Here is a 116,421-nt window from a genome sequence, read left to right as displayed (position 1 = left end):
CAGGAAGAGGGACCCCTTCCAGGGCCCGAAACTGGGCTCTTGTCTAACACTTGGAAATGAATTGTCCGAGGAGACACATGTGCTGACAAAGCAAGAGATTTTATTGGGAAAGGGCAACCAGGTGGAGAGCAGCAGGGTAAGGGAACCCAGGAGAACTGCTCTGTCACATGGCTTGCAGTCTTGGGTTTTATGGTGATGGGATAAGTTTCTGTTTGTCTTTAGCCAATCGTTGTGACTCAGAGTCCTTCCTGGTGGTTCAGGCCTTGTTCAGCCAAGATGGATGCCAGAGAGGAGGATTCTGGGAGGTAGTAGGACATGTGGTGTCTCCTTTTGACCTTTCCCGAACTCTTTCGGTTGGTGGAGGCTTATTAGTTTCCTGTTCCTTACCAGAACCTCTTGTCATAAAACAACTCATGCAAGTGGTTACTACGGTGCCTGGCCAGGGTGGCCGGTTTCAATCAGTGTGCTTCCCCTAACAGTTTCACTAGCTACAAGGAGCAAATTCACCTTATGCAACTCCAGAGGGTTCCTGGTGGTTTTTGACTAGGGGTAATGTCAAGTGATGTGGAGCTTTCCTGAGGGGAAAATGGGAGTTCCTCTGTGAAGGATGATGATGGAATTTGCTTGTTTCTTTCCTTCCAGTATGTGAACTCAGGTGAATTTAATTACAGATTGTTACCTAGTTTTAACCTAGCCAGCCCTCCCCAAATAATCATATGTCTTGCAAAATTAGCTGAGAAAATATTGCAGATCAGTTACAGTTGTAAATATACAAAGGCAAGCACACACTGTTGATTGTTGGACTCATCTTCCTAGCATAAATATCTCCTGAGCAGTTATTTTTATTTATTTATTTGACTGTATTGGGTATTAGTTGCAGCACGTGGGCTCAATAGTTATGGCGCATAGGCCCATATGCCCCTTAGCCTGTGAGAGCTTAGCTCCCTGGCCAGGGATGGAACATGCATCCCCTGCCTTGCAAGGTGGATTCTTAACCACTGGACCACCAGGGAAGTCCTCTCTTTTGCAGTTTTTTAAAATTCACTTTTATTCACTTTTCAGGTTCAATTTTTGTATATTTTAAAACACTGGATTAGATTAAAACATATAATACTGTATTGTAAAAACACATATGATACATATAATTAAATGATATATACATACTTTTAGCTCAAGCTTAGGGGCATCAACTCCTGACTTGTAAGGGAATGTCCTGGGTTTATTGTGTTTTCCTATGTCCTAGGAACCCCCTCAGTCCCAAGGAGAACCAGGAATGTTAGTTACTCTACAATATTTTATTTTAATAATAGGGATGCATAATCAAAAAACTACAGAGACTACTGTTTAAACCATCTTTTCACCATCCTTCAAGGGGTAGGAATGGGATACAATAGGTCCAGTTAAGACTGATGAGTCTGATCACTTTTGGAAACTTCAAACATAGCCTAGTAGGACAAAAGGATCCCCAGAATAATGCACTGTTCAAACCCTGAGTTAACTGCCCTCGGTAATTTGAAAAGGCTGAGCACAGAGCTGTTTGTCTAGTAATTCCAAACTGTGTGAAATTGGAGGGTTACTTACAGTCACTATTAAGAGCAAGATCTGCTCACAGTAAAAGAATTAAAGTGATGCCAGGGTGGGGGGAGCCTGGTGGGCTGCCGTCTATGGGGTCGCACAGAGTTGGACACGACTGAAGAGACTTAGCAGCAGTAGCAGCAGCAGGCATTTTAAGATACCCTGTCAAGAGCCTATGGTTATGATCACAAGGAAAAGATATCTCGTTGGTCCAGAATTTTCCCTTCTTGCTAATGAGGGGAATCCCACTGGTAAGGCAGAGGCACTCCACCTACCCAGCCTTTGCTTACAGCTTCAGCATAGATAGAAAGCTCTGCATGTAGAAATCCCATTATCTGAGAACTGCCATTACTTACAAGCTCCTGTAGCAGTGCTAATGTAATACTCCCTGACAAACATTTCCTTTTTCAAAATCAGAGGGTATAATTCTGTAAAAATTCATTTTTAAGTGTGGCCGGTAGAATTTCAATTCATCTACCTAAGGAAACTTATATGCTCCTGGATGATTAAGGAATCTAAAGAAGTAATAAAATAATTATATTAAAAATCAAAAGATATTTTAATTATTGAAAAATTTAATTAAAAATCCATAAATGATACAACAATAAAACAGAAAAGTATACTATGTACATATGTCAATTTACATTTAGCCTATTTCAAACTGCAAGGGTAATTAATTATGAACTCAAATGTTAACAAAGCAATAGTTAAGCAAATAGTAATAATTTATTTTACTAAAACGATAATGTCTCTATCCATATCATGATGCTGAACAGCAGTGTGACGGTTAATTTTATGTGTCAGTGGCTAGACTATGGTGGTTGGTATTTGGTCAAACGCTAGTCTAGATATTGTTGCAAAGGTATTTTTTAGATGTGATTAACATTTACAGTCAGTTGATTTTAAGTAAAGCAGATTACCCTCCACAATGAGGGTGAGCTATATCCAACCAGTCGAAGGTGGACAGATTTCCCAAAGAAGGAATTCTGCCGTTAGACTGCAATGTAGATAGTCTGCCTGATTTCCCAATGTCAGACTCAAGAAGGCAGCAGCAACTCTTGAACCTCCATCCTGCCAGCAGGCCCTACAGATTTTGGACTTGCTAACCACCAAAATCATGTAAGCCAATTCCTTAAAATTTCTCCACTATCTCTCTTTATCCATGCCCTACTTCCTTACTTGTTGGTTCTGTTTCTCTGGAAAACCTTGAGTGACACAAGCAGATTTGAAATATAAAATCACTTGGCTTCTCTTTTAAGATCACTCCACTATGTGGAAATTCCTAGATATTTGGCATTATATACAGGGTAGCTCTCAATCATGTTGAAAATATATTTAAAATACATTTACATTTTACAATCATGTAAAAATACATTTATAGCATAAAATATTATGATTTTTAATATTTATAGCTGAGGGAAGATGGTGGTTGCTTTAGTTGAGAAGAAAAAGATCTAGATAATTTATTTAATACATAGAAGTCAACAATTCAACATAAGTGATTTAAAAAACTGAATTAATTGAATAATCTCTTTTGTTTCTTTTTTTGTTTTCTGTCTTCAGACAAAAGAAATGCCAGAATGCCAGTTCTTTGGTTTGTAGAGATGTTAATTATCTACAGATAATTTTGCACAGGATTTTAAAAAGTACACCTTCATCCTGTTATGTATACAGGGAACATTTAAAAATAAAATCTCCTAAAAGAGATTAAAATTTCCTAATTCTACCTTTTTGAGTTTAATTGTTCCCATCAATTTCCCCAACTATTGACTATGACCATAATATAATATTACAAGCTATTTGAAACTTTCCTTAATAGCCTTTTGCTTCTGGATAATGTTGAGGGAACTCTTAAAGAGAACTACTGGCATTTAAGGAAAATACCTAATATCTGAAATGTTTAATTCTTTAAGTGTACTCTAACTAAAATGACAATCTAGAATATTAGAGAAGAAGACTCTTGATACATGTAAAATAATTTTTAAATCAGTTAAGTTTTGCATTTTTTTTATTGCTACCCTATATTATACTACATCTTTTGAATTAAAAACACACATTAAATTTAGATAACAGATAAAGAGTTTAGAAGCCTTAGTAATAAACATATAAGAGTTATATTTAACCATAATCTATTTCTTTGTTGTCATGTCGGAGAATTTCTCTTGTACATAAAAGACAATTAAAATATTGTCAGAAGAACAGAAATTAGGTACAATGGATTACATGCTATCAGCTGATGTGTCCCTGATGGTTTCCAGTTTGGATATCCTGTCAATAAAAACAACATTTAAGAGCTCAATTTACTTTCAAGGAGAGGAAGTAATTGAATAAATACTGAAAGAGGTTGATACATACTTTGACGTGTATCACGTTCTTTATTACCTAAAATAGAAAAAAAATTACACGTTAAACTCATTAATTTGCTTTTCTGGCTTTTTGAATAAGATAGTCAACTTAGAAAATTTAACTTGGTTTTTTAATTTAAGAAAACTGAAGCTTCCTCTGCAAATCCATTAGTACTTAAAAATCTGTATGATGCTCCCTGCCAATGATGTCATGTCAACAAATATTTCAAGAACATCTCACATACTGAAGGCAAAAGGCCTGAAATAGACGAAACTATATGGTATTTTTAAATAAAAGTTAAATATAGTTAAATAAAGTTAACTATATTTTTGACAGTGCCATATCCATTTAAAGTCCCTGAAAAATACCATATTTCCTTCATATTGAGGATATGAGTATGAGGATTCTGCAGTTTATTATGAGTTTGTTTATTTCATTTATTTTTATTCATTTATTCATGTTTGTGTGTCTACTATGTATTAAGCATGATTCTAGGCTTTGGGTATAATGGTTATTAGGAAAAAGTAAAGTTCTTTCCCTTATAGAAGCATCAGGGAGATGCTTCTCATCAGATGAGAAAATCTATCATCAACTTTAAAATTGAATAAATGACTATAGGAGATTAAAATATACCATCTGAGAAAGTGATTAGTATGATAAAAAGGATCAAGAGATAGAAAATAATGAGGAACTTAGTTATGGTAATAGCTAAAATTTATTGAGAGCCTACTTTATTTTGAGAAGATCCCCTGGAGGAGGGCATGGCAACCCACTCCAGTGTTCTTGCCTGGAGAATCCCACAGACAGAGCCGCCTGACAGGCCACAGTCCAGAGGGTCACAAAGGGTTGGACACGACTGAAGCAACTTAGCATGCATGCACTTTATTTTGGTCCCAAATCACTCCGTATGGTTTATCATATTTAATCCTCTTAGTCACCTCCTGGGTTAAGCCATCTGATTCCAAGGCCTATACATTTACCCATCATGCTGTATGTCTGCCCCTCAAAAAGGAAGTAAAAAAGATAGAAGTTGACTTTCTATAGAAATTGATCAATAAAAGTCAAAAGTCATAGGACTTAAAAAAGTGGAACACAAGAGATATAGCAGAGTTAAAAATAGAATGTCATTAAAACTTGGACAAAACAAAAATTTGCGAGTCCCCTCAAAACCTGAGTATCATATAACATTTAAAGAAGTTACATTAGTAAACATTTGTAAACACACACACACCACAACAAAATAGTTTTACAGAAAATTTCTCCCAAACATTCAAAACATAAATAATGAGAATTTACACAAACTGTAACCAAAATATTAACAGAAGTATTGTTCCCAACTTTCAACTTCTTTTATGAGGCCACTACAAACTTGAAGTCAAAATCATATGAGGAGATATGGAGATGGGAAATTATAGGCCAGTCATAATTCTGGAATTAAGTCCAAAAACTATAAGTAAAATGTTAACAAGTATTTAGCCTTCTATAAGGGAAACTTGGGAGTTCCCTGATAGCTCAGTTGGTAAAGAATCTGCCTGCAATGCAGGAGACCCCGTTCTATTCCTGGGTTGGGAAGATACTCTGGAAAAGGGATAGGTTACCCACTCCAGTATTCTTGGGCTTCCCTTTTGGCGCAGCTGATGAAGAATCTGCCTGCAATGTGGGAGACCTGGGTTCGATCCCTAGGTTGGGAAGATCCCCTGGAGAAGGGAAAGGCTACCCACTCCAGTATTCTGGCCTGGAGAATTCCATGGACTGTATAGTCCATGGTCACAAAGAGTCAGACACAACTGAGCAACTTTCACTTTCAAGGGAAACTTCATGACTAAGTTGGATTTGTGATGGGAATGAAAGAATAGATTAAAATTGGATTACTGACCTATCACTTAACTCCTGAAATCTCTATGAAAACATAAATCTCACTGGTTAAGTTCTATTTATTAATAGATACACAGCTTTTTGTCTGTCAATCACAGTTCAAAAAAAGGTTTAAAAATAGCCAAAAGAGAATAAACAAAATGGAAACAGGTTACAAAACATGATAAAAGATAGATTATAAAAATTAAAAAAAAAACATATACCTATCTCTTTACAATAACTTGAAAATATTAGTAAAATGGGTCAATTAAAATATTACATTTATCCAAAGAGGAATTTGAAGCACATGTAATTTTTTTTTAAGTTACAAAACATTATGTCCAAAACAGTTTCCAAAAAGAAAAAAATATCATTTGATGTAGTTTACATTAAGATATTAAAGGAAAAACATTTCTGACCGTTTCAAGAGATGCAGAAAAAAAAGTCTGGTAAAATTTAGCATTTATTCAAGATAAATTTCACAGCAAAATGAGAAGGAGAGAAAACTTCTATAATCTGGAAATGAGGACTAATTAAAAACAATCTAGAGTAAATATGCCCCCTGGAGAAGGGAATGGCAACTCACTCCAATATTCCTCCCTGAAGAGTTCCATGGACAGAGGAGCCTTTTGGGCTAAAGTCCATGGAGTCACAAAGAATTGGACAAGACTAAATGACTAACCCTTTCACCTTTTCATCAAAGCAAATATGCATCATTTAAACATTGTCTTTAAAGTGAGGAATAACAGAATGGTTCTACTGTTACAGCTTACGTGTGAAATTGCACTGGAGAAATCACTGTTATCGTTGATACAATATATAACTGATGTAAAGATTATAAGAACAAAGCTTTCATTTCTTACAGATATCATGATTGTCACTGTGGAAAATCCAAGAAAATCAACTTATTTAAAATAATAAGATTGCTATTTCTCACAATTATGTGGGTTGGCAGATTCTGCTAGGCAGTTTCTCTCCTATATTTAGTGTCATCAGGGTTCAAGGATGTGGCTGCATTTAGCTGTTGGTCACATTTGGGGTTTAAACAGAAAGATGCCCTCTCCTCATCTGGGGCCTGACCTCTTCAGTGGAAAAGCATGGATTTTTAGATATGCTGGATAGCTTTCAGAAGAGCAAAAGCCATAGCTGCCAGTTTTCTTAAAGGTGTGGTCCAGAAATGGAACAACATCAAGTCCTTATTCAAGGAGAGGAGAAACAGTCTGGGCTTCTTGATGGGAGGAGTGGTGTGCATGGAGAGGAGTGAGGAATCATTTATGGTCATATTTAAGGACAATTCTGGATAGTACACTAATATTAAAAAATAATTTATATTTCTATGAATCAGCAAAAAATCAATTAGGAAATATATTTAAAAATCAATCATGATAGTGTGATCACTCACCTAGAGCCAGACATCCTAGAATGTGAAGTCAAGTGGGCTTAGGAAGCATCACTACACACAAAGCTATCAGAGGTGATGGAATTCCAGCTGAGCTATTTCAAATCCTAAATGATAATGCTGTGAAAGTGGTGCACTCAATATGCCAGCAAATTTGGAAAACTCAGCAGTGGCCACAGGACTGGAAAAGGTCAGTTTTCATTCCAGTCACTAAGAAAGGCAATGCCAAAGAATGCTCAAACTACCACACAATTGCACTCATCTCACACACTAGTAAAGTAATTCTCAAAATTCTCCAAGCCAGGCTTCACCAGTATGTGAACCATGAATTTCCAGATGTTCAAGCTGGTTTTAGAAAAGGCAGAGGAACCAGAGATCAAATTGCCAACATCCGCTGGATCATTGAAAAAGCAAGAGAGTTCTAGCAAAACCTCTATTTCTGCTTTACTGACTATGCCAAAGCCTTTGACTGTGTGGATCACAATAAACTGTGGAAAATTCTTCAAGAGGTGGGAATACCAGACCACCTAACCTGCCTGTTGAGAAATCTATATGCAGGTCAGGAAACTACAGTTAGAACTGGACATGGAACAACAGACTGGTTCCAAATAGGAAAAAGAGTGCATCAAGGCTGTATATTGTCACCCTGCTTATTTAACTTATATGCAGAGTACATCATGAGAAATGCTGGGCTGGAAGAAGCACAAGGTGGAATCAAGATTGCCAGGAGATATATCAATAACTTCAGATATGCAGGTGACACCACCCTTATGGCAGAAAGTGAAGAAGAACTAAAAAGCCCCTTGATGAAAGTGAGAGAGGAGAGTGAAAAAGTTGACTTAAAGCTCAACATTCAGAAAGCAAAGATCATGCCATCACTTCATGGCAAATAGATGGGGAAACAGTGGAAACAGTGGCAGACTTTATTTTGGGGGCACCAAAATCACTGCATATAGAAAAGACTCTGGTTCTAGGAAAGCAACTATACTCCAGTTTAAAAAGAAAAAAAAGAATAAATTGGAAGCATGGTCTCTCTAAAATGAGATTTCATTCAAAGTGGTTTATATTTGTAAACTACTAAGTCTTCTTGTCTACAAGATACAAAGATAAAGTGACACAGTCTTTTTCTTTTACTTTCCCTCCTTACCAGTATCCAGATCACTGCCATTTCTTGCCTGAACTAGTGCAGCCTCCCCACTTCTCTTCCTACTCTATTCCAAGTTGTTTTACTATCCCCCGCCCCGGGGTGGGGGGCGGGGAGAAACCAGAAAATATCAGATGAAATCACTTTTCTTAAAATTCTTCAATTGCTTCTTTTTGCAACTAAAGGAAAATAGGTTCTATGCATGAGGCCAACAAACCCAAGTGTGACCTGGCTCTTGCCTTTCTCTTCTACAATATCTTTGGTTAGTCCCCTTCTGGCACAGTCAGCTCCATTATTACACACTCAAATTCCCTATTTAGAAACTCCAGCATCCAGATCACCTGTGAGTCTGTTTCTAGTTTCAAGATTGTTTTTTCTCTTCGTTTTGATAATGTGTTCTGTTTCTTGATGGCAGAATTGTCCTTAAATATGACCATAAATGATTCCTCCCTCCTCTCCATGTACACCACTCCTCCCATCAAGAAGCCCAGACTGTTTCTCCTCTCCTTGAATAAGGACTTGATGTTGTTCCATTTCTGGACCACACCTTTAAGAAAACTGGCAGCTATGGCTTTTGCTCTTCTGAAAGCTATCCAGCATATCTAAAAATCCATGCTTTTCCACTGAAGAGGTCAGGCCCCAGATGAGGAGAGGGCATCTTTCTGTTTAAACCCCAAATGTGACCAACAGCTAAATGCAGCCACATCCTTGAACCCTGATGACACTAAATATAGGAGAGAAACTGCCTAGTAGAATCTGGCAACCCACGTAATTGTGAGAAATAGCAATAAGTTGTTAATCATTTTAAGCCATTAAGTTTTGGAAGTTTGTTCCACAGCAGTAGATTGTGGAAACACTTGGTGTGCCTAATAAGTTAAATACCTAATAATATGGTGTGAAACAAAAAATGTGGAGTTCTATCTTTTCCTCTACTGAGCAGTTAGAGTTAGAGTGGTTCATCTTAATCCAAACACCACTTGGCAAAAGCTGGTTTAGAATTTACCTAAGGCGTGGTCTACCTCTGTTTGCTCTGTTCCAAGAACAGACACTGCCAAGGCTTTCCAGTGGGAGACGGGTGTGTTCACTGTTGCCTTTCTCCAGTGGTTTTTAAACTCCAATTCTTACTGCTTCTTTTTTTTTTTTTGCACTGTTTTTCTCATTGCTTTAACACACAGAAATTACTGAAATATCGACTATGATTTCCAAAGGCTTTTAGCCTAGGTTTTTAGCCCCTTACCTCTCATGGTTTCAAAACTACAAAATGGGCATGTCTTGGGCTTATTTCCTCCACCTCTACCTCCCACCTGGATCTTGAACTACTCAATTCTCCAATTTTATCTCTCTAGTTCTTTAAGGCCAATAAAAGCTCTGCTGGTTTCTCTGTTTACCAAGAAGTGACTTCTCCCTGGGCAAAGCCCACTTTTTCAGCCCTAGGCCTGGGCCCAGAATCAACAAATGGCCCCAAGAAAAGAGCATCCTTTGTAACATCAGCCCACCTCTTTATGGATCTTCTGTTCTGAAATATGGACCTTCCAGTCTTTGTTGCTTTTGCAAATGTTTCATACTCTTACACATTTTTTTTTTGTAATAATAATAAAATAAAAATAGTAAAACATTATTTTAGTTGGACTTTATGCTTGATGACAGCTTTTGTCCATCACAAATGATTTCATCCTGGAGATTTAGACAGCTGTATTCTGTGGATCTAAAAGATAACACCTTGAAAGTTACCAAGGCTACAATAAATAAGCTTTAATACTTGGTAGGAGGTATTCTCCCAACTCATTCCATTTCCAAATTGTTCAGAAATCATTTGCCTATTCCTGGCCATTTGCTCTTGGAAATTAATGTTAGGATAAGCTTATCACTTCTACAGAAGACCTTGAAATTCTGATTGGAATTACATTGAATTTATAGATAAATTGAAGAAGAAACAACTTTACATTGTTGACTATTTCAATTAATAAAGATTGTTTATTTGGGTCATTTTATATATCTTTTTTAGACTTCCCTAGTGACTCAGACATAAAAAAATCTGCCTGCAATGCAGGAGACCTGGGTTCAATCCCTGGGTCAGGAAGATGGCCTGAAGAAGAGAATGGCAACCCACTCCAGTATTCTTGCCTGGAGAATTCTATGGACAGAGCAGCCTGATGGTCTAAGTCCACGGGGTCACAAAAAGTCAGACACGACTAAACAAATTTCACTTTCATTTATATATCTTTTCCATTTTGAAACTTTCTCCATAAGGTCTTACATCTCAAATTAGATTGCTTGCTGATCTATGTGTGTTGATAATACAAACGGTATTTTTAAGTTTAGTTCAGTTCAGTCGCTCAGTCATGTTTGACTCTTTTCGACCCCATGGACTGCAGCAAGCCAGGCCTCCCTGTCCATCACCAACTCCCAGAGTTTATTCAAACTCATGTCCATTGAGTCAGTGATGGCATCCAAGCGTCTCATCTCTGCTGTCCCCTTCTCCCCTTGCCTTCCATCTTTCCCAGCATCAGGGTCTTTTCAAATGAGTCAGCTCTTCACAGTAGGTGGCCAAAGTAATGGAATTTCAGCTTCAACATCAGTCCTTCCAATGAATATTCAGGATTGATTTCCTTTCCGATGGACTGGTTTGCTCCTTGCAGTCCAAGGGACTCTCAAGAGTCTTTTCCAACACCATAGTTCAAAAGCATCAACTCTTCAGCGCTCAGCTTTCTTTATAGTCCAACTCTCACATCTGTACATGACTACTGGAAAAGCCATAGTCTTGACTAGACGGACCTTTGTTCACAAAGTGATGTCTCTGTTTTTTAATATGCTGTCTAGGTTGGTCATAACACTCTTTCCAAGGAGCAAGCGTCTTTTAATTTCATGGCTACAGTCACTGTCCATGGTGATTTTGGAGGTAAAGAATCTCCCTGCCAATGCAGGAGAAGGAGGCAGCAGAGGATGATAGTTAGCTAGCAATACCAACTCAGTGGACATGAATCTGAGCAAACTCTGGGAAATAGTGGAGGACAGATGAGCCTGGCTTGCTACAGTCCATGGGTTCACAAGGAGTTGGACACGACTTAGGGACAAACAACAGCATAGCTGCTTTACGATGTTGTTTTAGTTTCTGCTACACAGCAAAGTGAATCGGCTGTATGTTTACATGTATCTTCTTCTTTGTGGATTTCCTTCCCATGCAGGTCACCAAGGAGCACTAAGTAGAGCTCCCCGTGCTCTACAGCAGTTTCACATTAGTCACCTATTTTGCACACGATGTCAATAGACTGTACATGTCAGTCCAATCTCCCAATTCATCCCCTCACTGCCCCTTTCCCCCTTGGTATCCACACACTTGAGCTCTACATCTGTGTCTCTATTTCTGCTTTGCAAATAAGATCATCTCTGCAAATAAAAATAAACAAATGGTACCTAATTAAACCTAAAAGCTTTTGCACAGCAAAAGAAACTATACACAAGATGAGCAGACAACCCTCAGAATGAAAGAAAATATTTGCAAATGAAGCAGCTGATAAGGGATTAATCTCTGAAATATACAAACAGCTCAATATCAAAAACCCCAATGAATTTTTTATTTTTTACTTGAAGTATGACATGAATATGGAATCATACATACTTCATAACTGGAAAGACTGATGAGCTATTACAAAGTGAATACACCTAGATAACCACAGCATAGGTCCAGGAAGTCCCCTGGTATACTTTGCTAATTACTAACTCCTCTTTCCTCTCCAAAGGTAACCACTATCTGGACTCCAAACTGAGATTAGTTTTGTATGGTTTTGAACTTTATATAAATGGAATAATTCAATATACATTTTTGTGTCTGTATCCTTTTGTGGCACCACATCTTTTACAGTTTTTAAATTATCTCTTCTCTTCACCCCCTTCACTCTGTCCTCAAACAAGAATTTATGCTATCCTTAAAAAGTAACTTTGTACTGAGAACTTGTCTGCTCTGAGAATCAAAAATTTATACTTAAAATAAGTCTTTGCCCTGAGAACCAAAAGACTGATGAAGGAAGAAAATCATGTTGATTCTAAACCATAATTAGTTTGGACATTGATTACTTCTGAATGAGTCACTGTTTTAATAATAACTAGTAAAAGGAGATAAAAGGGAAGCAAACACAACTAAGAACAACATGCCAGTCAAAAGCATTTTGGGTGCAGCAGCATACGATATGCTCTACCTTACTCCTTCCAGTCTTTTAGCCTGAGAAAAGATAATCGGTGAGAAAGGGAGGGATCATCTGGATTGAAATATGATCATTTATGACAAAGGCTTTGTATCATCAAATAGCAGCTATCAAATTTTATCTTCTCTCATAACTTTGAGGGTCCAAACTTAAAAATATAATGAATTCCTGGGAACTCTGTTTTCCAAATAAAATGCCCTGATTATTTTTTTTAAGTAGTTTATTTATCTATTTTTTAACTTTACAATATTGTATTTGTTTTGCCATACATTGACATGAATCCACCATGGGTGTACATGTTTTCCCCTTCCAGAACCCCCCTTCCACCTCCCTCCCCATCCCATCCCTCCAGGTCATCCCAGTACACCAGCCCTGAGCACCCTGTATCATGCATTGAACCTGGACTGGCGATTCATTTCACATATGATAATTTACATGCTTCCATGCCATTCTCCCATATCATCCCGCCCTCACCCTGTTTTCTTACGGCAGAGTTTCTTTTCACAAGTATCTCCTTCACACATAGAGCAGGGTGTTCCATTAATGTAAGGGGACACATTTGGATAGTTTCCTCTGTAAAAAAGAGACACAGTGATTAGGTAAGTAATTATTAATGTCTCTAATTTTGTGTATGCATTTATGCAAGTTGTTTTGCTCCCTAACCATGAATGTTGAAAAATAACAACGTAGGTCCCAATTTTGTGCTTTTTTAATTTTTCTTTACAAAAGAAACATTAAACTATTAAAGTAACTATTAAAATTATTCTTTACAGGATGTCCCCAATTCTTGTAGCAGTTATATTCTTGAATATTCTCTAGGACACAAATTAGATGTGAACCCAATATAATTATGTATGTGACAGCCACGAAGCTTTTGCTATAAACACTAATTATCTCTTGATTTTTTAATGGAATAAGGAAATTTGAATCGCTCATGAAAACATATGTTTTATAGTTTAATTGAAAAGCACAGTATCATAGTACTTTGATGATGCACCAGAAAGATTTAGCAGTTATTTTGCCTAATTTTCAGTAATATAAGCTGATACATGCTAACAAGCCTCTCTTTTCTCTTTTCCCATTTCTATGTCTGTGGAAGACTTTAGAAAGTGTTACTTATCTAGAGCACAGAAAGAAAAACATAAGAACATGCATTGCATTCCCATAAAGAATATGCCCCAATTCATTTATTCATTCAACTGTTGATGGATATCGGGTTGTTCCAGTTTTGGGGTATTACTAATAAAGTTACTATGCATATTTTGATCATTCATGTATGTCTTTATATGGACATGCATTTTCTTGGATATATACCTAGCAATGGAATGAATAGATCATATTTAACTTTTAAAGAAACTGTCACAATGTTTTCTTACAAAGCTGCTGTAGCACTTTATATTTCCACCAGCAGTGTGTGAGAATAGCAATTCTTTAGTCATTCTGATTATTGTGTAGTGGTATTCACTGTGGTTTAATTTTGTATTTCCCTAATGATTAATGATTTTTGAGCATTTTTTCATGTGCTTATTTGCCATCTGTGTATCTTATTAATCTTTTGTCCATTTTTCTATTGATCTTTAGGTTTTTCAAGCGATTAAATCTTTTTCTAAAATAAATACTTTATTTATTTTAATTGGAGGCTAATTACTTTACAATATTGTAGTGGTTTTGCCATACATTGACATGAATCAGCCATGGGTGTACATGTGTTCCCCATTCTGAACCCCCCTCCCACCTCCCTTCCCATCCCATCCCTCAGGGTCATCCCAGTGCACCAGCCCTGAGCACCCTGTCTCATGCATTGAACCTGGACAGGTGATCTATTTCACATATGATAATATACATGTTTCAGTGCTATTCTCTCAAATCATCCCACCCTCGCCTTCTCCCACAGAGTCCAAAAGGCTGTTTTATACATCTGTGTCTCTTTTGCTGTCTTGCATATAGGGTCATCATTACCATCTTTCTAAATTTCATATATATGCCTTAGTATACTGTATTGGTGTTTTTATTTCTGGCTTACTTCACTCTGTATAACTGGGTCCAGTTTCAGCCACCTCATTAGAACTGATTCAAATGCATTCTTTTTAATGGCTAAGTAATATTCCATTGTGTATATGTACCACAGCTTTCTTATCCATTCATCTGCCAATGGACATCTATGTAGCTTCCATGTCCAAGCTATTGTAAACAGCGCTGTGATGAACATTGGGGTACACGTGTCTCTTTCAATTCTGGTTTCCTCTGTGTGAATGCCCAGCAGTGGAATTGCTGGGCCGTATGGCAGCTCTATTTATAGTTTTTTAAGGAATTTCCACACTGTTCTCCATAGTGGCTGTACTAGTTTGCATTCCCACCAACAGTGTAAGAGGGTTCCCTTTTCTCTGCACCCTCTCCAGCATTTATTGTTTGTAGACTTTTTGATAGCAGCTGTTCTGACTGGCATGAGATGGTCCTAGGTATCAAATCTTAAGAGTTCTTTCTACATACTCATATAAGGTCTTTGTTTCACAAAGACTTTCTTCCCGTCTGTGGCTTTTCTTTTCATTTTCTTACCAGTATGTCTGAATAGTGGTCATTTTTAATTTTAATGACATTCAACTTACCAACTTATTCTTTTATGGATTGTGCTTTTAATGTGGTAGCTAAAAAAATCTTTGGCTATCTGAAGGTCACAAAGGTTTTATTTATGTTTTCTTCAAAAAGTTTCACAGTTTTTGCCTTATATTTAGTTCTGTGATCCATTTTTAGTTAATTTTTGTAGATGGTATGTTTTGTAAACCATATTTACTTTTGTTTTTTATATGTGAGTGACAGAGCACCAGTTATTGAAAAATCTTTCTTACGTTGCATTGCCTTGTACATTTTCAAAAAGTCAGTTGAACATATGTGGTCAACTATGTATCAGGTTATTTCTGGACTCAATATCCTATTCCACTGATCTATTTGTCTAACTTTACATCAATATAACAATATCATGATTTTATTAATTCATGAAAACAATAGTGTTACCTACTTCAGATTTGTTCTAGTTGTTTTAACTATTCTACGTCCTTTGTATTTCCTCATGAATTTTATGATCTGTTTGTCAGTTTCTACTACAAAAGCCTGTGGGATTTTTATTGGAATTTTATTGGATCCATAGTTCAATTCAGTGAAAAATTACAATACTGAGTCTTTTAACCTATTAATTAGGTATAATGCTCTAATTATTTGTCTTTGTTATTAATAATTTCTCTCATGACTCTTACATAATTTTTAGTATATTAGCTCATGTCTTCAGCTAGATTTATCTCTAAATAATTTATATGTTTTGATGCTCTTATTAATGGTATTGTTATTTTAATTCAATTTATGATTGTTCATTGCCAGTATATGGACATGTAATTGTTTTGCATATTGATTTTGTACCCTGAAAATTTGCTAAACTTACTTATTAGTTGTAGAAGAGTTTTCATAGATTCCACTAAATTTTCTAGATAGACCTAGAGACCAATAAGTCAGTAAAGAATGACCCATAGGTCATATCTGGCTTGTGGTCTGATTTTGTGCAGTCGGTGAACTAAGAATTGTTTTTTTAAAATTATTTTTATTTAAGGGGTTATTTAATTCAAAAAAGAACAAAGATGAATATGTAGCAGAATGTATGTGTCATGCAAAGTCTAATATATTTACTGTCTAGTACTTTACAGAAAGAATTTTTAGTACTGGTATAATGTTACATATAGGCTTTTCATAGATACACTTTATTAGATTTAAGACGTTCCCTTGTATTTTTAATTTTCCGAGAACTTTCATCAAGAATGAATGTTTGACTTTTTCTCAGTCTATTGAGATCATATAATCTTTATTTATAGGTTGATTAATATGGTGAATTACACTGATTGTAGAATATTAAAACAGCCCTAAATTACTGGAACAAACTCCCTTTGGATAAGATGTATGATGCTTTTACTGTATTGAATGCAGCTGCTAAATTTTGTTTAGAATCTTTGTACCTATGTTTATAGAGATATTGAATAAGATTTGAATAGGTATTTCTCCAATGAAGAAATGCAGATGGCCAACAGGAACATGAAAAGATGCTTAACATTGCTAATTATTAGAGAAATGCAAATCAAAACTGCAATGAAGTATCCCTTCACACCAGTCAGAATAGCTATCATCAAAAAGTCTGCAAACAATAGATGCTGGAGAGGGTGTGGAGAAAAGGGAAACTTCCTATACTGTTGGTGGGAGCATAAATTGGTACAACCACTATAGTGAGCAGTACAGAAGTTCCTTAGAAAACTAAAAACAGAGCTATCATATGATCCTACAATCCCACTCCTGGGCATATACCTGAAGAAAACCATAATTCGAAAAGATAAGTGCCCCACAGTGTTTTTTGCAGCACTATTTACAATAGACAAGACATGGAAGCAATGTAAATGTCCATCAACAGATGCATGGATAAAGAAGATATAATGCATATCTATCTCTATCTATTTATGTCTGTCTATCTATATATCTGAATCACTTTGCTGGGCAACTGAAACTAACACAACATTGTAAATCAGCTATACGTCAATACAAAATTAAATTACTTCTGCACAGATTAGAAAAAAAGAGAGATTGCTCTGTAGTTTTCACTTTATTTCTCCTTTGTAATTTGTGTCTCTTGAAGGACTATTGTTTGCTATAAAATCTACAATATCTGAAATTAATATAGATCCTGCTAACTTTCTATGAATGTTAGCATAGTAAAACTTTTCCCATTCTTTTACTTTTAATCTCTTTGGGTCTTTTAATTGAAATATACTTCTTGTAGGCAGCATATAATTGGTTCTTGATTTTTTTATTCCATCATCCAGTCTTTGCCTTTGTTTTGGGTATTTGTATTTACATTTGATGTGATTATTAACATAGATTTAAGGCTCTCAGATCTTATTTATTCTATTTGTCTCATATGTCCTTTGTTCTTTTTTTTTTCTTTTTCTGCTTTCCTTTGGATTAATGGGATTTTTTTTTACATTTAATTTTACCTGCTTTGTTGGCTTATTTGATTTTACTGTTGGTTTGTTATGTTAGTAGCTACTTTAGGGTTTATAGTATGCATATTTTACTTATCACAGTCAAGTTAAATTATTCCTCTTAACACTAAGTAGAAGAACCTTAAGGTAATTCATATCCATTTTCTCCTCTCAGCCTTTATGCCATCATTATCGCAGATTTTAACTTTACCTATGTTATAACCTTCACAATATATTTCAATTATCTTTGATTAAATAATTATCTTTTGAAAGGCAAAAATAAGGAGAAGACATCCTATATATTTACCTATATATTTCCCATTTCCAGTGGTTCAAACATCTTTATTTTACTTTTATTTTTGAAAAGTATTACACAGAATATAGTGTCCTTAGTCACAGGTTTTTTTTTTTTTCTTTCAGTGTTTAAAGATATTTCTGTCTTCTCTCTTGCATTGTTTCCAGTGAGAAATCTGGAAATCCTTATCTTTGCTCATCTGTATGTAACACATCTTTATTTTCTAATTGCTTTTAAGATTGTCTCTTTATTATTGGCTTTGAAATGTTTCATATAAGGCGAATTGGTATAGTTAACTTCACCCTTCTTGTGATTGGGGCTTGTTAGATTTTTTGGTTCTGTGAGTTTGTAATTTTCCTTAAGTATGCAAAGTTTTGGGCCATATTTCTTTAAATATTTTTCTGCCCCTTCCTCATTGAGGAAATCAATTCCCTCTAAAGATATGTCACAGCTAACTGATGCTCTTTTTATCACTTTTTTTTGCTTTTTTGGATTCTTTTTTTCCTCTGTGTATTCTGCCTTGGATGGTAAAAATAAGTGTTCTACAATTTCTCTGGTATTTATAAAAACTGTACTCTACCCCAAACTTTTAGGCCATCTATTTTTCATTCTTGTTTTTACTTGTTACTGAGAGGGAATGGAAAAAAATACAGAAAGAGATATACGCATTTGTACCTCTCCATGGCAACTTTAACAAATATCATGTCCTTTTTGCCAAATCCGTATATTTATTCTTTGCCTATATTTTAATCATTTTTTGCATTTTATTTTTATATTTTTGTTAAAGAGTTGGATTATTAACTGACTTAATCTTATTCCTTGTACAGATATGCTGAATTTGAGGTCCATAATTTCATTTTGGAGACTGCCACTAGGCTTTTGTTATATTTCATTTAGATATGCAATTTCCAGCAAGGCAGACAAAAATTTATAGTACTCTTTTCTTAGAAGAATGTGCCTCTCACTCTCATTCTCAATCATTTACTCATTCAAGTTATATTAGAATTTGCCAACCTATTTTGTGTTCCATTATTTAACTATTACTGCGGCAATGTATTTTATAATATCTATTTTCTTAACAAATGATCTCCATCATTTCCTCTCTCAAGATTAAATCATTCATGATCATCAAAATTTTTCACACATTCTCTTTTATTTTATCTCTTTCTTTTGATTAGCATTATAGAGGGAGACTGTGCTTATCAAAAATATACTTGTCTCTTTAGTATAGCATCATACTTTTGGAAACAATCATTTAACATATATTTCAACTTAAAATATTTTTAATAGCAAAATAACTTACAAAGGTCCATAGTTACATACACATAGTGCAGTGTCAGGGCTCCCAAGATTTGGACAAATTGCAATTGCACAACCAACTTTATATGAATAGGCCCAAACTACCTAAAAAGAAAGGAATTTTAAAATAAAAAAATATGCAAAATGACGCCACACAAACAGTGGATTATGGGAACAGGTATAATCTTCGCCATACTACAAAAAATGAATATACATAAATATTTATTGTCTGTTTTTTCCCTTAATTTCTAATATTCAATTTAATTTTGTTAAAGCTGCATTCATGAGGCTACCTAACTAGGTTTTCCTCACTGATTGTTTTCATAAATCAAAAAGTGTCATGGCTCACTGATCCAGGATCGCCAAAAGCAGATGATCCTCCTTCTTATGCATCGTCAGAAGATCAATGGTAGCCTAGCTACTACATCACAATGCCTACGTTCATTCACTTCACCTCATCACATGATATGCATGTATTTTATCATCTCACATCATCACAAGAGGAAGAAAGATGAGTACAGTATAATAAGATATTTGGAAAGAAAGTGAGGTCACATTCAGGTAACCTTTATTAAAGGATATTGTTATAATTGTTCTAATTTATTAATAGTTATTGTCACTCTCTTACAAGCATGTGGGCTAAGTCACTTCACTAGTGACTCTTTGGACTGCGGCCTGCCATGGGATTTCCCAGGCAAGAATACTAGAGTGGGTTGCCATGCCCTCCTCCAGGGATCTTCCTGACCCAGGGATCGAACCCACGTTTCTTACATCTCCTGCATTGGCAGGTGTGTTCTTTATCACTAGTGCCACCTGAGAAGCCCATTGTTAATCTCTTACTGTGCCTAATTTATACATTAAACTCCACCTTAAGTATATATGTGTAGGAAAAATATAGTAGGGGTTGATACTATCTGAAGTTACAGGCATTTACTATATCCTTTACAGATAACTGGGAGGAACTATTGTATTAAATATCTGCTTGTTAGCAGGATTCCTCACATTTGATTCCATTATCTCAGTTTTCCCATAAGAATCCAAACCACATTCTTTGCAAACAACATCGATCCTGAGAAGAATTTCCACTCTTAAACAGCATTCTGTTATTAGACAAAGAGTGATTAGAAGGGAGGCAGGAAACTGCTAATTTCTTGTTCTGTGTACCTCTGAGAAAAATGACTTGCTTTAAGACACCATATGTTCATTCAACTTGAGACGATGAGTCACCTTGGAGAATAAAGTTAGCTTTTTCTGTTGCCTATAGGGGCCTTTCTAAGAGCTCAGTGCCATGTCTAGGATTAGTTTAGCTAAAAAGTGACTTCCTCTTTTCATCAAAAACTCTCACCCAAAATTACCAAAAGAATTGGAAAATGATAGGAAATAATGTTTTTCAAGATACTGAACATCAGGCAACAATGAATGATGCCCCTGGGAGTTGGAGGGAAAAGACGTCTCAGCTTATTGTACTGAGTGACTTTCCAGGCTGTGGCTGGGGGTTAGGGTGGTGCAGAAGTCAGGAGAAGCTTGATGGAGTCACAGTTTACAGACAGAGCTGAGTGTCTGAGGAGACCAACAAACAGGAGTCCAGGAGGGGTGAAAATCTTCTAGTGACACAACAGTGGAGTCTGTAGGGGCTCCTCACCATCAGTTCATCAGAGCACTAATCAGAGCATGTGTGTGAAGAAACTACCCCTGGCCTGGAGAGGCACTGCCTATAAAAACTAGAGGGATGGATGCAGAAGCTTACACAGGGCCAGAAATAGGAATAGTGGGCCAGTTCCCACTAGTAAGACTGGAAAAGTTCATAATTTCTGGGGCATCCAGTAGAGTGTGCAGAAGAAACTTGCCTCAGTGATGAGAGAGAATTAGCTCAAGACTAAATACTGCTTTAATTTCATCTAACATGTTTCAAAAGCAGAAAGGGACAGACAAATTCCAAATAACTATATCCAAGAAGACAGTTAAGAATACTTCTAGGTATATAAATAAATCCAGCATCCAACATTTACAAACTTGGCAATATTTACAAACTTGGGAATATACCCAGCATGAAAAGAAGCAGGAAAATTTACCCAATAATGAGGAAGGAAAGTCAATCAACTGTGGGAAAACTTCACCTGGCCTTCTACATGGGTAACTGGGCTCTAGGAAGAGAAGAGTGAAAGATCGACAGACATATTTTTTAAGAAATGACTACAGTGGAATATTACTCAGCCATAAAACAGAATGAATTTGAATCAACTGTATATTAGCATGTATATATGTAATCTAGAAAAATGGTGCTGATGAACCTATTTGCAGGGCAGCAATAGAGATGCAGACATACAGGACAGACTTGTGGACACAGCAGGAAAAGGAGAGGGTGGGATGAATTGAGAGAGTAGCATTGAAACGTATGCACTACCATATGTAAAATGGCTCGTGGGAAGTTTCTGCATAACACAGGGACCGCAACCTGATGTCCTGTGACAACACAGAGGAATGGGGTGGGGACTGGGTGAGAGGGAGGATCAAGAGGAAGGAGATATATGCAGACTTATGGCTGATTCATGTTGTACGATGAAACCAACACCACATTGTAAAGCAATTACCCTCCAATTAAAAAATAAATTAAAAAAAGGGCTAACATTATTCCAAATTTAATTTAAACTATAAACCTATAGTTCCAAGAAGCTCAGTAAACTGTAGCAAAAGAGACATGAAGAAAACTGAAAATTTTTAAAATTGCTTGAGACTTGTAATAAAGGAAAAAATTTAAGGCAATCTGAGAAACCAAGACACATTACATACAGAAGAATAAATAAAAGAATTACAGTAGATTTCTTGTTGGAAACAGTGCAAGTGAGATGATAATGGAGTAAGATTATTAAAGAAAAATAACTTATTACATAGAATTCTATTCCTAGTAAAAATATCTTCCAAATGAAGGTATGTTTTCCAGATAGTTAAAAGAAACTCTAAAGAAAAGCTTAAATTTTGTCTTATGATTAAAATATGCATATGTAAGAATTAATAAAATCTGAGATATTTACCTGTGTATAATGGCCACAAATTTTGGAACATGATCGTGTGTTAAAATCATAAAATTGTCTTTCATCATACCACATATCAATAGCAGATTTTGGTGAAAATATGGTTAATGGACCTAACCAGAGATTTTCTCCAACATATTTAAAAGTTGGATGGCATTTATATAATTGTGATGAGCAGGAGTTGTGGTTGAATTTGCACTTGTTTGCCCATGCTTCAGCAGTCTTTGCTAAACCTTCATCCCAACTCTGAAAGACAAAATAATTTACATTAAATTGTGTAGATTTGCCTGGGTTAAAGTTATTCTAATGACTATAATAAATAAATTTTTATGTAATGTTTTTTACTGAAACAGAGTTTATAGTATTTATTGTGTTCACAATTATTTCTATTTGGTTCTGTTTCAGAAGCACTTATTTCGTACCCACTGTATGTCAGTTCATTTTTGTACTTCCACCTAGCAGATGGCCTGGCCCAGTGAGACACTCAACAAACACAACTGAATGTGATTTAAAGAAGTTGGAGTTCACAATCTAGTAATTCAAGAAGGTTACACAGACATATCATAAGTAAACTATGAGAACACATTTATAATTAAAAAGAGAAAAAGTCTCTTAGCACACTAAGAATAGAATTTCCTTAATTTGATCAAGAGTATCTACAAAAGAAAACCAAAATCCTACAATAAGCATTAATATACAGTGGTAAAATATTGAAAGCTTTCCCTTGAGATTGAGGATGAAACACAATGTCTCATTATTTCTGCTTAAAATTGTTCTGGAATTTAGGCAGTATAATAAAAAAGGGGAGAGAGAAATATATTAGACAAGATATAAAGTGTGTAATGATTGGAATATCTCATTCTTTTCAGATGACATGCCTGGGTACATAGAAAATTCAAATGAATGTAGAAACAAACTTATAAGTAGCAAGTAAAATTATCAAAGTTGTCAGATACCAGGAGGAGGAATAGATACAAAATTGTATTTCCATATACACTCCAGAGTCCAATAGCTTCAAAAACATCAAATATATATAATTCAATCTAATAAATAATATAAAGAATTATCTCCAAACTGAAAACTACAAAACATTACTAAGAGAAATTTTAAAAGACAAATAAATGGAGAGATATTAAATGTTCATGGGCTGGAAGATTCCATACATACTGTAAAAAATATTGGTCTTGGACTTGAATATATTTCTAATGAAAATCTAAGTAGGTTTTTGAGGGGGGTGCAAAATGATTATAAATTTTTTATGAAAATTCAAAAAACCAACAATAGTGAAGACAACCTTTAAAAAGTAAAACAAAGCTAGAGGATTTATTCTACAGATATCAAGGCATCATAGAGCTACATTAAGACATTGTAGTATTGGCAGGAGGGTAGACAAATAGCCCAATGGAACAAAACAGTGTCTAGAAATAATTACTGACTAAAGTGGACAAGTCTTATTACTATAGGTATTATGACTAAAAGATGACTTTTACAAATATTTTTATTTTAAACTAATTGTAGTTTCACAAGAGGTTGAAAAATGGTACATAGAGATCCTGTGTAAGTGTCACACTGTTTCCCAGCTGGTGTTTTATGTAGATATAGCACAATGCGAAAATCAAGAAACTGACATTGGTGCAGTCAACAGACCTTAAGATTTCAATAGTTTTACATACATTTATTTGTGTGTGTAATTTCATGCAATTTTATCACATATGTAAACTGAAATGACCGTCTCCACAATCAAGATACATAACTTGTCACAATGACAATCCCGCATGTTAACCCTTTAAAGTCATACTCCCTCACTCGATACCTAATTCCCAGCAATCACTAATATGTTCTCTATTTCTTTAATTTTGGCATTTTAAGAATATTATATGAATAGAATCCAATAGTATGTAACCATTTTGAGGCTTTTTACTTTTCATGTGTCAATTGTTTATTTATTCCTCTTTATGCTGAGTGGTATTCTATGGCATGGAGGAAACACAGTTGATTTAATCCTCACCTATTGATGGAAATTTGGCTGTTTGGGCTATTACAAATAAAGTTGCTGTGAACATATGTGAATAGGTTTTTGAAGAGCAATAAATTTTCTTTTTCACAGAAAAAAGGTAGAGGAAAAAGTACCCAGTAATGGATCATTGAGTCATTTGATAAATTTAAGTTTAATACATTTATTGTTTAAGATCTAAAGTGCCAAAATATTTTTTCAGAGTGGCTGTACCATTTTACACTTCTTCCAGCAAAGTAGGACAGATATAGTTCCTCTATATCAGTAGTCCCCAACCTTTCTTGCACCAGGGACCAGCTTTGTGGAAGACAAGTTTTCCATGGACTAGTGGTGGGAGGGATGGTTTGGGGATGGTTCAAGTGTCTTACAGGGGCTTCCCTGGTGACTCAGATGGTAAATAATCTGCCTGCAATGCAGGAGACCCCGGTTCGATCCCTGGGTCAGGAAGATCCCCTGGAGAAAGGAATGGCACCACACTCTGGTATTCTTGCCTGGAGAATTCCAAGGATAGAGGAGCCTGGAGGGTTACAGTCCATGAATCACAAAGATGGACACAACTGAGTGACTAACACGTTCACTGTCTAAGTGCATTACATTTATTGTGCACTGAATTTCTATTATTATATTGTGGTCTATAAGAATCTAGTATCACCACTGATATGCGAGGAGGTGGAGCTCAGGTGGTAATGCCAGTGAAGGGGAGTGACTGTAAATACAGATGAAGCTTCGATCAATCCCTGCCTGCTGCTCCCCTCCTGCTGTGCGGCCTGGTTCCTAATAGGCCATGGACTGGTACTGGTCCGTGGCTCAGGGACTGGGGACCCCTGCTCTATATCCTCTCCAGTATTTCGTATTGTCACTATTTTTTATTTTTATTTTAGCTCCTCTAATTGATGTGTGGTGATTTCACTTTGTGGTATTAATTTGCACTTCCCTAATGGCTGCTGCTGCTAAGTCGCTTCAGTCATGTCCGACTCTGTGTGACCCCATAGACGGCAGCCCACCAGGCTCTCCCGTCCCTGGGATTCTCTAGGCAAGAACACTGGAGTGGGTTGCCATTTCCTTCTCCAATGCATGAAAGTGGAAAGTGAAAGTGAAGTCGCTCAGTCGTGTCCGACTCGTAGCGACCCCATGGACTGCAGCCTACCAGACTCCTCAGTCCATGGGATTCTCCAGGCAAGAGTACTGGAGTGGGGTGCCATTGCCTTCTCCGTCCATCTGCATATCCTTGAGGTTAAATGTCTGTTCAGTGTTTTGTTCATTTTCTAATTGAATTGTTTGTAATCTGACTGTTGAGTTTTCAAAGTTCTTTATATATTATAGACAGGAGTGATTTCTGAGATATGTCATGTGTATTTATTTTCTGCTAGTTTGTAGCTGCCTTTTCATTTCTTAGTAGGGTATTTTTTTTTTTTTTTTGGTGTAGTCATGGCATGTGGGATCTTAGTTCCCTGACCAGGGGATCAAACCTGCACCCTCTGCATTTGAAGGGCAGAGTCTTAACCACTGGGCTTCCCAGGTGACCCAGTGGTAAAGAATCTACCTGCCAATGCAGGAGACTCAGGAGACTCGGCTTCGATTCTTGGGTTGAGAAGATCCTGGTGTAGGAAATGGCAACTCACTCCAGTATTCTTCCCTGGAAAATTTCATGGACAAGAGGAGCCTGGCAGGCTACAGTCCATGGGGTTGCAAAGAGTCAGACATGGCTAGGCATACATGCACACACAAGTCTTAACAACTAGACTGTCAGCGAAGTCCATAGAGTATTTTAAACAGCCAAAAGATGTTAATTTTATGAGGTTCTTTTATAGCTTGTGATTTTGGTGTCATATGTAATCAAAGTAACCAAACATATTAGGTAGGAGGCCTCCACTAGCTGTAGATTCTGACGATTTTCTCTACTTTTTCTTCTAAACCTCTTACAGTTTTGTTTTGCATTTAATCACGTGTTTCATTTAGTGTTAATTTTTGTATCAGGTGTAAAGTTTAAAGTTCAGCTTTTTAAATTTTGCTTATGGATATCAAACATGTGTAGAGCTTAACTTTTAAATTTATTGAGATTTTTTCTTTGATGATTTTTAAAGTTGAAATATAGTTCATTTAAATGATGTGCTAATTTCTGCTGTTTATTGTGATCCACACAGTCAAAGGCTTTGGCATAGTCAATAAAGCAGAAAGAGATGGGAATACCAGACCATCTGACCTGTATGCAGGTCAGGAAGCAACAGTTAGAACTGGACATGGAACAACAGACTGGTTCCAAATAGGAAAAGGAGTACATCAAGGCTGTATATTGTCACTCTGCTTATTTAACTTCTATGCAGAGTACATCATGAGAAATGCTGGGCTGGAAGAAACACAAGCTGGAATCAAGATTGCCGGGAGAAATATCAATAACCTCAGATATGCGGATGACACCACTCTTATGGCAGAAAGTGAAGAAGAACTAAAGAGCCTCTTGATGAAGGTGAAGGAGGAGAGTGAAAAAGTTGGCTTAAAGCTCAACGTTCAGAAAACTAAGATCATGGCATCTGGTCCCATCACTCCATGGGAAATAGATGGGGAAACAGTGGAAACAGTGTCAGACTTTACTTTTTTGGGCTCCAGAATCACTGCTGATGGTGACTGCAGCCATGAAATTAAAAGACGCTTACTCTTGGAAGGAAGGTTATGGCCAACCTAGATAGCATGTTTAAAAGCAGAGACATTACTTTGCCAACAAAAGTCTGTCTAGTCAAGGCTATGGTTTTTCCAGTGGTCACGTATGGATGTGAGAGTTGGACGGTGAAGAAAGCTGAGCGCCGCAGAATTGATGCTTTTGAACTGTGGTGTTGGAGAAGACTCTTGAGAGTCCCTTGGACTGCAAGGAGATCCAATCAATCCATCCTAAAAGAGATCAATCCTGGGTGTTCATTGGAAGGTTTGATGTTGAAGCTGAAGCTCCAATACTTTGGCCACCTCATGCGAAGGGTTGACTCATTGGAAAAGACCCTAATGCTGGGTAGGATTGGGGGCGGGAGGAGAAGGGGACGACAGAGGATGAGATGGTTGGATGGCATCACCGACTCGATGAACATGTGTTTGGGTGGACTCCGGGAGTTGGTGATGGACAGAGAGGCCTGGCGTGCTGCAATTCATGGGGTCACAGAGAGTCGGACGTGACTGAGCGACTGAACTGAACTGAATTTCTGCTGTATAGCAATTTATGGTTGAGAATATGGTCATCTTGATTAACATTTCATGGTCACTGGATCAGAATGTCTATTTATTCTCTAGTTGCTGAGTGAAATGGTCTATATAAATGTCAATTAGATCCTAGTTGGTTAATGGTATTGTTAAGTTCTTGTATGTCCTTGCTGATTCTGAGTATGATTGTTGAAATGAGAGTGTTGAAATCTCCATGTGTAACTGAGGACTCTTCTATTTCTTTTTTCAGGCATATCAGCTTTCTTTCTTGTATGTTAAAGTTCTATTGTTTGAGAAACACATTTTTTTAATAGCCATGTATTTGTGATGGACTGATCATTTTATCATTCTTTAATGTTTAATCTTATTTTCTGTCTCTGGTAATTTTCCTCTGAAATCCACTTTATTTGATATCAATAAAGCCACTTCTATTTCCCTTAGATTAATGTTTACATGACATGTCTTTCTCTACTCTTTTATTTTCAACATACCTATGTCCTATTTGGGGCTTCCCTTGTGGCTCAGACGGCAAAGGGTCTGCCTACAATGCAGGAGACCCAGGTTCTATCCCTGGGTCGGGAAAATCCTCTGGAGAAGGAAATGGCAACCCACTCCAGTACTCTTGCCTGGAAAATTCCATGGACGGAGGAGCCCGGTAGGCTACAGTCCATGGGTCGCAAAGAGTCAGACACGACTGAGTGACTTACTTCACTTCATTTCATGTCCTATTTGAAATGAATCTTTGGTTATAGCACATTGTTGGCTCATTTTTGTTTGTTTTAATCCATTCAACCAGTCTCTGTTTTTTAATTTATGTCTTTATTTACATTTAATATCCTTGCTGATATAAGTTCAAGCAAAAGTCTATCATTTTATTATTTATTTTTTATTTGAGCGTTCTGTTTTTCATTTCTGTTTTACATTTCCTGACTTCATGTGAATTACTGGACTATGACTTAGAATTCCACTTTGATTTACCTGTAGTGTTTTTCAGTATGTATCTTTATATAGATGCTTTAGTGGTTGCTATAGGTATTACATAATACATGTAACATCACAAACTACTGGTGTCAGCATTTTACCAATTTAAATGAAGTGTAGAAATATTACTTCCATATTATTTTGCCACTCATTGCACCAATAACATAACTATCTTAAATACTTCTTCTATATAAAGAACCATATCAAACGATGTTAATTTTTGCTTTAATTGTCGATCATAATTTAGAAAACATAAGAACAATTTGTTATATTTACTCAAAGTTTTATTCTTTTCTTTGTTTTTTTCTTCATTCCTGATGTTCCAAGACTCCTTGTCTTATCATTGTCTTATTGTCTTAAGACCTTTCTTTAGTTATTCTTTTAGAATAGGCCTGATTATGACAAATCATCTTAATTTTCCTAAATCTGAGAATGTGTTAATTTCTTCATTCCTAAAGTATATTTTCTCTATGCAGTATTCTTAGTTGACTTTTTCTGAGATTGAAATTAAAATTGAAGATGTTGTGCCACTTCCTCTGGCAACCATGGATTTGGATGAGAAAATTTGATGACATTGAAATTGTTATTCTCTTATAGGTAATGTATGTTTCTCTCCAACTACTTTAAAGCTTTTTTTGTTTTAGTCTGTGAAGTTTGATTATGATGCATCTTGGCATGAATCTCTTTGGGCTTATCATATTTAGTCTTTACTCAGAATTATTTTTTATATCTTTATCCAAATTTTGGAAGTTCTCAGCCACTATTAGAATTTTTCCTGCTCCTCCCAAAACTTTCTCCATGCCTTCTGGGACTCCAATGATAGGAATATTAGATATTTTGCAATTATCTCACAGATTCCTGATGAGGAATCTCATAAAAATGATTCATCATTTTTTAGTCTATTTTCTCTCTGTTGTTCAGATTTGGTAATTACTACTTTCTGTTTCAAGTTCACTGATTTTTTTTTTCCTTTGTCAGGTTCATTGCCCATCCAATCAATTTTGTTTTTTCTATTTTTTAGTTCTAAAACTTCCATTCAAATCCATAACTTTCATTTTCTGGCTGAGACTTTGTTTTTTTAAGTTTATTTTCAGCATTTTGTCATCAGTCCTTGAAGCATTTTTATGATGACTACTTTAAAATCCTTGTCAGATAATCCTAACATCTGTGTCATTTGGATGTTGGCATCTGTTGGCTTTTCTTTTTCACATTGATATTTTCCTGGTTCTTGGCATGTGAGTGATTTTTTTTATTGTATCTTTGACATTTTGAGATTTATGAGATTCTAGATCTTAATCAATCTTCCTATTTTTTCAGGTCCTCACTGACACTGCTCAAATGGGGGCAGTCGTCTTTATCACTAGTTGGTGGGTAGAAATCCAGGGTCCCTACATTCTCTTATTAACCCTGCTCTGGGGAGGGTTGTCTTCCCACCACTAGAAGGAAATGGATATTGAGGCTCCCCCTTTGCTTCTGCTGATATTATCCCACTGGGAAGAGAAGGGGATACCTTGCTATTATTAGGTGAGAATGAAAGCCTAAGCTTCCTATTTGACCTCTGTTGACCTCTGGAAAAGAATGGGCATCTGTTGCCTCGGGATGAGGCTGGAGGTCCTGACTCCCCATATGGCCTCCATTGACACTGTTGGGGGGCTGCTGTGAGGGCCACTTCATTACTGCTGGATGGTAGTAGTCTAGGATCCATGCTTGGCTTCTTCTGACGTCACACTAGCTGGGAGAGGGAGGGGCACCTCTTTACTGCCTGGTGGGGGCGGGAAGCCTCCTCTGGCACCTCACTGGAGGAGAGTAGGTGAGGGGTGCCTCATAGAGTGTCAAGAAAGACAGTAGTCTAAGTCCTCCACCTGGCCTTTGTTGAAAAGGATAAGAAGCTTGCTTTCTTTCTTTTTTTTTCCTTCTCCATGTTCTTTGCCCAGAGTAGGATGTTTATTGTGCAAAAACAAAAACATTTCTGCCTTACTGGGCTACCCGTTTCCTTATTCTCCAGCAAGAGAGGGCAGACTTCCTTCAGGCTTTTGTTTTCTTTATCCACTGGCATTTCAGGATTTCAAGCTTCTTTAGTTCCCAGTCCAGGATACGCCAGAGTCAAGGGAATTCAGGGAACTCACCTTGTGTCATTCCTTGAATCTTGGAGTTTCTAGTAGGTCTGTCTGCTTTTCTCCAACTTTAAGTCTTCTGATATTTGCTTTACATAAAATATCCAAGGTTTGTAGCTATACTTAATGGGAAGAACCTGGAGAAGGAAATGGCAACCCACGTCAGTATTCTTGCCTGGGAAATCCCATGGACACAGGAGCTTGGCGGGTGACAGTCCATGGGGTCACAAGAGTTGGGCATGACTGAGCAACTAAACCTAATGGGAAGAAAGGGCAAATGGATCTATTCCATCTTGTTGGGAAGGTAATTTTAAAAGTTTTTGGATCATTGTATTTCTTATCCCTATCTCCACAACTTCAAAAGAAGGCATTGCCAGTAGGTAGACAGATTCCCTCTAATTCCTTGACTCAAGAATTTTGGAATGACAAGACACTTGAGTAGTTAAAACTAAAGGTTGCTACCAGTATCAAAATCATAGCCTTGAGCATAAAAATCTCAGAAGGAATGGTAGGACATTGAACTAGGAAGGAAGGCTATCTAATATGGTTCTCCCAGGCTTCATCAAGATTTCTGTGGCATAGGATCACTATAGAAGCAGTAGCATATCCAAGTCTAGAAGAACAATGTCACTGGCATCCTAGTGATGACTAGTGTGGAAGGATAATAATGATTATTGACTTGATTTCTAAAGATGCTTCCTTTATCTTTTGGAATAAAGGCTCCAGGTTTCTTTTGTGTGTGTAATAATGGTGGGGAAAGAGTCCAAAAATGTTAAAGATCTCATTTTAAACTTCTTTGTCAATGTGATGACTAAAACTTACACTGAAATTGATTTAAAGAAAATAAATAAATGTCGTTATATTTCCACTTTAAGGCTGTAGATTTAAAATCATACTATTAACTTCATTGGTTAACTTTCTATATTCTTTTTTTTGACATTTTAATCACTAATTTACTTCAAATTGCAAAAATTGTTGTATCAAAGATTTTGTTTTCAGTATCCAAGAGAGACTTCAGCAGTTTTCAGAGGATGTTTCATAATTTACGCTTCTGAAAAATGAATAGATGGAGTGATGAATTCTCATATACCACTCCCCACCAAAAATTGTATGAACTTGGAACAGGTAAAATACCACAAAGACACAGCCTCTATTTTTTTCCTCACAGTTACTGTAAGGCAGATACAATTCCAGAACCAAACCAAGAAATCAGCAACAACAAAGAAATATTTCCAAGCCAGTTCTTTTCACTTAATATATTCCTAGCTATAGCTTTTGTATAATTCATCTCTTTCCTCAAATAGTTCAGCATATCTAAAGCCTCTAGAAAACTTTACCTCCCCTTAAGCCTGTGAGAATACTGTTTTTTCCTGGACTGTTGGTTTTCTCTGCATTAAAAAGGAAAAATGATTAGCTTTAATCTGTTAAATACTTTAAAAGAAAAATATTAGTAATGCATAGTTCAAACATGGAATAGCTTGTACCAAGTTATCCCCTATCCAAAGTATGGTACAAGAGAAAATTATTCTGTCATTCTAATTAATACCTAGAATTGCTATTCAAATGTTAAACACTATGGCCTTGAAAGAGTAAGAATTATTATCTGATGGCTAAAGAATTACATTTATGCAAAAGATGTAATTCAAGTTAGTTCAAACATACATAATATGTATAAATTATAATTCCCTGGATGTATGTATAACAAAAACAGATATTTGCATTTTAAAATTCCCAAGGACTCTACAATTATAGCTCATTTGTTTGACTGAACAATATAATTAAAAAATTTTTCTAGAAAAAAATCTAATGACCCCTCAGATCTGGCAGTGCTTTTACCTAACACTTAATTAAATCTCTGGCCCTGAAGGAAAATTTTTATTGAGCAATATTCTGCCTTGAGTTGTCAATGGAAGAATTTGATCTGCCTGTAGACATGAATCTCTTTAAAAAGGCTAATTACCTGTCTTATGCCTAGTAACTAATAATTCAAGGGCATTCTAAAAGTGCTTTTAATCACCAATGCTCATATAATGAATCACATCTATATAACAAGCTTCTCTATGTAAGGAGAAAGAAGAACTACTGCTAAGAAATTCCTCAAAATAGAAACAAAAATATTTATAATAATTTCATCAGATAGAAAGTTTCCACATTGCTTTTTTTAGGATATGCTCAGATAAACACGATGCTTCTCCTTGTGCTGTGGTAAGAAACATTATATTGCACATAGGGTTGAGAGCAAGAGGATGTTGAGAAGTGTCAGTATGCTACTGTTTTTTTAGGCTATGGACAGAGAGGCTAAAAGGAATGTTCAGCAATAAAAATAGTATAGTAGTCATTATCCAAAAATTCCTGAAAGGAATATATGAAATCAGGCAAATGACAAAAACAATATGTTGAAAATAGATTTAGTGAGGTATAGTTGATATAGAAAAAAACTGTACATATTACCTGTGTACAATTTGATGAGTTTGGATATATGCAAACACTCATGATATCATCACCACAATCAAAGTAATGCACATATCAACACCTCCCAGTATTCATTTGATCTCTTTGTGCTTTGTTGATTTTATGGTAAGAAACTCAATAAATGGTTCACGTACTGTTAAAGCCTGGCTTGGAGAATTTTGAGCATTACTTTACTAGCATGTGAGATGAATGCAATTGTGCAGTAGTTGGAGCATCTTTGCTATTGCCTTTCTTAGGGACTGGAATGAAAACTGATCTTTTGAAGATGGTGGAGGAATAGGACAGGGAGACCTCTTTCTCCCCCACAAATTCATCAAAAGATCTTTGGACGCTGAGCAAATTCCACAAAACAACCTCTGAATGCTGGCGGAGGACACTAGGCACCCAGAAAGGCAGCCCATTGTCTTTGTAAGGAGGTAGGACAAAATATAAAAGATAAAAAGAGAGACAAAAGAGTTAAGGGTGGAGACCCATTCCGGCGAGAGAGTGGTGAAGGAGGAGGACTTTCCAAACACCAGGAAACCCTCTCGCTGGCGGGTCTGTGGGGAGTTTTGGAATCTCAGAGGTCAACATAACCAGGAGGAAAAAAAAACCCAAAACCTCACAGATTAGGTGTCTAACCGCAACTTCAGCAGAGAAGTAGCCCAGAGGCTTGCGTCAGCCACCAGCAAGCGGAGGCTGAATAGGGAGGTGTGGGCTGCACTGCTTAGGGTAAGGACTGTGCCTGAATGCCCTGAGGACAGTCTGAGGGAGCTAACATGAGATAGCAACCCAAACTGTGGGATAGACAGAGAGAGAGGGGGAAAAAAAAGAGGTGAAAGAGAGAGAGAACTTTCCCACGTAAAGCTCTAACCTAAGGCACTGCCAGGCCCGCTTATAGAACAAAGGACTGAGCAAATACCAGAGGAGAGCCAGATGGCTGCAGACCAGCCCATCCCCCGCCAGAGGCAGGGAGGCATAGAGGCAGAAGGGCGACAGCCAGAGCCGGAAAGGGGCAATCTCGGCCCCAGAGATGGCATCCTCCACCAAACTGTGAGCAGGCTCCCAGTTGCTAACCAAGTCTTCCTGGGATCCTGGAAGGTTGAAATATGCCAGGAGGGCTGCAGCCAGAGATGAGCTTCCCAGAGGAGATACACGGCACACCTGAGACAGCACTCCCACTGCACACCCAGGAAACCAAGAGGCTAGGATGGGGGAGGTGATAAGACGCATTGTCCACCTGGGGAGAATGTGCTCGCCAAGCACCTGGTCACCTGAGCTGCTCAGACCTGGGAAGGGCACAAAATTCAGGCCCAACCGAGTCTGTGCCTTTGTGGAGTACCCGAGAATCTGAACCTGAGCGGCTTAGACCTGAAAAGTGCATGCAACCCAGGATCCGCTTTAGACAGTTCCACCTGCAGAGCAACCTGGAGGCTGAGCAGTGTAGATCGGTAAAGCACACACAGCGTGAGTGGGGGCAAACCCAGTGTAGCCCAGGCCCAGACACTGCCAGCACTCCCCACACATGCCAGTGATATTTGTTTGCAGTGTTCCTCCCTCCCCACAGCACAACTGAAAAAGTGAGCCTAAATAAGTGACCACCTTCGCCCCCTTGTGTCAAGGCAGAAACTAGACACTGAAGAGACTTGAAAACAGAGGAAGCCAAAATAAACAAAGAAGAGGGAACCACTTTGGAAGTGACAGGTGCAACAGATTAAAACCCTGTAGTTAATACCGACTACATTGGAAGGGGCCTATAGACCTTGGGAAGAAGTATAAGCTGGAGCAAGGATCTATCTGAAACTGAACTGACACCACACTGCCCTCAACAGCTCCAGAGAAATTCCTGGGTATATTTTACTAGAATCATTTTTTTTTTAATTTTTTTAATTTTTGTTTTATTTTTAAGTTCTTTATTACTCTTTTATAACCTACTATTACCTTGTAAAAAAAAGACCCTATTTTTAAAGCAAGTTTATATTATTTTATAATTTTTGTGATTTTTTTTAATATTGTATTTTTGAGAGTCTAACCTCTACTCTAGGTTTTTAATCTTTGCTTTTTGGTATTTGTTATCAATTTTGTACCATTAAGAATCCAATCTTCAGTACCCATTTTTACCTAGGAGTGTGATTACTGGCTTGATTATCCTCTCCCCCTTTTGACTCTCCTTTTTCTCCCCAGGTCACCTCTATCTGCTCCCTACCCCTTCTCTTCTCTACCCAACTCTGTGAATCTCTGGGTATTCTGAGCTGTGGAGAACATTTAGGGAACTGATTACTGGCTAGATCTGTCTCACTCCTTTTGATTCCCCCTCTTCTCCTCCTGGTCACCTCTATCTCCTTCCTCTCTCTTCTTTTCTCTATGTAACTCTGTGAACCTCTCTGGGTGTTCCAGACTGTGGAGAGCACTTAGGGAATTGATTACTGGCTAGACTGCTCTCTCCCTTTTTGATCCCCTCTCTTATCCTCCTGGTCACCTCTATCTCCCTCCTCCCTCTTCTCTTCTCCATGTAACTCTGTGAACCTCTCTGGGTGTCCCTCACTGTGGAGAATCTTTTCTCCATTAACCTAGATGTTTTATCATTGGTGTGGTATGGGTGGAGAAGTCTTGAGGCTAATGTAAGAATAAGAATGAAAAACAGAGGCACGAGGCTATATCAAAACTTGAGAACTCCAGAAAGCTCCTGACTCCAGGGAACATTAATCAACAAGAGCTCATCCAAAAGCCTCCATACGTACACTGAAACCAAGCTCCACCCAAGAGCCAACAAGTTTCAGAGCAAGACATACCAAGTTAATTCTCCAACAATGCAGGAACATAACCCTAAGCATTGAAATACAGGCAGCCAAACGTCACAACAAACCCACAGACACCTTAAAACTGACTACTGGACACTTCACTGCACTCCAGAGAGAAGCAATCCAGCTCCACCCACCAGAACACCGATCCAAGCTTCCCTAACCAGGAAACCTTGACAAACCACTCGTCCAACCCCACTCACAGGGAGGAACCTCCACAATAAAGAGGAACCACAAACTTCCAGCATACTGAAAGGCCACCTCAAACATAGAGATCTAAACAAGATGAAAAGGCAAAGAAATATTCAGTGGGTAAAGGAACATGATAAATGCCCAACAAACCAAACAGAACAGGAGGAGATAGGGAGTCTACCTGAAAAAGAATTCAGAATAATGATAGTAAAAATGATTAAAAATCTTGAAAACAAAATGGAGTTACAGATAAATAGTCTGGAGACAAGGATTGAGAAGATGCAAGAAATGTTTAACAAGGACCCAGAAGAAATAAAAAAAGAGTCAATCAATAATGAATAATGCAATAACTGAGATCAAAAACACTCTGGAGGGAACCAACAGTAGAATAATGGAGGCAGAAGATAGGATAATTGAGGTGGAAGATAGAATGGTGGGAATAAATGAAGCAGAGAGGAAAAAAGAAAAAAGAATGAAAAGAAATGAGGACAACCTCAGAGACTTCTGGGACAATGTCAAATGCCCCAACATTCGAATCATAGGAGTCCCAGAAGAAGAAGACAAAAAGAAAGACCATGAGAAAATACTTGAAGAGATAATAGTTGAAAACTTCCCTAAAATGGGGAAGGCAATAGCCACCCAAGTTGAAGAAACCCAGAGAGTCCCAAACAGGATAAACCCAAGGCAAAACACCCCAAGACACATATTAATCAAATTAACGACAATCAAACACAAAGAACAAATATTAAAAGCTGCAAGGGAAAAACAACAAATAACACACAAGGGGAATTCCCATTAGGATAACAGCTGATCTTTCAGTAGAAACTCTTCAGGCAAGAAGGGAATGGCAGGACATACTTAAAGTGATGAAAGAGAAAAGCCTACAACCTAGATTACTGTACCCAGCAAGGATCTCATTCAAATATGAAGGAGAAATCAAAAGCTTTACAGACAAACAAAAGCTGAGAGAATTCAGCACCACAAAACCAGCTCTTCAACAAATGCTAAAGGATCTTCTCTAAACAGGAAACACAGAAAAGGTGTATAAACTCGAACCCAAAACAACAAAGTAGATGGCAATGGCATCATACTTATCAATAATTACCTTAAATGTAAATGGGTTGAATGCCCCAACCAAAAGACAAAGACTGGCTGAATGGATACAAAAACAAGACCTCTATATATCCTGTCTACAAGAGATCCACCTCAAAACAAGGGACATATACAGACTGAAAGTGAAGGGCTGGAAAAAGATATTTCAGGCAAATGGAGACCAAAAGAAAACAGGAGTCGCAATACTCATATCAGATAAAACAGACTTTGAAATAAAGGCTATGAAAAGAGACAAAGAAGGACACTACATAATGATCAAAGGATTAATCCAAGAAGAAGATATAACAGTTATAAATATATATGCACCCAACATAGGAGCACTGCAATATGTAAGGCAAATGCTAACAAGTATGAAAGAGGAAATTAACAGTAACACAATAATAGTGGAGACTTTAATACCCCACACACCTATGGATAGATCAACTAAACAGAAAATTAGCAAGGAAACACAAATTTTAATGATAATGACCTAATTGATATCTATAGGACATTTCACCCCAAAACAATGAATTTCACCTTTTTCTCAAGTGCACATGAAAACTTCTCCAGGATACATCATATCCTGGGCCATAAATGTATCCTAGATAAATTAAAAAAATATTGAAATCATTCCAAGCATCTTTTCTGATCACAATGCGGTAAGTTCAGATGTCAACTACAGGAGAAAAACTATTAAAAATACAAACATATAGAGGCTAAGCCACACGCTTCTGAATAACCAACAAATCACAGAAGAAATCAAAAAAGAAATCAAAATATGCATAGAAATGAATGAAAACACAACAATCCCAAATCTATGGGACTCAGTAAAGCAGTGCTAAGGGGAAGGTTCATAGCAATATAAGCTTACCTCAAGAAACAAGAGAAAAGTCAAATAAATAACTTAACTCTACACCTAAAGCAACTAGAAAAAGAAGAAATGAAGACCCCCAGGGTTAGTAGAAGGAAAGAAATCATAACAATTAGGGCTGAGATAAATGAAAAAGAAACAAAGGAGACCATAGCAAAAATCAACAAAGCTAAAAGCTGGTTCTTTGAGAAGATAAATAAAATAGACAAACCATTAACCAGATTCATCAAGAAAAAAAGGGAGAAGAATCAAATCAACAAAATTAGAAATGAAAATGGAGAGATCACAACAGACAACACAGTAATACAAAGGATCATAAGAGACTACTATCAGCAACTATATGCCAATAAAATGGAAAACTTGGAAGAGATGGAAAATTTCTTAGAAAAGAATAACTTTCCACAACTGAACCAGAAAGAAATAGAAAATCTTAACAGACCCATCACAAGCACGGAAATCAAAACTGTCATCAAAAATCTTCCAGCAAAAAAAAGCCCAGGACCAGAGGGCTTCACAGCGGAATTCTACCAAAAATTTAGAGAAGAGCTAACACCTATCCTATTCAAACTCTTCCAGAAAATTGCAGACGAAGGTAAACTACCAAACTCATTCTATGAAGCCACCATCACCCTAATACCAAAACCAGACAAAGATGACACACAAAAAGAAAACTATAGGCCAATATCACTGATGAACATAGATGCAAAAGTCCTTAACAAAATTCTAGCAAACAGAATCCAACAACATATTAAAAAGATCATACATCATGACCAACTGAGCTTTATCCCAGAGATGCAAGGATTCTTCAATATTCGCAAATCAATTAATGTGATATACCACATCAACAAATTGAAAGATAAAAACCATATGAGTATCTCAATAGATGCAGAGAAAGCCTTTGACAAAATTCAACATCCATTTATGATAAAAACCCTCCAGAAAGCAGGAATAGAAGGAACATACCTCAACATAATAAAAGCCATATATGATAATCCCACAGCAAACATTATCCTCAACGGTGAAAAATTGAAAGCATTTCCCCTTAAATCAGGAACAAGACAAGGGTGCCCACTCTCACCACTACTATTCAACATAGTTTTGGAAGTTGTAGCCACAGCAATCAGAGCAGAAAAAGAAATAAAAGGAATCCAGATTGGAAAAGAAGAAGTAAAACTCTCACTGTTTGAAGATGACATGATCCTCTACATAGAAAACCCTAAAGACTCCACCAGAAAATTACTAGAGCTAATCCATGAATATAGCAAAGTTGCAGGATATAAAATTAACACACAGAAATCCCTTGCATTCCTATACTCCAATAATGAGAAAACAGAAAGAGAATTAAGGAAACAATTCCATTCACCATTGCAACGAAAAGAATAAAATATTTAGGAATAAATCTACCTAAAGAAACAGAAGACATATATATAGAAAACTATAAAACACTCATGAAAGAAATAAAAAATGACACAAATAGATGGAGAAATATACCATGTTCATGGATTGGAAGAATCAATGTGGTGAAAATTAGTATACTACCCAAAGCAATCTATAGATTCAATGAAGCTACCAATGGTATTTTTCACAGAACTAAAACAAATAATTTCACAATTTGTATGGAAATACAAGAAACCTCGAATATCCAAAGCAATCTTGAGAAAGAAGAATGGAACTGGAGGAATCAATCTGCCTGACTTCAGACTATACTACAAATCTACACTCATCAAGACAGTATGGTACTGGCACAAAGATAGAAATATGGATCAATGCAACAAAACAGAAATGCCAGAGACAAATCCACACACCTATCGACACCTTATCTTTGACAAAGGAGGCAAGAATATACAATGGAGAAAAGACAATCTCTTTAACAGGTGGTGTTGGAAAAACTGATCAACCACTTGTAAAAGAATGAAACTAGAACACTTTCTAACAACATACACAAAAATAAATTCAAAATGGATTAAAGATCTAAACATAAGAACAGAAACTATAAGACTAGAGGAAAGCATAGGCAAAACACTCTCTGACATAAATCACAGCAGGATCCTCTACAACCCACCTCCTGGAGTAATGGAAATAAAAGCAAAAATAAACAAATAGGACCTAATTAAACTTAAAAGCTTTTGCACAATGAAGGAAACTATAAGCAAGGTGAAAAGACAGCCTTCAGAAAGGGAGAAAATAATAGCAAATGAAGCAACTGACAAAGAGTTAATCTCAAAAATATACAAGCAGCTCATGCATCTCAATTCCAGAAAAACAAACGACCCAATCAAAAAGTGGGCCAAAGAACTAAACAGACATTTCTCCAAAGAAGACACACAGATGGCTAACAAACACATGAAAAGACGCTCAACATCACTCATTATTAGAGAATTGCAAATCAAAACTACAATGAGGTACCATCTCATGCCAGTCCGAGTGGCTGCTATCCAAAAGTCTACAAACAATAAATGCTGGAGAGGGTGTGGGGAAAAGGGAACCCTCTTACACTGTTGGTGGGAATGCAAACTAGTACAGCCACTATGGAGAACAGTGTGGAGATTCCTTAAAGAACTGGAAATAGAACTGCCATACGACCCAGCAATCCCACTGCTGGGCATGCACACTGAGGAAACCAGAACTGAAAGAGACACGTGTAACCCAGTGTTCATCGCAGCACTGTTTACTATAGCCAGGACATGGAAGCAACCTAGATGTCCATCGGCAGACAAATGGATAAGAAAGCTGTGGTACATACACACAATGGAATAGTACTCAGCCATTAAAAAGAATGTATTTGAATCAGTTCTAATGAGGTGGCTGAAACTGGAGCCTATTATACAGAGTGAAGTAAGCCAGAAAGAAAAACACCAATAGGGTATACTAACGCATATACGTGGAATTTAGAAAGATGGTAACAATGACCCTATATGTAAGGCATCAAAAGAGACACAGATGTAAAGAACAGTCTTTTGGACTCTGTGGGAGAAGGTGTGGTTTGGATGATTTGAGAGAATAGCATTGAAACGTGTATATTATCTTATGTGAAACAGATCACCAGCCCAGGTTCGATGCACAAGACAGGGTGCTCAGGGCTGGTGCACTGGGATAACCCTGAGGGATGGGATGGGGAGGGAGGTGAGAGCAGGGTTCAGGATTCAGGATGGGGAACACATGTACACCCATGGCTGATTCATGTCAATGGATGGCAAAAACCACTACAATATTGTAAAGTAATTAGCCTCCAATTAAAATAAATAATTAAAAAAAAAAGAAAACTGCATTTTTCCAGTCCTGTGGCCACTGCTGAGTTTCTCAAATTTGCTGGCATATTGAGTGCAGCACTTTCACAGCATCATCGTTTAGGATTTGAAATAGCTCAACTGGAATTCCATCACCTCCACTAGCTTTGTTTGAACTGATGCTTCCCAAGACCCACTTGACTTCATATTCCAGGATGTGTGGCTCTAGGTGAGTGATCACACCATCGTGATTATCTGGGTCATGAAAATCTTTTTTGTATAGTTCTTCTGTGTATTCTTGCCATCTCTTCTTAATATCTTAATATCACCTAGAATAAGGTCCTGCAGATTCTTCCATGCTGTCACAATTGGCATGATTTTCTTCTTCTTCTTTTTTTAAGGCTGAATAACATTCCATTTTATGTATATACAGGCTTCCCTGATAGCTCAGTTGGTAAAGAACCTGCCTGCAATGCAGGAGACCCCGGTTTGATTCCTGGGTTGGGAAGATTTGCTGGAGAAGGGATAGGGTACCCACTCTGGCATTCTTGGGCTTCCTGGCAGCTCAGCTGGTAAAGAAACCACTTGCAATGTGGAGTTTTCTTTATCCAGTCATCTGTTGATGGACTCTTCGTTGTGTCCATCTCTTTGTGACCCCATGGACTGCAGCATGCCAGGCTTCTCTGTCCTTCACCATCTCCCAGAGCTTGCTCAACTCATGTCCATTGAGTCAGTGATGCCATCCAATCATCTTGCATCAGGTGGCCAAAGTATTGGAGCTTCAGCTTTAGCATCAGCTCTTCCAATAAATATTCAGGATTGATTTCCTTTAGAATTGACTGGCTTAATCTCCTTCCTCTCAAAGGGACTCTCAAGAGTCTTCTCCAGAATCACAGTTCAAAAGCATCAATTCTTTGGCTCTAAAGAATTATGGTCCAGCTCACATCCACACATGACTACTGGAAAAACCATAGCTTTGAATAGACTGCCCTTTGTCAGCAAAGTAATGTTTCTGCTTTTTAATATGCTGTCTAGGTTTGTCATAGCTTTTTTTCCAAGCAGCAAGTGTCTTTAAATTCCATGGCTGCAGTCACCATCTGCAGTGATTTTGGAGCCCAAGAAAATAGTCTGTCACTGTTTCCATTGTTTCCCCATCTATTTGCCATGAAGTGATGGGACCGGATGCCATGATCTTAGTTTTCTGAATGTTGAGCTTTAAGCCAAATTTGTCACTTTCATCTTTCACCTTCATCCAGAGTCTCTTGTGTTGTTTCTATATCTTGGTTATTTTGAATGAATGAATATGGACGTGAAGCTCTTTTCAAGATCCTAACTTTTTTTTTTCAATTTTTTGTGGTAGATACCCAGAAGTGGGATTTTTGGAACATATGGTAGTTCTATTTTTAATTTCTTGAGGAACCTCCATACTTTTCTCCATAGCTGCAGCAAAATTTTAAATTCCCACTAACAGCGTACTGTGATTCAAATTGTTTTACATTACCCTAAAATTTATTTGTGTTATTATTAGTTATTGTCAGCATATCAAATGTTTGTAGGTAAGAATAAAAACAATTTGAATATAAAAGCCATTAATTCAACAAAAAAATGGGGGATGAAAAGATAGCAAAAGGAAGCTAAATCTATTTTAGTATAGCAAGAGGATCAGTAGATATCCTCTTATTCTTCACACTAGTAAAGCAATTATCAGATGAATGACTTTGGGAGCTCTTGTTCTACTGCCTGTCAGTGAGCTAGCTGAGTGTGGGCCCCCCTGTGCCCCAGACAGACAGGCTGAATCCTAGTTCATTTTCTCTATAACCTGTGTAAGTATGAAGTTAAACTTTTTGTTTCACTAAGCCACTGAGAGTTCAGGGTTTATTGCGTACCAAAGCCCAGTGTAGCCTCTTATAAAACTTACTGTGGAAGTGAGGTGAAGCCATTATAAAAATCCAAATTCATACCAGCTGAGACCTAGATAGGAGGGATCCCTGTCTTGGTCCAGACTTTATAGGACATCGCATGTTATACACACACACACACACACACACACTTTTCCTCGTTTTAACCTTAGCACAGGTTTAATGTGACTCACAACACAATGTCTGCATCTTTTGCCACATGTTTTTAAAGCAAAAGGCTTCTGTATCTGAATGGTAAAAGGCTTGTGAATATTGTTGCTGATGACACTAGAGACATACACCACTTCAGACTCCAAGAAAGAGTGGAACCATGGAAGCGCTTAGGTTGAAAGATCAACTTGTCAAATCTTTCATTTCAGCACGAAAGCAGTAGATCCATGAATAATATAATATTGCTTGGAAGTACTACTGAAGATCTGTTTCATCACTTCTCCATATTCCCTGATTTCAGGGATAAAGGAGACATTTCGCAATGGTAACAAATTTCTATTACTGTTGAGTAGGGATGCGTGTAGTTCTTTATGTCACCTAAGTGAAGAATGACATCAGTTCTTCACATTGGCCACTAGACGGGCATAAGCACCAGAATGGTAAATAATCTTGTATTTATAAAAATATTTAAGAAGACAATTAAATTTCCCAAAACATTAAAAAATATTTAAGATACTTAAAATTGAAGACTATTCATTACAACTTTAACCCAAACCCTATATAGTTATAGCTATAAAATTATAACTATAATTTTAATAGAAAGTTTTGATGATTTTAGAAGAAATGAAAATTTACTTAATAACATCAATGAAAATGAGCAAGATTATTCTGAACAGATCCAAATCTGAGCAGATTAGATGAAATCTCTGAAACCACATATTCTTTACTAAATGAAAATTTAACTACTGAGCCACCCATGACATGTGGGCTTCCATTTTTATACTTCTTCTAGGTCACAAATGTGAGTGGCAAGTTTGCCTAAACTATGTTGGCAACTACAGTTAGTTGTCAAGCAGTGAGGATATTAATGTCAGGGGAATGATGGCAATCCATGTGATTCAGAACCAAAATATCTGAAAAACGTGATCTGTTATTCAGGAGGCAGATCATAAGTTGAAGCTGAAGCTGAGGTCAGTAAACTGAACATTGATAGTATTTGGTGGTTGTTGTGTGGGTTCAACAAGTTATCATAAAAGTAAAACACTGGCAAGTTTGGCAGAAGAAAGAGAGCATCAGGAAATGTGGGGCTTTTGAGGAATGGAAAGGAAACTGCTTCTATATAGCATATTATAATAAGATTCTAAAAAGGCTTTGAGAGACCCGTGCTGTAAAACTTTCATATGCTTAAAAAGCCTCAGGGCAAAGAGAAGACTGTGACTCCCAGGAAATCCCTGTAAGTTTTTAGAAATTGCCTTAGCAAATGGAACAGGTTCAGACTGTACCAATTTCCCCAAAATTCATGTTTCAAGGATACTGCCATTAAGATGAAAAATAAAAGCACCAGGGTGAGGAATCAAAGATTCAAAAACTTCTCCAAGCTGTACTTTAAGCATGAGTATTGGTACTTGAAATTGACTGGAGGCATAAGGCCAAAAGACCTTCCGAGTTCTGGAGACAGATGTATTCCCAAAGATACTGTAAATCTGTTATGAAAAAGCAAATGAATGCAAGATATCTTAAATGACACTTAGACCTTACTGTGGGCAGAAAGCAGTCTGAGAAGGCCATATAGCCCTCAAGATAGCATAACTCCCAAAGTCCACTTCAGATTGGTCCAAGGAGAATGATGGATAAGGAAGAATATTTTTAAAGAAGATAGAGACCGCAGAAAACAATGGAGAAGGGAACAGCTATCACCTCGAATCAAATAAATTTTTGACCTCCAGTATAGCAGATCTTCTAATACCTACCGTAAAGTTTTCAGAATTGCTCTGAACCAATGTTTGCTGTGTGGTTCCCACTTGTTCGTTTTCTGAATGGATAAATGTTTGCTATAGTCTTGTCTATGTGTTATCATTGCATACTGTTTATGTGCGGGACAGACCGTCACTAGGCCAAGAGTATCCACAAGGATCCACCACACCCCTTGGCCCTAGCATAAAAGGGATACGCATAAAAGGGATACGCATAAAAGGGAGCTATGTCTAGGCAAGCAACAGCTTCAAGTTTCCTTTTTCATACACTCTTGTCACTACCTTGGAAAAGACAGCTCGGTCAAGGCGTAATTTTTAGATGCATGCTGAAAGCTCCAGACTGAAATCATACAAATGACTCCATGAAAGTTATTGCCCAGATACCTCAGGATGAACCGGAGAAGTAAGATCCTAGCCTAGGTTCTTCCTCACCATGTATTTCATGTTGGCTGCGGTGGGCGAGACGTTGGTCCGCGCTTCATTGTGTAATCTGAGGCACTCCTCTATAAACGTCTCATTCGTGATGGAGGGAACATTGGGAGGCGGTTTACTGGCTACCAGACAGAGACCTAAGGTCCACAAATAGCTCAGTTTCTTCCTGAGAATCATGGTGGGACGCAGAGAACGCTCTGCCTCACAGACCCGTAACGGCTCAGTGGGTCTGGCTTTCTGGGCTCCGGGCGTCCTTGCTCTTCCGCCGGCTCTGACTTCTTGCGAGGGCTTGAGGCAGGTGTGAGCATGCGCGGAGAGGAGCTCCGAGCGCAGGGGCGCGAAAGACCGCCCGCTAGCCTGTACAGAAAGTCCTAGGCTGCAGGATAAAGCCTTGAGTCGCTTTGTGGTGCAGTTTCACCCATTCAAGCACCCGTTCAAGGTGCTTTCTGTGGATCCAATCCGGAATCACTGCAGAGGGGGCCTGGATTCTAAACCAGATTGCAACATGCAGGCAACACGTCTATGTAAAAGGTCAACGTGTATAGTATGCTGACAGTGGACCGGGCCTGTGCAAGCAAAGCCCTGTAGAGTGGACGATTTGTAGATTCAGCTTCGGGTATGACTTTAAAAAAGTTTATTGTTTGGAATAAACTTCAGCATCATACTGTGCGTTTCCTCAGAGACTGGCAACAAAACTCGAATAGGCATTTTAAATACTTGATGACATACAGATCCTTATTACCGTGTCAAACATTTAATTATTCAATAATTTGCTTTTGTTTTCTCAGCTGAAGAGACTGACTGCCTCAGACGATGAACATAGACATGTGGAAAAGTGGACAAAATCTTTCCTTCTTTATACTTAAATGTGGAACAGAGCTACCGTTCGAGACTAGTAAACTTCAGTTAAAGGACTGCTTTGGTTGGGATGCTGAAGACTAGGACAGAGTACAACTGATTGCTTATTTTACCTACCTTGCAATACAGATCAACTTCATTTGGCATAATGTTTTAAATCCACTATGTGTCATACTATTATTCAATAAGAAAGCAGCATTTTACACCGTGACCTTAGATGATATTTTCCAGTATTTCTGTGTTTCAAACAAATGTCTTTATTTGATTATTTGAGGTTGTTTATAATGCCATTTAATTCAAGTGAACACATATATTTACATTTCCTGATATTCTAGTCAATTAACTTTGCCACTGAAAGAAAAAGATTGATACAATTAGTTATTTGTAAAAATAGAAAGCAGGAAATTAAATTATAAAATAGGGAGAAAGAATTTTAATGGAAATTCTACAGAGCAATAGATGGGTTTTTAAGCTTTTTGGGTTTTTTTTTGGTTATTGATTACGTTACATTTGTGGTCGGGGAATATGAACTATGTGATATAAAGCCTTTGCTGTTGGAACACAGATGAAAAAATAGATAAAGAGAATAAAGAGTCAAGAAGTATCCACATATACATCCCAGAACTTGCATATAACAGAGGTGGCATTTCTGATGAGTTTGGTGATAAGGACTTAAAAAAAATTCTCATATAATTACTTATCCCAGGTGGTACCAGTGGTACAGAAACTGCCTGCCAATGCAGGAGACATAAGAGACACAGGTTCAATCCCTGGGTCAGGAAGATCCCCTGGAGGAGGAAATGGTAACCTACTCCAGTGTTCTTGCCTGGAGAATTCCATGGACAGAGGAGCCTGGTAGGCTATGGTCTATAGGATCCATAGGGTCGCAAAGAGTTTGACATGACTGAAGTGACTTGTTATGCAGTGTGTGTATATCAAAAAATATAAGATTTAATCTCTTCTTTACACAAAAATAAATTCCATATTAAGACTTAAATGTGAGAAAAACCTCTACAGGAAAATAAGAGAGGATTTCTGAATATTACTAGAATCTTATATCATTGCCTCTGTGTATATTTATCCTCTTATTCAAACATTTAAATAATATTCTTAACACAGCATCCAGAGTGATTCTGTTAACTGTAAATCAGATTATGTCACCCCACTGCTCAAAACCTTCCAACTTATGGTTCCCATGGCACTCAAAGCAAAATCCCAAGTCCTTACATTAACCATCAAGATCCTGAACAATGCACCCCAACTCTGATCTCATCTCCTACTTCTCTCCCTTTCGCTGTCTCTATTTCACAAAGTTTGGCTCCTTGTTGTTCCCGGAAAAAGCTAAGATGCTCCTGTACCGGGGCATTTGCTCTTGTTTCTTTTGCCTAAATTCTTTCCCCAGAAAGTTACATGACTTGTTTATAACCTCTACTAAATATTTGCTCAAAGCAAGTGAAAGTGAAGTCGATCAGTCATGTCAGACTCTTTGTGACCCCTTGGACTGTAGCCTACCAGGCTCCTCAGTCCATGGAATTTTCCAGGCAAGAATATTGGAGTGGGTTGCGTTTTCTTCTCCAGGGGATCTTCCCAACCCAGAGATTGAACCCAGATCTCCCGCATTGCGGACAGACGCTTTACCGCCTGAGCCACCAGGGAAACCCCAAATTATATCTTACCAAAATATACTTGAGAGGGTAGTTTTGCATTACCCATTCTATACCTATCACTTCTTATTGGTCTTTTTTCTGGTTTATATTTCTCCATAATCCATATCCTCACATTTTATGATGTAATTTATTTATCAATATATTATTATCATCAGTTCAGTTCAGTTACTCAGTCATGTCCGACTCTTTGCGACCCCATGGACTGCAGCATGCCGGGCTTCCCTGTCTATCACCAACTCCCAGATGATGCCATCCAACCATCCCATCCTTTGTAATCCCCTTCTCTGCCTGGCTTCAATCTTTCCCAGCATCAGGGTATTTTCCAGAGTCAGTTTTTCACATCAGGTAGCCAATGTATTATTATCATGTTCCCCCTCAATTGAATGGGTAGGGGTTGCTTGTTATTATTATTTTGTAACTACTATATGCCCAGCATTTCAACAGAGGAGTTCAATATTTGATGAGAAATATTTGTAAGACTCAAATTAGATGTTAGTTACTTTTATGAAGTCCTCTAGTTAGAAGGAATCTCTTGTCATTAAAACAGGTAAGCTTCCTATATCTTATTACTTTATTTCTCTTTTCCCCTCTCCATTAGTCAGAGTTGTCCAGAAAACAACAGAACCAATAGGACATATTTCCCCAATCTCTTATACACACAGAGATTTTAAAGAACTGGCTTACACAATTATTAGGGCTGGCAAGAGCCAGATCTGTAGGGCAAGCTGACAGGCTTAAGATTCAGTAAGAGTTGATGTTGCAGTCTTCTGTCTGCTAGAAACTCAGGCTGAATTTTCACATTGAACTCTGGAGGCAAAATCCAATCGTCTTTGGGAAACTTGATGTTTGCTTTTAAGGCCTTCAACAGGTTGGATGAGGCCCATCCATATCATGAAGAGTAATCTACTGTACTCAAAGTCTATTAAATGCTAATCACATCTAAAAACTATCCTCATGAAACATCTATATTCATGTTTGACCAAACAACTGGTCACCAGGCTGTCTAGCCAGGCTGACACATAAAATTAACCATCATACTTTCTGATTCTTCTAAACACTTCATGTGCCTATCTTATTACTTTATTCTTCTTTCTTTCTCACATACTGATTTCAATCAACTTACAAACCTGATGGCTCTACTTTTAAAATAATCCAAACACTTCTTCCCATGCTATGGATACACCCAATACCTTGGTTAGAACTACAATCATCTCTTACTGAAACAAAGGCAGTAGAATCCTTTTTCTTGGCTTCTCTGTATTCATTCTTGCTTCATTAAAATTTATTTTCCATAGAAAAGCCAGTTTACTCCTTTTAAAACCTAAGTAACTAAGTAAGTAAGTGTTAGTCGCTCAGTCGTGTCCAACTCTGTGACCCCATGGATTGTAAAGGCTTCTCTGTCCATGAGATTCTCTAGGCAAGAATACGGGAGTGGGTTGCCATTCCCTTCTTCAGGGTATCTCCCCGACCCAGGGATTGAACCTTGTTCTCCTGAATTGCAGGCAGATTCTTTACTGTCTGAGCCACCAGGGAAGCCCAAACATAAGCACCCCCTTTTCAAAACCCTCTAATGATTTCCTGTCACACAAATCAAATTCAAACTCCAGATGTGACTCACAAGGCTATGCTGAATCTACCCATGGCTATTCTCTGGCCCCATTCTCCATTCTCCCCTGGCTCACTCTGCTTTAGCTCCATCCATCAGCTTGAAAGGATGCCCTCTCCTCATGCGTTTTGCACTGACTGTTCCCTTTGCCCGTGAATTCCCCTCAGTGAAACCATACCTGATCATACAGCATCTCCTACTGTTAATGTCTATCCCATTGACCTCTTATATTTTTCTTCATTGTATTAATTGCTATCTGACATTATTTATTTAATTTTGTTGCCTCTATTAGATTGTAACCTTCACTAGAAGAGTGGCTTTTTTGCTTCACTAGAATAGGTACTGAGCCCTTATGCCCTCAGTAAATATTACTTAATGGATTAATGAAGCAATGATCACTCTTTAGCTTACTAAAAATGTATATAATTGTAAGCTTCTTTGAAACCATATCTTATTTGTCAAACACATATTATGGGCTCACTAAATACTTTAGACTCAATAAATAATTTAAAAGGCAATACTGGATAGGCATATATACAGTACTTTTTCTACCATTAGGTATATTTGCAGATTGTAGTTCAATGGATGCTTTCTGAGTTTCAAACACAATCTACTTTGAATCTGCAAACTGTTGAGGTTAACATGTGACTCATTTTATTTTGTGTAAAGAGAAATTAATTGGCAGTAATAACAAAAGAGCTTTTGTAATGAATTGTTTTGAAAACTGGCCCCAAAGTACAATATATATGATCAACCCATCGTCCAAAGTTCTTGCTTCTATACTAGATGTCTTCTGTATCAGAAATACTGAAGCAGTTTAGGTGTACTAAACCTAAGTGCTCGGAGCTGGGAAAGAGACATCTTAATGTTAGTTTGCTGATTATCTATTTGTGGAACAGGCATTTAAGCACCAGAAGTTTTGGTCTTTGATAAGTTTTTGAAAGTTTTCTTTTTTTCCAGTTTATTTTTGCTTTTCTTTATCTATGGGAGTAATAGGTGGATGAATTTTTATAGATAGGGAAGAAATAGGAGTGATTACCCTATACCTATAGACTTCACTCATTTTATCCTTTAAAAATGCATTTGGATTTTCACTTACAAAATGATTCTAACTTGCAAAGTTAGACACATACACTTGGAGGGGAGCTAATTTTGAAAAGATAGCAGATTAGAAAAACAACTCAATTTTGTGGGAAGAGAACTGGATTAGATTTTAAAAGATTTGAGTTCTGATTTGGGTATCTGACATTTGGAAGTGTAACTCAGGAGAGTTACAACACGTTAGAGTAGAATGAAACCTTAGAAATATCTCAAACCAGACCTTTCGTTTTACTGATGAGGAGCTGATGCCTAAAGACATTGTGTGCAAAGAATAAAAAGAAACTTTCTGATTCCTAGCCTTTTCATCAGTATTTTAATTTGTAATTATATATATATAATTATATAGTGATCATATATGTATATGTGTAAATTTCCACATATTGAAAGTAATATCTTTGTCTCTCTAATACTATACTGCAGTCTTGCCTTTTTAAATAATTGCAAGCTCCTGGAAAGCAGACATTCCAGAATACGCTTAATTTCTTTCCTTCTCAAAACATCAACCGGGGAGCTGATCTGTGAACCAGTCTGTGCCCTATAAAGTATGTTAAATAGAATTCACTTTAATGAAGAATTGCGCAACCGCCACGGGGCAGACTTTCGCCCTCTTCCGGCGCAGTGCAAGCGCAGAGAAGTGCTTCCGCCCCAGCTCTCTGCCAAGGCTAGAAACGCGCTGGAACTGGTCTCCTAGGATGCCGGGACGCAGAACAGAGCTGCGGCTTTTCAGCGAGGACCACTAGGGGTCCGGAGCTCCTGTGACGCTTCCCTGGCAGAGGAAGCAATGGCAGAAACAGCTGGGGGCCGGGAGGCGGGGCCAAAGATCTGTCTCCTTTCCCCCTGAAGTGAGAGAGGCCCCGGCCCGGCGCGGAGAGGCCTGTTGTCAAGGCAACCTACAGACGCGGGTCTGAGTTGGCCAGAGCCTTCGCTGAGAGCAGTCTCTTTTATGGTTCCTCCACTCTGAAAAACGGCCTCAAGGGAGTTCTCTCGGTGAAACTGCTTCAGTTTATACCTTTTCCAGCTCTCCCATCTTGGACTTAATCTTTCCCTGGATTGGTTGGGCCAGTTCAGGTTGGTTGCCGCTGTGTCCTCTCCTAGTCCGTGAATCTCAGGTAGGAAGAGGGTGCTAGTACATTGCAGATGCTCTTAAGTATAATCTCAGTTTTGGGGGGAGTGATGTGAGGGCAGTTACTCTGCTGTGTTTGAAATTAGGAATGATCCTAGGTTCCATCAGACACCTGGATCTTTACCCTGGGCTCCAAGGTAGACTTGATCCTCACCTGCGTGGAGTTTAAATATGAAATTGTATTTACACATCTCTTTTCCTCTCTCCTTTCTTATGGACTGAATTTGATCAATTTATCCTTCGCTTTTCACTATGTTCTGATTTGGTATAAGCAGCATTGTAGCGCCTAATACCAAAAGAGAAGTGATGATAATTGGAGCTGGACAAAATCATCTTTAAAAATGAGGGAAGTGGGAGGTGAGTTCAGTTCGTTTTGGAGCACAATAGCTAACATGGGAAGACGTAGTTCTGTTAGTTAACAATACAGCATTCATTACATGCTAGAAATAACATCTCATGACTTGGCAGCTGTTTGGATGGAGACAGAAGCCATCGGACCTTGCTCTTCTCTCCTCTTGCTACCCTATCTACATACCCCAACTACATATTCAGTGCTTTAGGTAAAGACAGCCCTTCGTATGCAATCCAAGATTAGCTCCAAGCCATTTGTTTGAAATGCTGATCCTTTTTACCACCAAGTTTAGGTTTCTGGGCCTCCCTGGTGGCTCAGACAGTAAAGTGGCTGCCTGCAATGCGGGAGACCTGGGTTCGATCCCTGGGTCGGGATGATCCCCTGTAGAAGAAAATGGCAACCCACTCCAATCCTCTTGCCTGAAAAATTCCACGGACTGAGGAGCCTGGTAGGCTCCTCATGGGGTCGGAAAGAGTTGGACACGACTGAGCCACTTCACTTCACTTAGGTTTCTGGTGTTCCTTAGACTCTGCAGCTAATTCCCCTCCCCTTCCCTATTGCTTGTACCAGAAATGGTGTAGCACCAAAAAGAGGTCTGAAACCTGTATGACTTCAAATGCTGCAATAACTAGCAAATAATTTGGCAAAGTAAAATTCACTGTTGTGGGTATGAAAGTCAGAAGGTTGAGCTGTTTTATCAGTGCTAGTAATTGTTATTCTGAAATAACACATATCTGAGTTGACTGAATTCACTTTAACAAATATTCAAGCTCCTACTATTTTCCTGTTAAGTGCTGAGCTATAGGGTGAGGAAAACCAGTAGTAATCTTTGCCTTTTTGAGGATTATAGTTAGAGTGGTGAAGAATAATAGCTACTATTCTTTATGCTTAATATGCTTTAATCACCTTATCTAATTTTTTGAAGAAATTATAGAGGGGCATTGTGATCATGTCATAATTAAGTGGAGAGGTGTGAAACTAAGGATATGTTTCAAATGTATTCAGGTATTTGATTATGCACTAGTTTACTTATTGACTTTATTAAGCATCTGCTATATTAAAGGCATGAGATACTAACCTTCGTGGTCTTGATAGTTTATTAGAGAGATAAAAAGAGCTAATTACAGTGAAGAATGAAGACTGTCATGCCTGGGGAAAGGAACGAGGAGACCATGGACATTTAAGGGTAGAAATTTTGTTCTTTTTATTATTTTCACGTAAATTACGGTGACTTAAAGTGTCCTCTAGTGATTTGAAATGGCTATAATGTTGTGCTGTGCTTCAGTCGTGTCCAACTCTTGGCAACCCTATGGACTGTAGCCTGCCAGGCTCCTCTGTCCATGAGTTTCTCCGGACAAGGATACTGGAATGGGTTGCCAGGGGATCTTCCCCATCTAGGAATAGAACCTGTGTCTCTTGCGTCTCCTTCATTGGCAGGGGTGTTTTTTACCACTCATGCCACATGAGAAGCCGGACGATAATGTTACTAAGGCATAGATAATGTGAGGCTGATGTATGGAGTCAGTCAGGTAGCTGATTGTTTAGCACCTCTGTTTCAGCTCGGGTTTGTTGGCCACTAATCATCCTGGCAAATACAATAGCTCTTGTGAAGTGACTGAAAGCGCTGGGTCTTCTTTGCTGCTCAAGCTTTTCTCTGGTTCGGTGAGTGGGGGTGCTATCTGGTTGAGGTGCACGGGCTTCTCACTGTGGAGGCTTCTCCTTTGCCAACCACGGGCTCGAGGGCGCTTTGGCTTCAACAGTTGTGGCACGTGGGTCAGTAGTTGTGGCTCCTGTGCCCTCGAGCACAGGCTCAATGTTTGTGGCGCATGGGCTTCAATGCTCCATGGCATTCGGGATCTTCCTGAGTCAGGAATCGAACCTGAGTCTCCTGCGTTGGCAGGCTGACCCTTGACCACAGAGTCACCAGAGGAGCCACCGAGTTTCTTCCTTCTGAAAGCTATCTCTGAAAAGAAAGCCATTTGCTAGTGCTGTCAGGGTGTTTTCAAATCGAACGATCTGGGATGCTTTCGGAATAAGTCTGCTGTTGATTGGTAAATCTTCCTGACTACTCATGCAGTAGAATCCCAGGCTTAGGGCAAGGGATTTTTTTGGAGAGAGGGCTATGGAAATAGGTGTCAATGGGGAAGATCAACAGCCAAGAGCCGGACATGACTTAGCAACTAAACAACAACAATAGCAATATGAATAGAAGAGAGTTCTATCTGAGTCAAAACTGAGGACTCTAGTGGGCAGGGCTTCCCGGGTGGCGCTAGCAGTAAAGAAGCTACGTGCCAATGCAGGAGACCTACGAGGCACGGGTTCAATCCCTGGGCCAGGAAGATTCCCTGGAGGGGAGCATGGAACCCACTCCAATTTCATACCTGGAGAATCCCATGGACAGAGCAGCCTGGCGGACTCCGGTCCTTAGGGTCACACACAGTCAAACACTACTGAAGTGACTAGCGTGCACGCAGGAGAACTAGAGCCTGGAAAACGTCCTCTCAGATAGCTCTGAGGAAATGCTCTGGAGCAGACTGGTTTTCCACACAGTTTTATGTCTTGTCAGAACAAAGAACATCGTAACAGGAGTACACTCGTTCACGATTTCAAAAAGATATCTACACAGTCAGTCAGTATCACCTGGAAAGGGAGCTTAATCGTTGAAGGTACGAGTCAATGCTGCTTAAAATCTTAGCGCCTGTGTGACCTGTGCTTCCATCTTCAGATCTTTCTCACTCTGATCATCCTGCCTTCCTTTCATAAGGTGATTAATTCGGTCTCCCGGATAATTCAGGATAATCTCCATATTTTGAAATCCTAACTTAATCATATCTGGGAAGTTTTTTGCCATTTAAGGTAACATTCACAGAGTCTGATGATTAGGATGTGAACATCTTCAGGGAGGCCATTGCTCAGACTAATATTTACCCCATAAATGTTGCCCCACAGAGTGTAGTTGCCTCACAGAAAGTTGATTTTTCTGAAAGAAACTACCTGACTTCTTTCCATGTAATATTATTATGTCATTTGTATGACTTATTTAAAATTAGAATAATTATCATTTTATATCGTTTTACCTTTTTCAAAGTATACTGCTTGGTAAATACATGAACTTGAATGGATTTGGAGGTTAAGGGAGTTGCTGCTTCTCCTACAACTCAAACTCAGCCATTCGCTGGAAGAAAGAAGCCACTACAAGTATGTACGCTATATAATTTTCTTCTTGTAGGATGATTCATTAAGTAATTTTCTGACTCCTTTCTTCGTGTTTTTATGACAGTTCATATTCCCAAATATTTAGAATTAATACTTAGTTTTGAATAACTGAAAAAAATTGAAGATAATCATTACTTGAAAATTGATCATTACTTGAATGTTTTATTTTTAATTAAGCTTATTATCATTGTTTTCTTCTTATTATTTAAAATTGTCTATGTATGTCTGCATACATATAAAATATAAAAAATAAAAAAGTAGAACGAAGAAGAAAATAATCAATAAATATTTTGTGTTAGCTAGGTAGGAAAAGAATCTGGGCTTCTACTGTTAGGACTTTCATTCTTTTCAACCTTCATAATATCACTACTGTATATGATTGAATAAGTGTAAGTTTAAAGTTACTTTGTCCCTGTAATCACCACAGAATTGAGCAAACATAAAATTTAGTTTAGAAATACATAAAATTGATATGTATTTCCTTGCTGTTCTTACTGTTTCAAATATTGAATGCCTACTGTTTATCAGCAAACACAATAAATGTTTCAGTAATTTATATTACTTTATTCTTACAACAAACCTCTGAGGTGGGTATTATTATGAACCTCCCTTATTTATTTTTATCTATGTATTTACTTGGGAGACGGGAGGGTTTATTACTTGCAGCAAGTAAGGAGAACACCTGGGACCTTTGCCCAAAGCAAAATCTCCCTGAACTGCAAAATGGGGAAGTTTTAAGCTAAGGGCCCATGCATGTTCATGATGGGGCTTGAGCAGAGGAGAATTGAGCATAGAATTGGGTCAAAGGTTGACAGAGTCCAGGCATTACTTGACTGAAGTCAGAAGGGTCAACAGCATCATTCCATCCTCCACCTAGGTGGGGGCCTTAGTTCCAAATAAACCTAGTTAGTTTAACATTCCTCTCTGAGATGTTTCAGGGTTCCTTCCAAGCATCCAGAGTTAATTGGAGGCTGGTGTCAGGACTTACTAAAGCTCAGGTTCTTTATTTCTGGTTGCAGAAAGAATTTAGGGAGAGACAGAGTGATAGGTAAGAAGTGGATTTATTTAGAGGTACAGAATGTGGCCATTCCCAAAGGTAAGAGTGGCCCTGGGAGAAGCACATTCCACAGAGTGTGGACCATCTCCAAAGGGGACAGGCCTCACCTGCTTTTAGATATGCAAGAACTGAGGCTCCTAGAGATTAAGTGACCCATCAGGATTTTGAACTTCAGTTCTGACTTCAATATCTGTGCTCTTTGCTCTGTGTTCAGCCATCTCCCTTATATACATGAGTGACAGCTTTGGGATTTTTATGGTTCACAATATTATGGGTTAAATCTGAACTACTTGATAGTTTTAATCAAAGCAGCCCTTCTTGGGAGAGGCTATACAGGTGTAAGTTCAGAGAATATATGGCAAATCTCTGTACATTTTATACAGCTTTGCTGTGAACATAAAACTCTTCTAAAAAATAAAATCCATTAAAAAATGAGTTGGATAAAAAAATGTTGGATACAAAAATATCCAACTTTTAAAATAAAGGGCCAGGCAATAAATACTTTTGGCTTTATGGGCCATACAGTCTCTCAACTTTGCAGCTTTTTTGAGAACACATAGGCAGTTTGTAAATAAATGAACATGGCTGTGTGCCAATGAAACCTTTATTATAAAAACAAAGCTGAGTCTAGATTGCTGATCTCTGGCCCAGGGATTTGTAAAGTATAATTTATCTTTATTCTGGATTGGATAGCACAATTTTATTGTAACTAGACAGGAAAGATAACTGCAATTCTGAAATATTTATCCCTATGGACTCATTATTAGATAGACCTATTTAACAGATTCTAATAAGTCTGTTAAAACATTTTCTGGGGAATAATAATGATCATGACGACGATGAAACTACAGCTGTATTCTATTTAGATCCTCTGTCCACAGAGAACCCCATGGACAGGGGAGTCGGGCAGGCTACAGTCCATGGAGTCGCAAAGAGGCAGAGACACCTGAACAGCTAACACTCCCTTTTCACTCTTTCATATAGGTGAAATTATATTTAAATTTATTATTAATTAAATAGAATCAATATATTACATACATTTGTTTTTATTTTATTATTATATATTAAATATATATACATCCATTTAGATGATCATCTTGTGACTTTACATTTCTGCATTTTATCTTTTTATTGGGACAGTACTTAAAACAATGCCATATTAAGGTTGATACTGAGCTGAATTTTTCTCTGAATTTTTCTCATAGTCCGAGTGAGGAAGCCCAGTCTTGAATATAATTTCTGTACTTGCTATCAATATAAAAATGACCCATTAGATAATATTTCACAAGAAAGCTGAAAGTGCTTATAAAGAAATTATTTCCTGCTTTTATTAACTTTAGCTTTCCCTAAGATTCCTGCATAGTTCTTATTCCATGGTGGCTAAGCTCACTGTAATTTTCAGGTCTTTGCCCATTCCCCAACCCCCCCACAGGTACATAAAGATGACATTCTATTGTCAATGTACTGAGACATTTTAGGTTTTTTTTTTTAATTTATTTATTTTTAATTGAAGGATAATTACTTTACAGAATTTTGTTGTTTTCTGTCAAACCTCAACATGAATCAGCCATAGGTATACATATATCCCCTCCCTTTGAACCCATTTTTTATTAGCAATAAAATCAAATATTTGCAAATATATACCTTTATATATTTGTCCTTTTTTGCTTAAGTCCTATACTGTCTTCCCATTTCCTTTGGGATAAAGTCCAGGTTCCTTAATTTGCATTATAATTTAACAGCTCTGTCCACTACCTCCTCACACTCTGGATTTCAGTCTTTTCTGTCAGCTCTTATCTGTGGGCCTGTGCAGTACAAGTTGTTCCTCCTGGCTGGAGCAGTTTTCTCCCTTCTTGCTTCGTCTGGCTAACTAACTCCTATCTATCCTTCAGAGCTCCATTTAAAGTTTCCTTTTCTATTTTCCGAAAAAGCTACCTCATTTCCCTAGACTGGGTCGGGTACACATGCTATGTGCAGCTGCTCTGTCTCAGCATGTATTTTCCACAGTGTCTGAGTGAATGTCTTCCCAAGCAGAGTCCTCTTCAGGTTATTATCCTATCTCTGCATATCAAGCACAGTAGGGATGGGGCTTCCTGAATATTTCTTAGGTAAGCTTACTGAGAAAAATTATAATTAGTCTTGTTGCATTGGCACATTGGTTATCTTTTAAAGTATAAATAAATGACACATGCATACTGATTCTAATTTTTTTAATTAAAGCAAAGATGGACCTCCAAATCATGTGCTATAGAGGATCATTACCTACCTGTGTAAGTTACATTTCTTCACATTTGAGCTGTTAATGGGTAAATATATAAATATGTAAATATACATTGACAAGCAAAAAAAGAAAGAAAAATTATATATGTAGCTATGATTATGAACTACAGAAAAGTTTATATACACGTTGATGCCCTGACAATTATTCTGTCAAAACTAAAGTATTTCTTGTGATAGGATGGTAGGACTAAGGCTAATACTTCTCTTGTTTTTTAATTTTCTTTAGTGTTATTTTTGTATTTTCCTGAAAAAGTTAAAATATTGTTTTATTTAGAAAATTCAGCTAAGAGCATTTGTTAAAAAATTTATATAAAATCTTGCACTTTTATTGGGATAGTCAAAATGGATTTAATGGGAGGTATATCTGTGCTTTAATCTTATCTTGAGGAATATGACAATTTTATCAGTCTTATTAAAGTGATTTAATTTTGGACTGGAATACATGAATTATTATATATTTAAAATTTTTGCTTTTTAAAATTCGGAGGGATATGAGTTTTATATTCTTCCAAATATTGGGTTGGCCAAAATGTTCATCTGGGTTTTTCTGTAATGTCTTATGGAAAAATCCAAATGAACATTTTGGGCAACCCAATTTATTAGACTACAGGGCTTCTTGGAAAATAGAAATTAAAAAGTAATGTATTAACCTGAACTATATAAAAATGACATTTATAGATTAAGAGTGGGAAAATATCAGCAATTTCATGTGTTCCACAAAATAGATACCTGTTTGCTCATCCAGACAAAGAACAGAGCTGGGTGCACGTGCTATAGATACAATACTGAGTATGGGATACCAGTCAGTTGTTTGCTGGAAAATGTCTAGCAACTGGTTTTCTAGACATGTGCTATAAGTTTATCTTATATTTTACTTGCTAATTATAAATAAAATTAAGTATATTTTCAGTCGATTATACATTTTATGTGAAAGTATCGATCAGCGTGAATATTGGTTGATATTTTCATTTATTGTAGAGTGACATGAGCAATTTCTTTGCTGAATCAAGTAATAGTTTTGAATACTAGAATCATACTTCGTCAGTTTTTTGTTATTCAGCATGTGACAGTTACAGGTAATGCTTTAAGTTTAATATGCACTACTAACATTTTCTCCACCACGTTTATCACCTTGGAAATCAACAAAATAATATATCAAGGCCTGATTCATAACATCTGCCAATTTCTGTGTAAATAATCCCACTGTGGCTGATTTCAGTCCATCACTGAACACAGAGTTGGAAAGAGATGCCAGCCATGTATTGCCATTCAGATATGATAGCTATAAACAACCTCTATAAAGCAAGTAATAGTGAAGTATAGTAAAGCTATTAAGAAGTGATGGGTTTTGAATATTTATTATGTTTGTTTTTAATATAATTTATGTACTTATAAATTTACATAATTTTATTCTTAATAATTCTGTATTAACAATCTGTGCAAAATATTACTGAACATTTAACAAAAGCCTCTCACAGCTGGTAAGAGCCAGCACACCATTGGCTTCAGTTTACCTGTTTATATAGTAAGATATAGCCTATATGACTTGCAACTATTAAACACTCGTTTTAAAAAAGTTATAGGATACATAACTATTTCTTTCAGGGTCCCACAACTTGATCTGGGAAGCCTTGTTGACTCTGATGATGAGGTAATTTTTACTTGGTATTTCATATTATAAACATTTGAACACAGTGTTACAGGTAGCATATAACTTCAGTTCAGTTCAGTTCAGTCGCTCAGTCCTGTCCGACTCTTTGCGACACCATGAACCACAGCACTCCAGGCCTCCCTATCCATCACCAACTCCCGGAGTCTGCCCAAACCCATGTCCATCGAGTTGGTGATGCCATCCAACCATCTCATCCTCTGTCGTCCCCTTCTCCTCCTGCCCTCAATCTTTCCCAGCATCAGGGTTTTTCAAATGAATCAGCTCTTCACATCAGGAAGCCAAAATATTGGCTTCAACATCAGTCCTTCCAGTGAACACCCAGGACTGATCTCTTTTAGGATGGACTGATTGGATCTCCTTTCAGTCCAAGGGACTCTCAAGAGTCTTCTCCAACACTACAGTTCAAAAGCATCAATTCTTTTGCGCTCAGCTTTTTTCACCATCCAACTCTCCTATCCATACATGACCACTGGAAAAACCATAGCCTTGAGTAGATGGACCTTTGTTGACAAAGTAATGTTGCTGCTTTTTAATATGCTGTCTAGGTTGGTCATAACTTTCCTTCCAAGGAGTAAGCGTCTTTTAATTTCATGGCTGCAATCACCATCTGCAGTGATTTTGGAGCCCAGAAAAATAAAGTCAGCCACTGTTTCCACTGTTTCCCCATCTATCTGCCATGAAGTGTTGGAACTGGATTCCATGATCTTAGTTTTCTGAATGTTGAGCTTTAAGCCAACTTTTTCACTCTCCTCTTTCACTTTTATCAAGAGGATCTTTAGTTCTTCTTCACTTTCTGCCATAAGAGTGGTGTCTTCTGTGTATCTGAGGTTATTGATGTTTCTCTCGGCAATCTTGATTCCAGCTTGTGCTTCTTCCAGCCCAGCGTTTCTCATGATGTACTCTGCATATAAGTTAAATAAGAAGGGTGACAATATACAGCCTCGATGTACTCCTTTTCCTATTTGGAACCAGTCTGTTGTTCCATGTCCAGTTCTAACTGTTGCTTCCTGACCTCATACAGGTTTCTCAAGAGGCAGGTCAGGTGGCCTGGTATTCCCATCTCATTCAGAATTTTCCACAGTTTATTGTGATCCACACAGTCAAAGGCTTTGGCATAGTTAATAAAGCAGAAATAGATGTTTTTCTGGAGCTCTCTTGCTTTTTTGATGATCCAGTGGATGTTGGCAATTTTATCTCTGGTTCTTCTGCCTTTTCTAAAACCAGCTTGAACATCTGGAAGTTCATAGTTCATGTATTGCTGAAGCCTGGCTTGGAGAATTTTGAGCATTACTTTACTAGCGTGTGAGATGAGTGCAATTGTGTGGTAGTTTGAGCATTCTTTGGCATTGCCTTTCTTTGGGATTGGAATGAAAACTGATCTTTTCCAGTCCTCTGGCCACTGCTGAGTTTTCCAGATTAGCTGGCATATTGAGTGCAGCACTGTCACCGCATCATCTTTCAGGATTTGAAATAACTTCACTGGAATTCCTTCACTTCCACTAGCTTTGTTCATAGTAATGCTTCGTAAGTCCCACTTGACTTCACATTCCAGGATGTCTGGCTCTAGGTGAGTGATCACACCATTGTGATTATCTGATTCATGAAGATCTTTTTTGTACAGTTCTTCTGTGTATTCTTGCCACCTCTTCTTAATATCTTCTGTGTCTGTTAGGTATATACCATTTCTGAGTGACTAACATACACACATAGGGTATATTAGTATCTCAAACAATACTGTTGATGAATTTTACTTTGTTTTACATTTTTGCCTCACACAAGAATGGCATTTTTAAAATGTCTTAGAAAATTGGTAAACTACAGGTTTATGCTAATGGCAGAAAATTAGATCAGATGTTGCTAGTTTAACAATATAAAACTGGTCTCTTGAAACTTGAATGTCTCTTGACACTTGTATGTCTCTTGACATACTTTAGGCTATGAGAATACAATGAAGTAAGTAAGTAACTACTTACTCCAAGTTGTCTCCTTGGGACATATTTATACTTCAAACAATATTAAGTGTTTCATTTCATGTCATGAGCACAAGTTCTGACTAGTAGTCTATGACCAGTTGGGCTTACTTTTATGTCTTTGTTAACCTTTTTCCATTCATGATCTCCTCCATCTTGTTTTGGTTAAATTACATGAATAGTACCTTAATCAATATCATATTACAGTTTCCACCCAAAGCCTTGTCTCATTCTTCTCCTGTGGGTATAGACTTGGATACAAAAATTTTCAAATGTTGTACTGGCTTTATCCTCCTTTTGGAGTTACTGTCCCTCTCTGGGACAGTATAGAGTTTCTTATTATTCTTTGTAGGTTTCTCTTATCTCCTGGCTGTGTTACCTTTCATTCCATGGACATGTGGAAGGGAGCCAGATAACACCATGAGATAGAATATTTCAATATTCTAGAAATGGCAACTGGAGCTTCTCAGTATTAGTGACCTCCAATTCCAATGACTATTCTGGAAGAAAAGTTTGGCAACGGAGGTTTTCTGAGGCAGGAGTAGAATAATCTATGTAAAACTCCTAAAAAGAAAGAAAAGTCATTCTTTCTTCTCTTTTAGAACCAGGACTGATCTTCAGCTGTGAAACGAGATACAGGCTTAACGGTATTTGAGGCCAGTGCCCACTCAGGCATGCTGCACCAGCTAAATGTTTTAAATATTACCTCTCTTTAGAAAATAGATCATAGTGATCTGTTTCTTAAGCATAAATGCTAAGGTAAATGGTAAACTTGTTAATGTTAATAAGGAAAATTAATAGTAATTTTGAATTTTTTATGATGGATAGCATACTTTTTCTTTTTACTTCTTGGAGCAGGACATAATACCGGAAAACTTGACAGCACCAACAGGCAAATATAAACTAAAACATCAGCAATACAAAACTGAAATGAAAGGGGGATATAAACAATACAGTCAGAGAAATGCAGAAAAAGCAAAGTCAAGTATCACACATCAACAGACTCCAAGAAACAAGACAGATGACAAGGTAATGTACGAGCCTTTACAAAATTGTAGTGGAATTTAAAGAAACAGTATATGTATTATAGAAACATCTTTTTGCCTGATATATCTTGCTGTTAGTCGTAATAAAGTATAATAGCTAACACTTATTTCTGTGTACCAGGGACTCTTTTTAAGTATTTTACTTACATTAACTAGTTTATGCTTCACAACAACTTCAGTGGGTTATCATCACCATTGTCAAATGTGAAAAATTTAGTCATATGACCTAATCGTCTTTTCTCTGCTTCTAGTTTTTCACTTGCCTTGGGTTGGAAATAAGGCAGTATTATGTATCTGTTTCTGATGTAGCTGTCTTGAACTCTATTGGTCTTACTTTAAAGACTAAACTTTAAAGTTGAAAACTGGTTTCAGACTTCAAAGTGACCCTGTTTTATTTAAAACTGTCATCACTCCATGATTGTTTTCTAGCTCAGTTTGGGAGATATTTTTAATATCATGAATTGCTGAAACTGTTATATTTTAATCTTAATTAGATATAAACTCATGATTCATGAATGTAAGAGCAAAGTAAACATAATAAATTTAATGGTGTTTCACAAGCATATCCAAAAGGTGAATCTTGAATTTTAGAAAGGTTTGAAAACATAGTTTATGATACTATTGATCATAAAGAAAGAGCAGTTAGATACAATTCTTCATTCAGTTAACTTTTAATAAGAATAATGTATTTTCAGGGAAGTTTGATAGTTGTATTTACTTAGCATTTACTGTTGAGTAAAAAGAGTAAGTTGTAAAACCTTTCTAAAATTCAAGTTTGACCTTTCTGGTATGCTTGTGAAAAGCCATTAAATTTATTGTGTTTACTTTGCTCTTATATTCATGAATGGTGAGTTTATACCTAAATAAGTTGTAAGTAGATGTGGCATATCAGCTTTTTTTTTTCTAATCCATGTAGGGACTATCTGTAACTCACTAAAACCAATGGTATTTAGCTAAAAGAGTAACAAAAGTTATGGGATTATTTGGTCTTTTTTATTTTAAAACTATTTTTCCAGATTCAAACAGATGTACATAAATATAATATTCTAGTGTCTGTAAGGAGAAGGTAATGGCAACCCACTCCAGTACTCTTGCCTGGAGAATCCCAGGGATGGCGGAGCTTGGTGGGCTGCTGTCTATGGGGTTGCACAGAGTCGAACACGACTGAAGCGACTTAGCAGTAGCAGCAGTGTCTGTAATAACAGATAGGATAATTTCATAACTGTTTAGCATCTGGGTGTGTGTTATTTGTAAGATCTACCATGTGATATCTAGATCATTGTTAATAATGTTAGGAAAACAGAATGAAAGTCTCTATAAATGCATGCTTTACTTTTCATGGCAAAACAATTCAAATAGTTTTAAAGTAAAACCTTGATACCCATGAACACAAAGTTCAAATGAGGATGCTTGTTTACTTTTGGTTTAAGAGAAGATAAATATTGTTTGCAAATCTTCCCATATGAATGAATAAGGGTTTTATAAATAAAAGCCAGTATTTGCATATTTTCTTTTGGAGAAGATCTTGTTTTACTTTTTTGATTTTTTAACCTACATATTAGAAATTTAATATGTTTTTGGTAGTCTTACAAAAAAATCCCTGGTTTCTATATATTCTGTATATAATAATCTTGTACTTATGGAGTATGAGCAACTTATCTGATGTCCTTTTAAAAGTATACTCTTATTAGAACCAAAACTGCTGTATAAATTTGCTGTTAGTAAATCCTATTATAATTACATGAGTTACCACTGGGATAGTAATCTCTAGAAATAAAAGAGGTCCCTCATATCTGAAACATAGCCCTTTTTTAAAGCAGGGAGTCACATGCAAATTGATTCTCTTTGCTGATAAAGAAAAGCTAAAGTTAGAGGTATTTAAAATCCAAGAAAATAACTAAAGGCTATAGCTACTAACTAAAGAGGCTGATATATCAATCAACTGATAGTATCAAACAGTAAAATAGTTCTACTGTGCTTGATTCTAAAGGCAAACTTCCTGTGTTGAGTTTTCCTCCATTTTGTAGAAAAAGGTGAGGAATCTCATTGTCAAATTGTTTTACCACCTAAAATGTAAATTTATATTTATTTATGTGTGTGGGAATAAAAGTAATGAAATACCTTTAAATAAAACACTGAAAATCAAACTTAAATTTTACAGGAAATAATATTAATTCTGAAATTAATATTAATTAATTGTACTTATGTTCAGTTCAGTCACTCAGTCATGTTCAACTCTTTGTGACCCCATGAACCACAGCATGCCAGGCCTCCCTGTCCATCACCAACTCCCAGAGTCCACCCAAACTCATGTCCATTGAGTCGGTGATGCCATCCAACCATCTCATCCTCTGTCATCCCCTTCTCCTTCTGCCCTCAATCTTTTCCAGCATCAGGGTCTTTTTAAATGAGTTAGCTCTTCGCATCAGGTGGCCAAAGTATTGGAGTTTCAGCTTCAACATCAGTCCTTCCAATGAACAACCAGGACTGATCTCCTTTAGGATGGACTAGTTGGATCTCCTTGCAGTTCAAGGGACTCTCAAGAATTTTGTCCAACACCACAGTTCAAAAGCATCAATTCTTCGGTGCTTAGCTTTCTTTACATTCCAACTCTCACAGCCACATGACTACTGGAAAAACCATAGCCTTGAGTAGACGGACCTTTGTTGACAAAGTAATGTTGCTACTTTTTAATATGCTGTCTAGGTTGGTCATAACTTGCCTTCCAAGAAGTAAGCATCTTTTAATTTCATGGCTGCAATCACCATCTGCAGTGATATTGAGACCCCCAAAATAAAGTCAGACACTGTTTCCACTGTTTCCCCATCTATTTGCCATGAAGTGATGGGACCAGATGACATGATCTTAGTTTTCTGAATGTTGAGCTTTAAGCCAACTTTTTCAGTCTCCTCTTTCACTTTCATCAAGAGGATCTTTAGTTCTTCTTCACTTTCTGCCATAAGGGTGGTGTCAGCTGCGTATCTGAGGTTATTGATATTTCTCCCGGCAATCTTGATTCCAGCTTGTGCTTCTTCCAGCCCAGCATTTCTCATGATATACTCTGCATATAAGTTAAATAAGCAGGGTGACAATATACAGCCTTGACGGACTCCTTTTCTTATTTGGAATCAGTCTGTTGTTTCATGTCTAGTTCTAACTGTTGCTTCCTGACCTGCATACAGGTTTCTCAAGACACAGATCAGGTGGTCTGGTATTCCCATCTCCTTCAGAATTTTCCACAGTTTATTGTGATCCACACAGTCAAAGGCTTTGGCATAGTCAATAAAGCAGAAATATATGTTTTTCTGGAACTCTCTTGCTTTTTGATGATCCAGTGGATGTTGGCAATTTGATCTCTGGTTCCTCTGCCTTTTCTTAAACCAGCTTGAACATCTGGAAGTTCACAGTTCACGTCTTGCTGAAGCCTGGCTTGGAGGATTTTGAGCATTCCTTTACTAGTGTGTGATCGTTCCAAATATACCTTTTTTCACCAACTCTATAAAAAGACAAAACACCTACTAATTCATTCATTGTTTATTCTTTCAGTAATAGTTATCTAATGTTTCATGATATGCAATGTACCTTTCCAGGCACTGGTTATAAGTCAGTGACTAAAACAGACAAATATTCCTGCTCTTGCAGGGCATATAACATAATTAAGGAGTAAAGGAAAAAAAAAGAAAAAAATAAGAATAGATGAATGAATCAACCAGTTGGGTAGCCATTCCATTCTAAAGAGGATCTTCCTGATCCAGAGATGGCACCCGGATCTCCTGCATTGCAGGCAGACTCTTTATCATCTGAGCCACCAGGAAGTCCTCTAATATGACAGATGATGATAAATGCTATGAGTAGAAGGAAACTTGGAATGCCAAGGTTGGGGTTGTAGTTTGTACAGGATCATCAGAGAAGATCTTTTACATAAGGTAGCATTTAGGGCACATTTGAAATGGCTAAGAGGAGCCAGTGAGAAGAAACTCTCAGTGTCATGAAGTAGGAGTGGGCATGGAATATTTAAGAAATAGTAAGAGCAGTGTGATGAGGGAGATGAGCAAGGGAGAGGTGGGAGGAGACTTTTTCAGTGAGTTAAAGGGAAGCAGAGGCTGGGAGGCAGATCAGAGAGGCTTGTAGACCACTGAAGGACTTTGCCTTCTATTCCGTTTTGTTGAGAATGGGTTTTACTCAGGAGGCTATCCCAGTAATCCAGGCAAGAGATAAGGATGCCTGCTTGGACCCAGGTCGTTGCTGCAGATTTGGATAAGAAGTGGTCTCAATGAGAAGTTCGATTCTAGACAGTTTCTGAAGGTAAGGCTCAGAATATTTGGTGATGGATTGGTTTTAGGCTTGAGAGAAAGGAAAAATGACTCTAAGGCTTTTTGAGCTGAGCAGTTCAAAGGGTGTATTTTTCATTACCTGGAGAGGGGGATATCACTTGAAGTCTGATTTGGGGAGGTAAAATCTGAGAGGCCAAGTGGAAATGCCACTGTTTCCCTTGGGTAAAAGACTGAAAACAAGTTGAAACAAAATAAGATGCCTTTGAAAGTTTCCTCTAACCTGTATGTAAAGCAGACCCTGGCTTATACTGAAATATGTCTGTTAATTTAATCTTTCTTAAATTTACCTTATATAATGTTAAACATCTTTTTGGTGACTGTCAAATCACTCTTTAGGAAAAACAGATATTAGTGGGTAAATAAATAAAATCATAAAGTATCCTCATAAATTTATTTCCCAATAGTACATACTTAAGATTTATTATTCATTCATTGGATACATATACAATGCTCATTACATGTGGTCCTCCTCTGGCACTAGGGATCCTGCAATGAAAAAGACAGACAAGGTTCCTGCCCTCATGGAACTTACAACAGGAGAGGCAGGCAACAAATCATAAGCAAATGTATAATAAAGTTTCATGTAGCAATCAAAGGTCATGGAGACAGCAAAGATTATGAAGATGAAATATGACCTTTCAAGGAAGATCTAAAGTAAGAACAAGCCCTGGGGAGATACACTTGTCATCTACTACGTTTTTGATAAGTTGCCATCCTATTGGAGCATTATTTTTTGTTAAGCTCATATAAACACATCTAATATTCAGATAAAAATTTAGCATTTATCTCTTTAGGATCCTTGTTAAAAGTTCAGAAATAGCAGATATAAAACCAATGAATCACCAGAGCAGTAATCAGTAAGAGTTTTGTGTACACACCAGAAGGTCAGTTCCTGAACTGAAGTACTCAAATTAAACATGGAAAGAGACCCAGGAAGCTATTGTTATAAAGCAGTTTACATAGTGAGGAGGCAGTGGCTGGGTATGCTCTACAGTGATTGGTTATAATACAAGAATTTTCTTAAATGATAGGGGATTGGTTAGTGGTTACTTCATATCAGTTTGGGGGAACAGTTTAAGTTTCTCTTATGATTTCTAGAGACATAAGCAGGAAGTAACCCTGGTCAAGTTAGTCTCACTTGCCTTGTAAAATAAGCTAAATTAAGCTTTGCTTGTATGACTAAACTGGTATTGTCTGCTCAGGGAATTTTTAAGGCTGGTTTCTGTTTGTGTTTGATTTTAACAGTCACAAAGGATACACCCATATATTAGTGTCACTTTACTTGCCAACTTAGCTTTATAAAGGAATGACATGCCCTTATTTATTAACTTTACAAAGACTCAAATGGACAACTATAGTTATAATAGTTGCTATTTTTTATGTAATGCTTACTATATGTTAGGTACTTTTGCAGGTGTAAGCCATGTATCACCTCATTTAATCATTTTTTTGGAGTACAAAACAGTTACTAATATTAATTGCCATTTTTTTTATGAGTAAACCGAGGCACAGAGATGTGGTCTAGCTAGAAAGTGGGAGAGCTGGATTCAATGGGCGGTCTGATTATCAGAGCCTATACTCTTAATCCGGAGAAGGCAATGGCACCCCACTCCAGTACTCTTGCCTGGAAAACCCCATGGACAGAGGAGCCTAGTAGGCTGCAGTTCATGGGGTCACGAAGAGTCGGATATGACTGAGCGACTTCACTTTCACTTTTCACTTTCATGCATTGGAGAAGGAAATGGCAACCCACTCCAGTGTTCTCTCCTGGAGAATCCCAGGGATGGGGGAGCCTGCTGGGCTGCCGTCTGTGGGGTCATGCAGAGTCGGACACGACTGATGTGACTTAGCAGCAGCAGCATACTCTTAATCTGATGTATCCAGTCATTATTTTATTCTTTATATTGTTAAAAACAAATATTCTAAGCATGCATATGAGGGTTCACTTATTGCTTCACATCTAGTGTGTACAAGGTGCAGAAGCCATCACAGATGACCTGACAACTCTGGACAGGAAAGCCCTCCTACAGCAGGGTTATGCAGACAACCCTCACATCCTACAACGGAGTACGGGAAAATCTGATGCTGTGAGTTATTGGTACTTTTACTGATTTGATAAACTGTTAAGATAATTTGCCCTCCAAAATTTGACAGCCTTAAATTTGAATAAATAATTCCAACAGTTGAAGTTGGACTGAGGTGAATAGTCATTAATATGCCAGGTTCGGTCCTCACTCTTACCATAGATTGATGTTTGGTGTGTTTACTGTGGAGAAGTCATCTTGCATGTTTGGACGTTTGTAAAAATTTAGTTTATACTGTTCAGAATGTTAACTGACCACTGTGACAATGGGCTAATCTGGCATCACCCCTTTCCCCACAAAGAAGCAGCTGTATAATCTTTTTGTTTTGAAAATCATAAGCTAATAAAACTGAAGGTCGGGGATAAAGTAATTTTTCTTAGGAAAAGGGAAACAAAGCTCTAGTCTCAATATTAACTTTAAATTATATCTTTTACAAAATCAATGAGATTTCTTAATGAGTATTACTTAGACTAGTTATTGTACAAATAGATAATTATAGCATTTCTATAGTGTCCTGGGGTATGCAGACCAAGCTGCTTGGAGTTGGAGGCCACTGGCTCCCTAGACACCCCCAGGTGATTAATACCTTAGGTACACCTGTAATTGATTGATGGGCTATCAGTGCGTGTTGGCTCAAAATTGAGAAAATTCTGCTCTAGATGGCCTAAATAACAATAAAGCAACATGGATTTGGCTAGATACATTATCATTGAGTGGATATTCAAAATAGATTTTATTTGGATAACAATCATCCTGAATCAATACATTCTGAACTGACAGCAAGATGTAATCAATCTCTGGGCCAGGTGGACTGATTTTCTGCAGATGTTCCAAGTTGGTAATTTGTTTGCTTATTAAAAATCACATGTACATTATTTTATATGCCTGTTATTATATAGATGTTTATACTTAATAGAAAGAGAAATATTACCAGGGTTATAAAAACATTAAAAAATGTTCCTTGTGGGGCAAAGTTGTGTCCCAGATAAGGCTTATTTTGGTATATTTCTAAAGTATACTCTTTTGGGGCTTCCCAGGTGGCTCAGACAGTACAGAATCTGCCTGCAATGCAGGAGTCCCTGGTTTGATCCCTGGGTTGGGAAGATCCCCTAAACAGGTAATGGCAACCCACTCCAGTATTCTTGCCTGGAGAATTGCATGGATGGAGGAGACTGATAGTCTACAGTTCATGGGGGTGCAAAGAGTCAGACATGATAAGCAACTTTCATTTTTCACTAAAGTTATACTTGAATGGATGTTACTAAATACCTAAGGCCTTTTGGCTACTGTTCTTAGTATAATCCAGAGCCATCTAGGTGTTTGTGGATTTCTTTTCCCATACAATTACTTTCTTAGTGGCATCATATTTAATTCACCATCGAGCACATTTTACTCTTTTTTGATAGCACCCCTTTATCAATATTTTAAAGGAGATGTTTTACATGAGTAAATTTTGAATGCATCTGAAATTAGTACCAATTTACTTTTTAAATGTAGGTGGAAACTTTTCAACTTAGTTTTTATCTAAATGAACAACAGAAGCAGTGAACCTATGATTTTTATGTCCATCTCTTCCACTTTGTCATTTTTCAGTTGCATTTGTGTGATTTCTGCTTCTTCTGTTTATACAGCTCTCTAAATCAACATGCCTGAGGGTGGTTCTAACCTTTCCTCCAAAGTGTAAGCCACCATAAATGTCAACAACACCCAAGGTGCATGCTCTCCATGGACTCTATACTCATCAGTGTCACCTCTCTCTCTTGCTTCTGGGTTTTACATCCATTGTCTGACAGATACGGAAATTCCTGATGATTTCTACCAAAATTTAACTGTATTACATTTTAGCAAATACATGTATTTTTAGATTAAATAATTGGAATTTAAATTTATTAATGATGATAGGAATGTGCTTAGTCTCTCAGTCATGTCCAACTCTTTGCAACCCTATAGACTGTAGCCTGCCAGGTGCCTCTGTCATGGGAGTTTTCAGGCAAGAATACTGGAGCAGGTTGCCATTTCCTTCTCCAGGGGATCTTCCTGACCCAGGGAACAAACTCGAATCTCCTGTGTCTCCTGTGTTGTAGGCAGATTCTTTCCCTGCTGAGCCACTGGGGAAGCCATTGGAGAATGATGATGTGGTAATCTCTATTTAAGAAAGAAATTGGAAATGTTTATGTTTTAGGACTCTTGTGTTAACTACAGTATTGTTCTGCTTTATGGACAATGGGGTTTTCTTTATTTTCTCTTCTCAGGACATTGTGGCTGCTGAGAAGAAGAAACAGATTGTTGCAGAGCGAGTGATGATAGACCACTTATCCAGGTAAGCGTTAATAGAGATCCATTCAGAAAGCATTCATTACATTTCCTTTTTATACATGACATCTGTATTTGAATGGTCAACTCAGAGGTTTCCACATTTTCTCTGTTTACTACACTTGTGGTGTTTCAGTGATTTTTTTTCCCACCAGACTCCTTGCCCAACAGAAATACTTAACAGTTCTATCTACTAAGTATTTTTTGTCTAAATAACTTAGTAAATATTTTCTTCCCAGTAACTTAATGATCATCTGAAAAAATAATACAAATTGAAAAAAATGTTTTTATTTCCTTCGTAAATATGCAATTACTCACTAATGGGACATATGCACTCTTGGATGACAAATAATCACTCAAATCTTAGAATTGTATAGAATGCTGCCACTCTCAAGTTCTAGTCCACATGGCACCTGCTTTTTATCACAGCAACTGTAGAAAAGCCAGCTTTGCAAAGATGTGATATCATTCATTGATGGAGTGTAATGTGGTATTTTGCTGAAGCTGTGAATAACTTGGAGCTAGCAGTTTGTGTGGTATGCCACAATTAAATATCACTATTTCCCTCAAAAACTAAAAATATCCAGCGGTGTTCTTTTGACTTCCCTGTGACACCCAAGTGTGACTCACTGCACAGTTTGGGAACTGTGGGATTGTCATGAATTTTAAAGCCTAATGTAAAGTTTCACAACCCTTAGGAAACTATATAGGACTTCCCTGGGGGCTCAGAGGTTAAAGCGTCTGCCTCCAATGCAGGAGACCTGGGTTCGATCCCTGGGTCAGGAAGATCCTCTGGAGAAGGAAATGGCAAACCACTCCAGTACTCTTGCCTGGAGAATCCCATGGACGGAGGAGCCTGGTAGGCTACGGTCCACAGGGTCGCAAAGAGTCGGACACGACTGAGCGACTTCCCTTCCCTAGAAAACTATATAAAGTTTCAATACCTGCTGTGCTAAATTGCATGAATATGTAAGTAATGCAAGATTTCAGCAGAGTCTGGAATAGTCTTGGAAGTCGTCACAGCAGAAGACTCAAGTTTAGCTTTGAAAAAGATAACTACTTAGTTGGGTGGCAGAGAGAAAGAGTGATAGTCTATATGCATGTTTCTTAGTTAATTTTTTGACTTAAAAAAATTACAATCTTACTTACAATCTTCAGTATTTCTCCTTTTATTACCTGAACTGACTTTACACTTTTACTCCCCAAATGCCACCACAATGTCTCTTCATAAGATAGCTAGTGACATCCGTATTGCTGGATTAATGGCAATTTCCTAATTCTCAGTTACTCGACCCATCAGTGCCATCTACTGGGTTGAAAACTTCCTTCTCTTTGAAACACTTTTCTTATCCTCCCTTGGCTTCTGGCATACCACACATGGCTGGTTTATCTTCCTCCCTTCCAATTCTCAGCCTCCTTTCCTGGTTCCTCTTCATCTCTCCTATCTTTATACACAGGAATACACAAGGACTACTACTTCTTGGACTTCTACTTTTACTTTCTAGGTGATTTCATCCAGTATCGGGTCTTCAGTAACCATCTATATGCTGATACTGCCCTAATCCAAATCCCAAAGTAACGTTGGAAAATGTTACTCTGGTTTCTGAAAGTCGTTCTCTTTCCTTCCCTCATTATGAAATCCTCTTTAGTTTTCTTCCATGGCAACAAGATTCTTCAAGTTCAGTCCATCAGTTCAGTCGTTCAGTCATGTCCGACTCTTTGTGACCCTATGGACTGCAGCATGCCAGGCTTCCCTGTCCATCACCAACCCCCAGAGCTTACTCAAAACTCATGTCCATTGAGTCAGTGATGCCATCCAACATTCTCATTCTCTGTCATCCCCTTCTCCTCCTGCCTTCGATCTTTTCCAGCATCAGGGTCTTTTCTAAGCAGTCAGTTCTTCACACCAGGGGGCCAAAGTATTGGAGTTTCAGCTTCAGCATCAGTCCTTCCAATGAATATTCAGGACTGATTTCCTTTAGGATTGACTGTTTTGATCCTCTTGCAGTCCGAGGGACTCTTAAGAGTCTTCTCCAACACCATAGTTCAAAAGCATCAATTCTTCAGTGTTCAGCTTTCTTTATAGTCCAAATCTCACATCCATACGTGACTACTGGAAAAACCATAGCTTTGACTAGACAGACGTTTGTTGGCAAAGTAATGTCTCTGCTTTTTAATATGCTGTCTAGGTTGGTCATAGCTTTTCTTCCACAAGCAAGCGTCTTAATTTCATGGCTGCAGTCACCGTTTGCAGTGATTTTGAAGCCCCCCAAAATAAAGTCTTTCACTAGTTCCATTATTTCCCCATTTATTTGCCATGAAGTGATGGGACAAGTTGCCATGATCTTAGTTTTCTGAATGTTGAGCTTTAAGCCAACTTTTTCACTCTCCTCTTTCACTTTCATCAAGAGGCTCTTCAGTTCTTCTTCGCTGTCTGCCATAAGGATGGTGTCATCTGCATATCTGAAGTTATTGATATTTCTTCCGGCAATTTTGATTCTATCTTGTGCTTCATCCAGCCCGGCATTTCTCATGATATACTCTGCAAATAAGTTAAACAAGCAGGGTGACAATATACAGCCTTGACTAATCCTTTCCTAGTTTGGAACCAGTCTGTTGTTCCATGTCCAGTTCTAACTGTTGCTTCTTGACCTGCATAAAGGTTTCTCAAGAGGCAGGTCAGGTGTTCTGGTATTCCCATCTCTTTCAGAATTTTCCACAGTTCATTGTGATCCACACAGTCAAAGGCTTTAGTGCAGTCAATAAAGCAGAAGTAGATGTTTTTCTGGAATCCCTTTTTCGATGATCTATTGAATGTTGGCAATTTGATCTCTGGTTCCTCTACCTTTTCTAAATCCAGCTTCAACATCTGGTAGTTCACGGTTCACGTATTATTGAAGCCTGGCTTGGAGAATTTTGAGCATTACTTTATTAGCGTGTGAGATGTGTGCAATTGTGCGGTAGTTTGAGCATTCTTTGGCATTGCCTTTCTTAGTGACTGGAATGAAAACTGACCTTTTCCAGTCCTGTGGCCACTGCTGAATTTACAAATTTGCTTGCATATAGAGTACAGCACTTTCACAGCATCACCTTTTAGGATTTGAAATAGCTCAGCTGGAATTCCATCACCTCCACTAGCTTTGTTCATAGTGATGCTTCTTAAGTTCCACTTGACTTTACATTCCAGGATATCTGGCTCTAGGTGAGCGTGAGTGATCATACCATCTTGATTATCTGGGTCATGAAGATCTTTTTTGTACAGTTCTTCTGTGTATTCTCGCCACCTCTTAATATCTTCGGCTTCTGTTAGGTCCATATACATTTCTGTCCTTTATTGTGCCCATCTTTTCATGAGAAGTTCCCTTGGTATCTCTAATTTTCTTGAAGAGATTTCTAGTCTTTCCTATTCTATTGTTTTCCTCTATTTCTTTGCACTGATCACTGAGGAAGGCTTTCTTATCTCTCCTTGCTATTCTTTGGAACTCTGCATTCAAATGGGTATATCTTTCCTGTTCTCCTTTGCCTTTTGCATCTTTTCTTTTCTCAGCTATTTGTAATAATTCTTCAAATTTTTTAGGCCTAAAATCTTGTTAATGCCTTTAATCCTTCTCTTTCACTCAAATCCTATATGCAGTTCATTGGCAAACTCAGGTCTACCATCAAAATAAATTTATCCCTCTCTGCTGCCACCCTCCCTGTTCACCTTCTCATCTCCTGTCTCCTGGATTATTTCAGACACTTTCTAATAGGAGTCATTGTATCTGCGTTTGCCCCTAATTGGACTGTTCTCAACTTAGCAGCCAGAGTGAGTCCATTAAAAACATAAACCACATCAAACCTTCCAGTAACTTCCCATCTCAATCAGAATAAAATCTGTAAGGCGTATGTATTGGTTGCTTCCCAGGTAGCTCAGGGGGTAAAGAATCTGCTGCAATGCAGGAGACGGAGGACACAAGGGTTCAGTCCCTGGGTCAGGAAGATCCTCTGGAAGAGGAAATGGCAACCCAGGCCAGTATTCTTGCCAGGAGACTCCTATGCACAGAGGAGCCTTGTGGGCTACAGTCCATGGGGTTGCAAAGAGTCAGACACAACTGAAGTGACTGAGCATGCATATGTATTGGTTTCATATCACTATAAACCAAGTAGCTTAAAACAGTAGTCATGAATTATAGCTCGTGTGTCTTCAGGTCAGCTGTCCAGGCTAGACTTGGCTGAGTAGCTATTACTTTTCACTTACTTTGGCCTATTATGTATGACCAAAAGCAGCGGGCTTAATTCTGAGTTTAAGCCTTAAAAATCCTCATGTTTCCATTTGCTTTTTTGTGCTTCTGCCATCTTTGTTAGCTTGGTTAACCCACTTGTTCTCAAAAAGAAAATCCTTCTCTAAATGCAGCTGGACCACTTAGCCAAGATGATCCTAGGTGAACATATTCCCAAACAACCCACACTTACACGAATTAGTTCAGTTCAGATCAGCAGAGCCATCCGGCTGCCAAAGCATTTCCAATGGCAAAACTTAAAGTCAAAGAAAGTACGCTATCTTTATAATGAGAGCATGCCAAGGGTGTGAATAAGGCGTGCCGAAAAAATGGGATCAGTAACACATTCTCCCCAGTCCCTGCATGTTTTGCCCACCATTAGACCCTAGACCCCTTTTCCTACTTCTCTCTTGTTTACTCTGCTTTGCCGTCTGGCTTCCTCCATTCTGAAACATACCAGATTCACTGATATCTCAGGTACTTTGCATTTATTTTCCCCTCTGCTTGGAATGCTTCCTCCCCACCCCAGAAATCCATATGGTTGCTTACATATTTTGCTTCCTGTCTTCCGAAGTCATCAGCACAAAGTCTTTTTGTTTAAAGAATAGTAAGAGGAAGACATGAAGCTCCAAATCCTCTCAGAAATCTCAATTTATTTTTAGATAATACTTATGGGAAAAGAGATAGCTGGGAATATTCACTTCTATGATGTTTTTAATTATTAAATTTATTCATTTAATATCTGATAGATCATTCATTCTGCAAGTAGTATAAATTGGCATTTGCATATGGGTTTTTCCAACTGCTTATAAATATGTGAATACTAGAGCATTTCATTATAATATTGAATTGTCAGACTGTGTATTTTCCTGTATAGGGCTGTAATCAGTGATCCAGAACAAAATTTAACCTCTGAGAAGCAAGAAATTGCTCATATCCTTCCAGATTCAAAGCTGGCACCTATTCGATTTAGGAAAAGAACACTACATGAAACGAAGTAAGAAGGTTTTTATATAAAATAAGGATGTAATATGTGATCAATATATTTTTCAAATGTACTTTTGTATCTAATGGAAATTTTTCCCTCTGTGTTTTTATTTTTCTGTATAAAGGAAAGTGGAATTTTTAGGGTTCAGATCCCAGTTCTGTCACTTTAAGATATTTGGGTAAACTTTGCTCTCCAGATCTTCTATTTATAATTTAGGAATGACAGCCAGAAACTTAGGCAATAATACATGTGAAAAGACATAATGTAGTAACTGAGACATTTGTATGTGCACAATGTATATTGGCTGAATTTAGATGACATCATATATTCAAAATTAATATTTTTTAAAAAATATTACTTTTTACCAAGTACTTGATTTGGGATGGACTTTTGTAGTTCGCTGGGGCAGTCCACAGAAAGTTCTCACCAACTTCACTGATAATTGAGATTTAGCCTCAGATTTACTAGAATAGAAAACCCACCAGTTCTTAGAGCAGCTTTTTAATATTTTCAGACTGTTATAATTGTCAGTACTCTTTTTATTACTTTGATTGCTTTGTCTCATTCTTATTTTTTAGAAGCCTTATTTTCTAGAATTTTCCATACATTTAAATATTCGAAGGTATCACCTACTAATTTCCTATTGTTACTGTAACAGATTACCATGCACAGTATTTTTAAAACGACACAAATTTATTCTCTTCCACTTCTGGAGTTCAGAAATCTAGAATCAAGGAGCTGACAGGACTGCATTCCTTCTGGAGGCTTCCAGGAAGAATCGTTTCTTTGCCTAATTTATTCTCTTCCATTTCTGGAGTTAAGACATCTAGAATCAAGGTGCTGACAGGACTGCATCCTTCCAGAGGCTTCTGGGAAGAATAGTTTCTGTGCCTTTTTAAGTTTCTAGGGGCTGCCCTTATCCCTTGGCTTGTGGTCCCTTCTTCCACCTTCAAAGCAGAGGAGTGTTATTACTCTGCTGTTCCTCTTCTGTAGGTGTCACGTACTCTTCTGCTTTCCTGTTATAAAACACTTGTGATTGCACTGAACCTACCTGTATAATCCTGGTTAATCTTCTCATCTCCAGATCTTTAACTTAATCACATTTGCAAAGTCCCTGTTATCATGTGTAAATTAATTATGTGTCCTGAAGATTAGGATGTGAGTATCTTTCCGAGGCCATCACTCAGCTACCATATGTCTAAACTTCTGTTTCTTAAAGTAAACTTGTATAGAAATAAAACATTCATTCACAAAGTGTACACATGTTAAATGTACAGCATAGGAATTTTCACAAATGGAACAAAACTTGTGCATTATTCCTGGACCAAGAAATAGATCACACCCCAGAAACCGTCCATGTGCTTGCTGCCCCTCAGTTACTTCACACTTCCTCTGCGACACCAGGTTAACCTCTCTGTCCTAATATTGTAGATTGTTACTGTCTGGTTATAAGTTTACATGAAATCACAAAACTTGGACTCTGAGTCTGAATTCTTTTGCTTAATGTTACATTTGTGAGTTTAATCTGTGTTATTTGTAGTTGTCCTTTAGCCTCATTACTGTACAGTATTTTATTGTATAAATATACCACAGTTTGTTTATTCACAGCTGTTGGTGGACATTTGGCAGTTTATGAATAGTGCTGCCATGAACTTTAGTGCATGCCATTTGGTGAACATATGTACTCATTTCTGCTCAGTACTCACTTAGAAGTGGAATTGCTGGCCCATTTACTATGCATATGTTCAGCTTTAAAGAATACTGCCAAATAGTCTTCCAAAGTGGTTGCTGCAATTAAAAACTCCTACCAGTAGCAGTAAGAAGGAGATTTTGGAGCCCCCCAAAATAAAGTCTGTCACTGTTTCCATTGTTTCCCCATCTATTTGCCATGAAGTGATGGCACCAGATGCCATGATCTTGGTTTTCTGAATGTGAGTTTTAAGCCAGTTTTTTCACTCTGCTCTTTCACTTTCATCAAGAGAATATAGTTCTTCACTTTCTGCCATAAGGGTGGTGTCATCTGTGTATCTGAAGTTATTGATATTTCTCCCAGCAATTTTGATTCCTGCTTGTGCTTCATCCAGCCCAGCATTTCTCAGGATGTACTCTGCATATAAGTTAAATAAGCAGGGTGACAATATGCAGCCTTGACGTACTCCTTTCCCGATTTGGAACCAATCTGTTGTTCCATGTCTGGTTCTAACTGCTTCTTGGCCTGCATACAGATTTCTCAGGAGGCAGGTCAGGTGGTCTGGTATTCCCACCTCTTTAAGAATTTTCCACAGTTTGTTGTGATCTACACAGTCAAAGGCTTTGGCATAATCAATAAAGCAGAAGTAGATGTTTTTCTAGTATTCTCTTGCTTTTTTGATGATCCAACGGATGTTGGCGATTTGATCTCTGGTTCCTCTGCCTTTTCTAAATCCAGCTTGAACATCTGGAATTTCATGGTTCATGTACCATTGAAGCCTGCCTTGGAGAATTTTGAGCATTACTTTGCTAGCTTGTGAGATGAGTGCGATTGTGCGGTAGTTTGAACATAAGCATATATTGGTGATATTATGGGTATATATTGGTGATTTTCACTTACATTTCACTAAAGACTAATGATGTTGAGCACTTTTGCATATGTATGTTTGTCATCTGGATATCCTCTTATAGGATATCCTATATAGTCCCTTCAAGTCTATTGGGTTATCTTTTCCATATTGATTTGTGGAACTTACTTATATGGTCTAGTTATAAGTCCTTTTTCAGCTATATTTGTTGGAAGTGTCTTTTCCTATCCTCTGGTCACCTTTTCATTCTCTTGATCATGTCTTTTGATGAACAAGAGTTGCTAAATTTATTGTAGACCAGTTTACCAGTCTCTCACCAACTCATTATGTCTCTGACTTTTAATGCCACTTATGTCATATATGAAGTTGTTACAAATGTATGGTTTGTTTCTAGGTTTTTTTTTGTTTTTCAATCTCATCTACATGTTATGCATCCCTGCAGCAGAATTATCCTGTCTTAATTATATATTGTTTAATATATATACTGTTATATATTAAATACTTGAAGCTTGTTTAGCTTTAGTATTGTCTTGGCACACTTTGGCTCCTTCCTCGTCGATATAAGTTTTAGATTTAGCTAGTCTAGTTCTACAAAAATCCTGTGGGGGTTTGATTAGAGTTATTGAATTGATGGACTTCACTGCCCTTAGTCATTATTCCCAGAGGAAGAGGAGGAGAAAGTTCTTCTCCATAGAGTGGGAAGCAGGCATTGGCATGTGTGGTACGGTACTTCCTCCCCTCTTACTCCTTGGCCCAGCTGTCTGCAGAAGTGTACATTCTGTCCTGAGACTAAGCTTTACAGGGTGCCTCCCCAGTGCGAATGAGCGGGTTAGTCTGTTTAATTCTAGCATTAAGGACTTAGCTTGTTGTTGCTACATTTCTAAACCATGGTTTCCAACTGCTTTACTAATAAGAAAATTTATATGTGAGTCTTCATCTGCCTGATCCTTATTTCTCCATTGGTTGAGGACTTGGAGAAGTATTGGTGCTACGTATTGGATACTGAAAGCCCCAGCATGGAACTTCCCATTTTATAATATAAATGCCTTTTTTTTTTTTTGTCTTTTCAAGAAGACTCTAGAATCCTTGAAGCTGTTATTTCAATCTATTACTGTTAAACTGAGTTCTGTTTACCTTTGAGAAGCAATATAATGTAATGGTTATGAGCAATTTTTTTTTTTTTTTTGGCTATGCCATGTGCTAACTGTTTAACTGTATAAACCTTATTTTTAGAACGGGGATAATAACACTTACTTCATTGAGTTACTGCAAGCATTAAGTGAACCAACACACATTAAAAAGATTTTAACACAGACTAATGTCTTGGAAGTTCTTAATAAATAGTAGCTATTATTATTATTGCTTTTTATTTTCTCAGCATTTACAATTATTTCAGGCACACAGTGGGCATTCAATGAACACATTGTTACTAATGGATTAAATTGAATTGAGATGACCAAACTTTCATGGCTACACTCTGTGTTCAGAACTCTCATTTGATTTACAGGTTCTTATTTGCTTTATGTTGCTTACCTTTCATTGAGATCTAGATTTTTATAGAGGTATAATGTTTCAAGATCTCAGTGAGCTCCACACTTACTTACTGTTTACATTATTGAAATTTCATTATAGCTGCAGTTTTATGGGACTATCATAAAATTACTTAGGAAGGGAAGTAAAGAGACATCACTGAATCTTCAGAGGAGAATATTGGTAGTAGGGTGTCAAAGTGTGTGTCACTGGGTTTTGCTTCATATTATTAAACAGAATTTTAGGACTGGCAGTCTTTGTGAGATCATTCAATGCCATCAAAAAGCCATAAAGATTAAATAACTGATTTGAGGTCTCACAGCTAGAACTATGGCCAAGACTGGAACCTCATCCAGCACTCTTTGTCCCTACTCTATTTTGGCAAAAAATGTTTTTGGCTACCCATAACTGAAAACCTGACTGACAGTGGCTTAAACGAATCAGGATTTATTTTCCTTGTACAACCGGCTGCTTGGAGGTGGCCAGTTATTGGTTTTAGTTCAGTGGCTCAGTAAGGCAGAGCCCTGGGCTGGCTTCCCTGAGACCTTTTTGGTTGCCTGATGGCTACTGTGGCTACTAGCATCATATCCCTGCCATGTTCACAGGCAGGAACTCTTTCCGTGCCATTCTCTTATCAGGACAAAAGAAAGTCTTTCTTGAACACATGTACACCCATGGTGGATTCATGTCAATGTATGGAAAAACCAATACAATATTGTAAAGTAAAAAAATAGATAAATAAATAAATTAAAAAAAAATAGTCTTTCCTGGAAGTTTACTGGAAGAACTGGGTCCCTTAGTCACTTCTAGTTGTGAGAGGCTAAGAAGGCAAATTCTGTGATGGGAGAGAGGCAAAGAAGAGGGTTAGAAATGGCTATCGGTTAGCCTTGCAACACTGCCAGGCACAAACCTGCTGTCTGTGTTTCATACTGACTTTCGTAGCACTTTGATATACTAAGTTCTAGCATAGAAGTTATTCGTGTATTATATACCATTTGTTGTTTTTGTTTAGTTGCTAAGTCATGTCCAATCTTTTGTGACCCCATGGACTGTAGCCCAGCAGGCTCCTCTGTTCATGGAATTTTCCACTGAAGAATACTGGAGTGGGTTGCCATTTGCTGCTCCAAGGTATCTTCCGGAGGAAGAATACCAGGAATCAAACCAGGATCAAACCTATGATCCAGGAATCAAACCTATGTCTCCTGCATTGGCAGGTGGATTCTTTACCACTGAGCCACCAGGGAAGCCCATTATATACCACAGCTCAGGGTTCTTCCATGTCTGCAATAGCAATAGCAGTCAGGAATAAAAAGAGGTTTAAACCTCATCTTTAATCCAGTATGTGCATTAGAAAATATTGACATAACTTTTGGGCACTTTTCTTATCTAATGTAGGTATTTTAAAAATAATTATTAACAATTGTATTTCTTACCAGGATAAGAACCCAGTCTACATTAACTGAAAATATCCTTTCTCATAAAGTACAGTTTGATGGTAGGATCATATCAAGGTAATTGTGACTTTATTAAGTTTTTTAATCCTATGATTATTAAAAGGTATTTTCTTTTCAAATAGAGATAGCAATAATGAAATTAGTTAAATTTGTTACATTTAAGTAAATTCACCACAAACATTTTTAAGTAATATTTATTTAATCCCTTGTAAAAGTTATGGGGAGTATGAGTCTAAAAGAAAAATATTTTAATTAGAAATTATTTAAAATGTGATTTTAAAATGTCTTTCAAAAAGAAATAAAAGTGAATTTTTAAAGATACATGTTACTACTAGAAGATTCTAAACTACTTAAAAATTAACCTTTATGTAATTTATTTAATTTCACTTTAATGGCTTAAAGTGCCAGTAGATGTAGTAAAGTGACAAGGAAGGTGGTTCTTAAATCTGTTATCTAGTCTTACAAACTGCCAGTAACACATAATGCTACTTGATGTTCTTCATGAATATTAAAGGTAAGGTGGCTTTTTAAAAATTAGCATATTTGTTCAGTGATTTTAAAATTTCCATGACAAAAGGTAATAAATGTATATCTATCATGTGGCTTCTTGCAAACTCAACATTTTTTTAAGGTCTTTCATTATCTTAAAAGTCTAAGCCAAATTAGTAATCTACATTGTAATATATCCATATTCATATTAGTATAAGATAAAGCTTTTTTCTCTATCCAAATCAGAATTAAGTTGACACTTTGGCAAGCTCTGTCATTGTTTCCTTGTGGTTTCCCATAACCACATATTTGAGCAAATCCTGGTATCTCTCTTTGACACATAGAATCCATCTATCATTAAATATGAAAAGGATCCTACTTGAAAATCTTTGATACCATTTTCTTTTTCTAGAAATGGACGTGACGCTTGCAGAGAGCTGGTTGGATTCTTTTTCACTCATGACCAGTCCCTTACAATTTATGAGTATCGGGAATTTGGGAAAAATAGGTATGCCATTAAACATCGTTACAGCTCTCAAGATGACTATTTCCCAGAGAAGCTGAATAATTTCACATTTTTGTCATTTAACTTCTAGAACAAATGTGCTTCCTTTTATTGAAAAAAACATTTATTGTCATCAGTGTGGACGAAGAAAAGGAAAGCAATACCAACTTGGTGATCTTTATATTGTAAGTTGATTGTGTGTGTGCTTAAGTTTTATTACCTGGTGTTGGATTTTGAGGGATCCTGCAGGGCTAGGGGAGCAAGGTTTCTAGTTTCATTTATTCTTTTCCCTCTTCCCTGAGCAGGGACATTTATATTGGCTAATGGTTGATGTTTCTCTAGAAGAGGTTGTACCTCTCACGTCCAGATCCCAGTGGTCTGAATCTAAGCATAGTATTTATTCCTTGTAACCCTACTTAGCTCCACCGCTCTTAATCTTTATTTTTGGCTGCACTGGGTCTTCCAACCTCTCCTGCAATGGAAGCCCCAGAGAGCTGGTGTTTTGGTACTTTTAAAGGCTGTACCACTGGGTAAGTGGCTACTTCAATAGTACCAGGCGTAATTCTCCACCTAATGCAGGCTTATCTTGGGGGCATATATTTTTCTCCACACAGAGGGGTGCTTGGCTTCTGGAGCTGTCATAGATCTCCTGGTTAGCTTATCTTCTTTGTGATTTCCCTGCCTGGCACAAGTCCTGGTGTATGGCATGTCACAAGGATTCCCTAGGGTGAATTGATCATAGGTAATGTTAGAAGTTGTATAGTGCTCTGAAATTTGAAATGATCACATTCCTGTTATCTCACTACCCACAATGATCATTCATATAAAATGTATACTCACAGGCTAAGCATTGGAAATAGAAGTGTAAATAACTTGAAAAGAATCCTTGCTTTTGTGGGAATTACATTCTGATAGGAAAGAGATCAGAGGACCAGATAGGAGGGGCAATGACCCAGTTTTGCAGAGTCGAAGGAGGCTTCTTCAAGGAGTGCCATCCAACCTGGATGGAGGCAGGCCAGGATGTGTAGATGGAAGAGGGGAGGCAAGGCTTTCCGGTGAGGAGACAAGTCGTGCAAAGAACAAAAGCTCGAAAGACGTGGCTTTTTTTGAGAACTGAAAGGAGTTCAGTCCTACTGAATTCGACTTCAAGGTGGGGATTGGCAAGAGACAAATTAGAACTTACTAAGAGTGGCCTTTTGTTAAAGACTTACCTAAAATGTCTTGGGGAGTCACTGAAAGGTAAGAAGGTGGTGGAATGAAAGGAGGTAGCATCAATAGGTTTGTGATTTAGACAGATTTCGCTGGTTGCGGTCTGGGGAATGGACTGAAGTCTAGTACAAAGGACCAGATTGGATCAAATTACATTACACATAAAAAATAGTCTCTATTGTTTAAATAATAATTTCAAGAGAACTTATGTATAATTCAAAGAGTGGAGAAAGTACTTATAGTTTTCTAAAGTAAATGCTCTAGGAAAAAGGAGAAAAATCTCTTCCCTTATTTTCAAAAGAGATAATTAAGCATATTATGTTAAATATGTGTTTATTTATATTTGACTATATTTGAGAAACTCAGATATAAAAATAACAGCAATTTTCTAAGTTTGGATGAAGGATTTTCGAGGGGAATTTTTCACCAAAGCCTTGATGCTCTAAACAGGTTAAGCTTAGTTTTACATTTATATAATATTTGTTATCAAAATACCAGGTGAAAGAGGGCTTCCCTGGGGGAGCAGTGGATAAGAATCCACCTGCCAGTGTAGGGGACATGGGCTGGATCCCTGGTCTGAGAAGGTTCCACACTCAGCCCTTGCACCCCAGCTCCTGAGCCTGCACTGGAGAGCCCGCAGGCCACAGCTCCTGAGCCCATGTGACTAGAGTCTGTGCTCTGCAAGGAGAGAAGCCACTGCAATGAGCAGCCTCACGCTGCAACAAAGAGTAGCCTCCATTCTCTGCGGTGGGAGAAGGCCTACCCAAAGCAACGAAGGCCCTGCACAGCCGTAAATAAATACATACAATTATATCAAAAATACCAGGTGAAAGAGGATAATGAATCTGTCATAGTTCATCAGTTTGCAGCACATCTTTCTGTAGATCAGTAGCTCTATTTCTGTATTTTGGAGTGTCATAATTTCCACTGAGATAATTTGTTCTTTTTTCCTCTGATTCTTAAAAAAAACAACTGGAATTCTTCTTATTTTTTTTTCACGTCAATTGTTACATCTAAGATTGTTCTAACTGGGAGATTGTGAAATTAGTTCTATTTTCCTATATTATTTGCTGAAGCTTGTGTGGTTTCTAAATATTCTCTCAATATACTTATTTATTAGTATAAAAGTATACTACATTAGATATAATCACAATTGAATATTTAAAATCAGTATTAGTTATATTTTACTTCTTATATACTTCATAGTTAAAATAACTCATTTGTTAATTTCTTTAGGGTGCAAACTTGACATTTTTGAGCTCTGATCATCCCAGACTTCCAGAAAGTGTAAAAGAAAACACAGTGCTTACACTTCGAATCACAAGTATTGACTGGAAAGCTTTGGATTGTCTCAAGTAAGTCACACGTGCATTTGTCATTTTAAAGGTATTATTATTTTTATTATATTAAAATGATATTATATATCAAAGTGTTTGATTTTAGTTAAGATTTACATTTAAAAAAAATAAAGCATAGCTATACACGTCTATTTTATGCCCTGTATCTTGTACTCAAATACATTCCATGTGTGGGAACAGTTACAATCAAATAGAGATTTAAGATGTCCCATTTTAAGTTAGTTAAAGTACTTTATTAATTTGCCTATACTATAACATTTTAATTAGTAAATTCTACCAAAGTAATACATTTTAAAAGATGAGATACAGTATAATATAATAATAACTTTTCCCACTTTTTTAGAGTGGTGCTTTTTCTAAGCACTAAAAAAACTTGGGTCCCACATGCTTGTGGTATTCATTGATTGATAATATACATAGTGAAAAAATAATGCTATGAATCAAAAGCTTTTAAATGAATTTGAATTTTTTTTTCTTTAAATCACAGAAAATATTTATGCTATTCTTGTGGAGTGTTTTTTGGTTAAGATTACAGTAACTCGTGTACTATCAGTGCGTTAGAGTCCATTTGCCATAAATTGGCTATAAGGAAGTCTGTGCTTGTCTTTTACTGTATTGTTCAATATGATTGCATTTTTTTCTTTTTAAAATAGCATATTTACATTTAAAGGTAAAACTGCTTTTAAATAATAGTTTTAATTAAGTCTGTAAAAAGAAGATTGAAATAATTATAAAACTGAATATAATGCGTAAAGGTAGTTCTCGGGAGATGTAAGGATTTTAGTCTTGATTTAGCATATTCAGGATTAAAGCAGCAAGCAAAGGTGGGAGACTTGATTAAGCTCTAAGTACTCTTTTATCTTTCTTTGAGAATTTTTTGAGTCTAAAGCAGGGAAATCTTAGAGTTCCTATACTAAGCCTGCAAAACAGTATATTGTATTATGGCAATCATGTCAATTGCAGAACTGATTCTGTGGAACATGATGATGTAACCAATGAAGAAGCTAATGATAGGATGGTTTTCAAGGCCATTCAAGGTGTGTATCATTACTATACTCTCAAATAGTTTTAATTTTCAACCATTTTCTTTGTAAGGAGTAAAGCAGTATTTTCCAGATATTGCTTAGTTTTATGACAGTTCATTTATATTTCCTATTTGCTTCCTATCTTTTTATTTTATACACAAATACATATTTAAAAATATTTTTAGGATTTCTCCTACTTCAATGAGTCTAACTGAATAACTAGTATTATTTTATTTATGAACTTAAAAATTTTAGAAAGCACTAGATAGTGTGATTTTTATCTATGAAATGGATATGTGATTTTTAAAATATAGTACTCGTTTTATATATATATATATATTATGGTATCATAAAGAGATTTGTGGTGGCCTAGTGTAGAAAAAAAATACTAGACTGGAAGCCATGTTTGGACTTGCCATTCAGAAGACATATGACTTTGTGTATATCTCTTGCACCTCTTTCTTTATGTCTAAAATGGGTATAATAACCTCTTATTAACTTTCAGAGTTGTGGTAGGTAATATGTGAAATATATGTAGATTTGTACACTAAAATATTTTAAAGATTTGTTTCTAGAGTCTACTCTTGTAATTAGTACAGTTTATGAGGCTCGAATAGACAAGTCCTTTGTTGACTCTCATAGTCAAGAAGGCAGGAAGGCATTAAACCAGTAATCACAGAATTCAGCATATAATTTATAAATTTTGATAAGTCTTGACTTATCATATAAAGATGATATGGGAGTAACAAGGCTAAAAGCAGATTTAAAAGTTGTCTAGGATTGGTATTTGATCTCTGAAATATTCTTGATGCTGTTGTTAATAAAGTTTATTCTATCATGATCAGTATGATTTGTCACCCTTGTATCTAGTGACATTTTTTTCCCTCTAATGCACTATATTTAATAACTGCTTTGGTAAAGTTACCTATATTTTCTTGAGTGAAGATGGTACACACTGCATCAAATGAAATCTGTCCCACAAAGAGAATGGGCCTAGGGATATAATTTCTTGGAAATTCCTAGCAAAAAGTGTTACTTTAAGTGTAAAAGTATAGGATAGCATTCTAAAGCCTTGATGTTATTAAATATATGCTATGATTTGAAGATTTCAAACTATTTTAGAAATTTTGGTAATAACAAAGAAAGAGGAAAAAGATTAAAAATATAGGCTCATCAGGTGAAGTGGAAGCCTGGAAAATTTTTTACAAATGAAAATTTTATTTGTAACACTGAGGTTATTTTCATGCTGATAAAGTGAACCATTCTTTTCCTGTATTTAAAATATAACACTCTCACCACACAGTGGTGCTATAGCTCTGATATATTTTACGTGTGATTTTGTATATAACCCACTTTACTAAAAGCATTCTATTTTTCAAAGCCTTTTGTCAGTCATACATATGATCTGGTTGCATATTCACAGCCTTCTATCAGATGTATCAACTTTTTTTTTCTTACCAGAGAGACAATTGCAATTTGATTCATTTATGCATAGGGATAATTAGTTTCCATCACTCTTCTTCCTAAACAGACATGCTAAAAGAACAACTACATAAAAGAGGTGTTCGTATTTTGACTGGATTGGGAAAATACCTTCAACAACTGGACAAAGAAGGAAATGGACTTTTAGATAAGGCAGATTTTAAGCAAGCTCTAAAATTATTTCACTTAGAAGTGTCCGAAAACGTAGGTACCACAGATAATTCTCTGCAGTGAGTGACTATTATTCTTAAGTGGCCTTATTCATTTTTCTACTGAAGTTTTTGTAGTTCATTTGTCTCCTCCTTTATGCCTCATTTTCAGTATTAAGCTGTCAGGAAAATCCTGTTGATTTTTTAAATGTCAACATTCATCCCTCCTTCATATGCTTATTAAGAACCTAATAAGCAGACATTGTTCTAACTCTGAGAAGACATACTTTATACTCTTAAGGTCTTTATAATCAAAAGAAAGAAAGATATAAATGGTTACAGAAAAAACATGGTAAGTGTTAAAGAGAGAATGCTTTCAGAACATGTGAGATGAATTGCAAGCCAGGTTATGGAGGAGAAGGAAGTTCATGGGATTTCTGGAGTAGGTATGTATCAGGACTGAGTTTTGAAGGATGAGGAAGAATTAGGCAACAAGAGGGGAGGAGGAGCATGGATCAGACAGTGGCTACTGGAGGAAAGGGAGAAGCATATGTGAAGGCTTCAAGAGGAGAGGTGGTGTGGCTAGCCAGGAATTTCCCCAAAGCCTTTACACCCATGGTTCCCCCCACTGTGAGTGGAGGTCCACCAGACCTCCGCATCTGGAGGCTGGATCTTCTCATCACTCAGGTTCTCCCTACTCAGAGCTCTTCACTGACACCTCCACCTAAAGGAGGATCCCATCGGAGCCCTGATCCTCTCTGTACCATTTACCCAAAATGTTAATATTTTCTTTATGCCACTTTGTATATATTCTTTTATTATTAGTGGTCCTCATCCTATTGGAGGCATTCTAGTAAGTGAAGTGACTTCTTAATTGTCACAGATATAATACATTAAAAATAATTAAATGGTCAAATTCAAGTAAATGGTAGCATTTTTTATTGAAAGGAATAAATTTAAAATGATACACTTGATTTATTACCACTCGTAAATGTTTCTTAACTTTATGGAACTGTCCATTGCAGAGTTCCTCTAAATAAGCTTTCTTAGTACCTTTGATTGGATTTATATGCAACTTTTTGGAATTTCCTTATTAAGTCTACTGCTAGGTATATCCATAGACAAAAGATATAGCAAAATACTATGATGATTATAGTTGTGGCTATATGTAACTTAAAGGTGTAACAATAGTCTGTCTGTGATTATTTCTAGGATTTTGAGTCTTTGTGGCTAATTCTAAATACCAATGGCAATGGCAAGGCTGATTATGGAGAATTCAAACGTGCCATAATTGGTGAAATGAATGAATATAGGAAATCATTTGTTCGAAAGGTAACTTCGTAAAGTAACCTTTCAAATAGTTACTTTTAATAGATTGTTAGGTTCATTCTTAAATCTTTAATGAATTACCTTTGAAAAAGTTTTAAATCCCTTTCCCTACAGTGTATTGTGGGTTTAGTAAAGCACAAAAACACACATATATGTACAAATCTACCCACTATACAGCAAAACAACCTATGTTTAAGGAAAATACTGTAAAAAGAAAATAAAATCTGAAATTAAATTTCAGTTTACAAATTGTTAATTCCATAAATTGCTGGCTCCATATAAGCTATATGTCTGTATCAATTATTAAATATTTCCCCAAGCCTCAGTTTCTTATCTCACAGAACTAGTCTAAGATAATACATGTAAAATTATGAGCATCATAGCTGTCCAAGTGTCCAAGCTCAATGCGTATTATCTTGGGATGATGACTAAAAGATGTTTCTCTACTTTTAAAATATGCTTGCTAAATGTTAAAATGAAGATTAAAATGACCATGTTAAACAATAATTTAAAAAAAGAGCCCTGAGTTTTGTAGGAGAGAACATATTACTTTGGTTTTGGTAGCCATTTTAAAGCATACTTTTGAAAATGAACTTTTTCTTTTGTATGAGTACTCTTGACTGGAAAATCCCATGGACAGAGGAGCCTGGTAGGCTGCAGTCCATGGGGTCACGAAGAGTTGGACACAACTGAGCGACTTCACTCTTGCTTTTCACTTTCATGCATTGGAGAAGGAAATGGCAAGCCACTCCAGTGTTCTTGCCTGGAGAATCCCAGGGACAGCAGAGCCTGGTGAGCTGCCGTCTATGGGGTCGCACATAGTCGGACACGACTGAAGCGACTTAGCAGCAGCAGCAGCAACATGTACCTAATATGAAGTGTATATATATCTCATACTGAAACAAAGATATTGTGTATAGAGTAGTATGAACAACTACTTTGGGCACAAATGGAAAATATAAAAATCTATATCTTTACTGGTCAAAAGGCAAGATAAAAACCTTCTGTTAAATTCACCACATGATACTTATAAATTTGCATTCATTTTTACCTTACATGTCCTGGTGATGGTGTGAGTGTCAACAACAGAAACTAAGGGGCTGTCTCCTTCATCAGTCTTGGTCCTGGGAGTCAGTCAGTCCAGCCGCTCAGGCGTGTCAGACTCTTTGTGACCCCGTGGACCGCAGCATGCCAGGCCTCCCTGTCCATCACCAACTCCCAGAGTCTACCCAAACTCATGTCCATTGTGTCAGTGATGCCATCAAACCATCTCATCCTCTGTCGTCCTCTTCTCCTCCTGCCCTCAATCTTTCCAAGCATCAGGGTCTTTTTCAATGAATTAGCTCTTCACATCCGGTGGCCAAAATATTGGAGTTTCAGCATCAATCCTTCCAATGAACACCCAGAACTGATTTCCTTTAGGATGGACTGGTTGGATCTCCTTGCAGTCCAAGGGACTCTCAAGAGTCTTCTCCAACACCACAGTTCAAAAGCATCAATTCTTCAGCACTCAGCTGTCTTTATAGTCTAACTCTTGCATCCATACATGACTACTGGAAAAACCATAGCCTTGACTAGACGGACCTTTGTTGACAAAGTAATGTCTCTACTTTTTAATATGCTGTCTAGGTTGGTCATAACTTTTCTTCCAAGGAGCAAGCGTCTTTTAATTTCATGGCTGCAGTAACATGTGCAGTGATTTTCAGTTCAGTTCAGTCGCTCAGTCATGTCTGACTCTTTACGGCCTCATGAATCACAGCACACCAGGACTCCCTGTCCATCACCAACTCCTGGAGTCCCCCCAAACCCATGTCTATCGAGTCGGTGATTCCATCCAGCCATCTCATCCTCTGTCGTCCCCTTCTCCTCCTGCCCGCAATCCTACCCAGCATTAGGGTCTTTTCCAGTGAGTCAACTCTTCGCATGAGGTGGCCAAAGTATTGGAGTTTCAGCTTCAACATCAGTCCTTCCAATGAGCACCCAGGATTGATCTCCTTTAGGATGGACTGGTTGGATCTCCTTGCAGTCCAAGGGACTCTCAAGAGTCTTTTCCAACACCACAGTTCAAAAGCATCAATTCTGCGGTGCTCAGCTTTCTTCACCGTTCAACTCTCACATCCATACATAACCACTGGAAAAACCATAGCCTTGACTAGACGGACGTTTGTTGGTAGAGTAATGTCTCTGCTTTTCAATATGCTATCTAGGTTGGTCATAACCTTCCTTCCAAGGAGTAAGCGTCTTTTAATTTCACGGCTGCAATCACCATCAGCAGTGATTTTGGAGCCCCAAAAATAAAGTCTGACATTGTTTGCACTGTTTCCCCATCTATATCCCATGAGGTGATGGGACCAGATGCCATGATCTTAGTTTTCTGAATGTTGAGCTTTAAGCCAACTTTTTCACTCTCCTCTTTCACTTTCATCAAGAGGCTTTTTAGTTCTTCTTTGCTTTCTGCCATAAGGGTGGTGTCATCTACATATCTGAGGTTATTGATATTTCTCCCAGAAATCTTGATTCCAGCTTGTGTTTCTTACAGCCCAGTGTTTCTCATGATGTACTCTGCATAGAAGTTAAATAAGCAGGGTGACAATATATAGCCTTGATGTACTCCTTTTCTTATTTCGAACCAGTCTGTTGTTCCATGACCAGTTCTAACTGTTGCTTCCTGATCTGCATACAGGTTTCTCAAGAGACAGGTCAGATGGTCTGCTATGCCCATCTCTTTCAGAATTTTCCACAGTTTATTGTGATCCAACAGTCAAAGGCTTTGGCATAGTCAATAAAGCAGAAATACATGTTCTTCTGGAACTCTCTTGCTTTTTCAATGATCCAGCGGATGTTGGCAATTTGATCTCTGGTTCCTCTTCCTTTTCTAAAACCAGCTTTAACAACTGGAAGTTCACAGTTCACGTATTGTTGAAGCCTGGCTTGGAGAATTTTGGCATTACTTTACTAGCATGTGAGATGAGTGCAATTGTGTGGTAGTTTGAGCATTCTTTGGCATTGCCTTTCTTTGTGATTGGAATGAAAACTGATCTTTTCCAGTCCTGTGGCCACTGCTGAGTTTTCCAGATTTGCTGGCTTAGTGAGTGCAGCACTTTCACAGCATCATCTTTCACGATTTGAAATAGCTCAACTGGAATTCCATCACCTCCACTAGCTTTGTTCGTAGTGATGCTTTCTAAGGCCCACTTGACTTCACATTCCGGGATGTCTGGCTCTAGGTGAGTGATCACACCATCGTGATTATCTGGGCCGTGAAGATCTTTTTTGTACAGTTCTTCTGTGTATTCTTGCCACCTCTTCTGCCCCTCAAAATAAAGTCTCTCACTGTTTCCATTGTTTCCCCATATATTTGCCATGAAGTGAATGGACCAGATTCCATGACCTTAGTTTTCTGAATGTTGAGCTTTAACCCAACTTTTTGACTCTCCTCTTTCACTTTCTTCAAGAGGCTCTTTATTTCTTCCTCACTGTCTGCCATAAGAATGGTGTCATCTGCATATCTGAGGTTATTGATATTTCTCCTGGCAATCTTGATTCTAGCTTATGCTTCATTCAGCCTGGCATTTCTCATGATGTACTCTGCATATAAGTTAAATAAGTAGGGTGACAATATACAGCCTTGACGTACTCCTTTCCCAATTTGGAACCAGTCTGTTCTTCCATATCTGTTTCTAACTGTTGCTTCCTGACCTGCATACAGATTTCTCAGGAGGCAGGTAAGGTGGTCTGCTATTTCTGTCTCTTTCAGAATTTTCCACAGTTTGTTGTGATCCACACAGTCAAAGTCTTTAGCGTGTCAATAAAGCAAAAGTAGATGGTTTTCTAGAACTCTCTTGCTTTGTCAATGATCCAGCAGATGGTGGCAATTTGATTACTGGTTTCTCTGCCTTTTCTAAATCCAGGGAATAGACAAAAGTAAACTTAGTTTTCTAGGGGTACCATAACAAATACCATACACTGGATGACTTTATATAGCAGAAAGATATTGTCTCACAATTCTGGGGACTAGAAGTCCAACATCAAGGTGTCAGCAGGTTTGGTTTCTTCTGAGGCTGCTTTCCTGAGCTTGTGATTAATTGGCTGTCCTCTCACTGTGTGGTCTCAGGGTCAGTCCCTCGGTCTGTGTTGTCTGTGTCTTAATCTCCTCTTCTTATGAAGTAATACTGGATTAGGGTCCACTCTAATCATTTCATTTTAGCTTAGTCACCTATTTAAAGACTCTATCTTCTACAGTCACTCTCTGAAGTACTTGAATTTAGGGCTTCAACAAATGAATGTTGGGGAGGATGCAATTCAGCCTATAAGAGGTACCATATATATGTGACATTATTGTAAATAAACAAACTTCATTCTAGTTTTGATTCATCTGCAAATGTGGGATGTTGCTTTGGGTCTGTTGTATGTTTCTATGGGTCCACTCCTTTTCTCAGTAAAATATGTTTTATGATCCACAGAATTGCATTGAATTAAAGGAGCAGTGAAGCAACTAGCATTTCAAAAGGTAGTGTTAAGTTTCAGGAAATAGAGTAACAAAATCCATTTAAAAATCATTTCATTTTCTCATTGATTTTAGATACAGAATATTTCAGGTTTACTTTTTGAATCAAAATAGTCCCAGCCATTTATCAACTTCATGTGACTCCTAGCGTGCGGGCATGCTTAAGTCGCTAGTCATGTCTGACTCTGCATCTCCATGGACTGTAGCCTGCCAGGCTCCTCTGTCCATGAGATTCTCCAGGCAAGAATACTGGAATGGGTTGCCATGCCCTTCTTTAGGAGATATTCTGGACCCAGGGATCAAACCCTCATCTCCTGCATTGCAGGCAGATTCTTTACTGTGAGGTTTTTACCCAACTCCTCAGTGTTAAAAAGAAGAAAGCCAGGGTAACAGAGGTTAAGTTACTTTCTCAAGGTCAGGGTGCTAGAAAGTGGTAGAACTAATACTTAAGTGCAGGTCACCTAATATCTTGCTTCCATATCTTTCTCCCTGTATTCATGATGCTTCCTTCATATTCCAGTTTAGTACTTTAAACTGCTTTATTTAGAGCTCAAAAATAGCCTACTGCAGAATGGAAAATTAGGTTCTAATGATTTCATAGGAAAAAATAACATTTTTCTCTTTATTTAGGCCTTTATGAAACTGGACTTTAACAAAACAGGCAGTGTGTCTATTATAGACATCAGAAAATGTTATTGTGCAAAGAAGCATCCTCAAGTAATTTCAGGTAACAATTACAAGTGAAGATGCATTAGATATATGTAAAAAACAGACTTTTGGACTCCTTGGGAGAAGACGAGGGTGGGAAGATTTGAGAGAATAGCATTGAAACATGTATATTACCATATGTGAAATAGATCGCTAGTCTAAGTTTGATGCATGAAACAGGGCACTCAAAACTGGTGCACTGGGACAACCCAGAGAGATGGGATGGGGAGGGAGGTGGGAGGAGGGTTCAGGATGGGGGACACATGTACACCTGTGGCTGATTCATGTCAATGTATGGCAAAAACCACCACAATATTTTAATGTAATTAGCCTCCAATTAAAATAAATACATTTAAAAAAAAGAAAAAAATGCATTAGATTTCAAAAATGTGAGTTAATAATAGTGTATCTATAAATTATATTAATTTATAGCATGGACTTGAGGCCATTAAGAGAGGAAATACTTATTTTTTAAGTCAGAAATTTGAGAGCTTCTTCATTTAAAAATTCATAGGTCTATTATTTGTACTTATTTTTTTCCCTTATGTTTATAATTGAGGCTAACTATTTCCTGTTGAGATATTGACAGACTTGAGTTAGAGCACAATAGATTGAGAGAACAGACAACTACATGAGCAAGTCCTCTGAGTTTTATTGTCTGCTTATGGTTGAAGATTTAAGGCAGAATAAGGGAATAAACATACACATGTCTGTCAAAATTTGAAAATACAAAAATTGCTTAAAGAAAAATGTATTTAAGCTGAAATCACTCCTTCCCTTTAACCAGCCATAATACAATCAGAGATACTTATTTAAATAGCTTGTTGTTCTAAGTTAAAAAATATACAAGCAACTCCTGCAGCTCAATTCCAGAAAAATAAATGACCAAATCAAAAAATGGGCCAAAGAACTAAACAGGCATTTCTCCAAAGAAGACATACAGATGGCTAACAAGCACAAGAAAAGATGTTCAACATCACTCATTATCAGAGAAATCCAAATCAAAACCACAATGAGGTACCATCTCATGCCAGTCAGAATGGCTGCTATCCAAAAGTCTACAAACAATAAATGCTGGAGAGGGTGTGGAGAAAATGGAACCTTCTTACATTGTTGGTGGGAATGCAAACTAGTACAGCCACTATGGAGAACAGTGTGGAGATTCCTTAAAAAACTGGAAACAGAACTGTCATATTACCCAGCAATCCCACTGCTGGGCATACACACTGAGGAAACCAGAATTGAAAGAGTCATGTGTGCCCCAGTGTTCACTGCAGCACTGTTTACAATAGCCAGGACATGGAAGCAACCTAGATGTCCATCAGCAGACGAATGGATAAGGAAGCTGTGGTACATATACACAATGGAATATTACTCGACCATTAAAACTAATACATTTGAATCAGTTCTAATGAGGTGGATATAACTGGAGCCTATTATACAGAGTGCAGTAAGCCAGAAAGAAAAACACCAATACATTATATTAATGCATATACATGGAGTTTAGAAAGATGGTAACGATAACCCTATATGAGAGACAGCAAAAGAGACACAGATGTATATAACAGTCTTTTGGACTTTGTGGGAAAAGGCGAGGGTGGGATGATTTGAGAGAATAGCATTGAAACATGTATATTACCATATATGAAATAGATCACCAGTCCAGGTCTGATGCATGAGACAGGGTGCTCAGGGCTGGTGCACTGAGATGACCCTGGGGGATGGGAGGGGGAGGGAGGTGGGAGGGGGTTCAGGATGTGGAACACATGTACACCCATGGCTGATTCATGTCAATGTATGGCAAAAACCACTACAATATTGTAAAGTAATTAGCCTACAATTAAAATAAATAAATAAATAAATAAAAATCAAATGAATCTTAAAAAAGGATGACTTAGATGTTTTATGTTCTCACTTTAAATAGAAAAGTAAAGAATTACAATTTTTTTACATATGTGATTCTCAATAGCATTTTCCTATAGTTTAAAATTAAACATGTTCAATATTATCCACCGGTAGAAATAGCCTACTTAATGTCAGAGATTAAACTAGAATGATTTAATCAACTGAAAGTTCTTCCAGCAAAGATTTTCATAGGCCTCTGAATCCTGAATCCTAGTAATATTTTCTAGTTGCAGTTATGAGTAACTGCTTCATAAAGTAACTAATGCCTTTCACACTTTGCATTACTGTGTTAACAGCCTATATATCATTGAAATTGTTTTCTTCTTTCCTCACTTCTAATGGGAATGAAACTTAGTTCTCTAAAAGATTAACAAATACAAAAATATCTACAGTAGTAAGTGTTATTTTGCCCATACATATATAGGATACACCCTATCAGACTTTTTTAAAAGATGCCTCAAATGAATGGTTAAGTCCCCATCATTAAATTCTAGTTCACGCAAGTAAATTTTTAAATAAATTGAAGGGTGGTGTGACATAAGATTTCAAATTGCTGAAAAGAGTTCATCAGGTGACTTAAGTATTTCTTTATCGTCAGCCATCATAGTGGACTTTTAAGGAATTGTTTCATAGTCAGTACTATTTTACAGGACACTCCACAGAGGAAGAGATCAAATCGTCTTTTCTAGAGACATTGAAAGATGCCTGCAGCAAGTCTGATGAGGTGTCATATGGCGAATTTGAAGATTACTATGAAGGCCTAAGTATAGGGATAGTAGATGATGAAGATTTTGTTAGTATCTTATGTACTCCATGGGGGATTTAGTTGTTTTTATTTTTTTAATGAAATGTTGTTAGCACTAAGCATGGAGAGATGAATGTAAAGTATCAAACACCAGAATGTATATTTCTATGATTCTCTTTATTCTGTTTGTTTGTTTGTTGTGCTCTTAAAAAAGTTGTGCCTGGAAAGAGGAGCATTCAGAAAGATAGATGTAAGGGTATATGTATAGTCACACACATGTATGCCTGTACTCACCTGTTTATAAGTTTATAATGATCTGTCTTTTTGATTTATTACTTATCTTGAATATATTTTAGAGGTCATTTTTATTAGCCTTCATAGCAAAGTAGCATCTGTATCAAACAATAGGAGAGCAGCTATGTGAAACCAAGTTTCTTGTCCATTGATTTTTTTGCTACCTGTTCCTCAAAATTGACAATTGACACCATTCTCAACTTGATGAACTGGACTTGGGCCCAAAGCCTATGAGACTGAAATAGTTCAGCTTGCTTCAAACATCTGAAAATGTTAAATAAATTAAATGATATGCAAAAGAAATTTTCCATGCAGTGTGATTATAGATATTTTCTGTAACATGAGTATTTAGAATGATGGAGGTTTACCTCAAAAATGCTTATTTAAGCACTGACTTGTCTTATGATTTCTTGTCTCCCAAATCATGCACTATTGTTTGTTCAATAGAGCACAATGTAATTATTCTAGTGACTAGTTCTATTTGTTCTTTTATTCTGTTTTTAACTGTGCAGTTTTTAATCTATGCAATTCTTATTATCTGCATACAATTATTTAGAAACAATAGAAAGTGGGAAGAGAAATATTTTCTTAGAATATCAAATAAAGATTTCAAAAAGTATATTATCACTTATATGGACTAAAGGATAATTTAATAATCCTTAACCAAATTGTAAAAAGTTTATTTGTGTCCTAAAATGAATGTATGCTATTCTAAATAGTACCTCTTTTTGGTATACTAAACAACTGAAACATTTTTTTTCTAAATAAATATTTAAAAGTTAGATGCAATCATTCTTTCTAAATTCTTCTATGTTTCTCACTTCTTGGACATACATAGAGAAGAACTTTATAGAGTTGTTTTCAAGTTTATAATTTAAAATTTTATATATTAAGATAACAGATTAGAAAAAAACAGTGTCGAGTAAAATAAGAAGTGGTTCAAAATGAAAATACATACTTTATAAAAAATAAATTTTGGCATATAACTACATTAATCTATAACCTTGGCAACATTATCAGAAGTGTGATGTGTGTGAACCCCATAAATTTAAAGTAGTACTTTTTCAAGATTCGGGGAGGTACTAAAACTTTCTATTGAATAATCAGAAACAAAGTATGCATAAGTATTTCAGTGCTATTTTCACTAGCTAAATTCTTTATTCCTTGGAATTTTTTTCAATTAGGTTATTTCAATTAAAACAATATGCTGGAGATGTTTTGACAGAAATAAGTCTGTAACACTATCTCTGAGTCACATGCTTTATCTTGGAAAAATTTCTCCAATTGTAGTCATTTAAAACTCTATAAATTAGGATTCTTCTAGGGTTTAACATATTAATAGGACAGTCTATTCTTAAATACCCCTCCAACCTCTTAATATAAATATTCATGTGATTCTCTGAATATTTGTGATTCTCTATATTTAAGGAATGTGACTTTTTACTAGTTAATTTCTTATTATTTTACACTGTTATTTTCATATAAGTTTATAAAATACATATTCAATATGTTATTTGGCATATTTTGTCAAATTATAATTGGTGGCACAATAAATCATTCTACTTTTGTCCCATTGTCTACATTCTTCTTTGGCTTTGGTATAGTAAAATCTACTATTTAGTATTCAATTTCATAGAAGAGTATTTAATAGAAATGACATTTTCAAACATCCATAGCATAATAACTGACTTCTGACATTATATTTAAAAATATAGGCTTCATATTCTAAAAAATCTCCTGATAAACTTTAAAATATTGTTATATATTGTAATGATTTTACATGAAGTAAAATGTATTTCACTGTTTTCAAGATCTTTAAAAGGTTAGTTACTTATTTATGGTATAGAATTGCTTTTCTAGTTAACTGTACTGTTTATTGAATTCTATATCTTGGTTTCACTGTTTCTGTTCTTACACTTAAAGTTCTTACACTTAAAGAATTTTCAGGGAAAATTTACATTTTATTAGAATAAAGATATTATTTAGGAATGTTTAGCTATATTTAATTAGGAAAGAATATACATTTGTATGATAGAGCAACTGGAGTATAGATAAAAGTATATGCTCCTATTTTAAATATAGTATATGAATATATAAGAACCAGTGATTCTGCACAGGGAGAGTCACTTAGAATAATTCATAATGTTGATATAGCTGTAAAACACATCTTAGTTTATTAATTACTTCTGATTTCTAAATCTAAGTTGTCCATTACTTCAGGAGAGAATTGTGTAAAGTAAGCTATGCTAACTACAGATTATTTAACATGTATTTATGAGAATATAGTGCTTGCAAAATAAAATATATACTGTGATAAGTTATAATCACTACTAGGTTGACCAGCAAGAATAAACATCGACAGTGAAAGTGCTTAAAGAAGTACAAGGACCTGAGCCTGTAAAACCAGAAGCCATGCAAGAGAAGGAGAATCCAGTGGATTGTGTTAGTAACTGGTAAGCCAGAAAGCTCTCATCATTGCCTCCCACTTTGATGTTTCTATAACTCCTAAGGACAACTTATTTATTGGATGTCTTCATCCACCCATATTAAATCGCTTCAGTTGTGTCCAAGTCTTTGCATCCCTCTGTACTGCAGCCTGCCAGGCTCCTCTGTCCATGGAATTCTCCAGGCAAGAATACTTAAGTGGGTTGCCGTGCCCTCCTCCAGGGAATCTTCCTGACCGAGGGACTGAACCCACATCTCTTACGTCTCCTGCATTGGCAAGCGGGTTCTTTAACACTGGTGCCATGTGGGAAGCCCTGGATGTTGTCCTAAAGTCAAAAATAAATGCTTCATATTGGAGTTACTGTTCATTTTATCATTTCTTCATTCAGTCATTTACACCTATTGTGTAACACCATCCATACAATTGCCCAAGGCAGAGATACTCCAAGTTTTTCTCACACTTTATATCCACTCAATCTCAACTCCTTTGGTTTCCTGCTTTTGAATCTGTCCCTTTCACTATTCTCAGTTGTTTATGCCTTTGCTCAAACTTTTACCACATACCCCCTCATCAACTGTCCCTTCCCAATCCTACTTCAATCCATCCTACGCATTACTATTGGAATGATCTTTCTAAAATATACATGATTAAAATCCTCCCCTGTATTCCATATCTTTCAGGAAAGTCCAAACTCCTTACCTTAACATGTAAACCTCACCGACCTTGTCCCCCTGAGCTCCTCTCTTTCCATTCTGCTCACTCTCCATGATCCTCCAGCCATTCTCAACTATGTACAGTTTTAAAATGGGCTGTGAGATTTCAAACTTCTCTTCCTTCAGAACTGCTCTGCTATAAAACTTTTGTCCAAAATTATTTCTTCCACTCAGTGCATCTAGATTAGCTCATGGTTGTGTTCTGATGCTACGTCAAGAACCGTCTCTTGCAGAAGCTACACTCAGACAAACTTCTGAGTCTGATGTGGTTGCTCTTCCTTGGGATCCCATTGGCACCTGAGTGTGCCTGTAATCTGGCATTTATCACTTTATACCATCGCGAGTACTTTGCTTGTGTTTCTCCCACTAGTTAGTAAGATCCTTGAGGATAAAAACCAGATCTTAATTAGCATTATGACCCTGGTGTCTGGCACAGTGTCTGACCTGTGGTAGGTGTTAAACCAAAATCTCTTGACAGGATACATGTGAGATTCAGTAAGCAGCAACTGCTAATGGGGAACAGACGGGAAATGATGGAAACCTCGAGAAACTTTATTTTCTTGGGCTCCAAATTCACTGCAGATGGTGACTACAGTCAAGAAATTAAAAGATGCTTGCCACTTGGAAGAAAAGCTATGACCAACCTAGACAGCATATTAGAAAGCACAGACATTACTTTGTCAACAAAGGTCCGTTTAATCAAAGCTATGGTTTTTCCAGTAGTCATGTATGGATGTGAGAGCTGGACCATAAAGAAGGCTGAGTGCCAAAGAACTGATGCTTTTCAACTGTGGTGTTGGAGAAGAGTCTTGAGAGTCCCTTTGACTGCAAGGAGATTAAACCAGTCAGTCCTAAAGTAAATCAACCCTGAATATTCATTGGAAGGACTGATGCTGAAGCTGAAGCTCCAATACTTTGGCCACCTGATGCAAAGAGCTGACTCATTGGAAAAGACCCTGATGCTGGGAAAGATTGAAGGCATGAGGGGAAGGGGACGACAGACGATGAGATGTTTGGATGGCATCACCGACTCGATGGACATAAGTTTAAGCAAGCTCGGGGAGTTGGTGGACAGGGAGGCCTGGCGTGCTGCACTCTATGCGGTTGCAAAGAGTTGGACATGACTGAGTGTCTGAACTGAACTAAACTTTTAACGGTTCTTATTTTTGAACAATTTTTGCATTAACATTTTAGCAGAGACCATGTAAATAGTATGAATGTGCAGTTTCCTGAAAAATTCAGTTTTGGGGACAGTAAGTTTCCCTAATAAAGAATGCACAGAGAAGGCCTCACTGCTCAGAAGCTATTATATTCACTAGATAATTAGCCTCCTAAATACAATGGGTTTATTCATGAAAGCACCGTCCTGTGAGAGTTTTAAATGGTCTTGTGTCCATCTGTGGATCAGACGACTTTGGACTGACCAGTTGTTAAAGATCCAGTAACCAGAGCCCTTGCCTCAAGTGTTGCTGCAGCTTCCTCTGGTGAGCCTTTAAGGTGTAGCATTGACTGGAGTGCCAAAAAAGGACAGGCTGCTGGAATTTCACTGAGTTTACAGAAGAGGCTGTGGAATCTATCTGTCTGTATCAGTATCAGTTCAGTCTCTCAGTCATGTCCAACTTTTTGTGAACCCATGGACTGCAGCACGCCAGGCCTCCCTGTCCATCACCAACTACCTGGAGTTTACTCAAACTTATGTTCATTGAGTCAGTGATGCCATTCAACCATCTCACCCCCTGTCGTCCCCTTCCCCTTCTCCTCCTGCCCTCAATCTTTCCTAGCATCAGAGTCTTTACAAATGAGTCAGCTCTTTGCATCAGGAGTTTCAGCTTCAGCATCAGTCCTTCCAATGAACACCCAGGACTGATCGCCTTTAGGATGGACTGGTTGGATCTCTTTGCAGTCCAAGGGACACTCAAGAGTCTTCTTCAACACCACAGTTCAAAAGCATCAATTCTTTGCCACTCAGCTTTCTTTATAGTCCAACTCTCACATCCATACATGACCACTGGAAAAACCATAGCCTTGACTAGATGGACCTTTGTTGGCGAAGTAACGTCTCTGCTTTCTAGGTTGGTCATAACTTTCCTTCCAAGGGGTAAGTGTCTTTTAATTTCATGGCTGCAATCACCATCAGCAGTGATTTTGGAAACCAGAAAAATACAGTCTGCCACTGTTTCCTCATCTATTTGCCATGAAGTGATGGGACCAGATGCCATGATCTTAGTTTTCTGAATGTTGAGCTTAAAGCCAACTTTTTCACTCTCCTCTTTCACTTTCATCAAGAGGCTCTTAAGTTCTTCTTCACTTTCTGCCATAAGGACGGTGTCATCTGCATATCTGAGGTTACTGATATTTCTCCCTGCAATCTTGATTCCAGCTTGTGTTTCATCCAGTCCAGCGTTTCTCATGATGTACTCTGCATATAAGTTAAATAAGCAGGGTGACAATATACAGCCTTGACGTACTCCTTTTCCTATTTTGAACCAGTCTGTTGTTCCATGTTCAGTTCTAACTGTTGCTTCCTGACCTGCATACAGGTTTCTCAAGAGACAGGTCAGGTGTCTGTTATTCCCATCTCTTTCAGAATTTTCCACAGTTTATTGTGATCCAGCAGTCAAAGGCTTTGGCGTAGTCAATAAAGCAGAAATAGATGTTCTTCTGGAACTCTCTTGCTTTTTCAATGATCCAGCGGATGTTGGCAATTTGATCTCTGGTTCCTCTGCCTTTTCTAAAACCAGCTTGGACATCTGGAAGTTCACGGTTCACGTATTGCTGAAGCCTGGCTTGGAGAATTTTGAGCATTACTTTACTAGCATGTGAGATGAGTGCAATTGTGCGGTAGTTTGAGCATTCTTTGGCATTGCCTTTCTTTGGGATCAGAATGAAAATGGACCTTTTCCAGTCCTGTGGCCACTGCTGAGTTTTCCAAATTTGCTGGCATATCGAGTGCAGCAGTTTCACAGCATCATCTTTCAGGATTTGAAATAGCTCAACTGGAATTCCATCACCTCCACTAGCTTTGTTCGTAGTGATGCTTCCTAAGGCCCACTTGACTTCACATTCCAGGATGTCTGGCTCTAGGTGAGTGATCACACCATCGTGCTTATCTGGGTCATGAAGATCTTTTTTGTACAGTTTTTCTGTGTGTTCTTGCCACCTCTTCTTAATATCTTCTGCTTCTGTTAGGTCCATACCATTTCTGTCCTTTATTGAGCCTGTCTTTGCATGAAATGTTCCCTTGGTATCTCTAATTTTCTTGAAAAGACCTCTAGTCTTTCCTGTTCTATTGTTTTCCTCTATTTCTTTGCATTGATCGCTGAAGAAGGTTTTCTTATCTCTTGCTATTCTTTGGAACTCTCCATTCAAATGGGTATATCTTTCATTTTCTCCTTTGCTTTTCGCTTCTCTTCTTTTCATAGCTATTTGCAAGGCCTCCTCAGGCAGCCATTTTGCTTTTTTGCATTTCTTTTTCTTGGGGATAGTCTTGCTCCCTGTCTCCTGTACAATGTCACGAACCTCCATCCATAGTTCATCAGGCACTCTGTCTATCAGATCTATTCCCTTAAATCTATTTTTACTTCCACTGTATAGTCATAAGGGATTTGGTTTAGGTCATTCCTGAATGGTCTAGTGGTTTTTCCCACTTTCTTCAATTTAAGTCTGAATTTGGGGGGAAAAGAAAGCGGGGAAAAATCTATCTGTGCCTCCTTGCTAAGATGTGCTCATTAATAAACATCTGTACATGTGGCAGAATTTACTCTGAAATTTATTTCATTATAACTGGATAGTGAGAAGGAATAGCTAGTTCTCACCAACCTCAAAGATTTGAGGGAGGGAGGGGACATCAGAGTTACTACAAAGAATCTATTACTTGTGTGCAACTAAACTAGCTACTCCTAAATTAGCTGTCAGTTGACCGCTGCAGTTCTTGGTCAGACACTGCAGTAGGCACCACAGACACAATATGGCATGGCACAATGCCAAAAATAGTAGAGTTAAAAATTCCAAAACCTAATTCATGATTAGTATCACAAGCATAAACTAGGCCCAGTAGAGCACGAAAGAGCCGTCTATGTCATTCCAGGGGAATAATGTAAATAATAACACACCATTCTGAAAACACTCGATTATTAAGGTGTTATTGAGATGTCAGTTAAAAAGTTCTACATATCAATAAAAGCTGAAACAGCAAAGGTTTTGGAAATTTGGTCATGGTGATTTTAGGAAAGTATTAGCAGATACACATTGTCAGATTTATCTCTTTAATAACTCATATAAGCTGATTTGTACAGTTTTGGGGTATACAAAATTATTTGGAAGGATTTGAATAAAAAAATTACCTCTCTGTGAAAAATTTTATGCAAGGAGAAAACAATCACGGTCCCTGTTGTGTTTAAGGATTCTTTTTATCAAGTTAGAATGGGATTTCTGAACCATGGCTGAATGCATTTATATATAAGTGAAGATTCCTCACCTTTGTAACTCTCTGTTGAGTTTTTTGAGAGTTTTAGATGATGAGAAAGCCAATGTGAAACAAATGACTGCAATTCACGGAAATCACTTATCAAAGTCGCACAATTATCCAGTAGTTGAAGAGATTCTTGTAGAGCTTTAAGTTGTCAAGGAACAGTAATTTGGGAGAAGTATTTAGATGACCACTAAATTAAGGAAAATTATGTGCTTACAGTAATATTTGAATACAAATGATGTGGAAAGCGCACAGGCTTTAAAGTCACAATACTGCCTTTGAACTTGAGCCCTGGTATAAATCAGCTTTAAAGTCACAATACTGCCTTTGAACTTGAGCCCTGGTATAAATCAGCTACAGGACTTTGGGAAGCAATTTAGTATCACTGAGTCTACTTCTTCATCTGAAGGTTGAATATAGATATACAAATGGATATAATTAAAGATGTACATGTAAATACATTTCTGGATACAGTATTTAGCACAATCTACCAGACAAATGTAACATATAATTCCTTTGTTTTCTTGCTTGAAATAAAGTAATCAAAGTTTTCCTTATTTTTTTCTGATTAATCCCTAATGGCAATCATAAAAACTGTTTTTTCCACCTTTTTTAAAAGAGCTATTCTTTTAAAGAGATGTATATCATAGGTAGAAATAATTTGTATGTCACCATTTACTCCTGCATCTAATAAATTTCTCATTATTATCAATTCTCTTCCTTCATCAGAGCCAATGAATGAAATTAAAAATCTTGTATTAAGGCTATCAATTATTTAGTGATCAGTAATAAAATACCCTGGTGGTTCAAATGGTAAAAAATCTGCCTGCAATGCAAGAGACCCAGGTTCAAGCCCTGGGTTGGGAGGAGCCCCTGGAAAAGGAAATGGCAACCCACTCCAGTATTCTTGCCTGGAGAATACCATGGACAGAGGAGCCTGGAGGGCTATAGTCCATGGGGTTGCAAAGAGTTGAACATGACTGAGTGACTAACACAGAAGACTAATTTTATATCCATAGAGACTTTAGGCAACATTCCTAATATGCTTGATATGTTACATTAAGACAATTGTTTGTCTGTAATTCTATAAGTGAGTTTTCCCAAAGATGGCTGCAATCGTATTTCATCCCATATAGTGTTCTTACATAGTGAATTTGGCTTCACATCAAGAAGTGGGATCCATTTCCCCTCTGCTTGGTTCTGGATAACTTGTTACTTGTTTGTAACAATGGTTTCTGGCTGCATTAATGCTGTGTTACTTCTCAGATTAGGCAAGAAACAGTCACCTAATTTCTGCCATGTTTGTTGATACTTTTAAGCCACAAGGCAAGAAGTCAGACTACAGGAGACTGAAAAATTGCAGAGGCCAAATGCAGATGCTGTAATCAATAGCCAGATCTGCATTCCCAGCCAGCAGTAGGTATCAATTGTCTGCCAGGTGAGTGGGTCATTTTGGGTTGATTTCAGGCCCATCTCACTATAATTATATGATAGACCCCAAATGAGAACAACCCAGCTGAACTCTTAGTGCTTCCATATTCTTTTTTTTTTCTAAATTTCAGATTTTTTGAGGTATAATTGATCCATAACTTTGTGAACAAAATAAAATAGTTGCTTTAAGCTGCTAAGTTTTGGGGTTAGTTTTTTGGCTTCCCTGGTAGCTCAGCTGGTAAAGAATCCGCCTGCAATGCAGGAGACCCCAGTTCAATTCCTGGGTCAGGAAGATACCTGGAGAAGGGATAGGCTACCCACTCTAGTATTCTTGGGCTCCCCTGGTGGCTCAGCTGGTAAAGAATCTGCCTGCAATGCAGGAGACCTGGGTTCAATCCCTGGTTTGGGAAGATCCCCTGGAGAAGGGAGAGGCTACTCACTCCAGTATTCTGGCCTAGAGAATTCCATGGACTGTGTAGTCATGGGGTCACAAAGAGTCAGACATGACTGAGCGACTTTCAACTTCACTTTCAGGTCAAACTTTGAATAAAGCAAAGATATTAAAAACATTTTGTCGAGTATTCAGGGGATTTAATTAATATGGCAACAGTTTATAAAATTATTTGGCGACACTGAAGGAGAAAACAGAAATGATATGTCTGTGATTTCAGCTGTGTGGTAGAAAGTTATCTGATAGAATGTGTGATACATAGACTCTAAAATGTTATACTTTATGAAAGATCACCAAATTGAATCGTAATGTAAAGCCTTGCAGAACATATTTTACCACTGTAGCAGTTACTCTTTATATTATGTTAGTTCTGGCAACCAGTGAGTTTATTTATTATGGTCTGAGATTAAGTATCATATAACATTCTTGCTGAAAATATTTTATTTCCTCTAATAGTTTCACCAATGACTCAGATAAATATAATATAATTTGTGGAGATAATAATTTATATTTGGTTCTTATTCCTATAAGATATAGAAAAGAATAGACAAGATCCCTCCAGTCCTACTCCAAGAAGAGAAGCAAGCTTTTGTTTTTATTGTTCCAAGATTTGAAGTAGAAATGCCAGCAACTCCATTCAGGATCTCAACTTCTTCTATCTGGAGTAGGATGTGTGTGTGTGTGTGTGTGTGTGTTTTAGTTGCTCTGTCGTGTCTGACTCTGTGACTCCATGGACTTCAGTCTGCTATGCTCCTCTGTCCATGGAATTCTCCAGGCCAGAATACTGGAGTGGGTAGCCGTTCGCTTCTCCAGGGGATCTTCCTGACCTAGGAATTGAACCCCAGTCTCCTGTACTGCAGGCAGATTCTTTACTGTCTGAACCACCAGGGAAGCCAGGGGGAGTCTAAGGAGATTATAATGGATATGGGCCCACCTGGGGTGGAAGAGTAAATATGGAGTTTTTACTGAGACCGAGAAGGAAGGGTTTTCCTATGCTAGATCTTCATGGTACAAAGTAGAACAAAAAATGCTTTCCGTCCTCAAGCAGGCTTATGGGTCCTGGATACTGCAGATCCAGAAGTCAATGATTATAATAACTATGATAAGTGATTGACAGCATATAGAGAAAATACTCTAAGTGAGCGTGTGTGTGTGTGTGTGTGTGTGTATGTCATGAAAAAGAGGAAAAGACAAGATGATACACAAACAAGTTGAAATGGAGCCACCTAAGGCTGGAAGGCAGAGGCTAAGTTTTGATGCTTTTGATGCATTTCCTATTTATGTTTTTCTTTTGTATTTTAGTATCATTTAGAAGGTGACTAATCTATTTCTGAAATTTCTTGTAAACAATTTAAAAACCATTTTCAGATTTCATCTGTAATGTCAGAAATACTAGGACTCCTTTTTTTTATACCCTCCATAACATTCTCTTTACCCTTTATATCACTTTGCCACTGGTATTGTCTAAATCAATTATTATCTTCCTTAAGAAGACAATTGACATTTTTAATTGTTCATTACTACATTCCCATTGTATGGCACAGTTTCTGGCTTTGTGTCTAGCACATAAATACAAAACAAATATTTGTTCACTGACATAATACTAAAATTGTATCTACCTCAATAATCCCAATACTTCCAGATCATTTTTATATCATATATTTATCTTGTCTATCCTGTCATATTTTTTATGATTTCTTTGTGAAGAACTGACATTTTTGTAAGTTGATTATGTTCCAAAAATTACTGGAGTTATTTAAATTCCACACCAACTTCTCCTTCTGAATGTTCCCTTCTCACCCTTTTAAATGATCACTTTTATCTTCTCCTCTTTATTATTTAGGAATCACTAAAGTGAGTCGTCAGTTTATAAGATACCTAAAGATTTATTTTTTGAGTTTTCCTGTAACATTTTAGTCATCACTGTTCTAAGTGGTCTCTTTCAGCATGGCTCCAAGCAGTAGGGACAACTTGAGATTCGAGTCTTAGATCACCTGCTCTCTCTTTAGACTTTTGGAGACATCACTCCACTGTCTTTGGTAGTCCGAAGCACTCTTCAATTTGGTTTCCTGGTAGGAAGCTGTTTACTGTTCTGCTTTTGAAGTTTAGAGAATTCTTTTTTATTAGGACATATCCCAGTATTGACTTCAGCTTGTTCTTTTAACACTAGACATTTTCTAATTTTTCCATTTCTCACTTTGGTTATTTTTAATTTCAGAATTTTATATTATAATGTTAATTATCAATTTTGCTCTACTATTCAGGAGTTTTCTTTGCATATTTTAAGGCTGGACTGCAATGGTATAATATCCATATTTCTTGTATTAAATATTTGCTATTCTCCACATTTTTCTTGACTATCTCTGTTTTATAAACAGCATGTTTATATGTGGCTATGTCCTTTTCTCGGTTTAAAGAGCTTTCTCAGTGAAGTCAGATTACTGTTTCCCAGTTTTCCTCTGCTACTTTGAAAGCTCCTCTGTCCCATCCCCAAGTTAGGACTGATCAATTGTATCTTCTGAGCAAGATTTTCCTCAGGACTCAGTAAGAAGAGGTCACCTTTTAGAAAAATGGAATAAAAATATATGCTTCATGTGTATATGCTTACACATACATTTGTTTTGTCCAATCCCTATAGAGCATTATTTTCCAACTAAATCACTGAATTCTAGTTTCTTCATCAAGAATGTCCCTGGTGTTCCTTATGGTTGGCGAATTCTGAAGCTATAGATAAACACTAATCTTAATTGAAAGTGTTTAGCCTAATTGCTTTTTACCCTTAAGCAGGACCATAGTTGTTCTTTGTTATTTCCTTCAGTGACTATATACTGAGTACTTACTATAAGTCAGGCACTGCGCCATGCACTGAGAGTATACAAACACAAGTCACGTGGTTACTGCACTTATGTGACTATCTCATGTGGGAAATAGCTATGTTATATGAATATAAGCCAAATTATAAAATATCAGGAACTATGGAAGCCCCAGCAATGTGATGGTGGTGGCTAATCAGAGGAAAGTGCTTATAGGAATTGAACCCAGAGATACTTCTTAAAGGACGGGGAGCGTCAGTGAGTATCAGGGACAGGGATGGAAGAAGCATGGAGGAGAAAGGCACAAGCAAGTGCACAGAAGTAAGGGCCAGCCTAGGGGGCGGGGTGTGTGTGTGTGTGTGTGTGTTTGCGTGCGCTCCCATACGGTTTACTTTGGCTGGAATTTGACTAGTCCAATAAGGAGTGAAAGAAGCCCAGAGGGACTGGGAAGAACAGGTCCTGTATAGTCCTGCATGCCTTATAAAGGGACTTGGATTTTATACTAAAGGTGAGCGATTTTTAATTTTTCAATAACGTTCCCCTTTGAGAATCTGTTGACAGCACTGGAACTCCTCAGAATAGCAGGGAGAGAGTTACACATGTTCATAGATTAAAGGGCTTCCACTCAAAGACAGTTTATATCTTCTGCTCAAAATGCAAGCAAATGACAAAATATTAAAAGAACTCAATAGATGATAAAAAGTTATTTTGTGTGTGCATTTAAAATAAAGAATAAAATGAAAACTCTAAACAACAATAACATTGTGTGGGGAGGGATTGTGAAAGATGACATGATCGGTTGGGGGCAGAGATAAAAATACTGTTAAATTTTCCTAAAAACTACAGTAAGTACTCATGTCAACATTTTAGTTGAAGTCACCAAAAAGAATAAAAATGCTATCTACAGCTTTAAAAACCATCATAGAAAAAAGAAAACATAAAAATGGACATATACACATTGCTATATTTAAAACAGATAACCAACAAGGGCCTACTGTATAGCACAGGGAACTCTGCTCAAGGTTATGTGGTGGCCTGGAGGGGAGGGGAGTTTGGGGGAGAATGGACACATGTGTGTGTACGGCTGAGTCGCTTTGCTGTTCACCTGAAACTATCACAGCATTGTTTGTTAATCAGCGGTACCCCAATAAAAAATAAAACAGTTAAACAGTGTTTATCAAACGGAAGATAAGTAGGGAAGGAATCTAAGAAAAACTTTGAATAAACAGAAACCACAGAATAGGATTGTAACAAAACCATAATATAGTAGTAGCCATAATAAATACAATTGGGCTAATTTTACCAGGCGAATTTTTATCACATTGAATAACAAGAATAAAAATTTTAGCCACATTCTGCTTATAAGGGACACCCAAATTAAATAACTAATCCCCTAAGTCAAAACTACACAGAAATGCGTGAGGAAATACATACCATTCAAAAAAAGTTAATCTGGCCGAATTAATATTGGGCAAAATAAAGTAAGGCAAAAAGCATTTAAGAGAATAAAGCAAGCAATAATACATAAGAATAATAAGGTAAAAGAGAAGGTTAAAAAATATGAGGTACTGATGGAGTAGTAGGTCACTTGGGAAAAGATGGGGTCAGTGGTATACATGATGAATTTTAAGATTCTTGGAAAAAGAGTGCAGGTGGTTGAGAATGGGTGTAACCTAATTGTTGGCAGGTCTCTCTTGTGGTTAGGAAACTTGGGGTAAAAAGGCGGGGGGGGGGCGTGCATTTTCACTTGTGTCCATCCGTTTTCAGAAAGGCTCCCTAGACCTCCCTGGTGGTGCAGAGAATAGGAACTTGCCAGTCCATGCAGGGGCAGGGGTGTGATCTCTGGCCCCGGAGGGTGCCGCATGCCGCGGGGCAGCTAAGCCCACGTGCCCCAACTACTGCACCTGTGTTCTTGAGCCTGAGTGCCGCAGCTACCAAGCCCGCAGTGCTGCAAACACTGAAGCCCCAGCGTCAAGAGCCCATGCTGCTCAGCGAGAGAAGCCCCTGCAATGAGGAGCCGTTCACACAGCAAAGAGTGGCTCCCGCTAGCCCACAACCAGAGAAAGCCCATGCAAAGCAGCGAAGACCCAGCGCAGTCAAAAACAAACAACTACATTAAATAAATACAATTATATTATATATATACATATCAGCTCACTTTGAAGGTTTCCCAAGTTATTCTGGCAGGCTTGAAAGTAGTATTTCATATGCTCCCAGGACCATTCTGCCAGCTGCATTAACTGAACTTGTGGTCAACTGTTCAAGCCTAAGTTCCTAATCTTAGTACTGGACCAACTACCTACTCTCAGTACCATGTGATTCATATCTTTCTTTATGGGTTTGCTGAGGAACGGTATTTACACAATCAGCAAGAGAAGGCTGATTACCCAATGAAAGTTTACTGCATGTGTTTTGACAAAACTACAAAACATCAACCAAGATTGTTCTTGTCAGTGAAGGTTCATGTAGTAAAGATCTTTTCTTGCATTAAAGAGACTTTTCTATTTTATATTCCACTCTCTTTCTCTTGCCATAGAATACATGGTTGTCAGTGGTCTATATCCCTTCTAGAGAAGGCAGAAATGAAAGGGAGTTAACGGGCTGGTGAGCACATATTAAGGCAGGAAATGAATGTTAGGTTTAAATCTGGGGGGAAATTGAAAGCCTATTCCGTGAAACAACCGCTAGGCATTGTACTCATTGAACAGTTCAAGCCTTAGCTAGGACCTCTCCTCTGAAGGCTAGCACGCATAACTTGGAGCTGGAATCGGCTATTGGACAGATTTCAGGCAATCAGGATAAATCCAGATTGACTTTTCTCATTTGCTACATTGTTTCAGTCCACATGACAGATAGAGTGTCCTGGTTTAAAATGACATCACTGGATTAGGATGACAGCTTCTGGGGTGTTCAAATTTCGATCATACTTTGAAGGTAGAGTCATAAATGATATTCTAATGCTGCAAATGATATATCACAATATATATGACCTCCAACCCATCCATATGCATGCTATGATACTGTCCAATGTTTTAGAAATATCAACTGCTAACTACTGAGCCCTTCCAGTTAAGTTTAGTGGATTGACCACTCTTGTCCATTAGCTCTCCCTCCAAAAACTTCACTAAAATACCAGTGAAGAATCAAAAAAGGATTAACCACAAGGATAAAGACAACATAAGAGAAAACTATGGATGAAAGATTTCAAAAAATGTTTAGACAACAAAATGATGGGGGAGATTTGATGGACTTGGGTAGAAGAAATAGAAATCCAAATGCCTATAGGAGGTGAAGTACCTACAGGAATTGATCTAATTTGCCTTGCAGAATGCCTAGAACAAGACGGAGGTGTGATTAGCAACATGATTGGTTTAGTACCTATATGTCAATTGGTTGAACTTGCCTGCTCCCCTGCACTTCCCTGAGAAGTCACCTTACCACATCCATCCTTCAGGGCAACAGGTGCAGTCTGGAGAAACTAAGCCACAGAACTCTGGATTCAGCGACAACAGATACAGGATAAGGTAGGGGTGACTTGGGGCTAAGAACAGTGGCATTATATAAACATCTACATATTAGGATGCTGGACTAGCACGCTGCTTCTCCTGCTTTGTTAGACAGCCAGGTTTACACCCTCCACCAACCCACACCTAGGCACTTCCTCCAATCAGCTTCTCATTTTCACATCTGAAGGAGTGCCGATAATCACTGGACATTTGAGAAAAGACAACTCAAGAAGCAGAGACAAAAATAAATAGAAAAAAAGAGATGTGGACAAAAACAATCAATGGAACAGAGAACCAAAAGAAAGTCATAGTTTATACCATCAAGGATAGAAAAAATGATTATTTGTTGATGAGACAAAAATGGGATCTTATGAAAAAAGAAAAATCAAACAATTTTTAACCTTGGAAATTAAAAATATGATGAACAAGAACAGGTTTGCTTCAGTTTCTGCTGAAGAGTTGCTGGGAGATCAGAGTCTGCAGGAGGAGCTGCTGCCGGTGGGAGGGTGGGCATGGGCAGTGGCACGGAGTTCGACTGTGAGGCGGAGGAGGAGACACCAGAGGCAGGGAGACTTAGATGCTTGCTGGGGGGACTGTTGAGCTGAGGGGTCACTGACCCAGGGAAGAGTCCGTATGTTCCTCTGTGCTCACCCCTCTCCAGACCACATGCTCCCGCTCCCTTCTAATGAAGGATGTGGTAGCGTAGGTCTCGGAAGTCTGGAAGAAGGTCAGCTCTTTGAGCTGCTGAAACTCTACCTGGACTAGGAACAGAATTCTGACTACAAAAAAATGACTGAGCCTGATGAAGGCTACTTCTGAGAACAATAACATTGTGTGTTGAAAACAGAGACATGTCGAGATTTAAGGGCTTTAAGCCACTTTTAAAATTTTCAATCTTGCACATAAACTTTTATCCTGGCTGTCAATATTGTGGACAGATTCTTGGCTTTTTTGAAGGTGGACCCTAAAATTTGTCTTTCACTGGAGTCTCTTGTTTTTGCTGGCTGCCAGAATAGTTGGAAAAGAATGCAGTGGTTCATCTACTCAAGAAGTAATCCAGATTAGTCAATGTAAATGCATTGCTTCTGACAGAAAACAAAGGAAAAAAATAATTTTGGAAAAAAAGTCAGAACTATGAAATGGAACATACTGCTTATTAAACTTTTTTTTTTTGCTTACCCAAGACTATTATACTTCATATTTCAGAAAGGAAAGAAATATTGAGCCTTGATAAATTGGAAGCTCAGCTTAAAACTTGCAATTTTCTAGTAGTCTTTTCAAAAGCAAAGACATCTGTATCAGTTTTGTGCCTTTTCAATCGGTAAGTAGAAACATGACTCATTAAATTACTGCAACTTCTCTGGCTTGTTATAAAGTATTCAAAAATTAATGATACTGAGTCCTTTTACTGGAGGGAAATAGCTTCTAAAAGACTAGCTGAATATTTTCTCTTGAATGTTGCAAGAAACCAGTTTGGATTACTTCCAGTACAGAGCCCAGACCATCCAAGACAGCAGCTACAATGTTCCTGAGTTGTCAACAATACCAGAGGATTGTTGTCTTGATGAAAGTGAAAGTGAAGCCTTGGAAGGCTTGAGTTTCAGAGAATCAGGTCTCAGCAGTTCTCTCCCCAGCTCAGTGATCAAAGACGTGCTGTCTTTTTCAACTTGAGAGTGGAACAGTCTCTGTACTTTCCATTTTAGAAACCTAATTGCACTGGATCAGACTTTAAAATATACATATAACTTTTAAGTAATAAATAGGAAAGTAGGTAGTTTTTGGTCCAGTCCCTATCTAGGCAGGAATACAAAGCCTGAAACATCTGTTGTCAATAATTATTCGAATCAGATCTGGTCTATTTTCATATTCTAAGCTATCAAATGGGTTGTTGTTGGTTTACTTGTTAAGTTGTGTCCAACTGTTTGTGACTCCATAGACTGTAGCTGTCCATGGGGATTCTCCGGGCAAGAATACTGGAGTGGGTTGCCAATTTCTTCTCCAGGGGATCTTCCTGACCCACATCTCTTACACCTCCTGCACTGGCAGGCAGGTTCTTTACCACTAGCGCTACCTGG

At 37.5% G+C, this 116,421-nt stretch overlaps 2 protein-coding genes, 1 long non-coding RNA gene and 1 pseudogene across 18 annotated transcripts; 3 read left to right on the top strand and 1 right to left on the bottom strand.

Moving 5' to 3' along the window:
* Positions 1-2,132: 2,132 nt before the first annotated feature.
* Positions 2,133-45,615, bottom strand: GLIPR1L1 (GLIPR1 like 1). Of its 3 annotated transcripts, none has more exons than XM_081596460.1 (6): positions 45,343-45,615; positions 22,159-22,404; positions 19,131-19,231; positions 12,995-13,093; positions 3,931-3,957; positions 2,133-3,843 (listed from the first exon to the last, which is right to left on the bottom strand). In XM_081596460.1, exons 1-5 carry the CDS (start codon positions 45,517-45,519, stop codon positions 3,954-3,956), a joined length of 627 nt encoding a protein of 208 aa, XP_081452586.1. In that variant the 5' UTR covers positions 45,520-45,615; the 3' UTR covers positions 2,133-3,843; positions 3,931-3,953. The 3 variants fall into 3 exon arrangements, with proteins under 3 accessions (XP_081452586.1, XP_081452584.1, XP_081452585.1); XM_081596458.1 differs by having other exon boundaries at positions 13,008-13,093; XM_081596459.1 differs by lacking the exon at positions 3,931-3,957.
* On the top strand, positions 30,127-46,411 carry LOC145547274 (uncharacterized). Its single transcript, XR_014083691.1, has 3 exons — positions 30,127-30,757; positions 33,162-33,341; positions 46,131-46,411. It is a non-coding gene; the product is annotated as an uncharacterized LOC145547274 (long non-coding RNA).
* Positions 46,412-51,200: 4,789 nt separating this feature from the next.
* CAPS2 (calcyphosine 2) lies at positions 51,201-98,818 on the top strand. 14 transcript variants are annotated; one of them, XM_081596411.1, is made up of 19 exons: positions 51,201-51,683; positions 53,609-53,711; positions 55,138-55,247; positions 58,543-58,592; positions 60,208-60,253; positions 63,103-63,273; positions 68,106-68,278; positions 69,589-69,711; positions 71,961-72,028; positions 77,158-77,277; positions 82,793-82,867; positions 83,712-83,807; positions 83,896-83,989; positions 86,250-86,368; positions 87,335-87,408; positions 88,928-89,082; positions 90,240-90,359; positions 95,494-95,590; positions 98,127-98,818. In XM_081596411.1, exons 7-19 carry the CDS (start codon positions 68,255-68,257, stop codon positions 98,300-98,302), a joined length of 1,341 nt encoding a protein of 446 aa, XP_081452537.1. In that variant the 5' UTR covers positions 51,201-51,683; positions 53,609-53,711; positions 55,138-55,247; positions 58,543-58,592; positions 60,208-60,253; positions 63,103-63,273; positions 68,106-68,254; the 3' UTR covers positions 98,303-98,818. The 14 variants fall into 14 exon arrangements, with proteins under 14 accessions (XP_081452537.1, XP_081452527.1, XP_081452528.1 ...); XM_081596401.1 differs by lacking the exon at positions 68,106-68,278 and adding an exon at positions 54,616-54,715; XM_081596402.1 differs by lacking the exon at positions 68,106-68,278 and having other exon boundaries at positions 51,201-51,642.
* Positions 98,819-114,115: 15,297 nt separating this feature from the next.
* Positions 114,116-116,017, top strand: LOC145545632 (cyclin-G2 pseudogene; annotated as a pseudogene).
* Positions 116,018-116,421: the final 404 nt, after the last annotated feature.

This window comes from Giraffa tippelskirchi, chromosome 4 (assembly GCF_054371585.1).
Source record: "Giraffa tippelskirchi isolate mGirTip1 chromosome 4, T2T-mGirTip1v1.2.pri, whole genome shotgun sequence".
NCBI classification, from domain to species: Eukaryota; Metazoa; Chordata; class Mammalia; order Artiodactyla; family Giraffidae; genus Giraffa; species Giraffa tippelskirchi.
Note: the sequence above shows the minus strand (reverse complement) of the source record. Positions and strands in the feature narration are given on the sequence as shown.

Bases quoted from the DNA above. Each gene is read 5' to 3' on its own strand.
- GLIPR1L1 (XM_081596458.1), bottom strand. From the start codon at position 45,519: ATGATTCTCAGGAAGAAACTGAGCTATTTGTGGACCTTAGGTCTCTGT. The intron at 13,094-19,130 runs GTAAGTTATTTT...TCTTTTTTACAG, and splicing joins GTATGTAACTATGGACCTTT to AGGAAACTATCCAAATGTGT. The intron at 3,844-3,930 runs GTATGTATCAAC...TTTTATTGACAG, and splicing joins AGAACGTGATACACGTCAAA to GATATCCAAACTGGAAACCA.
- CAPS2 (XM_081596403.1), top strand. From the start codon at position 55,167: ATGGATTTGGAGGTTAAGGGAGTTGCTGCTTCTCCTACAACTCAAACT. The intron at 86,369-87,334 runs GTAAGTCACACG...TGTCAATTGCAG, and splicing joins AAAGCTTTGGATTGTCTCAA to AACTGATTCTGTGGAACATG. The intron at 90,360-95,493 runs GTAACTTCGTAA...CTCTTTATTTAG, and splicing joins GGAAATCATTTGTTCGAAAG to GCCTTTATGAAACTGGACTT.